The 144179-nt window shown below is 37.5% G+C and overlaps 3 protein-coding genes and 2 long non-coding RNA genes across 11 annotated transcripts; 1 reads left to right on the forward strand and 4 right to left on the reverse strand.

Moving 5' to 3' along the window:
• Positions 1–45520: 45520 nt before the first annotated feature.
• On the reverse strand, positions 45521–50241 carry LOC147503834 (uncharacterized). Its single transcript, XR_015220275.1, has 2 exons — positions 49938–50241; positions 45521–46974 (listed from the first exon to the last, which is right to left on the reverse strand). It is a non-coding gene; the product is annotated as an uncharacterized LOC147503834 (long non-coding RNA).
• Positions 50242–58390: 8149 nt separating this feature from the next.
• LOC147503835 (uncharacterized) lies at positions 58391–59125 on the reverse strand. The gene has a single exon (XM_086604974.1). It carries the CDS (start codon positions 59123–59125, stop codon positions 58391–58393), a length of 735 nt encoding a protein of 244 aa, XP_086461100.1.
• A 6391-nt stretch (positions 59126–65516) lies between these two features.
• Positions 65517–70106, reverse strand: LOC147503836 (uncharacterized). 7 transcript variants are annotated; one of them, XR_015192846.1, is made up of 6 exons: positions 69974–70084; positions 68783–69837; positions 67746–67849; positions 67473–67610; positions 65948–66064; positions 65517–65821 (listed from the first exon to the last, which is right to left on the reverse strand). It is a non-coding gene; the product is annotated as an uncharacterized LOC147503836 (long non-coding RNA). The 7 variants fall into 7 exon arrangements; XR_015192842.1 differs by lacking the exon at positions 65948–66064 and having other exon boundaries at positions 67473–67522; positions 68783–69854; positions 69974–70106; XR_015192841.1 differs by lacking the exon at positions 65948–66064 and having other exon boundaries at positions 67473–67522; positions 69974–70079.
• Positions 70107–94248: 24142 nt separating this feature from the next.
• LOC147503837 (transcription termination factor MTERF15, mitochondrial-like) lies at positions 94249–94872 on the forward strand. Its single transcript, XM_086604975.1, has one exon. It carries the CDS (start codon positions 94249–94251, stop codon positions 94870–94872), a length of 624 nt encoding a protein of 207 aa, XP_086461101.1.
• Positions 94873–98356: 3484 nt separating this feature from the next.
• On the reverse strand, positions 98357–99699 carry LOC147503838 (uncharacterized). Its single transcript, XM_086604976.1, has 4 exons — positions 99436–99699; positions 99226–99349; positions 98727–98880; positions 98357–98672 (listed from the first exon to the last, which is right to left on the reverse strand). Exons 1-4 carry the CDS (start codon positions 99697–99699, stop codon positions 98357–98359), a joined length of 858 nt encoding a protein of 285 aa, XP_086461102.1.
• Positions 99700–144179: the final 44480 nt, after the last annotated feature.

Below are 144179 nucleotides of genomic sequence, written 5' to 3' on the forward strand. Positions count from 1 at the left end.
TTTCCTTCTCTATGCTCTTAACAATCTAAAAGTCTCACGTAGCTTTTGCATCAAAATAATTGTTAGGAACTTAGGTTAATATGTAGGTAATAATCTTTGCATCTATCTATAAATATATTACATGAGTATCTATGATTGTTAGCAGTAAGTTTCTGAAATCAAGGCTAGAGTACTTATTCTACAAATCCTGTGAGAATATAGCCTAAAGCCTTATATGAGCGAAACATTTTAGAAATGACACAAGGGAGAAGTAAAATCCGGATAGAGAAATCACACGTCCACTTGCTTGATCACCATGCCATATCCTAAGCGAGAATTTAGGCCCTCTTTGGATCGATATAGCCAGAAATTCAAACCTATGAATTATTTTCCGCTAGTCGCCCCTCTGAGCCTTTCTTTAGCCTTTCATAAACAACAAATCCTTTACCCTGTTACAAAACAAAAAAAAATAAAAAATTCAACCTACCCAGTTTAGATAAGTCTGAAAATAGAATAAGGAAGAAAGAAGAAGAGAAAAACTTGTGTAAACAAAAGTTAGTTAATGGTTTCAGAAAATAAAGAAAAGAAGTTTCCATCTAAAGAAAAGAAAAATAGAAATAGAAATAAAATAAAAACTCCAAAAATAGAATAAAAGGGAGTCAAAAGCCAAAGAAAAGAAAAAAAAAATGGCTAAGTATGGAAACAAAGTGTAGAAGCAAAAGTAAATAACAAGGTTTTCTCTAGTTACATAATCTGAAGACTCTATTATCTCAGACTTGTCCTTTTTGAATATCCATTTCCTTCCTTCTTAAACCACCTCCTAATACCCGCAACACCTAATAAAGACCTCTAGCTCAATTAGGAATAGGTTAGTGTGATAGTAAGTGGCAGATGTGTTTGATCGACTCCGGCTTCCTTGTTGTCATTGAGATTGTAAGGTAAAGTGTGCCCATTGCACACTGGAGTAGCAGAACTTGAGTAGAAAAATCAGAGTGTTGTATCTTGACTATTATTGTGAGAACCTACTTAAGGATGCTATTCTGAGTTTCAGAAACGGACCTGCTAGGCATTTCATAGTATTACTCATTGTATATATGTTTATTGTAGATGATTGATTATTATGCATATATTAGCTTAGGTTTCGACTTGATTACTCTATATGCATTGCTAGTGAGAGGTATAGTTAATTCAGAGCATGAATACGGAACCAATAGTTTTATTTCTTAGTCGTTGTAGTATAGATGAAGTTTGTGAGTACCTTCACTGGAAAACTCTCACGAGGCTATAACTCGTCCACTAGGGAATTCCTAGTGGTTTAATGCCTTGTTGCATATGGTCAATGCAATCGCACTCAGCGAAACGAGAGTAGATAGAACTCCATTTTTGGTCACTTATTCTAATTTCTCATCTTTGCTTGAGGACAAGCAAAATGCTGTTTGGGGGTGGTTTGATAAGAGCCCAAAACTGTAGTTTTAACCCCTGTAATGATCATACTATTAGACCAATTATGTAAGTAATAATTAAGAGTTAACACCGATTCACGTGTTTTATGCATTTCAGGTTTCAAAGTCCATTATGTGCAGAAATGTGCCACTTTAGCGAAATAAAGGAGCAAAGGTCGGTTACTAAGGAGTTCCGTGATTAAAGGCCAAGATTCAAGAAGACAAAGCCTTTCTAAAGCCCAATCAAAAGCTGAAAAGTCGACGCGGGCAGAAACAGCACACAAAGTCAGCACAACTTCCGAAGGCCATATCTTTGGACTCAGACCTTGGAATGGGGCCTACCTTATGTCAAAACGACCGACTCGGAAAGAGCTTTCCAATGGTCCAAGCCTTGATCCAATCAGAGGAGCAGAAGTGGACGAAAAGTCTGTTGAAGCCAACTACAGCTGAAGAGGCCTTTTTGGACTGAAAGAATTGGGTTTTGGGCCTGATTCTCTGGCCCAAAACATGGCTCCAAGCCCATGCACGATTTTTGGATCTGAAAGTATAAAAACCAAAGCTTAGATCTTTGTTAATGGTAGATTTTTTAATATAGAGTTAGGTTAGAAAATAAAAGTAGCTTAGAATAGAAAGTAACCATTAGAATAGCTTCTAGATCTAGATTTAATTCTTTATGTTAAGTTTAGTTCAAATCAATTTCTTGTTTTAGATTAAACTCTAGAATCTTTATTCTTAATTAGATTGATTAATAAAATAGCTAGTTTGTTAATTTCGATTCTTGTCATTTACATTTGTGTTAGATCTGATTTCATTTATTACTTGTTATTCAATTCTTAGTTATTAATTAGATTTTAATTATTGTTTAATTTAGATTAGTAAATTTCAATTCTTTATATCATGTTTAGTTTAAATTTAATTGGAAATGATTGTGTAATGATTCTCGGCTAAACCTTCATTAGAGGGGGTTGAGAAGCCTTAATGAAAGCTTGATTCCGATTATCGTAGAGTCGTCGTAATTTCCTTTCCACTCTAGAAACGATTCGTTCACCATGAGAATGGGTTTAATCGTTCACATGCTAGTTATGAATTGGTAGGAATGCCATGTGTAATTAGGGATTAGGAAGAACCAATTGTTTTTTGGGCGATTCAATTCGATTCTTTAATTTATTAAATTCGTTAATAGGATTAAGTTGAGTTAAGGTGGAATCAATCCCCCTCTAACTCCTTATAATCGAATCAACGTAGCATTCCCATAGTTATTTTGATAACCGACTAGTTGCATCTTGTGGGTAGTTGCATCGTAGTCTAGTTGCCACTTCGTAAATCTCTCATTAGACTTTTTAGTTAAGATTACTTATACATAGAGAACATTAACATGCGGAAGAACTAGGAGTGGAACGAACTTCCTACTCCATTATATCTCATAGGATTGAGAGTAGAATCTTTGATAAAATTAGGCACGTAAATTATCGTTTAGTTTTACTTACGTTTAGAGTTTCATTGCTTTATTCATTAAGTAAATTATTCTTTTTACGTTTATCAACATGCTAAGTTTCTAAAAGAGTTGTGCACTACTAGACGGAAAACTAATATACCAAAAGACGCCTTTTTAACTTAGCAGTTTCCAACTCTATCTGAACATAATGGAATCATTAAGTACAAGGACCCTAGTCGTCCTACTATACAATGCACCATAGGGGATACCCACACGACGATTGCGCTATTAGACCAGGGGGCGAGTGTTAACTTACTCCCTTATTATCTATATAAAGCAAATAGGTCTACAAGAGATGCAACTAACTAAAATGACGTTGCAATTAGCTTATCGTTCTATTAAGTATCCTAAGGGTGTGGTTGAAAACGTGTTGGTTAAAGTTCAAGATTTTTACTACCCAGTCGACTTCATTATCCTCGACACGGAAGTCACTAATGACTCTGTTCCTATCATTCTAGGGCGTCCTTTCTTGGCAACTGCCAACGTGCTCATAAACTGCCGCGATGGTTCGATGTCCATGTCATTTGGCCATCTTTCAGTTGAGGTAAATGTTTTCAAAATGATGCAACAGTTACCCGATACGACTATCGATAGAGAAGTTAGCATGATCGAGAGCTTAACTCAAGATTATTTCAACAGTACATTTCCAGATAATCAAATGCACCAATTCCTTTCCATTGGAAGTTTCGACTTCGACAATGACTCCTACTTAGAGGAAGTCAATGCCCTTTTCGAGTCTACTCCTATCTTAGATCCCTCTGTAGCTCCATCTTCTTAGTTTGAAGACCTCTAACCTAAATAAGTTTTCACTACTAGCAACGGGGACCCTCCGGAATCCTTTTTACCCATTCCTTCCACCCCTATGCTTAAACCTCTTCCTGCTGAGTTGAAATATATCCAGCTTGATTCGGATGGTAGTCATCCGGTGATCATATTTTCTCAGTTATCTGCTGATGAAAAGGCACGTTTGATTAAGGTGATTAGGGAATATCGTTCCGTGATCGGTTGGTCCCTAGACAACATTAAGGGGATTGATCCTCGTGTATATATGCATGCATCGCATCCATTTGGAGGATAATGCGAAGACTTCACACGAATCTCAGTGTCGCTTGAACCATACAATGAAAGAGGTGGTCAGGGAAGAAGTCTTACAATTACTCGATGTGGGTATCATATATCCCATCTCCGATAGCAAATGGGTAAGTTCCATTCACGTAGTTCCTAAAAAATTGGGGGTTATCGTTGTTCGTAATGCTGCTGGTGAATATGTTTACATGCGAGTTCTTATGAAATGGAGGATCTGTAATGACTATAGAGGCTTAAACGCCATGACCCGAAAGGATCACTTTCCTTTACCTTTTATACATCAAATGCTTGAATGTCTAGCTGGTCATGCTTATTATTGTTTTTTAGATAGCTACTCTGGCTATTTTCAGATCATTATTGATCCTGACGACCAGGACAAGATTACCTTCACATGTCCTTTTGGAACATATGTTTATAAACGGATGCCTTTTGGCCTCTGTAATGCTCCTGGTACCTTCCAGCAGTGTATGCTTCATATCTTTAGTGACATGATGAAGCACTTTATGGAAGTTTTCATGGATGATTTTTCTATCTATAGAAACTTTTTCAGTGAATGCATGTTTAACCATTCCCAGGTATTGACACGGTGTGACGAAAAAAATAGGTTTTAAATTGGGATAAATGTCATTTTATGGTAAAGAAAGGAATAGTTCTAGGTCATATTATATCGAGTGACGGCATAGAGGTAGATAAGGCCAAATTAGATAAAATAGCGTCTCTACCTATACCACGGACTATCCGTGACATTAGAGCCTTTTTAGGCCATGCAAGTTTTTATAGACGTTTTATCAAGGATTTTTCAAAATTAGCTAGGCCTTTAACTAATCTGCTTTTAAAAGATGTCATATTTGATTTTAATTATGACTGCAAACAGGCTTTTGAAACTTTAAAAGCCACTTTAACATCTGCACCGATTATACAGCCTCCTGATTGGTCTAAACCTTTCGAGCTTATGTGAGACGCTAGTGATTATGTTGTTGGTGCTATATTAGGCTAGAAACTAGATGATAAGTCCACTGTTATTTATTATGCTAGTAAGACTTAAAATGATGCTCAATGAAATTATACTACTACGGAAAAAGAATTTATAGTTGTGGTTTATGCTTTAGATAAGTTTTGTCCTTATTTAGTTGGTTCAAAGACCTTAGTCTACATGGACCATGTAGCTCTTAGGTACCTTCTCGCCAAGAAAGATGCTAAACAGATATAGATCTGATGGATCCTTCTCCTGCAAGAGTTTACCCTAGAAATTAAGGATAAACGATGGGTCGAAAATGTAGTTGCCGACCACTTATCTAGACTAACAAATGACAGTGATAGTGATTTTGAGTCCATACCTAATTCTTTCCCTAATGAACATCTTTATTCTATTTTTTCTGCACCTTGGTATGCCAACATTGTGAATTATTTAGCTTATAATATTATTCCTGATGTTTGGTCAAAAATAGAACGTCAGAAATTTTTGGCCAGAGTTAAGTCATTTTATTGGGACAAGCCCTACCTTTTTAAGTATTGTGCAGATCAGATTATTCGTGGTTGTATTCCCCAGTGGGAATATAATGAAGTTTTATCCTTCTGCCATGAGAAAGAGTGTGGTGGCCATTTTAGTGGTATGAAAACGGAAGCTAAAGTTTGTCAGTGTGGATTTTATTGACTTACTTTTTTTAAAGATGCCTAAGTACATTGCAAGACGTGTGTTCGTTGCCATCAACTTGGGCGTATCACTAAACGTAATATGATGCATTTAAATCCCATTATGGTAATAGAATTTTTTTATGTATAGGGCATTGATTTCATGGGTCTTTTTCCTATTTCCCACGGATTTATTTATATTCTTGTTGTCGTGGACTACGTTTCCAAATGGATAGAGGCCATGGCTTGCCGTTGCAATGACCACAAGATAGTTATGTTTTTCGTTAAGGAATACATTTTCTCCCGTTTTGGCATCCTTAAAGCCATCATCAGTGATGGTGGAACTCATTTTTACAATAGAGTTGTTGCATCTTTAGTTAAGAAATACAGAGTTACTTATAAGGTGGGAACTCCTTATCATCCGCAAACTAGTGGCCAAGTAGAAGTCTCTAATAGAGAAATTAAAAAAATATTAGAAATGACTATAAATCCTGATAGGAAATATTGGTATAAGCGTCTAACAGATGCTTTATGGGCATATAGGACGGCTTTTAAAACTCCTATAGGAATGTCTCCCTTTAGACTTGTGTTTGGAAAACCTTGTCACTTGCCCGTTGAATTGGAGAACCGTGCTATGTGGGCTATTAAAAGCCTTAACTTCAATATTGATGAGGTGGGTGTGAAGCGCAAATTACAATTAAATGAGCTTGAAGAACTCCATAGCGATTCTTATGATCTCGCGAAGGATTATAAAGCTAACATGAAACGCGTTCATGATAGACAGATTTTGCATAAATAGTTAGTAGTTGGTCAAAAGGTTTTGCTTTACAACTCACGTTTGCACTTTTTCCCATGGAAATTAAAAACTTGTTGGTCTGGTCCTTTTCTGGTTACTGAAGTCACCCCTCACAGGGCAATCACCTTGGTAAATCTCAAGGACAACAGTACCTTTCAAGTCAATGGCTAACGATTAAAACATTATATTTTCATGAGTTATTGTCCCTAGATGTGGAGAATGTCCTTTTACATGATCCTGTCTATGAAGACTGACCTTTGAGGTTTGGTGTACTTCCTTTCATTTCTATATATTGGTAAGCACACCATTAAGGTAACCGGGCCCTCCCTTCGGAGTGTGTGGCTGTAAGTACCAGATCCTAAGTCCACAGTTAACGTAATTTATATTTTCCACTTTTACATGTTTTCTCGGTTTTTGAGTCATGTTTTTCTACGGAGTGAATTATGTCTTTATTGTTTTATTGTTTTCCTTTATATTAAACCTTATTAATAAAAACAAAAATAAAAAATATTAAAACCTTATAAACAGTAATCCAGCAAGTCTCGGGAATCTGACTTTAAAAGACCCACGTTTAAAACAAATTTTCTAAACCTTGGTTTCAAAAATTTGTTTGGGGGTGGGCTGTTGGTCTTTCCCTATCTTGATCGCTCAACTTCCTATTCTTGTTGTTTATGACATTTAGTCATAATTTGATTCAGGTTGACACTATCTATAAATTTAGATTTCTTTTGATTAGATAACTTATGTCATTCACGCATTTTGAGGCATTTTTCATCTTTTTATATGTCAACCACAGTTAGAATTGAGTTTGATATAAATCATTGGATTGCATTTTCTATGCTGATCATTGTCATAGTTCATTCGTAAAAATTGGACCGTTAACGAATCGGGGATTTCAGTTTTAAAATATACGAGGCATGGGACAAGATGGGTATTATCTGTTTTGTTTTGGGCTTGGGCCCGAAAGCTAAAAAAACCCTTCCAGGTCACCTGCCATGCACCTGACCCTTTATTTAAATAAGAAACCACACATTTCTTTTTCTCTTTTTGCCTCCATTACTGAACACCACTGACCTTGAAAAACCTTAAGCGTGCACGCCCTCTGACAAGGACCAATCAAAGCGCACCCGCGCTCTTACCTCTACACAGCTGCCCCCCAAATTTGAACCGAGTCATTTTCATCCATAACACACCTTAACCATCACAAAAAAAAAAAAACAATTCCAGATCGTCATGAATCCTCAAACCCCAAAAATCCTTCCTGAACAAGTTTTTATCAATTCTCAGTTTGCACCATTTTTTGATATAGAAATGCGTATTAGGAAGTGGGATGGGTTGTGGTATTCTACTGAGGATTTTTACTATCTGGATTTGGTCTTGTCTTTTTACAAGAACAAGAAGGTTGAAGGTAGTAGGGTTTTTGTGGATTTGGATGATGGTCGGAGGGAATTAACTAGAGGGAGGTTTGGCTGAGATAACTGCCATTGAGGAAAGAAATGTTGTAATCACAATACAGCAATCTCAGTTCGGGGGTATAGGACCGCTGATGATAGAGACAGTCTTGGAAGGACGTTACAATGCGGGTTCGCATTGTGTTAGTCAGTCGTCTCTGAGGAGGAACCAGGTGGTTGTGGCTCAGTGGGTTGGCAGGAACGTCATTGCCACCATGAAAGCTAGTGACATCAGTTCGAATTGTCTACACATTCTATGGACCTTGCAGAACAAAAGGTATGAGTTTTGTTTTCTTGAGTTTATAAAGAATGAGATTATCAGAGTTGGTGGTACTACTGCCCCTTTCCCTATTTTGATAACGAAGATAATGTTGTTGTGGGGATGTGTGCCTGGTTCGAGTAAGGTTAAGTTGAAGGTGCATGAGAATGCACGGATTTATAGAGAGGGTGTTAAGAATAATTGGAATATGTCTGAGGTGTTGGCTGCTGAAATGGAGGAGGAGGAGGAGGACGATGCTGCCTGTTTTGATGCAGGAGCTTTGGAGTTGGCTACTGATAAGAGCCCAAAACTGTAGTTTTAACCCCTTAACCATCATACTTTTAGACCAATTATGTGAGTAATAATTAAGAGTTAACACTGATTACGTGTTTTTATGCATTTCAGGCTTCAAAGCCCATGATGTTCAGAAATGTACCACTTTAGTGAGATAAAGGAGCAAAGGTCGGTTACTAAGGAGTTCCATGATTAAAGGCCAAGATTCAAGAAGATAAAGCCTTTCTAAAGCCCGGTCAAAAGCTGAAAAGTCGACGCGGGCAGAAAAAGCACACAAGTCAGCAGAACTTCCGAAGGCCGTATCTTTGGACTCAGACCTCGGAATGGAGCCTACCTTATGTCAAAACGACCGGCTCGGAAAGAGCTTTCCAATGGTCTAAGCCTTGACCCAATCAGAGGAGCAGAAGTGGACGAAAAGTCTGTTGAAGCCAACTATAGCTGAAGAGGCCTTTTGGACTGAAAGAATTGGGTTTTGGGCCTGATTCTCTGGCCCAAAACATGGCTCCAAGCCCATGCACGATTTTTGGATCTGAATGTATAAAAACAAAAGCTTAGCTCTTTGTTAATGGTAGATAGTTAGACCTAGATTAGAATTAGATTAGTTAGTCTCCATTAATGAGTTTTAGAACTTAGTTTTAGAATTTCATTTCTTGTTTTAGATTAATTGCTTGAATCATTGAATGTCATTCATTAGATAAATAAAATAGTAGTTATTCTTGTCAATTTCGATTTTTGTCATTTACAATTTATTAGATCTAATTTCAATTCTTGTTACCATTTAATTCTTAGTTATTAATTAGATTTCGATTATTGTTTAGTTAAATTTCATAAAGTTAGAATCTTTGTAATATGTTGTATTCAATTTCAATGGGAAATGATGGGTTGATGAATCAAGGCTAAACCCTCCATTAGAGGGGTTGATGAAGCCTTGATGAAAACGTAGTTGTATAGTGTAGAAGCGTTGTAGAGTCTATTCCATTCTAGAAGGTCGTGTTTCGCCATGAGAATGGGTGGACGACCTCACATGCTAGTTATAATTGGTAGAAATGCCATGTTAATTAGGGATTAGAACGAGTAATTCTTACCGTAAGAACGTAAGAATTGGATTACAACAGTCTATTCTAGGTGATTAAGTTGGATTCGAGGTGGATTAAATTCCCCTCTAATTCTTTATCTAGATTCAAGAACAATAGTATTTCCATATATTTCGTAGTGACATTCAACATATTGCTTTTCATATTGCATCGTAGTATAATTCCCCTTCGTAAAGCTCTCATTAGACTTAAAAAAATGATTAATTAGATTAGAAAACATTCCATGCTAGAGAACTAGGAGTGGAACGAATTTGCTACTCCACTCTATTTCGATAGAATTGAGAGTAGAAACTTTGATAAACATATAAGCAATCTAGCATCATAAATAGTTTTAGTTTACTTACGTTTTGAGTTCATCGTTCATTTTGTAGGTAGACTATTCAATTTTACGGTTATCAAATGGCGCCGCTGCCATCTTAGTTGCACTTTAGCATTGTTTTCATAGTAGAATTAGTCATTTTTAAGTCCCATTAAACCCACCCATCCTTGTTTGATTCATACTGTGGTTATCCGTTTCAGCGTTGAAAAATTCTGCGAAATATTACACCGAAGCGCCGCGACCCGCGCTTATATGGAGCGCACACACAAGCTATAGCTGAAAAACGGCGCGACCATACCTGATTTTCTTGGACCCGCACCAGCGACCAGCCCTCATACGGCGCCACGACCCGCGCTAACTTACTAGAACACGGAGCGCGACGCGCCCTATGCGAGCGCACCTGCGCCCTAAGCAAAATTTTCCGGATTTCTACGAGTTTGTTTCAACCCGATTTTTAAGTTTTTCGGTGTTCTAACTTGTTAATTACACTCAACACGCGTAAACAAGACGCTTATTCATAAAAGCGAAGCAAGGACGCTATCGGGTATTCCTTTCTTCCATGCCTCGCGATCTCCGGTTAGAGGTTCATACTAATATATCAAGATTGTTTGGATTGTTGTCGTGTTTAGACTTAGACTTGCATGAGATTAAGGTCCAGTGGGAGAAAAACACCGAACGTAATTAACCGTCACGTCAACAAACAAATCTATCGAGTATACCAATCACTACACCTCTAACTACTATCCCACCAACCACACCCCACCTGATGGCTGAAGAAAGAGAGACTCCTCTCTCCGACTTTTACAAAGCCTTGGCGATAGCCCTAAATCTGCATCATTCTAGCGGACCGATTGGGGATTTTCAAATTCCCCAAACATATTTAATTTGTTACCCGTTTTCATGGTTTACTTATCAGCACATCGTAGGATTGAACAAGTCCTTACAACATTCCATCATCCTACGGTTGAGTGCGTAACAAATTAAACCGAGGGTATTCCCTTTCACCTTAGGCGATAAAGCGTCTTGGTTAATCGCCCAAAGCCTAATTCTCAATGGACTTCGTGGGCCAAACTTGTTCAAATGTTTATGGAACATTTTTACCCACCCCTAAAGACAGATGAAATGCTTTCCAAGATTCACTTCTTTCGTGAGAATCCTCATGAATCATTTTCGAGGGCTTGGAATCGTTTCACCGATCTCCTTATAGAGTGTCCACACCATCACCTAGCAAAAGACATGTTAGTTAGTTGCCTTTTTCAAAGGACTTCTACACCACCATAGAGAAGTCCTAGACATAATGAATGGGGGTAGTTTCCTAAGTAAAGGAGCCTCGAGAGGCATATAAATTTTTGGAAGATCGGACTAAAGCGCGTAATAATAATGGGGGTAGTGGCGATTACTCCCGCTCCGCTAGTTCTTCTTCAACAGCTTAAGGCTACCAAGTATGTTTGAGGTTAAATCAGATCCCGAGCTTAAAACTCTAATTGAATCCCTCACAAAAAAGTAGAGGCCATTTCTATACAACAAAAGCCTATCCCGTCATGAATGTAAATTCAAATCCATATAGTTTCGTTGGAGTCCCGAGCATCCCGACTCCCATCGTCCCCATATAACCTATGAACATGCTTGTTCCATTAATAGTGAACCTAACCCCTTGGAGACAAAATCCCAACTTCGGTTGGAGAAATAACCAACAAGTCACACCTACAGGGTACAATAATCAATATGTTAGGCCAACGCACAGTTATAACCAAGCTCCACCACAACAAGGACAGGATCAGGGTAATTATAATAATTATAACAACCAAGCGCAACCTCGACAAGGTCAAGCACAAGGTCAATGTAGTTATAATAATTATAATGCTAATAGAGGTATCGTTCGGTAAAATAATAACTATCACAATCCGCCCATAAATAATCAACGCGAGATAGTTCCAGTCACAACACCCGTGACTACTGCACCCACACAACCGGATCGTCTTGACACCTTCATACAAGTGAGCCAACAACTTTTCCAAACCATGGCTCAATCTAACCAACACATTCTACAATCCGTTAATAATTTAAACCAACAGTTAGCCCAAGAGAAAGCCCAACCAAAAGGCGTCTTTCCAGGTCAAGCGATACCCAACCCTAGAACAGCAAACACAGCCTTTAAGGTAAACGGTAATACTAGTACGGAAACTACAACCGTAGGTGAGCTAAATGCCATCACCACTCTCCGTTCTGGAAGAGTGGTTGATAACAAAGTAACTATGCCTATAGTTACCTTATCAGTACTCCCTACACCGGATATCGAACTAGATACCAAAATAGAAACTGAAGAACCTACCACTGTAGAGGTACCAGTTAAACCACAACTTAAGAAACAAAAAGCCAAGGTTACACATCAAGTCGAGCCATATGCTAAATATAGAGCGAAACCACCGTTCCCTCAGAAATTAGCCATGCTAACCAGGGATACTAACTTTGAGGAGATTAGGAACGTTTTCAAAAATCTAACGATAAACCTTCCTTTTCTCGAAGCTATAAAAAAGCTACCTAACCACGCTAAGTTTCTTAAGGAGTTGTGCACTACTAGGCGTAAGACCCACATACCTAAAGACGCCTTTCTAACTGAACAGTTCCCAACTTTATCCGAAAATAATGGAATTGTTAAGTAGAAGGACCCTGGTCGTCCTACTATACAATGCACCTTAGGAGATTCTCACACGACGACCGCGCTACTAGACCTGGGGGCTAGTGTTAACATACTCCCGTTTTATTTGTATAAACAAATAGGTCTAGAGGAGATGCAACCTACTAAAATGACATTGCAATTAGCTGATCGGTCTATTAAGTATCCTAAGGGTGTGGTTGAAAACGTGCTGGTTAAAGTCCAAAATTTTTACTACCTAGCCGACTTCGTTATCCTCGACACAGAAGTCACTAACGACTCTGTACCTATCATTTTAGGGCGTCCCTTCTTGGCTACTGCCAACGCGCTCATAAACTGCCGCAATGGTTCGATGTCCTTGTACTTTGGCCATCTTTCTGTTGAGGTAAATGTTTTCAAAATGAGGACACAGTATCCCGATTCATCTACAAATGGCGAGGTTAGCATGATCGAGAGGTTAGCTCAAGATTACTTCAAAAACATGTTTCCGGAGAAACAGATTAACAAATTCCTTTCCTTTGGAAATTCCGACTTTAACAATGACTCCCTGGTAGTAGACGAAATTGAAGAAGAATTCCTGCAACTCTTTTGCACCGCTTTTTTACCACTTCGCGAGTCCCCCCTTGCCAACAACCATTCATCCCTTGATGCTATGACGGAAGATGAATTTTTTAATCTCTATCCCAGTGATCCTTTTGACCCACCTATTGAGGAATGTCTTGCATATATCAAGATTTCTGATGATATGGACTTGAGAGCTCTAGGCGAGAATCATTCACCTTCCGTCACCAATATTCCCCACCCTCCACCTTTTCAAAGGAACCTCGAAGTTTTGCACTTTCGATCCTTTAGTTTCTCCCCCCGTGCTTCATGATTTTTTAAATCCACCTAGTAAACAAATACTTCCCAAGGATAAACCACTTGACACCTTCATTTTCAGACTTGAGACAGTCCCTAACTACACCATGAATGAGTTTTGTGCTAAACCCACATCCTTATTTTTTCCATGCTTTCCCTCTAAAACTTATCCCAATCCACCATATTTTCCACAACCATTCACTTTTCCACACTTATTCACTAGGACACCCTCTCGTTCAAAGATGAAACATAAAGTGCATGCTCGGTTATGTTATAGGTCTATCCGACTTTGCTTTCATTCCACTAGGCTGCGTCGTAGGAAATCTTGGTGCTTGATTGTGTTTGGATATGTTTTCTGCGATATTTATTTATGGAACGATCCACAACTATTTTGGTTGTTGATATATGATAAACTGCATATTCATACATATGTTTAGATAAGTCTAGGGAATCTGACTTTAAAAGACCCAAGTTTTCGTTCAATACCAACGTTCTGGAGTATAGGCCAAACAAAAATTTCAAACTTAAAAAGAGTTTTCCAATTTTGTTTGGGGGTGGCGTATTTTGGTATTCATTTCAAATCTTGTTGCCACCCTAAGCCTGTAATGTTTACTCCAGTAGAGTTTGTGTTAGTTAGTACGTACCAATTTAATTGTGCTTCATATTATCATATCATCTTTACAATATTTCTGTTGTGTCATCGCCAATTTTGCCACGTTTCTATGGTAAATTCTTTCCTTATCTCTTTACACTTTGAGGACAAAGCGTTCGATTGTTTGGGGTGGGATAGAAACATTTGCAAAAATTAGACACTTTTAGGATGTAAATTATGCACTTTTATTTATAAAATGTTAAAAATTATAAAAATTAGTTAGTTACATAATTTAATTGTGCTATTGAATTGTTTCATGAACCCCTTCTCCCAAATTGTTTGGGGTGGTATAGAAACACGATGTAAATGTTAAGCACATATTAGGTTGTATATTACGTATTATTTGTCTTAAAAAAAAATAAAAATAAAAATAAAAAGTTTATGCTATACACTTAGGAATATTGGTATTGTTTCTTTCTCTATGCTCTTAATAATCTAGAAGTCTCACGTAGCTTTTGCATTAGAATAGTTTTTAGAAACTTAGGTTAATATGTAGGTAATAATCTTTGCATCTATCTATAAATATATTACATGAGTATCTATGATTGTTTGGCAATAAGTTTCAAAATCTAGGCTAGAGTACTTATTCTACAAATCCTGTGAGAATATAGCCTAAAGCCTTATATGAGTGAAACATTTGAGAAATGACACAAGGGCGAAGTATATTCCAAATAGAGAAATCACACGTCCACTTGCTTGACCACTATACCATGTCCTAAGAGAGAATTTAGGCCCTTTTTGGATCGATATAGCTAGAAATTCCGACCTAAGTATATTTTCTGCTAGTCGCCCCACTGAGCCTTTCTTTAGCCTTTCATAAACCACAAATCATTTACCCTGTTACAAAAACAAAACAAAATAAAATATAAAAAAAATCAACCTACCCAATTTAGAATAAGTCTGAGAATAGAATGAGGAAGAAAGAAGATGAGAAAAACCTGTGTAAACAAAAATTAGTTAGTTGTTTCAAAAAATAAAGAAAAGAAGTTTCCATCCAAAGAAAAGAAAAATATAAATATAAATAAAATAAAAACTCCAAAAAATAGAATAAAAGGAGTCAAAAGCCAAAGAAAAAGAGAAAAAATATGGCTAAGGATGGAAACAAAGTGTAGAAGCAAAAGTAAATAACAAGATTTTCTCTAGTTACATAATATGAAGACTCTATTATCTCAGATTTGTCCTTTTTGAATATCCATTTCCTTCCTTCTTAAACCATCTCCTAATCCCCGAAACACCTAATAAAGACCTCTAGCTCAATTAGGAATAGGTTAGTGTCATAGTAAGTGGCAGATGTGTTTGATCGACTCCGGCTTCCTTGTGTGTCATTGAGATTATAAGGTAAAGTGTGCCCACTGCGCACTAGAGTAGTGAAACTTGAGTGGAAAAATCAGAGTGTTGTATCTTGACTATTATTGTGAGAACCTACTTAAGGATGCTATTCCGAGTTTCAGAAACGGACCTGCTATTGCATTTCATAGTATTACTCTTTGTATATATGTTTATTGTATATGATTGATTATTATGCATATATTAGCTTAGGTTTTTGACCTGGTTATTCTTGGTCATAGCTAGTGAGATGTATAGATAATTTGGAGCATGAATAAGGAAATAATAGTTTTCTTTCTTTGTCGTTGTAGTATAAATGAAGTTTGTGAGTACCTTCACTGGAAAACTCTCACGAGGCTATAACTCGTCCACTAGGGAATTCCTAGTGGTTTAAGGCCTTGTTGCATATGGTCAATGCAATCGCTTTCAAATAAACGAGAGTAGATAGAACTCCATTTTTGGTCACTTATTCTAATTTCTCATCTTTGCTTGAGGACAAGCAAAATGCTGTTTGGGGGTGGTTTGATAAGAGCCTAAAACTGTAGTTTTAACCCCTTAACCATCATACTTTTAGACCAATTATGTGAGTAATAATTAAGAGTTAACACCGACGATTCGTGTTTTATGCATTTCAGGCTTCAAAGTCCATGATGTGCAGAAATGTACCACTTTAGCGAGATAAAGGATCAAAGGTTGGTTACTAAGGAGTTCCGTGATTAAAGCCCAAGATTCAAGAAGATAAAGCCTTTCTAAAGCCCGGTCAAAAGCTGAAAAGTCGACGCTGGCGTAAAACAAGACACAAGTCGATGAGAACTTCCGAAGGCCGTATCTTTGGACTCGGACCTCGGAATGGGGCCTACCTTATGTCAAAATGACCGGCTCGGAAAGAGCTTTCCAATGGTCCAAGCCTTGACCCAATCAGAGGAGTTAAAGTGGACGAAAAGTCTGTTGAAGCCAACTGTAGCTGAAGAGGCCTTTTTGGACTGAAAGAATTGGGTTTTGGGCCTGATTCTCTGGCCCAAAACATGGCTCCAAGCCCATGCACGATTTTAGGATCTGAATGTATAAAAACAAAAGCTTAGCTCTTTGTTAATGGTAGATAGTTAGACCTAGATTAGAATTAGATTAGTTAGCCTCCATTATTGAGTTTTAGAACTTAGTTTTAGAATTTCATTTCTTGTTTTAGATTAATTGCTTGAATCATTGAATATCATTCATTAGATAAATAAAATAGTAGTTATTCTTGTCAATTTCGATTTTTGTCATTTACAATTTATTAGATCTAATTTCAATTCTTGTTATCATTCAATTCTTAATTATTATTTAGATTTTGATTATTGTTTAGTTAAATTTCATAAAGTTAGAATCTTTGTAATATGTTGTATTCAATTTCAATGGGAAATGATGGGTTGATGAATCAAGGCTAAACCCTCCATTAGAGGGGTTGATGAAGCCTTGATGAAAACGTAGTTGTATAGTGCAGAAACGTTGTAGAGTCTATTCCATTCTAGAAGGTCGTGTTTCACCATGAGAATGGGTGGACGACCTCACATGCTAGTTATAATTGGTAGAAATGCCATGTTAATTAGGGATTAGAACGAGCAATTCTTACCGTAAGAACATAAGAATTGGATTACAATAGTCTATTCTAGGTGATTAAGTTGGATTCGAGGTGGATTCAATTCCCCTCTAATTCTTTATCTAGATTCAAGAACATTAGTATTTCCATATATATATATTTCGTAGTGACATTCAACATATTACTTTTCATATTGCATCGTAGTATAATTCCCCTTCGTAAAGCTCTCATTAGACTTAAAAAATGATTAATTAGATTAGAAAACATTCCATGCTAGAGAACTAGGAGTGGAACGAATTTGTTACTCCACTCTATTTCGATAGAATTGAGAGTAGAAACTTTGATAAACATATAAGCAATCTAGCATCATAAATAGTTTTAGTTTACTTACGTTTTGAGTTCATCGTTCATTTCGTAGGTAGACTATTCAATTTTACGGTTATCAACTACTACTGATTGAGCCCATTTCTCTTTACTTCACTGGGGCCTGGGAACTCTCCATACTCAATAGGAGACGATTCGAACAGACCATTATCAGTAACCAAGTTAAGCTGCAGCAGAATATTCATTTGCTTAGTGATAGTCACCATGATATCCAGGATAACATGGAGACTCTCACTCTGACTAATAAGGAGCATTGGGAATCCATGGATGTTTTAATGGAGCAACAACGCACGTTTCAAGAAGAAGTTCTACGACGCCTACTATCTCACGATGGTTCTTCATCTTCTGGCTCCGGAAGGCGTGAGCGTCATAGACGTAGGACGGATGGTTCTGGACCTTCCTCAGCGCGTGGCTAGTTCATTTGTATTAATTTTAAGATATTTCCCTAATTTAGTTTATATTTATTCCCAATTGTAGTTAAGTAGTTAATATTGAATTTTGTGTTTGTTTATTATTTAAATTTAAAGTTGGTTTAATTTTCGGCCTTTGCTATGTTGTTTATCGTGAATCCCACCCTTCCAACTTGTTTGGGGGTGGCATTATTTATTTAGCATTGTGTTTAATCATATCCATGGATTTTTTTTTTGAAATATTATTGCTTGCTTGATAAACTATCGGTTGTATGCGCACCATGCTAATAGGAAATAGCTAGAATTAGATACTCTTGGGTTGTGAAACCTTAAGGTTATGAAATTGGATGATTGATATTTGTAATTCCAATCGAAAAGCTATCGGTTTGAATTCCAAGGTTGCCTCTCGTCTGTTTCTATTTTTGGTTTTAGAAAAATTTTCTTTTTCCATCATCTTGCCTTCACAATTTGGGCAACTTGTGGAACTTAGATTAAGAAACTTGTGTGATATAAATACGTGGGTTGCTCTACACTTCACACTGCACCCCTATTTTCCATCACACAAGGATTACTCAAAGCGCACACGCCCCTTATTTGCACTAATACAGAGCGCACCCGCCCTCTGACAAAGGCTATTCGAAGCGCGCACGCGCCCTCACCTCAACATACCACCAGTTGCTTTTTCTGGGTAAGTGCCAATGACTCTTATTCTCCTAAATGTACTCCTTATTTCTATGATCATTGTAAGTTCTTTTATCGACCGGATGGGAAACAAGTGTTCTCTGTCATCATTGATGATATAACAATGGATTTCAGCAAGTTTTTGGTAGCCTTTGATGTTGGGATGCATATGCCTGCTCCCTGAAACTCATGGGGCTATATGTCTGATAATATATACCTCTATAACTATGAGTATTTCCAAGAGACTTATGGGGCAGGGATTTTTTGTGTAGAGGACCAAAGGCACCTTAATGTAGCCCTTGGTAGCCTGTCCCTTAACGTAGGCACTATCATGTTTTTTGTCATGCTGAATTTCTTAGAGGAATGGCGGTTTTCTTCTGCGAATAGCGCCGCCGGTGACGTCTTCCTTGCTTTAGCTGAGGGACGTATGCTATATAACATTCCCCAGACCTTAGTGTCCAGTTTAGCATGAGCCCATAATATGAAGCATAAGTACCTTCTTATGCCTGTCTTGGTTTGCCGCATCATGGTATGTTTCTTTCCTTATTTCGCATTTCGCTACACGGATTGGGTTGGGGTTGATATTATGCGACCTATCAATTGCATTATACGATCTTTTCGTGCTATGACTTGGTTGGGATGGAGGCTACAACCTTATTGGGTTGCCCCTTACACTCCATCAGACCGAGTAACACTTAACAGGTTAGCAAGGGTTAATGACACATGGCGTAAGGCCTGGAAAATTATCATGGCCTGGCAGGATGCGAAGGAACCTCACTTGTTTATAGAAGAGGAGGGCAACGTTTAAATGTTGGATATGAGGTAAGTTTTACTTTTTGTTCGTGTCTGCTTATGTCCCAAGCAATTTCATTCTTTTTATTCCCATAACAGGTGGAACTCATATAGAGTTGCATCTGTTTTTCTTTATCTATATTAGTATGTTCTAATTTGTTTTGCAGGTGTTCTAAAATTTTCACGCATTTCCATTGTATTTCCTATCCTTCTTATTTTTATACTTTGAGGATAAAGCATGTTTTTGTTTGGGGGTGGCATAGAAACAAGCATAATTGAATGCACCTATGAGGATATATATGCATAATATCCACTTGTTTTCTAGTATAAAAATAATAATAATAATAATAAGTATTTATACTATGCACTTAGGACTATTGGTATTGTTTCTTTTTTTGTGATGATAGTACTCTAGAAATTTCACATTAGCTCTTAAATTAGAATAGTTTTTAGAAACTTAGGTTAATATGTAAGTAATAGTCATTGCATCTTTCTATAAATATATTGCATGAGCATCTATGTTTGTATTAGCAGTAAGTTTCTGAAATTTAGGATAGAGTATTTATTCTACAAATCCTATGAGAATATAGCCTAAAAGCCTTATGAGTGAAATATTTGAGTAATGACGCAAGGGAAAAGTAAATTCCGAATAGAGAAATCACACGTCCACTTGCTTAATCACTATACCATATCCTAAGTGAGAATTTAGGCTCTTTTTGGATCGATATAACCAGAAATTCAAACCTATATGAAATTATTTTCCGCTAGTCGCCCCTCTGAGCCTTTCTTTAGCCTTTTCATAAACCACAATCTTTTACCCATTTACAAAAACAAAATAAAAATAAATCAGCCTACCCATTTTTAAATGAGTCTGAGAATAGAGATGAAATGAAGAAAAGAAAAGAGAAAGACCTATGGAATACCAATAATTTGTTAGTTGCTTCAAATAAGAAAAGAAAAGAAAGTTTCCATCCAAAGAAAAAAAAAATAATAAATAAATAAAATAAAAAGTTAGAACTCCAAAAAAAGAATCAAAGGAGTCAAAAGCCAAAAGAAAAAGAAAAAAATAGCTAAGGATGGAAACAAAGTGTAGAAGCAAAGTAAAAACAAGGTTTTTTCTAGTTATATATTTTGAAGACTCTATTATCCCAGACTTGTCTTTTTGAATATCTATTTCCTTCTTTCTTAAACCATCACCTAATCCCCACAACACCTAATAAAGACATCTAGCTCAATTAGGAATAGGTTAATGTGATAGTAAGTAGCAGATGTGTTTGATCAACTTCGGCTTCCTTGTACGACATTGAGATTGTAAGGTAAAGTATGCCCAATGACGACTGGAGTGAGTGAAACTTGAGTGGAAAAATCAGAGTGTTTTTTACTTCACATATTTGTGATGACCTACTTAAGGATGCTATTCCAAAGTTTCAGAAACAAACCTGTTATTGCATTTCATAGCATAGTTCATTATATATATGTTTATCTGTAGATGATTGATTATTATGCATGTATTAGCTTAGGTTTCCAATTGATTATTATGTATTTATTGGTAGTGAGATATATAGATATCTAAGAATAAATAAAGAAACAGTCATTTTTATGTCTTAGCCATTGTACTATAGATGAAGTTTGTGAGTACTTTCTTTGGAAAACTCTCACGAGGCTATAACTCGTCCACTAAGGAATTCCTAGTGGTCTAAGGCCTTATTGCATATGGTCAATGCAATCGCACTCAGCGAAACGAGATTAGTTAGAATTCCATTTTTGGTCACTTATTTTAATTTCTCATATTTGCTTGAAGACAAGCAAAATGCTATTTGGGGGTGGTTTGATAAGAGCCCAAAACTGTCGTTTTAACCACTTAATAATATTATATTTAGACCAATTATGTGTATAATAAATAAGAGTTAGTATTGTTTACGTGCTTTTGTGTATTCTAGGTATTGGAGTCAAACATGTGAAGAAATGTGTCATTTTTGCAAGAGAAAGGAGCAAAGGTTGGTTGTTAAGAAGGTCTATGATTAAATGCCAAGTTTTAAGGAGAAAAAGCCTTTGTAAAGCCCAGTTAAAGAAGAAAAGTCAAAGTTAACGCGGGCAGAAATAGAGCATAAAAGTCAACAAAACTTCTGCAGGTAGTATCTTTAGACTCAAACCTCGAAATTGGGCCTACTATATGTCAAACCGACCGGCTCAGAAAGAGCTTTCTAATTGTCTAGGCCTTGATCCAATCAGAAGAGTAAAAGTAGACGAAAAAGGTGTTTTAGTAATTTCTAACAGAGAAACCCTTTTTGGACTTAAGTAATTTGGTTTTGAGCTTGATTTAATGGCCCAAAACATGGCTCCAAAACCCATACACGAAATTGTAAACCTAGCCCTCTCATATAAAGAGGACTAAGGCATAACTCAAAATATATAGTTTTTAGTTTTTAGATTCATTCCCATTAATTAGAACTCCCTTAATTATATTAGTCTCTCTCTCTCTCTTTAGTTTTAACCTAGTTTATGTTATAAACCCTAGCCTCCATTATTAATAAAACCAAGTTATTGTTATTAGCTTCATGATGTCTTACTCTTCTTCTATTAATGATAGTCTAATGAATCTTAGCTAAACCTCCATTAGAAGGGTTTAATGAAACTTTGATGAAGAGTTGATGTGTTAGTTAGATTTATTGCTTTTTAAAGAGTTTCAATCTAGAGGTTAGTTTATTGCTTTATTCTCAAGAATGGGTTAAACTTGCTCTCATGCTAATTATTAGTTGGTTAGAGATGCCATGAATAGTTAGGGATCAAATACTTAATCTTTATTGGTTAAGGTTGCAATAATCTATACTAGCATATTAGGAATTTATCTAGGTGGAATCAAATCCCCCTAATCATTTCTTCCCATTTAAAATCTTCGTAGTAATTTGCCTTAGTATAAACTAGACCGTTAAATCTTCGTAATTAGTTCTTTTTATCATATTAGTAAAATTCACATCTACAATCCACTGCTTTCACTGATATAAGTAGAATTGTTAAAACTAGTGAACTATTACGTCTAAGCAACTAAGAGGAACGAATTCTTTACTCCATAATATTGCATGATACTTGAGAGTAAAACTTTGATATAATTGTAGAATCCATCTTTCTTATTCCTAGCAGTAATTCTCATTATTATTAGGAGTGAGAAAGGAGTATTTCTTGTTTATCAATAGCAAATTGCATACGAAATAGAAATCATTGAGGGCATATTCAGCATTTCATTATGGGAGTTTTAGATTATTATTTATTTATTTTATTAGAATAAAATAGAAAACTTGTACTAACGGTCAATGAGAGTCAAATCTAGTTGACCGATATCAAACGTTAAAGTGGGGGGGGGCATGTCTTGAGAAAATTAGAGTGGGGGGTTATTGATGTAGACTAGTGTTGAGTATCTCAAAATTGTTGATATGGTTCACCATAAATTGTTTAGAACTTGAATATTTGGGAGTTTCAAGAAGAAAGGAAGGTAGGTTCTTTAGTTTAGGACAAATGTTTGTTTACTAGTTTATGAAGAACATTGAAAGAAAAGCTTAAGTGGTTTTAATGATTGAAGAACATAAACTTGAAAGCAATGAAAGGAAATAATTGATTGAAGAAAGAACAACAAAGAAAGATGATTGATTGATTGAAATATAAAAGCAAATAACAAGATTGAAATGAAAAACAATAAAGTAAATGACTTGAATGTAAAAAAGACTAGAAAATAAATCTAGCCTACATGATACTAGATTAAGTCTAGGTGGATTCTCTCTCCCTAACTTTTAGTTCTTATACCTCTACTTTATGTAAATGACTGATTTGCCCTTCTCCATTACATTTGAGACACCTCACCTTTTACTTTATGTTTTTGCTTTTTCCTTTTACTTTTTGATTTCTTCTTGATCAAGATAGGTTTTAGAGAAAGCCATATTTTGTGTTAAGGACATCTATCTTTGGTCTTCTGAGATGAGGACTTTAACCTTTGACCTTTGACCTTTGATTTTGACTTTGACCTTTTCAGCACTTTTTCATAGCAGCTTCTAGTCTTCATAATAAATGTGATTAAGGCTTCTTCTAGTGCTAAAACGTAGCTTTTATGATAAGTGGTCTAAATTTCTCTATAACATGAAAAAAAACAATAAAAGCTATGAGTTGTCTTTTCATTAAGTGTAAGAAGAGTTGTAATGCAGTAATGTCAGGATAATAAAACGCACATTTGGGAGTTGATCACCACCCCCATATAGCATCTTTCTTGTCCACAAGCAAGGATGAGATAAAAAACTAAGATCACAAATGAGTGATTTATTATAAGTTATACTAATCTCATTTCGCGGAGTGCAATTGCATTGACCATAAGCAACAAGACCTTAAACCATTAGAAATTCCCTAGTGGATGAGTTTTAAGCCTCGTGAGAGTTTTCCATTGTAGGTACTCACAAACTTCTTCTATTTAGTAAAAAGGGTCTTGTTTCCTTATTTATTCTCAGAAGTCTATACATCCCATTAGCGGGGAATAATGACAAGCTCCTTTGAACTTAGAATAACATATGTACAGTAATTAAATCATCTAAAGATAAATGTGCAAACATGAGCAATGAAATGCAAAAGCAGAGTCGTTGTTTCTGAAACTTTTGGAGACCTTAAGGTAGGTTCTCACAGGGATGTGTTAAAACACAAACTCTCTGATAGATTCACTCAAGTTTCGTTCTCTCAAATGTAGCGGGCATTTATATTCCTCACATACACGAATGACATCCAAAGAAACTGGGATTGATTGATCACGCTTTCCACTTACTATCACACCATCCGATTCCTAATTGAGCTAAAGGTCTTTTATTAGGAGTTATGGGGCTAGGGTGATGGTTTAGAAAGAAAAAGGAATGGAATAACAAAATCTAATAAGTTGAGAAATTGGGTCTTCAAGATATTTGTACTAGAGAAGAACATCGTTTTGTTCTTTGCTTCCGAATTGTGATTTATTAGCCCTTTGGCTTTGTGACTCCATATGATTTAGAATTTTGGGAGTTCTAACTTTTCTTTTGTTTCTTTTTGCTTTTATTTCTGATATCGTCTCCTTTGATTTTGAACTTTTGAAAGATTCAATTTTTTACTCATTTGATTTTTAAGAGTTTTGGTTTTTGATGAGTTTTTCTTTTATTTTCTTTTCGAAACAACTAACTGATTTGTTTTTGTACAAGGTCTTCTCTTATCTTTTTTCTAATATCCATCCAATTCTCAACTCGTCAGCTGGGTAAGCTTTTTATTGTGTGTTGTAACGGGTTAGGAATTTATGGCGAAAAATAAAAAAGGCTTTTAGAAAATGGTTAAGGCTCAAAAGAGGTAACTAGAGGAAAAACTATCTTTTTGGGTTTTTAACGTTTATTTGGCTGTATCGATCTAAAAAGGGCCTACATTCTCTCTTAGGATATGGCGTAGTGATCAAGCAAGTGAACGTGTGGTCTTTTTATCCGGACATCTTTTGTGTCATCACTCAATAATCATTCAAATGAGGCTTTTGGCTAGATTCTCATAGGATATGGAACTTAATTGTTCTAGCCTTGCTCTCGGAAACTCACTGCTATATACGATAAAATGTTGATGCATGCCATTCATGAAAAGATGCATAAACTACTGTGTGTATATTAGTCTAAGTTCGAAGAATGAATCCTTACTCTATTGCTATAATGAGACTTCTAAACTTTTTATTCATCCTAGAAAAAAGAAACAAGACTTTTTAATACTAAACAGAAAAATATTTTTGGTCTTTTTCGATTTTTTTTTTTTAGAAAGGAAGAAATATACTATTATATATACTGTAGAAAATGTCTAGTTTTTGCAAAATGTTACTATACCACCCCCAAATTGAAATATGTTTTGTCTTCAAAGTATGAAGATATAAGGAAAGAGATTACCATAGAAACATGAGCAAACACGGCAATACACCTGTATTCTGTTCTTCATGATGAAAATACGCCACCCCCAAATAAGTTTAGGGCATGGGTTGTTTGATATAGAACGAGATATACATGGTTTATTATACTAAGAATAATTATTCTACTATAAAATATCTTTTTGGGTTTTTATATTTTTGAAAACAAGTGAAATGCAAAAAGAAAAATGGAAAATTTTGGCATGATGTATATGTATTACCTTATACTCATATGCCAAATTCTACAAGAAAAACAAATAACATAAGCATATAATTTTAAAATTACACAACTAGTTATAATACTACATAAGTACAGAAATAAAATAAACATCAAACTAAAGATAAAACATAAACTATAAACTATCTATATGGACATTAGGGAGCTGCCTAGTCAGAATCTGTGCCTGACTCGTCACGACGTCTAGAGGATCCTTCTCCTTGACGTCGGGTCCTAGCGTGTCAATCACTATGCGGGAGCGCAAATAAAGATGTGGATGCAAAAGATAGAATTAAACAGAGAATAGTATCACTTTAGGTTACTCTATTTTGTTTAATTTTAGTTTGGAGACGCCTCGCCTTTTTTTTTTTCAGTTGGTTTTCTCAAGAAAAAGATATCTCTAACCATATAGATATTTTGATAAGGAGATAAAATTATACGTGAATCCGGTATCATTTTGGTTACTCTGGGGCGTATAATTTTCATTTTTATATCCTCTAGTTTTGAAAACTATGGAGAGATGTTTTAAGATACTCGTACTTAAAAAGCTGTGATTCTAAACACTAAGTTTTTTAAAACAAATCATAACAGGTAATCTCAAGCAATTTTCGTGTTGCCTCTTTATTGAACCCAATCTAGTCAGATTGTGGCTTCAGTTATATGTGTTGGGGGGGCTTATTGCGCAAGACATAATGGAAGGGTTTAGCTGATTAGACACTAGTGGTTGGTAGAACTAGGTCTCTTTAGTGGATTTTAGTAGTTCTGGATAAAATGGGATGGGAACCAATGCTCTATTCTGATTGTTGTTGGTACTTTGTCTTTGTCTGAATGTATTTGATGGTTGACGTGATGACATGTTGGTGAGTGAATAGAAGATAATAGTAGTGGTGTTGAAGGTTATGTTGTTCATCTTAAATCCTTTGGTTGGGGGAATGGATTAATGGGTGAAAAACACACTTTCTAGTCTTTCTAATATTTCTTGCTCTTGTTCTTAAGTTTTAATGGTGGAAACACTAGTTCTTTATCTAGAATAGTTTGAAATCTTAAGCACACTTATGGATTTAATAGAGAAACATATAATGGGTTGGATGGATATCTTGCTCACAAAGTCATACTCATTTGAACTTATCAAATGAGTATGACTAGTGTTTTGGTATTGAATCAAAGATGAGATAAGTAATGAAAACTTGTATTGAAGAGAAGAATGAAAACTTGTATTAAAGATAATATTGAAAGCTTGTATTAAATCACTTAAAGCTTGAATAACATAAAAATGGAAAACAAGTAAATAACAAATTATACTATTAATTTAAGACATATTATCTACTCCTAATGACCAAAGATTAGCTCTAGAGTAAGGTTCTTTCTCTACAACTTTGGTTTATATAGGACACCAATTACATAATTGCCCTTCCTTATAGAAACAACCTTTAAAATTTGTGGGCTTTTGACTTAAGCCCATACAATTGAATTCTTGATTTTGGCTTTAAGTCCCAGAGTCCTTAGCTTTTAGCTTTGAGTCCTTGAGTCTTTGAAAGTTGATTTTGACTTTTCAACACTTTTGCTCCTAAGATGGAATCTTCCCAAGCAACGTCAATAGCAATCATTTTTGTGCTAAAATACACGTATTAGGAATATACTTTCTAAATGGCTTGTATCCTGCAAAAGGTAGCAACAACTATAAGTTGTCTGTTCATTAAGTATAAGAAGGGCATAATTGAAGTATTGTAAAGATAATAAAATGCACATTTGGGGACTGATCAACTACCCCCAAAAATCATTTTGCTTGTCTTCAAGCAAAGATGAGAGAGAAAAACTAGGATCACAAATGTGCTATTTATTATACTAGTCTCATTTAGCGGAGTGCGATTGCATTGACCATATGCAACGAGGTTTTAAACCACTAGGAATTGCCTAGTAAATGAGTTTAAGTCTCGTGATAGTTTTCCAGAGAAGGTACTCACAAACTTCTTCTATCTAGTACAAAGGGTCTTGTTTCCTTGCTTATTCTCAGAGGTCTATACATCTCATTAGTGGGGGAATAAAGAAAAGCTCTTTTGAACTCAGAATAATATATACACAGTAATTTAATCATCTAAAGATAAAGATGCAAAACATGAGCGGTGAAATACAAAAGCAGAGTCGTTTCTAAAACTTTTGGAGAGCGTCCTTAAAGTGGGTTCTCATAGGGGTGTGTTACAATCACAACTCTCTGATAGATTCACTCAAGTTTCATTTTCTCAAGTGCCGATGGCACTTATATTCCTCACATATACGAATGACGTCCAAAGAAACTGGGTTCGATTGATCACAATATCCACTTACTATCACGCCATCCTATTCCTAGTTGAGCTAGAGGTATTTTATTAGGAATTACGGGGCTAAGGCAGTGGTTTAGAAATAAATGGAAGGGAAAACAAACTCTGATAAGTTAAGAAATTGGGTCTTCAAGATATTTGTAACTAGAGAATGACCTCGTTTTGTTCTTTTGCTTCCGAATTTGTGATTCATTTTTTAGCCCTTTGACTTTGTGACTCCATAAGATTTTGATTTTTGGGAGTTCTAACTTTGCTTTTGTTTCTTTTGAAATTGACTCCTTTTGATTTTGAACTTTTGGGAGATTTTGATAAATATAAAAACTAACGTTTTACCTACTCTTAACTAATTATGCTAAGAATAAGTAAAAGCTTGAATTTATATGATGATCAAAGTTTCTACTCTCGATTATCATGCGATATGGTGGAGTAAAAAATTCGCTCCACTCCTAGTTTCTTAGACGTAACAGTTTCACTAATTTAAACAATTATATAATATCAACGAGAGCAATAATTTAATTATACTAATATGGTGAAATTAACTAATTAAGATATGCTAAATTATACTATGGCAATTTAACGAGAAGATGTGAATGAGAAGAAGAGATTAGGGGGATTTGATTCCACCTTGATTAATTCTTAATATGCTTGTATAGATTTGTTGTAATCCTAATCTTTATGTTTTCAGATAAAGGTTGGGTTTTTTTAATCTCTAATTATTCATGGCAATCTCTACCAACTAATAATTAGCATGTGAGGCAATTTAAACCCATTCTCATGGTGAATTAACTACATTCTAAAGTGGAATAGATTACTACAACTTATTCTACACTAACACATTAAGTCTTCATCAAAGCTTCATCAAACCCCTCTAATGGAGGCTTAGTTGAGATTCATTTGACTATCATTAATAAAAGAATAAGAAGAAGACATCATAATAACAATAACTTGGCTTTATTAATATAATGAAAGAGAGTCTAAGAATTAAAAACTATATTAAAAAACTAAGTACTGAATAATTAACTAAGTACCTAAGAGTTATGCCTTAGTCCTCTTTATATAGGAGAGGGCTAGGTCTATAATTTCGTGCATGGGCTTTGGAGCCATGTTTTAGGCCATTAAACCAAGCCCAAGACCTAATTACTTCAGTCCAAAAAGGGTTTTTCTGCTGGAAATTATTGAAACACCCATTTTGTCTAATTTTACTCCTCTGATTGGATCAACGCCTAGACCGTTAGAAATTTCTTTCCGAGATGGTCGTTTTGATATATAATAGGCCCAATTCCGAGGTCTGAGTCTAAAGATACAGCCAGCGGAAGTTCTATTGGCATTTATGCTCTATTTCTACCCGCGTTGACTTTGACTTTTCAGCTTTGACTGGGCTTTAAAAAGGCCTTTTCTCCTTGAATCTTAGCCTTTAGTCATAGAAATTCTTAGCAACCAACCTTTGCTCCTTTCTCTTGCAAAAGTGACATATTTCTTCACATATTTGACTCTAATACCTGAAATACATAAAAGCATGTAAACAGTAATAACTCTTATTTATTATACACATAATTGGTATAAATGTAATATTATTAAGGGGTTAAAACTATAGTTTTGGGCTCTTATCAAACCACCCCCAAATAGCATTTTGTTTGTCCTTAAGCAAATATGAGAAATTAAAATAAGTGACCAAAAATGAAGTTCTAACTAATCTCGTTTCGCTGAGTATGATTGCATTGACCATATGCAATAAGGCCTTAAACCACTAGGAATTCCCTAGTGGACGAGTTATAGCCTCATGAGAGTTTTTCAAAGAAGGTACTCACAAACTTCATCTATACTACAATGACTAAGAAATAAAAATTATTGTTTCCTTATTTATTCTCAGATATCTATACATCTCACTAGCAATGAATACAGAATAATCAATTCGAAATCTAAGCTAATACATGCATAATAATCAATAATCTACGGATATATATATATATATATATATATATATATATATATATATATATAATGAACTATGCTATGAAATGCAATAACAGGTTTATTTATGAAACTTTGGAATAACGTCCTTGAGTAAGTCCTCACATATATGTCAAGACAAAAACACTCTAATTTTTCCACTCAAGTTTCGCTCACTCCTATGTGTAGTGGGCACACTTTACCTTACAATCTCAATGACGTACAAGGAAGCTGAAGTCAATCAAACACATTTGTCACTTACTATCACACTAACCTATTACTAATTGACCTAGAGGTCTTTAATAGGTGTTGCGGGGATTAGGTGATGGTTTAAGAATGAAGGAAATGGATATTCAAAACGGACAAGTCTAAGATAATAGAGTTTTCAAAATATGTAACTAGAAAAAACCTTATTCTTACTTTGCTTGTACACTTTGTTTCCATCCTTAGCCATTTCTTTCTTTTTCTTTTGGCTTTTGACTCCTTTGATTATGTTTTTGAAGTTCTAACTATTTTATTTTATTTTATTCTTTTCTTTGGATGGAAACTTTCTTTTTTTTTCTTATTTGAAGCAACTAACAAATTCTTGGTCTTTCTCTTTTCTTTTCTTTATTTCATCTCTATTCTCATACTCATTCAAAAATGGGTAGGCTGATTTTATTTTTATTTTGTTTTTATAAAAGGGTAAAGGATTTGCGATTTATGAAAAGGCTAAAGAAAGGCTCAGAGGGGCGACTAGCGGAAAATAATTTCATATAGGTTTGAATTTTTGGCTATATCGATCCAGAAAGGGCCTAAATTCTCGCTTAGGATATGATATAGTGATCAAGCAAGTGGACGTGTGATTTCTCTATTTGGAATTTATTTCTCCCTTGTGTCATTTCTCAAATATTTCACTCATATAAGGCTTTAGGCTATATTCTCACAGGATTTGTAGAATAAGTACTCTAGCCTATATTTCATAAACTTACTGCCAATACAAACATAGATGCTCATGTAATATATTTATGGAAAGATGTAATGATTATTACCTACATATTAACCTAAATTTCTAAAAACTATTCTAATTTAAGAGCTAACGTGAAACTTCTAGATTAATATTATCATGGGGAAAGAAACAATACCAATATTCCTAAGTGCATAATATAAATACTTATTTTATATATATATATATATATATATATATATATATACTGGCCGGGCTACCTTGACATACTATTTTAACATACTATCTTGACATACCTAGACAAACGTTAGATCTTCTAAAATCTAACGCCTAGATATGCATCTAAAAAAAAAAAACAAGATTAAAAAAAAAGGGGCAAAATGACATTTACACGTTTTCTCATAAACCTTTTCTTCTCTTCTTTCACGCTTTCTTCATTATTGCTGAAAAATTCTCATATACTATACCAAAAATAAAATGAGCAAAAACGATTTGCTTTTTTTTCAATTTCTACTAGTTTTGTTTTAGGGCAATCGTTGTAAGAGGAATCCATATTGAAGATGGTAGCTATATCCCTTCCTCCCTCAGAAGTTTTACATGGAGGAGATGAAGATTAGAATTGATGCTCCCTTTTTTGTTGAAGAAAAACACTGAAATCTAGAATTGTTGAAGTCGAAAATCGTCATTTCTGATCGTTTGCTTCTATTTTGTGGAGAATCAAAGTAACCGTTTTTTTTTGTAAAAGATGTTTTTCAATTGTAAAAGTTAATTTCTTATTTAAAGTTTTTTACATTTTCTATTGTCATTCTTGATATTTGGGGATGATTATGCTTGAACCAGTTATATTAAAAAATGAAGAAACGATTATCATTATGATTATTATCCTTCAGAAGTTTCTTCATGGTGCTGAAACGACTTTTATAACAACCTTAGATTGAGATTTCACCCACCCCACCATGTCTCTTAACAAGGGATCAATTTTTTATAATGTTGAAGCAATTGCTCTTTGTACATATCTCTACGAAGGGTTTACTTCCTGTTTGATGGCTTCTCATCCAAATATCGATATAATTAAAAATTATGAATAGGGAAACAAGTATCGAAGGATATGTCCTCCAGCTCTTGCGTAACAGCACTAGTGCTTATTTATCTTCATAACCTCAAAATATAGCATCTGTTGTTGGAGTGTTGGTATCTTGGAAGGTAATCAAGGTGTCTTGTATCAAGCTTGAGAATAAGTTCTAGTGTCACAACTCTAATATCATAGTATGGTTGTCATCATGAAACCAGAGAAGAGGACCAAGCTACAATAACACAGAACTTGATATTCACGTTGTTTCCGACATCGCCCAAAAGAATTCCGTTGTTATCATTATACTAGGGAAAAAAAAAAAAATAAGCATGGTATTATGAGTTAATGACTGATCATATTTTGATTAAGCATCGTATAAAATATTCATTGACCAAAATTTAAAATCTGCTTCTTTGTATGCTAAGTGCTAACAAGATATGAGGTTATGTCATGAAAAAAAAGCATGATACAAATGACAGGTGGATACCAAGACAGGAAGTAAAAACGCAAACAGCTCAAGAGCATATGAAAGTTAAAAACTAACTCTTTCTTTAATTCAGAAGGTATATTAATTTAAGGAGCTCTAACTGGTAACATGTAAATTCGAACTGCCATGGATTAGGTTCTTTTTAATGGATTGTTTCTTAGATCTCTTCCATGTTGATACTGATACACACCTTGCACTTACATATGCAAACTAACAATTTCTCGATAGTAACAACACCACCAACTTAGCTTGTAATCCTATAAATACAACAGATCAATACAGTTTTCTTAATTAAGTTGGCTGGAAAGAGCTGCTTCCAAACATTATTCTTTTTGAATCATCGAAACAGTGTATCCGTCCTCAATTTTGAATTTAAGAGTCAAAGCAGGGAACACCCACAGGTTAGAAAAATTGGAATAGTTTAATTTCCTTCCCATTCTTCCCTGTCCCTAGGAACAGCTCCAAAATCAAGGCTTCACCAAGATGTCCACCGTTTACCACAAGTGGAACCATGTCCTTACAAGTACACTCTTCTTATAAACATGTCGAGATGAGAGGGCAAAAGCCTATCCCTAAAAAGATCCTTTAGAAAGGCTCTAAGTTTTGAATCAATAGAATCAACCATACTTAAAATGCTAATTCATCCTCCACAATGAAGAAGAAGAAAAGGGTTTTTCTTTTGTGGAAAAAAAAAAAACTAAATGTTAATTTTGTCCCTCCTCCTGTTTAATTGTGTGATTTGTTAATTAGAAACACATATCTAGGCGTTAGATTTTGGAAGATCTATTGTCTGGAGGTATGTCAAGATAGTATGTTAGAATAGTATGTCATAAACGACCCGATATATATATATATATATATATATATATATATATATATATATATATATATATATATATATATATATTACTAAAAACAAATGCATATTATACATATATATATGTCTTAATAGGTGCCTTAATTTACGCGTGTTTATATGCCACCCCCAAATAAAAATATACTTTGTCCTCAAAGTATAGAAATAAGAAGGATAGGAAATATCATGGAAACGCGTGAAAATTTTAGAACACCTGCAAAAAAAAATTTAGAACATACTAATATAGATAAATAAAAATAGACGCAACTCTATATGAGTTTCACTCATTATGAGAATAACAAAAATTAAAATTGCTTGGGACATGATAAAGACAAAATTTACGTAAACTAACTATCTATGCGTAAACACAAATAATCAATTAACTAAATAAGTGTTTAATCAATATTCCTACTCTCAATTTATTATGCAATATATAAAGAGTACGGATTCGTTCCACTCATAAACAATCAAGACATAAATAGAATTCAACTAATCAAACAAAAGGGAACAATTGATGAGAGTAATATGTGATGTGAAAATAGTAAATCAGATGTCAAAACAGTAGATTTAATGATGATAAAAGGGTATAGAGAAGATTCAACCCACCACGCAATTCGATTGACCATTAGGTTGATTATCGAATTGCCTATTGATCCCTAGTGAACACCAAGTCCTCTCGGATCAAGGCTTCACTAGCATGAGAGTTTAGCTCCACCACAAATCTCTTTGGTGGTGGCTCTAAATTCTAGTTCAACCCTTATGATCTTTATCTCTAAATAATCATAAGAATCAAACTTAAAATGCTAATACAAATCCACAACCATACTAATTACCAATCATCCTCACATGGATTCATAAACCTCCTCTAATGGAGGTTTAGCCTTGTATCATAGGAATCATATTAACTAAAGATTGAATAGAAGATATAATTTAAAGATAATTGAATTAAAAGTAAACTAAAGCTTTTATTAATAATTCTAATAGAGGCTACAAACTAAACTTATAAACTAAAACTAAAAAGAAGAGAGAGAGAGAGAGAACCCTAATTTATTCTAAATTAAATAGGGGAGTAGCCAATCTTTGTTTTACCTCTTTATATAGGAGAGGGCTAGGTTACAATTTCATGCATGGGCTTTTATGCTAGGTTATGAACCCATAAATCAAGTTCATAACCCAATTGGGTAAATCCAAGACTTTCAATTCTGGTCGTGTTACTGTAGCACGAATTTTCACCAACTTATACTACTTTGATTGAGTCAAGGCCTAGACTATTGGAAATAGCTTTCTAAGCTGGTCATTTTGATATAAAATGGGCCTAATTCCGAGGCCTGAGTCCAAAGATATGGCCTTTTGAAGTTCTATTGACTTTTCTTCAGCTCTCTAATCCGGTTTGACTTTCACTTAACAGTGTTGACTTGGACTTTTTAAGGGCTTTTTCTCCATTAAACTTGGGTTTTCTTCATGGAACTTCTCTAGCAATCACTTTAGCGCCTAATTAGTAACGAATTGACATTTATTCAACTCCGAAGCCTGAAATACTCAAAAGCACGTAATTAGTAATAAACCTATATTATTAATAACATAATTGGCTAAATAGAAATACTATTAAAGGGTTTAAACTACAGTTTTGGGCTCTTATCAGGACATAAACAGACACTAACAAAAAGTAAAACTTACCTAACAAAAAAAAAGTTTATATCCCCATCATTTAAATGTATCATGTCTTCCTTTTATGAAAAAGTGAGGTTCCTTTGCATCATTCCATGCCATGGAATGAGCAATTTGCTAGGCCTTAATGTCCATTTATCATCTAAAAGAGTGCTAACTTGTTAACCAAGACACTTGCACTGAAATGGTTATAGAGCAACCCCTCGGTAGAGTTGGAAAATGTCACAAGTCCATAACTGAAAAATGAGTAGTTTACCCTAAATGAACTATGGATTGTTTTCTAAGTAAACTAAACTTTTCCTTTTATGTCAATTATCAAAAGCTTCTACTCTCAATGCGAATTGCACTTTTCGTTCCCACTCTGTTGTTATACTAAATGAAAAATGAGTCTTGAATTGAATACTACTATGGGAATATGCTTGTTTTGAATCTAGATAAAGGATTAGAGGGGAATTGAATCCACCTCGAATCCAACTTAATAACCTAGTATAGATTCTTGTATCTCGATTCTCACGTTCTTACGGGTAAGAAATTCGAAGTTCTAATCCCTAGTGTTCATGGCATTTCTACCGAGTAATAACTAGCATGTGAAGTCGCCCACCCATTCTCATGGCTAAACCCAGAATCTACAAACAATTCTACACTAACAACTAAGTTTTCATCAAGGCTTCATCAACCCCTCTAATGGAGGTTTTAGCCTTGATTCATTAAACTAACATTTCCCATTGAATCTAAACTAAACATAATATAAAGATTCTAACTTTATGAAATTTAACTAATCTAAATTAAACAATAACAAAAATCTAATTAACAACTAAGCATTGAATAACAAGTAGTAAATGAAATTAGATCTAACAATTGTAATTGACAAATCGAAATTGAATCAAGAACAACTAATTTATTATCTAATTCAAGGGAGAACAATCATTCAATACTAAATTTAAAACAAGAATAAAACTAATTACTTTAATATAAAAACTAGATCTAGAACTAAGGTTTAATGGAGGCTAACTAATCTAATTTATTTTCTAACCTAACTATCTACCATTAATGAAGAGCTAAGCTTTTGTTTTTATACATCCAGATCCAAAATTCGTGCATGGGCTTGGAGCTATGGGTTGGGCCAGAGAATCAGGCCCAAAACCCAATTCTTTCAGTCCAAAAAGGCCTCTTCAGCTGCAGTTGACTTCCACAGACTTTTCATCCACTTCTGCTCCTCTGATTGGGTCAAGACTTGGACCATTGCAAAGCTCATTCCGAGCCGGTCGTTTTGACATAAGGTAGGCCTCAATCCGAGGTCTGAGTCCAAAGATATGGCTTTCGAAGTTCTCACGACTTTTTGCTCCTTTATCTCGCTAAAAAATGCATAAAAACGCGTATCTTACTTATTATTCACATAATTGGTCTAACAGTATGATTATTAAGGGGTTAAAACTACAGTTTTGGGCTCTTATCAGGCGTCATTGGCAGAAGAAAAATATCATTCCCCTAAGATATTTAGCATGATAAAGAACATAACAGTGCCCACGTTAAGGGATAAGCTACCAAGGGCTACTTTATATTGCCCTTGGTCCTCTACACGAAAAATCCCTGCGCAATAGGTCTCATGCAAAAACTCATAGTTGTAGATATACATATTATCAACCAAATAGCCCCATGAGGTTTAGATTTCAGCAGGTATAGAAAGTCCAATAGCAAAGGCCAATAAGAACTTGGTTAAGTCCATTGTTTCATCACTAATGGTGACAAAGGGCACTTGTTCCCCATCCAGTCGATAAAAGAACTTACAATGATCATAGAAATAAGTTGTAAGGCCAGGAGAATATAGTTCATCAGAGCATACCATTATAGGTTGCCATCCTACCTGTATAATCAAGTCGCGGAACCAAGACCCATAGGTGTCACTCTCGAACAAATCTTCGAAGGACTGCTCCGGTATAATTTGAGTTGATTTCATAGTAACCAAACACACTCTTAGAAAAAAATCAAAAACTAGAGGTCTTGTTAAGGTAAGGTAAGGGCGCGCTCAGAATAGCCTTTGGAAGGGCGCGGGCACGCTCAACTCTGACTCTGCGTGCCAGGTTGTTTGGCGCGGGCGCGCTCTGTGTATAGGCAAAAGAGGGATCGGGCGTGCTTTGAGTGTTGTATGTGTGAGAAGATTAGAGCTGACCATATATTTATAGAGGACTAGTTTCTTAATCTAAGTTCCACATGTTGCCCAAATTGTTAAGGCAGGATGATGGAAAAAGAAAATTTCTAAATCCAAAATATAAACAGATAAGGTGCAGACTCCAAAATCAAACCAATAGCTTTTAGGCTGGAAATAAAAATAGCAACCATCCAATTTCTAATCCTTGAGGTTGCACAACCCAAGAGTAGCTCATTATAGCTACACCACCTTAGCAACATGCTCACATAACCCATATTCTCACAACCTTGCAATATTAACTTCCAAAAACAAGTGGATATGGAAAAATACAATGCTAAACAAATAATACCACCCCCAAACAAGTCGGGAAGGTGGGTTTCATGAAAAATAGAAAGCATTCTCGAACAAAAATTAAATTAACTCAAAATTCAAATAACAACCAAATACAGAATTCAATATTAACTACTTAACTAACAACTCGGAATAAAAATTATTCTACTAAAAACAGGGAAATTTCCTAACAACAATAATCTAATCAACAACTAGCCACGAGATGAGAATGGGCCAGAGCCATCCGTCCTACGTCTACGACGTTCATGAATGTCAGAGTCAGCGGCAGAAGAAGCCTCATGAGGTGGCAATCATCGTAGAACTTCTACTTGAAACGTGCGATATTGCTCCATAAAAGCATCCATGGCTTCCCAATGCTCCGTATTGCTCTAGACGAGAGTCTCCATGTTTTCCTGGATATCCTGGTGACTATCACTGAGCAACTGAATATTATGATGCAGCTTCGCTTGGTTACTGAGAACGGTACCCTGCCTAGTATGAATAGCCTCACATAGGTCATTCAAAGAATGTTGGCCTGTACGAATCGTCTTATACTGAGTATGGAGAGTTCGCAGGCCATGATGAAGTAACGAGATGTGGGCTACATCCGTAGTAGCCCTTTCCAAAGCATCCACATCAAAACATGTCGTGTCTTCCTCATCATCCTCATCTGGTGACGTCTCAAAACATCTAGCTTCCGACAAATTCCAATCCCGCTTAATACATTCCCGATAGATACGTGCATTTTCATGCAACTTCAAATTAATCTTACCACTCTTCGGAACACCTCCCTAATACATCATAACCTTTGTAATCAAAGTAGGGAAGGGTGCGGTCGATTTACCAACAGCCTTAATCTCATTTACTAAAAATTCAAGGATGCAGAACCCATACCTCCTATTCTGAAGGGTCCAGAGAACGTGCATACAACTCAAATTGATGTCACTGCCTTTCGTGGTGGCAATCACATTTCTACCAACCCACTGAGCCACAGCCAGCTAGTTTCGTCTCAGAGACGTCTGACGAACACAATGCGAGTTCGCATTGTAAAATCCCTCCAAGACAAGTCTCCTTCATCAAAGGACCAATTCCACCAAGCTGAGATTCTTGCATTGTGAGTACAATGGGTGTTTAGTCAATGCCAGTAATCTCAGACAAAAATTCTGTCGTCAACTCCCTCCGACTACCATTTACCTTAACAAAAATCCGATCACCATCAATCTCCCTCTTTTTATAAAAATCATACACCAAATCAGTGTGATAAAAATGCTCCTGAGAATACCACAATCCCTGCCACTTCCTAATAACTATTTCGGCACCGTAAAAGGGGAAAAATTGTGTTTGAGTAAAAACTTGTTCCAGAAGAATCTTTGGTGGGGGAGGAGCCATTGGGTTTTGGGTTTTGAATTTGGGGTGAATGTAAGGTGGGGAAGAGTTTTAATTCTATTGAAAATTTGGAGTGGGTGGAGGTTACGTCGAGGTGCTTGTTCTTTTTTTTTTTAATTTTTAATTTTTTAATTTTTTTTTTGTCGGTATTCTTGGAGGCGGAGAAGAAGAACTCGTGAAGGGTTTTTCTCTCTCCCTTTAGTTTTTGTAAAATCACGTGCGAGTCACGTGACTACGTAGGGATAAACCGGTTTGGGCCCAAGCCCAAAACAAATTCCAAAATGCCCATCCTGTCCTATGCCTCGTAAAATTTAAAACTAAAATTCCCGATTCGTTAACAGTCCGATTTTGGCGAATGAGCTATAAAAACGATCAACAGAGAAAGTACAATCCAATGATTTATAGAAAACTCAAATCTAATCGTGGTTGACATATAAAAAGATGGAAAATGCCTCAAAATATGTAAATGACATAAGTTATATGATCAAAAGAAATCTAAATTCATGGATAGTGTCAATCCCAATCAAAATACGACTAAACGACATAAACAACAAGAATAGGAAGTTGAGTGATCAAGAAAGGAAAGACCAAACACCCCACCCCCAAACAAATTTTTGAAAACATAGTTTAGAAAATTTGTTTTTAAAAACGTAGAGTCTTTTAAAGTCAGATTCCCGAGACTTGTTAGATTACTGTTTATAGGGTTTTAATTTTTATTTTTATTTTTTATGAATAAGTTTAATATAAAGGAAAACAATAAAACAATAAAGACATAAATCACTCCATAGAGAAACATTACTCAAAAACTGAGAAAACATGCAAGAGTGGAAAGCGTGAATTTTGTTAAACGTGGACTTAGGATCTGGTACTTACAGCCACACACTCCAAAGGAGGGCCTAGTTACCTTAATGGTGCACTCACCAATATATGGAAATGAAAGAAAGTACACCAAACATCAAAGGTCAGTTGGGTCCTGTAAAAGGACCTCCTCCACATTTGGGGACATTAACTCGTGAAAATGGTTTAATCGTTGGCCATTAACTTGAAAGGTACTGTTGTCTTTGGGATTTACTAAGGTGATTGTCCCATAAGGGGTGACTTCAGTAACTAGAAAAGGACCAGACCAACGGGTTTTTAATTTTCCAGAGAAAATATGCAAACGAGAGTTGTAAAGAAAAACCTTTTGATCAACAACAAACTCTTTTACGTAAAATCTATTTATCATGAAAACGTTTCATGTTAGCTTTATATTCCTTTGCAAGATCATAAGAGTCGTTACGAATTTCTTTAAGCTCATTTAATTGTAATTTGCGCTTGACACCTGCCTTATCAATATTGAAGTTAAGGCTCTTTATAGCCCACATAGCACGGTGCTCCAATTCAACGGGCAAGTGACAAGATTTTCCAAACACAAGTCTAAAGGGAGACATTCATATAGGAGTTTTAAAAGTTGTCCGATATGCCCATAAGGCATCTATTAGACGCTTAGACCAATCTTTCAAATCATGATTGACTGGTATTTCTAATATTTTCTTAATTTCCCTATTAGAGACTTCTACATGGCCACTAATCTGTGGATGATAAGGAGTAGCCACCTTATGGGTAACTCCGTACTTTTTAACTAAAGAAGCAACAACTCTAATACAAAAATGCGTTCCTCCATCACTGATGATGGCTTTAGGGATGTCAAAACGACAGAAAATGTATTCCTTAACAAAAACCACAACTGTGTTATGGTCATTACTACGGCAAGCCATGGCCTCTATCCATTTGGAAACATAGTCCACGACAACAAGAATATAAATAAAACCGTAGAAAACAGGAAAAGGACCCATGAAATCAATGCCCCAGACATCAAAAATTTCTACTATCATAATGGAATTTAAAGGCATCATATTACGTTTAGTGATACGCCCAAGTTGTTGGCAGCAAACACACGTCTTGCAGTGAACTTGGGCATCTTTAAAAAGGGTAGCCAATAAAAACCACATTGGAGAACTTTAGCTACCGTTTTCATACCACTAAAATGGCCACCACACTCTTTATCATGGAAGAAAGATAAAACCTCATTATATTCCCATTGAGAACTACAACGACGAATAATTTGATTCACACAATACTTAAAAAGGTAGGGCTCATCCTAGTAGTATAGCTTAACTCTGGAAAAAAATCTTTTACGTTCATTTCTTAACCACACATCAAGAATAATATCAGAAGCTAAATAATTCACAATGTCGGTAGACCAAGGTGTAGAAAAAATAGAATAAAGATGTTCAACAGTAAAAGAATCAGGTATGGACTCAGAATCACTATCACTGTCATTGGTTAGTCTAGATATGTGATTGGCAACTACGTTTTCAACCCCTCATTTATCCTTAATTTCTAGGGTAAACTCTTGCAGGAGAAGAGTTCAGCTGATCAATCGCTGTTTAGCATCCTTCTTGGCGAGAAGGTATCTAAGAGCTGCATGGTCATTGTAGACTAAGGTCTTAGAACCAACCAAATAAGGGCGGAACTTATCTAAAGCATAAACCACAGCTAAAATTTCCTTTTTTGTAGTAGTGTAAATTTTGTTGAACATAATTTAAAGTCTTACTAGCATAATAAATAACATTGGACTTATCATCTAGTTTCTAGCCTAACACAGCACCAATAGCATAATCGCTAGCGTCACACATAAGCTCGAAAGGTTTAGACAAATCGGGAGGCTGTATAATCGGTACAGATGTTAAAGCGGCTTTTAAAGTTTCAAAAGCCTATTTGCAGTTATAATTAAAATCAAATATGGCATCTTTTAAAAGAAGATTAGTCAAAAGGCCTAGCTAATTTAGAAAAATCCTTAATAAAATGTCTATAAAAACCTGGATGGCTATAAAAGGCTCTAATATCACGGATAGTTCATGGTATAGGTAGAGATACTATTTTATCTAATTTGGCCTTATCTACTTCTATACCGTCACTAGATATAATATGACCTCACACTATTCCTCATTTTACCATAAAATGACATTTTTCCCAATTTAAAACCAGATTATTTTCCTCACACCGTGTCAACACCTGGGAAAGGTTAGACAGGCATTCACTAAAAGAGTCTCCATAGATAGAAAAATCATCCATAAAAACTTCCATAAAGCGCTCTACCATGTCACTAAAGATATGAAGCATACACCGCTGGAAGGTACCAAGAGCATTATAGAGGCCAAAAGGCATCCATTTATAAACATATATTCCAAAAGGACATGTGAAGGTAGTCTTGTCTTGGTCATCAGGATCAATAATTATATTAAACTAGCTAGAGTAGCCATCTAAAAAACAATAATAAGCATGATCAGCTAGACATTCGAGCATCTGATCTATAAAAGGTAAAGGAAAGTGATTCTTTCGTGTCATAGCGTTTAAGCGTCTGTAATCAATACAGATCCTCCATTTTATAGGAACTCGTGTGGAAATATATTCACCCGCAGTATTACGAACAACGGTAACCCCCAATTTCTTAGGGACTATATGAATAGGACTTACCCATCCGCTATTGGAGATGGGATATATGATATCCGCATCGAGTAACCGTAAGACTTCTTTTCTGACCACCTCTTTCATGGTAGGGTTCAAACGACATTGAGGTTTGCGTGAAGTCTTCGTATTATCCTCCAAATGTATAGGGTGGATCCCTTTAATGTCGCCCAGGGACCAACCGATAGCGGAAGGATGTTCCCTAATCACCCTAATCAAACGTGCCTCTTCATCAGTAGATAACTGAGAAGATATGATCACCGGATGACTACCATCCAGATCAAGCTGGATATATTTCAACTCAGCAGGAAGAGGTTTAAGCACAGGGGTGGGAGGAATGGGTAAAAAGGATTCCGGAAGGTCCTCATCTTGAGTAGTGAAGACTTGTTTAGGTAAGAGGTCTTCAAACTCGGAAGATGGAGCTACAGAGGGATCTAAGATAGGAGTAGACTCGAAAAGGGCATTGACTTCCTCTAAGTTGTAGTCATTGTCAAAGTCAGAACAACTCCGAAGGAAAGAAATTGGTGCATCTAATTTTCTAGAAACGTTTTGTTGAAATAATCTTGAGCTAAACTCTTGATCATGCTAACTTCTCCATCTATAGTCTTATCGGGTAACTATTTCATTATTTTGAAAATATTTACCTCAACAGAAAGATGGCCAAAGGACATGGACATCGAACCATCGCGGCAGTTTATGAGCATATTGGCAGTTGTTAAGAAAGGACGCCCTAAGATGATAGGAACAGAGTCGTTAGCGACTTCTGTGTCGAGGATAATGAAGTCAGCTGGATAGTAAAAATCTTGAACTTTAACAAGTACATTTTCAACAACACCCTTAGGATACTTAATAGAACGGTCAGCTAATTGCAACGTCATTTTAGTTGGCTGCATCTCTTGTAGACCTATTTGTTTATATAGATAATAAGGGAGTAAGTTAACATTTGCCCCTAGGTCTAATAGCGCAGTCGTCGTATGGGTATCTCCTAAGGTGCATTGTACAGTAGGACGACAAGAGTCCTTGTACTTAACGATTCCATTATGTTCAGATAGAATGGGAAACTGTCTAGTTAAAAAGGCGTCTTTTGAAATGTTCGTTTTCTGCCTATTAGTGCACAACTCTTTTAGAAACTTAGCATGTTGTGGTAGTTTTTTAATAGCATCAAGAAAAAGTAGGTTTATTGTTAGATTCATAAAAACTTTCCTAATCTCATCAAAATTTGTATCCTTGTGTAACTTGGCTAGTCTCTGGGGAAACGGTGGGTTCTCTATATATTTAGCATAAGGATCAATAGGATTTTTAACCTTGGCTGCTTTCCTCTTGGGTTGCAGTTTAACTAGTACCTCTACAGGAGTAGGATCTTTAGTTTCTACTTCGATATCTAGTAAATTTTTAGTTGTAATGACCACTGGTGGGGTAACAACGGGCATAGTTACAGCGTTATCAACCATTCTCCCAGAACGGAGAGTGGTGATGACATTTAACTCACCTACATTTATATTTTCAATACTATTATTACCGGTTACTTCAAAGGCTGTGTTTGGCGTTTTAGGATTAGGTATAGCTTGACCTGGAAACACACCTTTTGGTTGGGCTTTCTCTTGGGTTAACTGTTGTATGTGGTGATTAATGGATTGTAAAATCTGATGGTTAGCTTGCATGTAGGCTTTAAAATGATCCGGTTGTAAAGGTGTAGTGGCCACAGGTGGTGTGATTGGAACTATCTCACATTGATTATTAATGGGTGGGTTGTGATAGTTGTTATTAACTAGAATGATACCTCTATTAGTATTATAATTATTATTATAATTATTATAATTACCTTGTCCTTGTCCTTATTTCGGTGGAGCTTGGTTGTAATTGTTTTCTGGCCTAACATTTTGATTATTAAACACCGAAGGTGTAACTTGTTGATTATTTTGAACACTCTGGACATTGAGGAGTTGTTATGTAGAGAAATGGATCTCCTAGATGAAAAGCGAGAAAGTGTCGCACTTCGCTTAGCTGCTAACCAGCAGATTCTGAAGAGATCTTACGACAAGAGAGTCCGGATTCGATCTTTCAAATCTGGAGATTTGGTTTTGTGCGAGATCCCAAAGCCCAATGGCAAGCTTGGGCCCAACTGGGAAGGACCATACATCATCGACAAGGTTGGTCGAATTGGTTTTTATTATCTACGCACTGTTGAAGGGGATGTTCTTGTCAAACCATGGAACGCGCAGCACCTTCGCAAATACTATCAGTAAATTGTTATTCTATGCTTTTTTGCGCATTGTTTACTCCTCTCCAAGTCATCAATAAAGTTCTCCACATTGTCATTGAATTTATTCCTTGCATTAGTTCTTTATTTATGATCCACAATGGACTAAGCCTTTAGGGAATTATCTTCTCACTATCTGTTCAAGAATATTGTACGCCAATTTGCTTTAGAACCAGTGATACTGAGTATGGGATAGTTAAACTGTATGCTAGATACTTTCTCATTTCCATGTAGATGGAACTGTACGCCAGTTCTTTCAAACTGCGATTATCCTCGATGGATTAAGCCTTTAGGGAATCGGACCACACTAACTGTTCAATAAACTGTATGCCAATTTGACTTGGAGCAAGAGATAGTGATCTTGAGAGCCTGAACTGTATGCCAGTTCCTGGCACTCTCGAAACATCAACATAGGAGTTGCTGGGAAGATCTGGGTTAGATCCAAATCCTAGCACGCAAATCATGGGCTTGGAACCGTATCGGCATGATGTCGCTGAAGAAGGCTCCCCTACTGCTGTTCTGGCGATACCTTATTTATTTTTTAAATAAATAGAACCTATCGTTATTAAACACAATGTTGTGCTCATGGCACCAAGTTACTTTCGCAAAGACATATGACTCTATTGTGATCGAACTCCTAATTACAGTTAACTTGAATGGTTTCCATGATATCCTGATCAGATTCTGGTCATGCCTAATTTTAATCTGTTTAGCCTACTAGGGTCACCTATTGTTGTTCCAAATGAACTTTGGGGGCATCAGGAGTAGAGTATGCATAGTAACATATGTCATATAACATAAAATGTTTCTCACTACAAAAAAACAGTAGAAAAACGATGGTCATAATCTGTCATTTTATGACATTAACGACAGACTAAATCCATTGTTAGGGTCGTCATAAAAAGTGTTGTAGTATTTGAGAAACGACGGCCCAGGACACTTGTTTACTTATTAAAAAATACGACTGCTTTTAACACTTGTATATAAAACGACGGCCTCTAGCTCATGTAAATTTTAGTTCGTCCCACCTGATTTTTTTACAAATAAACAACTACAATAGCCGTCGTTTTTGCATAGTGGATTGCAAATCCCATATTTTTTGTTGTTATTTATTGTGCCAATTCCCTATATCTTGTACCTGATAATAATTATCACTCACATAGTGTTAACATAAAATAAAATTGGAACACAGTAAGTGAACAGAAACAAAATCTTTTCATTTCAAAAGTTAAACTTCATCAAAACTCAAATCCCTCAACAAAAAAATCTTTAAGATATAGTAAATAAATATTGTAACCTACATAAGGGACAAAGAACTGTACAACAAATTCCAACATCACCAAAAATATTTCCTCTTAACACCAAAGCCAACCTGAAAGTGAATCTTTTTCACTACAACGCAATATGCATTTGTAGGTACCTGCTTATGATCACCAATCAGTCTTCTAAGGGCAACAACTCTACCGCCAAGGATTTACGTACAAGTCACACATTTGTAAATATGGACGCGCGTGATTGAGCAAGCGTTGGTTGACAAGTCAATAAATGCAAAAGATGAAGAAATAAAGAAATTTGCATAAGACCATGCCCATTAACGAAATCATGTCAAAATCAAACAATGAGAAGGAATCCAATTAATACCAACTATTAATATGAAAAATCAGTGTTATGTGTCAATTATAGCAACTATCACCAAGTTGATACAACCCAGCCCTAAGTACAAACAAATGGAAAATATATATATTTTTTCCCAAACATTGACCATGAATGCATAAGATTTTGTTTACCATAATCTTCTCACACATCACCGAACCTTTGTATGCACATTCTCATTGTTGCAATGGAGCGGAGCATGGAAGCAAAACTAAAATATAAGAACATACTCCCTAAATAAATACAAAAAAAGTGAATATCATGCTTCATAGTTTATAGTTCTTCTGAGTGAATGTCTGATTAAAAGAGTTCAAATTAGCCTTCTGATGATGATTATTTTATAATCAGCTCACAAAGTGTGGCCCAACACAAATGGAAAAAGTAAAAGCTTAAGTGGATGTTATTATCAGGAGAGACATGGCGCACATAAGAACAAGAATAAGCGATGGCTATCTCATATATCTCCATTCCATCTCTAACTACAAATGAACAGCGGACATTTTGATAGCATCTCTTTACAATATCAAAATTAATCACATATACACGAGATTATGCAGCATAAAGATAACACATGGAGGAAAAATGATTTAAAAGAGAAAAAAATCTAAAATAGAAGGGTACATCTAGGACTCAAGGGGCAAGGCTCAAATTATAGATATGTGCCGATATATCAGACCCCTGATTGTCCTATATCACTGTTACTGAAAAGTATCGGACGATGCGTTCAGGAAAAGGAAAAACTAAAAGAAGGGGGTAAAGTTCAGTGGATGCATAATATAAGATGTATTGATCAAGTACCTATTTTCTGAGATATATACCGCCAATATACCAACAAAATTGGGACATCTCTTCCCATGTCCAGGGCACTTGCTACTTTTGGTAACAACCTTCCGCTCACAGCAAAGCCAAAAATAAATAATTGGAGGATATTAGAACACCCTCGCACGGTTAGCTAGCATGTGATCAAGTTCTCCAACTTGACGTGCTGACATTTGGTTTCTTCCTGACACATTCTTAATCAGCAATTCCAATCCCTGGTTTGCTGTTGGGTCATTCTGGGAAAAATAAGAGAAAGACACCAGTAAACAGAAGAAGAGACTACTTAATCGAACTATACAAAAAGACTAAGAGTTCCTTGAGGCAGTTAACCACTTAACCTCTATTTCACTTTTTCACTGGTCTTTCAAAAGAACCATTACGTCTAAAATTGACTAACAGAGAGAGAGAGAGCTTCCCATTCATCATATCTAATATCTCTTCTATACATCGTGTCTTTGGAAAGAGCTCTCTCTGGCACGCTCAACGACACTCTAATTTTGTCATGTCCTTTTATATTTAACCTGCTCCAACATACGCATGATAGATACAATCGTGCCCACATATTGTTCTCATGGATTTCAAAGACATGCATTCAAATTAATGAGGAATGACCAAAACAGGTTGCAAGTCAACTTAAGAAGTATTTCTACCTGTATGTGCATGGGCTCATGTTATAAGTTTGACCAGGAAGTGATTGGAAGGGGATGGGAGTTTATCTACAGTGCTACAGCACATAAGTGCATAACATGCATTCTTTCTTCTGCGGATGTAAATATAAGATTGCAAAAAGTTTAACATAGTAACTGACAAATTTGAAATAACTTACATGGATGATACTGCTTAAAAAACTGGAGAGATCTTACTCCATGGCTTAAAGGTTAACATCTCGAGATTTTAGGAGGTCAAAATGTGAAGGCTAAAGAACAATGACCAAAACAATTAAGTTACTAATATTAACGTTAGTTGTCAATCTAAGTAGCTACTACCTAGTACAACAAATAGGTCGGTCATGGGAGCCACCCGATCATGGGAACCACCAGATATGGTATTAAGAGATCGCTAGGCAATCAAACAGACTCCGATATTGGGAATCAAGAAGTCATTGATGCAACAAAACAGACCCTTACAAAGGAACATGGACCAACACACATTAATTCCTTAGAATCAGATTATTCTCTTTATTATTAAAATTGAAAAACTAGAGTAGGAAATTACGAATCACCACTCACTGAGTTGAATCCATATTTACTAGTAACTGAGTTAGACACAATGTAAAGAAACACAGATAAAAGTCCTAATCCTAAAAAATGGCCCCTCTGGTCTAGCATGGAATATTCAGTAATATGTCCTTACTTTGATAGCATAAACCTCCAATGGACATTCAAAACCAAAACTGAAGCATTTGCAATCTACAAAACTGAAATAGCAATACCACCATAAAACAAGTAACTAACAAACTACCAATGACCAATCAGCTATGAGTTAAATACTCAAGCGACTGAAATAGTTATAAGTTAAAGTCATGGTCTTTGGGTAGGAACTATGGCCAACAGTAGGACTAGCATATAAACTAATCTTTATGATGTAGGTTGTCCAACACCTGACAATCCATATATAGCAACTGAAAGAGTATGCTCTTTAACTTAAGACACCTGAAAATCTAACCAACCCTCAAGAATGATCAAACAAAACAAAATAAATAAGTCACTAAAAAATAGAACGAGTAATAGAAACTAGAAACTATAGTTAACCACTTCCTGAATAATTATATCTCTCTCGCTCCAACAATAGTCATATACTCTTTTAACTATTCTTAACTCAAAGAGAGCTACATACCAAAATCCATAAACAAAGGAGCTATAAAGACGCATTCATCAAACCAGGCTTTCTCATAAAAAAAAGGTAACTAAATTATGCTCCAATTCATACCAACAAATCAAAGTAGATGACTAGACACCCAAGCTTGACAGACATACATTGCAAAACTATTACTTGGTATCACCCACGCTACTACATGTTAATAAGATAGGCCATAAAATAGATACCATGCTGAATGAACAAATTGTATGACATCTGACTTTCTTTATTTCCTAGCTAGGCTGGTCAAACATATTGAGAAGTCACTACTAAAGGAAGGGTACTCTCATCATAAAAGTAATTAATGCCCCCCATAAGTACTGATTCTATGCTCAGAATTTTAGATTTATCAAGTAGACCTTACTTAAGCAAATGGCAAGCTTCATTCTCCAAGAAGCCTCAATAAGCATACACTACGGTATATTCCATCCTTTTGGAAATAAACTGTAGGATACACTACATGCTTTTAAGGCACAAATTAAGAAGTTGCAAGAGCTTGAAGCTTTGACAACCAAAAACTAGCTCAAACAATCAACAACTAGCTGTTAAATAAGTTCACTCCACCACCACATAGCCAACTTCAAAAGACTTAGGCCTAAGGCAGACTTAAGTAAAGCGACAACGAGCTATCCATTATCCATTACTAGAAATGCAACCAATTACTTATTTTGCACAAGTTCACGATGCTTCTCAATACAAGAACCAATAGAAATTCTATCAAAAACTCTAAGTTCCAAGTAATATCCTAAAAAACAGTATAGGGTTATAATCATTGAGCAACTCCAATTTTTTAAATGAATTGAGGATTAAAAATTTTTACTTTTAAGAAAAACTCGATTTTTTTGAGTTAAACTAGCAATGTCATGCACCCACTTCCTGAAATGAAAGATGCACCACCAAAATAACAATTTAAGAAAAAACAATAAGACAAAATTACCTGATAATTGAATGGGCACAAAATAAATCGACCAGTCAGAATCGATGAGATGAACTTCTACCAAAAGAGTATCAGAAGAATTTCAAAAGTGAAAAACTAGTAGCAATAAAAATTTGGAGTTATAAATAACCAACAAGCTGAGCTATTAATAACCCAATGAACTGCATGAATTAAAACAGGCGTTCGTTGAACCGAACTGAAAATAATAATAATATAATGCAATTCAACGTAGATAACAATTTAAGGAAAACAATAATAATAAAAAAGTGACATCTTTTCCGAACTGAAGAAAGTAAATGTTTCACCCAATTTCTTGTATTAAAAATCGAAGTTAAGAACTGAGAGAGAGAGAGAGAAAGGTTAGTAATTTATCCAAACAGAAATTAGAGGAGAATAAGAGATTACCTGAATGAGAAGGAGGAAGAAAACAACCAAATGAGCAGGAGGAGAAGTTGACCAAATGAGCAACTTCGAAGAATCGAGAGTCGAAACCGAAAATTGTGAGACTTGATTGATCTCGTGTTCATGACAATTCCAGCACCCATTATTACAATTGGATACCAATCTTTACTCACAACAACTGAAAGATTTAATCTTTGAACATGAATTTCACAAAAAAATTGATTTAACCTTGATCTAGTGTTTCTCCCTGTCTCTTTCTATTTTATGCAGGAAGGTAACGAAAAGTTTTGATAGGGTTATCCCTTTCTCAAATCCTATTGAAATTTCAAAAGGCACAGACTGAAATTTTGGTTACCTATTTAATCTAGCGGGGTGACTTAATTTTTCGCCAAATAGTTGAGCGGGAATGAGCTTTGAGAAAGCCCAATTTTTCACATTCAAACTACCACAACCAATGGTTAGACTATGACGGCTAACGGCCGTTGTTATTTTACGTAGGCTAATGACCGTCATTTTAGGGCGGTTATGGCTGTTGTTTTTTGACCAATTTGGTGTAGTGTCTAATGTATACATAAACTAGAAGAGCTACAAAGCTCAGTAAGTAAATAATACGCATGCATAAAATAGAAGAGCTACAGAGCTCAGTAAGTAAATTGTATGTGAGCTACATAGCTCAATATTACATACCCATAGAATAATTATTTAAATATAATTGTTTATGTGAATCGTCAACTGAAAGGCTTATGAAGCAGGGGTAGAATAAAACTTTGGTTCATCATCAGTGCTTGCTACTGCACCATTGTCAAGAACTTTTGTTTCACTCTCAAGAACAGACTATGTCGTTAGATTAGTTGGAACGGTTGAAGGCTAAATAGAACACTCACCTAAAGCTAGAACTTGCAGAAAAGGAAGTTGAACTGGAGGCATGTCATCATCGGTGTCTTCTTCAGAAGATGAAGAGGCATCAGGCATAAGTTCAGTTGGAGGTCATCAACCTTCTTATCAGAACGAAGACGTTTCTTTTTCAAAGCTCTCTCATAGCCTGACATGACCTCATTTTCATGGGCAATGGCTTGAACAAGGGTTCTCATCTCGGTGTTCCTATGGTGAAGTTCCCCTTAGACCTGGTCATGCTTTGCTTGCAAGGTGGTGAAATGGGAGCGCAGTTCCAAGAACTTCACCTTCCAAGTAGCAGCATCAGCAGCTCCTTTCTGGGCTTTTTCTAGAAAGCCCCAAAGTTTGGAGATCATATCTCTTATGTTTTTGAAACCAATATTAGATTTCCTCTCTCTGGCCAAGAGTTGTTCAACCTGGATCTGCAGCTACTCAGCTCTTTTCTCAACAGCCTCTTTCGCCCAGATCAGCTCGCTAGTATCCATGTTGTCAGTGGATGTACCGGCTGAGGCCGTGAAGATAGGCTCTTTCATGGCTAAAAAGTCATTCACCAATTGGAAAAGGATACAGAGTGCGTAAGTGACACAATAAGAGAAACAAAACATTGAACAGAGAGGGAAAGTTATACTTTAGCAAGATGAACAACAGATTGATGAAAGGACAGGTCCAGGCTCCCAGCCATGCTGGCCTCAGCCTTGTCAACAGGAAGTCACTTAGCTTCCAGAACTCCAAACGCGATGTCAACATCATTAACAGAATGCTTGTTGGTAACAGGTAGTTCATCAGTTCGTCCCCAATGCCTCATCTCCACAATCATCTCCCTTTCAGGGGAATCTGGAGATCTTGGCGAGAAGGGGATGTCATCACTCACCCCCCTCCTATCACTAAATTGAGGAGGAGGGAGAGTGACAGTTATAGCAGTTGTTTCAACAATGCCCTTCCCCTTGCGATTGTCAGATAGGGAAGGGTCAACAGTTAGAGGGACATTGTCAACAGTTTGTTCACAACCTGTGGGAGGATCTGGAACTGATATGGGTACAACTACTTTCTCAAAACCAGAACGAGGAATAGTCACATGAACCTTAAAAAGTGTTTCTTCACTAATAGAGAAAGGGCAAAACTTCATTTTCTTAGCATATAGGGCAACATCAGAAGTAGAAGTAGGATCAGTTCTCTTCAGTTTATGATGGTTAGACACACGCACTTCTCTTTTAAAATTACTAGCCACCAACAGTTCATGAGGCAGTTCAGTGACTCTCCCGTTAGTGATCACACAATCATCACTGACAGCAGGCTCCTGAACTGGGCCTGATGTCGCAACATCGCTAGAGGCAGCCACATAACTCTTCTCCTTACAATTTCATCTCCTTCTAGTAATCAAGGAGGATTCGTCCTAAACTAGAGGAAGAAAAAGTCCCGCATCCTGATCCACAGGAGGGGGAAGTACGATGCGCCGAGAATTCACAGTATTTATCCCACAAGGGGAAAAGCCAGGGGCAAGTTGCAGCAATTCTTTAGTATACATGTTGAAATATTCAAAAAGACGGGTTGGATCAGGAACTATCACCCAAGGCATCCTCTGTTCCTTGGGGATCTTCTTGATGAAGTCCACTGTAGCAAGTTGCAGTTAGTTGATTCCAGGGGAAGAGTCATCTAAGAAATAATAGCAAAAAAATTCAGGTGAAAGACTCTTATATCAAATTATAAAGTATATGAGTAAGAAGACTTATTAGTTGGAGCATGGGTGTGTTTTCTGGGAACAGGAATTCTCATTGGCTCACCATCAACATCAGAAGGACGAACGTCCCACGCATCACCCAACACACGAAGGTGGTGATCAGCCCAGCCTTCGTCACTCTACTTCCCCTCAAAAAAGATGATCAGAGAGTTCTTGTCTCTGGTCATGAGATAGTAGTATGATTGGTCACGAATATACCGGACCTCATAAAAGTAACCAAATACCCAACGGTTCAGAGCGAATCCATGTCTCTTGGCAAGAAGTGCAGAATACATGACAGTTCTGTAAAACAGGGGTGCTGCCTTACCAAGAGCAAGATTGAAGTGAATCAGACACTCTCTCAGCAATGGGTGAAGAGGAAGAGTGAGTCCGGCCCTAAGCTGACCAATGATGATGAGCGCCACGTCCTTATAGACCAACTCATCAGACAACCTCCCCCACTCCAGCCGATATTCTCTAGGATGAGAAATTTCTCTCGGATCAGTTCCAGGGAGGAAAGATCTCTGAAGTTTACAAGTGACCAGTTGGGATTCATGATCGGAAAAGAGAGAAAGTTTCAAGTTTTGGTTAAACCCTAACGGGAGATCAAAAGGTTCAGTATGCAGAAAAATGTAGTAGAAGAGATAATGAGAGTTCTCTCACCAGATCTTTTTATATACATATAAGATGGACGGTTACGATTATCCCAAGCATCGCATCTTTTCGGGATGGAACTGCCATCATTACCCTTTTCAGGAAATGGCGTATCTATTTGAGCCGACTTTTCAGAGCCTTAATTAGTTGGATACGTCAGCAGTTCTAGTAACAATTTTGGAAAAAGATTCTCGTGCCAAAAGCAGTGTCGCTTCAAGCGCCCACGTGCTAGATGGCACCAGAGGGGGCATCTGTAGGGGGATTTCCCGTCATTGAACAGATAACACGTGTATGGGAAATAACCTAAGACTATAGATGTCCAGAATGAGACGAGGACTATCGAGTCAGTTCCGTGAATAAGTGATCTCATGCTTAGCACGAGTGTTTAGTGGACATGTGCTAGGCACGTGCCTGACTGCCTCTAAGTATGACAGTTATCCATGTCGTTAGGAACTGATATAGACAGTTCCTGAACATAAGGAAAGTGTAGATGGCGATCTCTGATGATAAGGAAGGAATCGTAAAGACATATATTAGGAGTTACCTTTTAGATATAATCTTCCCATACATGATAGGACATTATGATCAACAAGGAAACTTACCTCTCATAAGATATGGTCTAGATTCAGACTTCCATAAGAAGAGGAATCCTAATAGGAAGGCAGAGTCCAAAGATGGAAGGGAACTCATAAGCGGTGAGGATAGCCCTAACCCTAGGACTCTTGTAGCTCTTCCTATATAAACCAGAGGGATTCGCTCTTAGGAACTACGCAAAATTGGGTTTGATTCTCCTAAATAACAAAGGAGATACCTAGGCAGCCGTCAGACGGTTCAACCCTGAACTCACCATCATCTCATCTCTTCTCTATTCAGTAAAGGCTTCTAGATCACAAGGCACAGAGGAAATCAGGGGATACTCGAAATCTCCCCTACACATGGGTTAATCTATAAGGTAAAAACGTAATTATTCTAACATGAAATTTTTGGTTTTTTTTTTTTTTTTTTTTTATTTTATTTGTAAAAACATGCATATTGTAGAAATTATGAAAATTTGTGGCATGATATATTTGTATGTCCTTCTGCTCATATACCACAAATCTATATACATTCCACAAAACACAGGCATACATAATACTAATAAAAACTAGAAGCGTAGAAAGTAAAGACATGTACTAAAACTAAAACAAATATATCTATCTATGCGAACACTAGGGAGCTGCCTAGTCAGAATCCGCGCGGGGTAACTAATGACGTCGAGACGAACTCGAGCTACTCCTGTCTCTTCCCTCTCGTCGAGCTCTCTCAGGTGTAGGAAAATGTGGAACAAACTCATCTCGCAACTCCTGAAGTATTAGGAGAGTGTTGGCCTGGAAGTCGTGCTGCTCTTGCTGAATTGTATTCAACTACTGATGTAGTTGATGCTGACCCTCATGCAAGAATCGCAAAGCATCCAAGGGACGCGTGAACTGAGATAGAGCTCCAAGAGCATAGTAGTCTACTGGAGGTTGAGGTAGAGCGTTGTCATCATTGAGACCATGTTCGATCTCTTGTACAGCCTCTGGGGACCCCAACTAAGGATGAGCTTAGTTACAAGGGTAGGAAGGGGAGCAGTACTCCATCTAGACTGAGAAAGGTGGCCCCACAGGAAAGAACTAATACAGAACCCGTTGTTCTGGGTATGTAAAATCCAAAGAATGTGAAGGATTGACTTACTTATATCCGAAGGTTTCATCGTCCCCACTAGGTTGTGCAAAATCCAAGTTGCCACTGCCACCTGGCTCTTCCTCAAAGAAGTCTGCCTCGCACAGGTGGAACCATTGACGTACTCGCCCTTTAACGCAGTCGCATGCATCAAATCGAACACTGTGCCATGGAACTGTTGACTCTTGGGGACCTCATGTCGCGCTTTGATACCCAAAACTGAACCAACTAATACCTAGTCAACACATGCGAGCCTCCCCTAAACGAAACGGTAACCAAACCATCATTATCGTGAGCTAAGCCACGATAGAAATATTGAACAAGAGAAGGGGAGTAATGAGCAGTGGGTTCTATCAAGAGTGGCCTCCAACCTCTTCTAAGGATTTGTCCCTTGAAGAAAACATAAAAAACCCCGGAATCAAATAGATTTGAAAAATTCATTTCGGGTACAATCTTTTGATTGGCAGCCATGAGAGGACGTTTTGGTTAAATTGAAAGTGGATATGAGGTGGGGTGAAGGTTTGCTAGTAGCAGTAGGAACTGTTTTGAATTTGGTTAAGAAGGAGGCGCAGCACGGGTTGGTGTGGCGCGGGCGCGTGTCGGGATGGATTTTGTGAGCTAGGGTTTTTTGTGAAGGAGACGGTATGTTGGGTGGTCACGTGGTTGGGATTTAAACCTGCGTACGACCGACAGTTGTTGGGTTTTTAGGGTTTGAATTTTTAGCCCAAGCCCATATGAAATGTGGAAATACTTAAAAGGTCATATTCCGTCTCGTAACTCGTAAAAAGCAAAACCCCGCTTCGTTACCGGTCCGATTTGGACAAACAAACTGTCTAAACGATCAACACGGAAAAACCTATCCAACGGTATATCACATTCTTTGATCCAAGGGCATATGACACACAAGATGATAGATGAACACCTTAAAGCGTGAAGATGACATAAGTTGTATATACACGAATGAGCTCTAAAAAGATAATAGAGTGTGCCAACTTGAAAGCAAGGTGCACGAATAGCGCAATGAATCAAAAGAGTGTTACAAGAGCAAAGAGAACGGAGGGTGGAAAGAATATACAAACGTGAAATTAAAGATTAATTATTATTTCTTGGATTATATTTTGAAAAACTGTAAAAATGTGGGTCGTTTTTAGTCAGATCCCCAAGACTCGAGTCAATCCCAACTAGATGGTTTGATTACTCTATGAAGCTCGGCTCTGTGGTTTGGTGTAAGACACATGTAGACTGTAAATACTGAGTCGTCGCTTATCGGCTGAAGCCCAGGGCAGTCTAGTGTTTAACATCTCAAGCACCAGTTCTCCCTAACTACACTTCGTCTGCGGGCGTAGGAACTTTTTCCTACACCAAGTGTGATGGTGTGAATTCTCTTCCAGATATCATGTTTAATATCAATCGGAAGACACGCAAAAACTTCAGAATCAGAGGGCACACGTCGCCATTGAGCATTGCTCGATGGAGAAAAACTGTTTTTAGACATTTTGAATGGTTTGTAAAAGGGGGGAAGAAAAGAAGTTTTTGAAAATTTTGGCAGCTGAATTTTTTTTAAAGTGTTTAGAAAAGAGGGGGAAATTTTTGAAATATTTGTACAAAATAAGTCTTTTAACGTTAGATTCTCAAGACAATAATAGAGAAGTGTATGATAGAATTAAACAGATCATGGTTTCACTTTGGGTTACACCATTTGTTTAATTTTAGAATTCGATGCCTCGCCAAGTTTTTTTTTTTTTTTTGGTTCTTGTTTTTCGTAAAATATATCTCTAACAAAATAGATGGTTTTTGCAAGAAGATAAAACCATATGTTTATCCAGTATCGTTTTGGTTACTCTGGGACGTAAGATTTTAAATTTTTATATCCTCAAGTTTTTGAAAACTATGTAGAAATATATACAAAGGACTCGTACAAAAGTAGTGACTAAAAACATACGATAACAAATTTTCTTAGACAACTTTCATGTTAGTTCAAGTGAACCCAATCCAGACAGACATAGCTTCAGTTATACGAGTTGGGGGTTTTACTGCGTGATAAATATAAAAATTAAACGTTTTACCTAATCTTAACTAATTATGCTAGGAATAAGTAAAAGCATGGATTTATACTAGTTTGTTATCAAATTTCTACTCTCGATTATATTATAATAAAAGGGAGTCAGAATTCGTTCCACTCCTAGTTTCGTAGACGTAATAATTTCTCTAAATAAACAATTCTATAATATGTGTGAGAGCAATGGTTTAATAACTAATATGTGGAAATAACTAATTTAGATATTCTAATTTATATTATGGCAATTTAAATGAGAAGATGTGAATAAGAAGAAAGGTATTAGGGGGATTTGATTTCACCTTAATTAATTTTTAATATGCTTGCATAGATTTGTTGTAATCCTAATCTTTCTGTTTTCACATAAAGTTTAGGTCTTTTTAATCTCTAATTATTCATGACAATCTCTACCAACTAATAATTAGCATGTGATGCAATTTAAACTCATTCTCATGGTGAATTAATTACCTTCTAGAGTGGAATATTTTACTACAACTTATTCTACACTAGCACATCAAGTCTTCATCAAAGCTTTAATCAAACGCCTCTAAAGGAGGTTTAGCTATGATTCATTAGACTATCACGATAAAAAAAAATAAGAATAAGACATAATGAAGAACTAATTTATTAAAGATAACTTGAATTGAATTAATGGTGATTGGGCTAATAAAACAATAGCTAGGGTTTAACTAAAGAAGAAAACTAATTTATTATCTAATTTATTAACTAAAGGGTTATATCCTAGAGTTTTGTCATAGTCCTCTTTATATAGGAGAGGGCTAGGTTTACAATTTCATGCATGAGCTTTGGAGTTATGTTTTGGGCCAATAAATCAAGCCCAAAAGCTAATTACTTAAGTCCAAAAAGGGTTTCTCTATTGGAAATTACTGTGACAACCTTTTCATCCACTTTTACTCCTCTACTTGGATCAAGGCCTAAACCATTAGAAAGCTCTTTCCAAGACGGTCAATTTGACATATAGTATGCCCAATTCTGAGGTCTGAGTCCAAAGATATGGCCTGCGAAAGTTCTATTGACTTTTATGCTCTATTTCTACCCGCGTTGACTTTGACTTTTCAACTTTGACTAGGCTTTAAAAAAGCTTTTTCTCCTTGAATCTTAGCCTTTAATCATAGAAGTTTTTAGCAACCAACCTTTGTTCCTTTCTCTTGCAGAAGTGACATATTTCTTTACATATTTGACTCTTTTTTTTTTTTTTTTTTTTTTTTATGCTAAGATACCCATATTATATATAGCTATCTTAGAGATAAACTGGACACAAAGAAATGTCAGACATACACTTTGGAAGATCAGCATTACCTAGCTGGTGGTTAGCCCAACCCGCTAGTGTGTCTGCATCCCCATTTTGCTTTCTGCTAATCCATTTAAAACTACAAGTACTGAAACCCAAAACAACCAAGTTAATAGACGACTTCAAAGCTTCCACCAGAAACTGCTCTGTAGAGCTTTTATCACAGCTGAATTGTCGCCTTCAATCAGAAACTGCTCCTGGTTTGTATGCTTTGCCAACAACACAGCAACCTCAGCTGCTCCCCATTCTGCCTCTTCAGCATCCTGAGCCCTGAATCTCCTGACTGCCGCTCCCACAATGTCTCCCTCACTGTTGCTGGCAATAGCTCCAGCTCCAGCCCAACCTGTGTTCCTGGCAAAAGAAGCATCAAATCTAATCACAATGCTTTCATTTGGGATTATAGGAAACATGCTATCTATGCTAACAATAACATTATTAAGAGACCTAGAAGAGGTAGAAGAAGCTTCTCTGTATGCATCATAGCATTTTTCTGCCAGCCCTTTACTCTGCCTAATGATGCGCTCCCTATTTGCTTTCCTCTTTTCAAATTTTGCTTCATTCCTCGCTCTCCACAACTGGTGTAGCAAATGCATCATATGAACCCCTGCCAGACACAGCTCACTATCCTTGTTGGTGCACCAATCCAGGTACAAGTCCATCCTTTCTCTCAGACTTGGTTGTTGCTGGTGACTCTGAATTCTCATCCCCACTGGAGAACTAAACCAGACAGCTCTAGCCCAGTCACAGGTGAAGAACAAATGCTCAGCAGACTCCACTTCTTTATAGCAGAAAGGGCAAGAGAAATCTCCTGTTAAATTCTTTTCTGCCAGCCTATCACCCATAGGCAAAGCATACATATACAGTTTCCAAATGAACATCTGCATGTAGGAAGGCTAGGGAGCTGCCCAAATTTGTTTAACCGCTTTGAAGTTCCTACTTGAGCTTTGACCCAGATCAGGCTTCTTTGAATTCAGGTATTTATAAGCAGACTTAACAGATAGTCTACCATACTTGTCCATAGCCCATATCATCTTATCTGCGAGCAGAGTCGAGGTCGGTCTAACTATAACCTCCTGAATTCTCCGGCCAGGATGAAGGGTGAAAATGTTGTTTAATCTTATTTGGATCCCAATCACTGCCATCATCAAAGAAAAGGTCAGAAACATGAAGGTTATGGAGGGTGTTATCCACCACTCCTAATTCTTCCAGAGTCACAGGTTCATTCAGGCATCTGATCCATGGATCTTTCAGGATAGAGATAGTAGTACCCTTCCCTATCCTCCACATCAGCCCCCCACTTATGGAATTAAAAATTTTGTGGACCCCTTTCCAGAAGTAGGAGGCTTGATCAGGTGGTTTGTCCACATCACCAATCCACTTCTTCCCATATATGCTAAACATAATTCTAGTCCACAAAGATTGGATGTCAGTGGCTGCCTTCCAGGGGAGCTTAGCCAGCATAGCCTCATTCATATCTCTAGCCTTTCTTAGGCCCAGGCCTCCTTCAGCCTTGGTCTTGCAGATGTGTTTCCACCCAATGGTGTGAACACTGTTTGATTTCTCTGTCCCATTCCACCAGAAGTCCCTACATGCCTTGTCCATCTTATTGCATGTGGAGATAGGTAGCAAATAGGTAGACATGACATATAGGGGGGTGGCTTGGATGACAGCTTGTATGAGAGTGGTTCTCCCAGCTTGGGATAGAACCTTGGCCTTCCAGCCTTTGACTTTTCTGTGAATTCTATCCACCAAAAAGTCAAAGTCCTCAGCCTTTTTCCTAGATAGCATGATAGGAACACCTAAGTACTTTTCTTTTGGATCAAAGTTCCTCATTCTCCAAAATCTTTTGAGCTTTATTTTTTGTCTATATTTGACATTTCTACTAAAAAACACACTAGATTTGTCAAAATTTATTTTCTGCCCAGAGGCATTGCAGTAGTCATCAAGAATCTTCTTGATATGCCCACTCTCGGCAAGATTTGCTCTTATGAACAAGATTAAGTCATCAGCATAGAGCAGATGGGTAAGAGCAGGAGAATTTCTCCTGATTTTTATCCCATGCATCTCATCATTCTGTTCTGCTCTTGCAATCATCCAAGAGAGGGCTTCAGAGACCAAAATGAATAAATACGGTGATAGCGGATCCCCTTGTCTCAGCCCTCTCTCAGGGATAATCTCCTCCAACGGAGAGCCATTAAGCATAACTTGGAAAGACACGGTGGAGAGGCATTGTTGAATCATGCTTCTCCACTTATTATTAAAGCCAAGTTTTTCAAAAATATTATCCACAAAACTCCATTCAACCCTGTCGTAGGCCTTAGCCATATCCATCTTAAGGGCACACCAACCCTCATTTTTGGTTTTCATATTTTTCATGTTATGGAACACTTCACAGGCAAGACCTACATTGTCTCCAATACTCCTGCCTTTAATGAAAGCCCCCTGGAAAGGGGACACAATTCTATTCATAAAACCTTTCAGTCTATTGGCAAGAATCTTGGAGACAATTTTATACCCAAAGTTGCATAAACTGATGGGCCTAAACTTAGAAGCATGGTCAGGATTCTCTACCTTGGGGATCAAGGCAATGTAAGTCTCATTAACTTTAGGGTTGAGGAACCCAAACGTAAAGAAATCCTGCACAAAAGCCACCACAGCAGACCCAACGATGTCCCAACACTTCTTATAGAACACTCCTTGGAACCCATCAGGTCCTGGGGACTTCAGGCTCCCCATTTTATTAACCACCCTCCAGATAGCCTCCTTATCAGGGATACTGGTGAGAATGTCATTCTCCCTATCACTAACAATGCTTTGGAACAGGTCCAGAATCTGATCATCCCTTTCAGGTTGATCAGACGTGAACATCTCAGAAAAATATTGATTGAGAGAATGCCCCACTTCAGCTCTACCTTCTTTCCAATTCCCCTCCTCATCCTTTATCTTATCAATTTTATTTTTCCTCCTTCTATAGATGGTAGATATCTGGTAAAACTTTCTGTTTCTGCCTCCATCTTTGATCCGGTCGATGAGGGATTTTTGTTTCCAAAAATTCTCCTCTTTTCATACCGATCCATCGGGGTCTCTTTCAAAGCCTTGGCTTCATTATAATTCTCAATGGTAAAGGGTCCGACGAGGAACCTTATCCAACTTCTTTTGGGTAAACTTGATATTGGTAAAAATATTGCCAAACACAAATTTATTCCAAGAAGTAAGATCTTTCCTAGTATTGCTGAGCTTATGAAGGAAAGCACTATCAGGCATATCATCATTAATAGCATTCCAGGCATTATTAATAATAGGTTTACAGGCATCATTAGTAAGCCACATATCAAAAAACTTGAAAGGTCTAGGGCTCTTTTCCTCTGTCCTATCAAGATTGATGAGCAGAGAAATGTGGTCAGAAGTAGCATTGGCAACAGTCTGGACATGAGCATGAGGGAAAATGGTGATCCAGTCAGGGGATGCTAGAGCTCTGTCGAGCCTCTCTAAAACATGATCTCCAGGCCTCCTATTATTGCTCCAAGTAAATTTGGGACCCTTGAACCCCAAATCCACCAGGCCCAGATCGTTTATCATATTATTGAACTCAGTCATGCTTTTTGTGATGTTACTTTTTCCCCCAACCTTCTCATTCAACTGGGCAATAGCATTAAAGTCCCCGAACATGCACCAAGGTCCAGGAATCAAAGGGGCTAATCCCCTCAGTTCATTCCAGACTTTTATCCTATTATGGGCTGCAGGTTCACCATAAACAAAGGAAAAGAACCAAGACACAGAACTGAAATAATTATTAATTTTACCTGTTACTTGATTTCTTGATGCCCCTAGAATCTCCAAATCCACCCCTTCTTTCCATAGAACAGCCAAGCCACCACTAAGCCCCAGAGCTGGAACCGCAAAATACCCACTGAGTTTGAGTTTTTTACTCAGTGACCAATACCTTCTTGACTAGCTTTTGTTTCAGACAAACAGACAATATCTACATTAAACCTCCCCATCAGGTCCTTTATTTGTTGAATCGCCGTGGTGGTACCTATCCCCCGGCAATTCCAGGCGTGGATCGTCATGGATACCAAGGCAGCTGTGATGGGACAACTACCGCGAACCCTGGAGGAGTAGACAGGCCTCCACTGTTTGAGCCACTCATATTACTTTCTGCTTCATGTCTCTGAGTTGTTCTTGATATGCTCATACCCTTGTTTTCCTGGACCATAGAGCTCTCCCCTTCCCCTTCTATGTTTCCTTTATACTGTAGCTTACGAACTACAGAGGAGTCGTCCATAGCTAAAGGTTGTGGTTGGCTCTCTCCATCTCCCTCATATCCCACCACCTCATGTTGGCTTTGATATATCATCTTATCTCCAGATTCATCATCTCCATCTGAAAAGTACATCTCCATTGGTGCCTGATAGCCACGTCCCATGTCTTCTGATATCCCCGACTCCATAGAGTTTGTTGACGAATCATCCACATCATCCGACTCCATTGGTGGGGGGTCTGTGTTCGAGTCCTCTTCCAGATGCTCCTCTGATGGTTGTGAGCTAGCTGAGTCATTGGAAATAGGAACAATTTCCGCACCCACTGGAATTAACAAGTGCCCTTGTCCTTTATTCCTCAAATCGTCAGCCATTCTTTTTGCTATTTTTGATCTATTCTCCATAACCCTCACACTTCTCCTTACCCAGCCATCTCTGTCTTGATCAGCCATCTCCCCTTCTTCTTCTCTACTGGGGTTAGATTTCCTTTTTTCCCCTATTATACCAGCTTCTGTGCCTTGCCTCTCTCCACTAAAGCCTTTTCCTGGAAATCCAGACCTAGTACGCCTCCCTTTTCTACCTCGGGAAGCCATGACTTTGTAACCCCTTCCACGTGTAGGTTGTTGGTGACCTCGGTGATCAGAGTCATTTGATTGAAGAGCCTTGCGTATTATCTTGTGATCTAGTTCTGACCTTTTGAGGCTCGAGACACCCTCCTTGAGCCCTGAACTCTCTGATGTGGTGGTTGAAAAGCCATGCTGGTCTTGAAGCTCTTCACAACCACTCGATCCCTTGGTTCTAGGTACCATACATATGTCACCCATCCTCTTGTCCTGGTGTCCTTCCCTGATATTTTCAGCATGTTCTGTTGGGCTAGCCACATTGTCATCCGTCAGACTAATCCACATCCGATCCCTTACTGGTGAGCCCATAGTCTCTTCTGAATTCCTTAGCTCTATTTCAAGGCCCATATTACTACAGTCGCGGGGGCTATTTCAGCGATAGGCCTCATGTTCTCGGCGTGGACCAGTCCATGATCCGAATCTCCGAACCATCAGATTGAGGCCCGCTTTCTTGCCTTCCTTTGTTGCTTTCTCTCTTATCAGAGATGACCGTTTGAAAACTAGCCGTTGGGGGAGCCGTTGTTTCCACTGCCCTAGGCCCCCTACTGGGCTCCATCGCTTTGTTGCTTTCTCTTCCTCCACGTGTGTCTTCTGGTGTTGGTCTGGTCCACCTATCTTTATTCCCACGTGTGTAGATACTCCGACCACCACCTTCCCATCTCTCCCTGTTTGGCGCCGGCGTTTCCTCGAACAGTAGTTTCATTGGTGTTCCAGCGATCGTGATAGCTTGTTTACCCAGGAAAGCGATTCCATTATAGAACTTATTTGCCTTCATCTGACTTGTAAAGTGAGGTTTGATATCCTTCACCGAACCCCCACACTTTGTCAGATCATACCTATACTGGTTGCGAGTCCGGCACGCATACCGCTCATGTCCAATAATTCCACAAAAGTAACAGAACACTTCCAGTTTTTCATATTTTAGTCTCACCAGTTTCACTACCCCTGTTTCTAATCTAACCTGTTGATCCTTCTGTAGTCGTTCCTTGATGTCCAATTCCACTCTAACGCGGGCCACCGGTTGATTGAACTCCGGCGGGCAGAATAAATCTGCTTCCAGAACCTTCCCCAATTCTGCTCCGATCTTCCAAACATTAGCTTTGTTTATCCTGTCTTTGGGAAGGTCCCATATTTGGATCCAGAACTGAACGTAATCAAATTGATATTCATCCAGCCCCTCCCCCTAACCCATTCTTTTATTGAGAATATATGCCCTTCCATCATCCAGGGTCCATTAGAAGCCACATGTGTATATTCTAAAGGGTCTTCAAAACAGATTTGAACATGTTCTCTATCTATGCGATCCATATTTATCCTTCCCTTTGTTTGCCAGATCCTGTGTAAATCCTCCCCCGCTTCTTCCAAACTTATTGGGTAGCCTCCATACAGCTTCCCAATCAGAGTTTGTTTTTCGTTGACCGGTTCTGCTATGTTGATACAGCTAAGTTCTATCACTTTATCCCTTTTTTCAAAAAATAGATTTTCCATGTTTTGCTGTAGTAGTTCAATCTGATTTTTTTTCCTACTCATACCTTGCTGGTCTTCCTCTGTCTCATCCGGTCCCCGCATGTTATTCCTACATATCACTATCTCTGTGGTATTTTCCCCCATATAAAGACCTTCTGTACTAGGAGGGACTAAGGCCAAGAAGATGAGATCGCCTAAAAGCTAACAAGAGAGAAAAGCTTACAATAGAGAAACCCAGAAAAGAAAAAGGTGGTAGGTGGTGAGGGAAAAGAGGTAGCTGCTAGTTTAGAAAGGTGAAGAGAGTGAGAATCGAAGCCAACGAACCCAAGGGGAGCAAGAAAAGATCCTGAGGGTCACTGCTATCGCCCGCAGGAGAGGCTAAAACCACAAAGTTTTTGGACAAAAGTACATATTTGACTCCAATACCTTAAATACACAAAAACACGTAAACAGTATTATCTCTTATTTATTATAAGCATAATTGGTATGTAATATTATTAAGGGGTTAAAACTATAATTTTAGGCTCTTATCACTGCACAAGACATGGAATGTCCTGACTCGTCACTACAAGAAAAAAGGTTTTATATCACTGTTAAAAATAGTGACAAAAAGTCTTTTGCCACTGTTTTTTTTTCCCAAAACCGTAATGGAATAGGGGTCATTTATCTTTTTCCCAAAACTGTCACAAATATTTGTTCCAGACTAACCTATATCCACTACATAAAATAGTAACAAAAACTTAAAAACCGTCACAAAAAATCAAATCATTTGTGACGCTTTTGACAAAATAGTAATATAATTAGCTTGTAACTGTGACATAAAAGACATCTAGTCATGACGATTTGCTTAAAACTGTGATAAATATACCTTTTTTATTTCTAAAAAAAAATAGTAAATACATAAGGCAAAAACTACATTCCACATCACACATAATTTTTTTTTTTTTTTTTCAATATTCACAAACACTTATTCTGTTGAAACTTTACAAACCAAGATAGACTTGGATAACTGATGAAACCATATTTAACATAGTCGATACACAACAGATTTATCGCTTCTTCAGGAACATAGGTCCATTCAGGGTATTGTGGGGAACAATGTTGCCTTGTAAGCTTCCCTAGTCGTGAAGCATTTTTCGCTGCATTTGGTCCAATCGCCTTCCATCACCATTGAATTGAACTTCTATTCTCACAAGAGGTGGGGCTGAATAACATAGTAGATTGTTAACTATACACATACATAAGAAATAAATAGTAGTGTTAACTATACACATACATAAGAAATAAAATAAACTAGAGTCATAATACTTCCAAACATTAAAAATCTTACTCTCATGTTCATGCTCATGCAAAGACTCGCTAGATTGATCCTCCGACATTAGCATTCAATCAGATGTTGGATGCAACATGTATGCCTACTATCATGCTTAAACTCACTAGATTGCTCCTTCGACATTAGCGATCGATAAGATGTTAGAATCAAGCCTTACGTAGTTCTTACTTTATATAAACATTCATATTTTTAACCTCATATAATCCCTAAGGCATATTTGACACTAGCACTATAAAAACATTTCCAACAAGTTCCAAATATTCCCACAAAAATATATATTAAAGGTTTCAGCCCTAATGATGCACAATGAACTTATAAGTCAAAATTGCTCAAAAACGAATTTTACTATACTTTCGGGTCTCCAAAAACTATCTTAAGATTCATATCAGTTCCAAACCAAACCACCATCCAAAAGTAAACTACAAACACTATACAAACCACCCAAGAAAAGTTTAAGAAACTCTTTTTTCATTACTAGGAATATTTTCCAAACTAGGTTCATGCACATCAAAGAGAACACAATAGGTTTTCTAACAAACTTGTCATTGCTAAAGCTTTTCCTGCATTCATCCAAATGGTACACCACCATTTGGATTTCCTACACTTGATTATTTGAAAACTAGGATATTTACACTTTCCTTTTCATGTACAACCCGAAGTCCCAATCTCAACCTAACTAGAAGTAATTATAGCGTAAACTTGGTAAAAATCCTAATTTTCAGCAAATTAGAATTCTAACGCACTATATTCCGAATGACACAACACTTTCCATAGCTATCCAAAAGCAACGAGGCTTTTTTGCGTTGAAAAGCTAACACCAAGAGCTTACTTTCTTATGTTTTACAAAAAAACTCAATCTCTTTCTAAATATGCAAAAACTGGGCTTGAACACAGTGTGCAGAAACTGATTTCTGAAGCACTGTTTTCTGACAGTCTAACTTCCAAACACTGTAACCATATCCACAAACCTCGGAATGTGACGAGGTCAATTGGGTTGGAAAGCAGACTTCCAGACCTTACTTTTTCGTATTTAGGGGAAAATCTAACTTAAACTCGAAGTATAAGAAAATCAGTTCCAAAACAGAACATAAGTATAAGTGTTCCAGTTTTTAGTTTCATGAAAAATGTTTATCATCTGGTTGCCTAGGGACCAGCAAAAATATGAAATTGAATTAGGGATGTTATATATCAAGTACATACATAAATAGTAACTATAATCATCAACACCAATATCGAGATGTTACCCAGGGAAACAATTGTTATGCCAATGTGGATATAGCAAATTAAACAAGACTTCAACACCTCACAGTAGGAAAAACAAATAGAATAGAATAGGAATTAGGATATATCTAACACTGGAAGGTGTTCCCTGAATTATGAAACAACAAAGAACCGGTATTACAAATTTAAATACGTATGCCCAGTCAACTACACAATGAAAATTTTAATAACTAAGACAAATAAAATTGTGAAGTTCCTTGAGAAGCAAAATTGACAATCAGTAACACATGAATGCACATACCATGTTAGATAAGGCCACATGAGTCCACTAAAGTTGTTTAGCCAATTAACCTTCGAGGAAAGAAACAACAAGAAACTCATAAGAGCATACTTGTAAATGCTAACCTTATATCACAAAAAACTTGGTTATACTTGCAGACTGAAAAGAATACAAGGCAGTACAAAAAAAACAAAATTAAGGAATTGATAACTTTGATAAGACAAACAAACACAATGGCACTCAAATAGAAAAATATAAGACAATGAAGCTTAATTGAAAACAGTGATGACTTACCTATTCTTTTGCTCAACTCACTGAACCAAAGGAATTAAAGAAATAGGAACACATATAGTTGTTATTATCGCGACTTGGTTTCCATTTACTTAGCCTGATGTAACCTAGCAAAAGCAAAAAAAAAATCATCATTAACTCAGTACAGTAGAAAATAGTGAGAGCTAAACCATACAAACAAACATTATATACTGTAGAATGGCTCCTACTTGAGGCACTAAACTGTTATAGCACCACCTACACAATGAGGCAATTCTATTAACCATAGTCCCTGACTGAAACAACTAAAAACTGTAAAATAGAAATGTCTTCTTGCAGAACCACCATATCCATAACTTACCTCTAATGGAATACTACATGTGCCATGTGAAACAACTATTAAAAACTGCAAAATAGAAATCTATTAGATCCAAACTGAACCACCACCATATCCATAACTTAGACCAAACAATGGAATACTAACTACAAAGCATCAAAGATTAAAACCAACACCAGCATAACACATGCCAATTCAAAAACACGAATTATCAACAAAAGCAAATCAAATAGAATGATGCTCAATAATTGAATACATGCAAGCACGAGCATTAGACAAGTTAAAGAGCACACACGCTTCTAGTCGTAGACGCTAAATTAACATATATATATAGAAAGACTTTTTTTCTGACTTCATTGTTTGCTTAAAATGATCAACTAAGCACATAATTTGACAAAATGCCTTGCAATTCTGGTCTGTTGCCACAAAAGTCAGCACTTTTGTTGTTCTGAACTTACATGGAAATGGAGTTATTCTTAGGTGACGAAGCCCATACAAACATCTTTGTGGAACTAGAAAAGTACCACGTCTAAACGTGCACCAAATTCTAACAAATATTGAAATAAATAAACGAACAAACAACCAAGAAGACATATTACAGATCATAGACTAGACCTTTACATTTACTAGCACATGCAATCTAAACTGAGCTTGCAAACACGGCATATATGTATAAAAATGAGAAATAATTAGCGCAAACCTAATTAAGAGGAGCGCCACTAACCTTGAAAAGTTGGAGGGAAGGACCACAAAGTAGGTTCTTCTTCAACTGAGTACATTATGAATCATTAAATTTGCTCAACTCTATACTGGGGTTTCCAACATTGTGCCTAAACAAGAAATGCTCAAATAAAAAATTATTAAAAGACAATTGCATGAGTTCAATAATGTTTTCAACCAATTAACCTTTGAGGAATGAAACAATAGACAAACCACTATCAGAAACCAATATAAAACTAATCAATCTAGAATGACCGAATATGTACAATTAATTTCAAAGATTTTGAAATTAGGAGGAAAGGGGAGAAATTTAGGGCAGAGCAATATGTACACAACCATCACGATAATCAACTCCAAAAGATACAACCATATAACGAAAGCTCTAGGCTTCTAGAAACACAATGTCTGCAAAGAATACAGCTGCTACGTCTGTCCGAGTATAATCATGCATGAATATAACTATTGGGGAACGACAAAAATATAATATCTGGGTATTAATACATATTTCTGCCTGAATGTACTGAACCTCTTTCACATGAAATTCAGCAGTCTCACTCTTCTCTTCATTCTCAAGCATAATGTGAAAATCATTAGCCCATCTGGTAAGTAGGTTTTCAAAGGCACAGATTCAAAGGTAAAAACCTACAAATAAAGATGCATTGAGCTGTAAGAATCCAAAACTGTACACGAATATTGTATTGATTAACTAAAGTTATCCGTCATTCACTTGCAAGAGAAGCATTTAGTGATAAGGCGTTGGATGTAATCAGCAACAACATTCCTAAGTTGTTCAGAAGGTTTCAGTTCTCTCTTCAGCAATACGCCATCTCTCCACCAGTCATCATATGATGATAAACACCTTCTTCTTCTTCTTCTTCTTCTTCTTCATTATTATTCAAAGACATTATTAATCCACACAGGAGTTTGCACCACACAGACAATCCTTAACAAAGAAAATCAAAATGGAAAAAAATTGAATGAAGTAAAAGAAACATGTTTACACGAGGTAAAAAAAAATCGCCATAGTCCACCGCTAAGTTCTGCAATCGAGATTCGTATCTGAAAGTCAAACAGATCTGGAAAAATAAGAACTTGATAACTCAATAACTAAACAAAAAAAAGAACCTGTGAATTTAAAAGGAAGATAACAGAAAAGGAATAAATCTAAGTATATCTAGATCGATATGCTTGGAACCTTTTTTTTTCCTTTTTGTAAGAGGAGAGCACGTACGGACTGGAAGCGTTCGAAGGAAGCGGGAGTGTAAACGTGGGCTCACCGGGCTATTGTTTGTATATCCAAGTAGTTATTTTTAGTGGAGTTGTGGCGCGTGGGACCGAAAACGAAATGGATCATACAAGACGGTGTACATAAAATGGGATAGTACTTACGGGCCATTTGTTTTTGCCTCTTATAAGACCTTGAGATGTTATAACCTCTTATAAGATGTGGCCCAGTGATTTTGGACATTTTTTTAGTTTGTTTTTTGCCTCTTATAAGAGGCATTTTACTAGAAATGTCTTATAAGAGGCTCCAATTCTATAAGTACCAAAATTGGATCTACTTAAATTCTATAAGTCTTATAACTTGAAAAATGACTCAAACACCCCCATTCATATACCCCTAGCCTCATTTCTCTCTTTTTCCCTTTTCATTATCTTATTCTCCAAATAACTTCATTGCCCTAGCCACCACCGGCTACCACCACCACCACCACTGCCGCAACTACCACCACCATCATCACCTCCACCACCACTACCACCGTACTATTAAGACTATCACTACCACCACCACCACCATGCTATTAAAATTATCACCACTTCCACTACCACCACCACCACCATCACTACGACCGTGTTATTAAGACCAATATCATCACCTCCACTACCACTACCACCACCACCACTACCGTGCTATTAAGACAACCACCACTTCTACTACTACTACCACCACCGCGCTATTAAAATCAATATCATCACCTCCACTACTACCACCACCACCGCCAATTAAGATAGTTTTTTAAAATTGATATTCTCATTATCAAAATCGATTTGAAACCGAAAATCAAACTATACGTTTGTTTCAAATTAATATATTCAAGTTAAATGTGATGTAAAGTAGGGTTATATTTGTCAAATAAACATCTATAAGATGTCATGTATTTGTTTTTTCTATTTTTACAAGTGCTTATAAGAGGAACTTAAAATGAAAAACAAACCACTTTATAAGACCATCTTATAACACATGGTCTTATAAGACCCTCTTATAATTTAACCCAAAAAAATAAATAGCCCCTTAGAGTTTGAAGGAAGCCGGAGACAGATGGAGGTGAGAGTGAACATGGGCCAGTAGTGTTGTGTTTCGAACCAGTAGTGTTGTGTTTCGAATTAATGTTTTTTTAGTGGATTCGTGGGCGCTGGACCAAAAACTAGTTGGGTCAAATAGAGGGGTCAAACAGAAATAATATGCGGGTAAATATGTAACTATTTTAGTTAAATAGTCACAAATAGTTCTCCACATATATACGCCTTATTTAGGGGAAAAAAAACCATTTGTGACTATTTCGAAAATGCATGTCACCAAAAAAAATTTAAAACAATCACAAAAACTTTTTTCTGCCATTTGTGACCGTTTTGAACAGAACAATCACAAATAACATTTTAAACAATCACAAAAACCCTTTTTTGTACTAGTGCGTGCGAATAGCGCGGTGATATAAGCGACCCTTAATAAGCAAAACTAATCTCAAACCGCCCCTAGATTGTGTTTTTCTAGGGGTTGGTCCGTGTAGAATCCATTGCTCGTTTTGGAACAAAAATACATGACTAGTATTGTATCGAGAATCCTTTATTATAACACAGGAAAAAAAAACAAGAACTTTTATAAAAACAACAAGGAAAAGCTATTTTTAACAAAAAGAGTATAAAATAAAGAAAAAGAAAATTGTATACTTGCTCCATAGAGGTACACTACTCAAACTACGAGTAAAAGTGATAACAAGGAATATGCAAGTATACGTGGACTCAAGGCGCCGACACTTACAACCACACACTCCAAGTGGAGTGGTCAGGTTACCTTTTCTGATGCATTCCATAGAAACAGATATAAGGAAATGAAAGGATTGGAAATACATCACGGAACAGAAGATGTAATCCTCATAGATAGGATCTTCGAGAATGGTTTCTTCTACATCCGTAGACCGTAACTCATGATAGTGTTTTAGGCGTGGACCATTAACTTGGAGGGTGTTGTTATCCTTGTAATCCTTCAATTTTTTTTTGCACGCAAGTAAGGAAATTTATTAAAGAAGGAATTGTCGAAGACAATACAAGTTACATACTGTATCAACCAAAACGATAATATGTCCTAAAGGGACATTCTATCTTAGAGACAAAGTTTGGTCTACTAGAGTACCATACTGAAGTATCCTTCAATAAAGTGGATCCCTTCCTTGCTGCTGCATCCGCGCTAAAGTTGCATTCTCTCCAGACATGTGAAAGCTTCCAGTGTTGTAAACGGGCAATTGCTTGCTTCCATCTCGCTCGAAACCTCCATGGGATTGCTTCGCCATTGAATGCTTTTATAGTAACTTCTGAGTCGGCTTCAATCCATATGCAACCCCAATCCATCTCCACCGCTTTCTCGGCTGCCATGTGGGGTGACTGCAGTGATCCTTCAAAATGATAGCCCCATGTGGGGTGACTGCAGTGATCATGTATGGACCAGTCCATCAAGTATTTAGTTTTCCTGGAAACAGATGTAACCTTGAGTTATAAAGCAAAACTTTTTGACCAATTTTGAAATGTTTTCATAAAATATGCTTGTCATCAATTCTTTTCATGTTGGTTTTGTAATCTTCAGAGAGATCATACACATCATTTCGAATTTTTTCGAGTTCATTTATTTGTAGCTTACACTTCCCACCTGCAGCATCGAGATTGTAATTAAGGTTTTTTATTGCCCACAGGGCGCGATGCTCTAGTTTCAATGGCAAATGACAAGGTTTTCCAAAGACAAACCTGTAGGGTGACATTCCTATAGGTGTTTTAGAAGTGGTTCGGTATGCCCATAAGGCATCATTTAGACGGAGAGACCAGTCTTTCCTATTTGGATTAACTGTTTTTTTCCTAGATACGTTTAATCTCTCGATTAGAGACTTCCACTTGACCACTTGTTTGGGAGTGATATTGAGTTGCGACCTTGTAGGTTACTCCATATTTTTTCATGACATGTTCAAAGACTCGATTATAAAAATGTGACCCGCCATCACTAATGATGGCTTTTTTAACACCAAATCTTGAAAAAAATGTTTTCTTTTATAAAAGACATTACAGTTTTGTTATCATTGTTATAACATGGTATGGCCTTGATCCACTTGGATACGTAGTCTACGGCGACTAGGATGTAGATGAAATCATGAGATGTGGGAAAGGTTCCCATGAAATCGATGCCCAGCACATTGAAAATCTTTACTATGAGAATGGAATTTAAGGGCATCATATTATGTTTAGAAATACGACCAAAATGTTGGCAACGAAGGCAAGCTTTACAATGATCAAAAGCATCACGAAAGAGTGTAGACCAATAGAATCCACATTGCAACATTTTAGATGCGGTTTTGTTTACACTAAAATGTCCTCCACAAGACTGCTCGTGACAAAAAGAGAGAATGGCAGATTGTTCCCAATCTGGAATGCAACATCGGATAATCTAGTCCGGACAGTACTTGAAAAGATAAGGATCATCCCAATGATAGTACTTTACTTCTCCCAAAAATTTCTTCCACTGATTTCTATTCCACCAGGGTGGAGTGTCTTCAGTCACCAGATAGTTAACGATATCAGCATACCAAGGTGCGGACAGGATAACACAAAGGTGCTCATCAGGAAAAGAATTTAAAATGGACTCGGAATCATTGTTGCTATCATTGGTTAATCTAGAGAGGTGGTCAACCACCACGTTTTCGACTCCTTTTTTATCTGTAATCTCTAATGTGAACTCCGACAAGAGAAGAATCCATCAGATTAATCTCTATTTATCGTTCTTCTTCGCAAGAAGGTACCTAAGTGCTGCATGACCGGTATAAAATTATGGTGTTTGAACCTACCAAATAAGGACGAAATTTGTCTAAGGCATAGACAATGGCTAAAAATTCTTTTTCAGTGGTTGTATAATTCTGTTGAGCTTCATTTAACATTTTATTTGCATAGTAAATAACTGTTTCTGCATTATCATGTTTTTGACCCAGTACGACCCCAACAACATAGTCGCTAGCGTCACACATGAGCTCGAATGGTTTCGACCAATCAGGAGGTTGAATTATAGGAGCAGTTATTAAGGCAACTTTCAAAGTTTCAAAAGCCTTTATACAATCTGAATTAAACTCAAAGGGTGTATCTTTTATAAGAAGATTGGTTAAAGGTTTAATAGTTTTTGAGAAATTTTGAATGAATCTTCAATAAAAACCAGTGTGGCCTAAAAAGGCTCATATATCACGAATGGTCTGCGGATTAGGTAGAGAAGAAATTTTATCTATTTTAGCTTTATCGACCTCTATACCATTTTTAGACACAAATGTGACCTAACACTATTCCCTTTTTTACCATGAAGTGACATTTCTCCGAATTAAGGACTAGATTCTTTTCCTAACAACGCGTCAATACTTTAGAAAGGTTGGATAAACAATCGTCGAAGGAATCCCCATAGAGAGAAAAATCATCTATAAAAACTTCCATGAATCTCTCCACTATATCACTAAAAATGTGTAACATGCAGTGTTGAAATATGGCAGGTGCATTGCAGAGACCGAAGGGCATACGTGCATAAGCATAGGTTCCAAAAGGGCAAGTGAAGGTGGTCTTTTCTTAATCGGTTTCATCAATTAAAATCTAAAAATATCCTTAGTACCCATCCAAGAAACAGTAATAAGCATGTCCTGCTAGGCGTTCAAGCATCTAATCAATAAACGGCAAAGGAAAATGATTTTTCCTTGTGACAGCATTCAACTTCCTGTAATCAATACAAATCCTCCACATGATTGGAACTCGTTCTAGAATTAACTCTCCGTATACATTACGAACCATTGTAATCCCAGATTTCTTTGGTACTACATGGATAGGACTAACCCATTCACTGTCAGATATAGGATAAATGATTATGGCATCCAGTAATCATAAGATCTCTTCCTACACTACTTCTTTCATAGTTGGATTTAAATGACGTTGTGGTTCTCTAGAAGTCTTAGAATTCTATTCTAGATGAATTCTGTAAGTGCAAATCTTTGGATCAATTCCTTTTATATCATCAAGATACCAACCAATTGCAGAGCGATGGTTTTGAATAACCCTAATTAGACGATTTTCTTCCTTTTTTTGTTAACTGGGATGAGATGATGATGGGATGGGTGCCATTAGAATTAGGATAAATGTATTTTAAGTCAGGAGGGAGAGTTTTTAGGTCAGATGTGGGTGATTTGGGTAACTGGGTTTCCACAAGGTTTTGTTCTTCCACAGTGAACACTTGGGCTGGTGAGTTTTCTCTATGTTTAGGTAGATCATCATCCGAATTGTACAAGGGAATGGATGCCAAACTATTACTGGTCTCTTCCATATAATGATCTGTGTCGAAATCAGAGTCTCCAAAGGATAAGAATTAATGCACATCATTTTCTGGGAAGGTCTTGTCGCAATATTCTTGGACGACATTTTCTATCATACTTACTTCTCCTTCTAATTCCTCTTCCATATGCTTCTTCATAATCTTAAAAACATTCACTTCCACTGAAAGATATCCGAAAGACATGGTCATAGCATTGGTTGTTGCCAAAAAGGGACATCCTAGAATGATAGGTATAGAATCATGAGCTACTTCGGTGTCAAGGATGATGAAATCCATAGAGTAGTAAAAACTCTTTTACTTTGACTAAATCATTTTCAACTATGCATTTTGGGCATTTAATGGAGCGATCGGCTAATTGTAATGTCTTAGTTGTAGGTGCAAGCTCACGAAAACTAAGTTGTTTGAATAGGTAGTATGTAAGGAGATTAACGCTTACTCCAAGATCGAGTAGGGCAGTAGCTGTGTACTTATCTCCTATAATGCAAGGAATGGTCGGACAATCAGGATCTTTATACTTGATGATTCCATTAGTTTCTGTGAGGGATGGAAATTGTTCTGTAAGGAAGGCATCTTTTGGAATGTTAGTTCTTCTTTTGTTGGTGCACATTTCCTTGAGAAATTTGGCATGTTTAGGTAAATGTTTGATGGCATCTAAAAATGGTAGATTTATAGTTAGATTCTTGAATGTCTCTCTGATTTCATCAAAAATTTTATCATCTTTGGGTGTCATCAGGCGTGTGGGAAACGGTGCCTTTGGTTTATATTTCTTCACTTGGTCAGGTGTGGGAGATGATGGTGTAAGAACTGGAATTGTTTTAGGGACATTGGGAGGTATCAGTTTTTCAAATTCTTTCTCTGGTAATATAGGTACTGCAACTGGTATTTCTATAGGTGCAGGATCTTTAGGCTAGACTACTCTATTGTCAACTATTTTGCCATAACGCAAGGTTGTGACTACCTTAATCTCTTGTGTTTCAGTGTGATCATTGGTAGCTTGTTTTTGTCTTTGATGTAACAGCTGGATTGTTTGTTTTATGGTTTCCATGATATGTGTTTGTTGTTTCCTCAAAGATAACATCATCTCTGATGTTTTATCTAATGGGACATTAGTAGGTTGGGCAACTAGGACTAGGTCTCTTTGGTTGTTGATTGATGGATTTTGGTAGTTCTGGTTAAAGTTGGATGGAACCATCGCTCTATTTTGATTATTGTAGGTACCTTGTCTTTATCTGAACTGATTGAATGTATTTTATGGTTGGACATGATTTGTGAACCCTGGAGGTGGTTGGTTTTGTGGATTAGTATTCCACTGAAAATTTGGGTGTTACCTCCATGGTGCATTTGGTACATTGAAAGCACAAACTTCTTCTGGTTGAAGTGATGATATGTTGTTGAGCAAAGGATAATGGATAGATACATGATTTAGATCGAGACAGAAAGTGCATGGTACCATATTGATGTTTATGACTGGTTGGGGAGTATGGTCTTTTTGTTTGGATGCAAGGGCATCTATCTTTCTTGTGAGGGTTTTGATTAGTATTTTCATCTCTAGATTGGATTTTACCTCAAAGATACCATTGGCTTTAGAAGTACTGGGATGGGATGTTCTGGAATTATTTGTTTCGCCCCAATGAGTACTATTTTCTGTTTAGTCTTCAAGAAAGGTTAGAGCTTCTGTAGCACCTTTATCTAAAAAGTTTCCATTACTCATGATATCCAGTGTGACTTTTTGCTCTTTGAGAAGACCTTTGAAAAAACATTAGACAAGAGTGGATTTTTCTAGTTTATGGTAAGGACATGAATGGAGTAGGTCAGAGAATCTATCCCATACTTCAGAGAATGTCTCACTCAGACTCTGTCTGAAAAACTATATCTTGCTTACTATCTCCTCTAATTTCTTCGGTGGAAAGTACTTCTTCATGAAGGATAACACTAACTTTTCCCATGTATCAAAAGAATCGGGCTTCTGCAATAGAAGCCATGCGTGGCTCTTGCCAGCTAGAGTGAAGGGAAACACTCTCAGTTTAACCTGAACATCATAAATGCTCGGATGATTAAATGATCTACAAGCCTCATGTATCCTGCGTAGGTGTTCGTAAGGTAACTCGTGTTCGAGATCGTGAAAGACGAGTAAGAAATTGAACACGTCTGGTGGGATACGAAAATCACTATTGACCTGTGTGAGTCGTATACAAGATGGAGGGCCATATTGTAACGGTGTGTAGAAACTAGAGAGAGGCTCTTCAGCTTGAACTACTTCATCCGCCATCCTAGTAGTTGGGGGATGAGAAATAGGAGTATGTCGAGATCAACGTGTTCTCCTACATGGGTAAGTTTTAAACGCGCTAAGCTTTGTATAACCTGAGCATAGTCTCATGCACGATTGTGAGACTATTTAGAATCTACTTATATGCACACATAAATGTATTGGATGCTCAAATAGCAAAATTCGTTTGTAGCTTTGAAGTTTTTGAAATGTTTGCATGCAATGTGTAGATTAGATACTATGCCCTGTTTGAATTTAACATTAGGCGCGAAACTAGGTTTTGGGAACTACACACGTCAAGGGAGAAGTTCGCTACTTCACCAAATGGTGTGCCACCAAGAATCTCACTCATGGTATTTTTGAGGGAGGGGAGTGAGGAAGGTGGTTGGTCCACTGGAATCTGGTAGTTCACTACTCTTTTTGTTCATGCTAGATGTTTATCCTGATGGACATGACTAGATTGGCTCTGCTTGATTGATTTATCTTTTTAGTTTGGTCTATGTGACAAATAGTTCATGCAACGTCCATTCTAAAGTTGGGCTTAATCCCACTTTTTGTTATTTTAGGGTTCGGATTTAGCCTTAGCGCTAATGTAAAGAAGAGATTGAAACATAAATCACACAATCATCCAAGCATGCTTAGTAACACACAAGTATCATCTTACACTTTGTAATGAGGAGATTTAGATATTACCGCCCAAGGTGTGCATACACGACCCTTGGGGTGAAGGCGACGTGGTGGGGTTGACGAAGTGTTTAGTGTCTTGCATGTCAACCCACCATTCGAGCTTTTCCTTATGGTTACAAGTTTAATTTAACTAAGACCCACAAGTCGGGTCGAAATGTGGCAAAGCCAATAAGATACAATTGGTTGCCTTCGTGGGCCTAAATCAAATTTGCTTTCGTGGGCTTAAAACTATGAAAGCGGTAAACACGAAAATTTAACTACGTTTAGCTAATTAACTATTCACTAATGATTAATTAAACAAAATACGTAAAAGTTTGGAATGTGTTCGTCAAAGATTGGAACTTCAACCCCCAAGTTGGGTTGAGATGCGCGACCGTGATGTTACACTATTCGCCACGCACATCCAACCGGTCCAAGTTGGTTGAATCCCCAACTCTTGGTAAGTAAACTTAAACCAATCAAAAGACTAAACTTCCAAAACTTAAACTATTTTGTACTTATCCTAATTAAATTTTTTGTATTTTGACTTAACTTAATGATATTATCTTAATCTAATCATGCATAAACAACAATTAATAGAATATAAAACCTAATCATGCTACTAAACTAATTTTAATGTTTAATTTTGATGATGGATTACTAATTCTTTTTAATTAATAAATATTTTTAAATTTTAAATTCCTTTTTTAATTGAATTTTTGGTTTTGAAAACTCAAAACTTTGCAAATCTATCTACTTTTTATCTACTAACAGTTGAATTAAAAATACTAGGGGTATTACAGTAGACTTACACACGAAGATTCCGAGCCAACGGAATCTTTGTCGGAGAAAAAATCGAGGGGTGGGCGAAGCGAACGGGCGGACGCTTGTCATATCTGGCCTGGTGAATGATGTGTGGATCGTGTAATACGTATCGACATGTGCGATCAGACGACGCGCTGGGTGCGTATGTGACAAGCGAGGCGAGGGTTCTTTTTCTCTGTTTGCGCTCGTTTTTCTCCAGTAGTTTCCGGTGATTTCTCTCGTGCTATTCTCAGGCTCCGTTTACTCAGAAGTGTACTGGAAACAGGCGAAAAAAAAACATCAGTAATGAAATAAATGAAAAAAACTTAAAAAAAATTGAAAGTAAGATTAAGAAGAAGAGTTCGATGAGTGAATTTTTTTCTCCATCTTCCTCTTTCCATTTGGATCCATGACGGCGGCACAATTTGAATAGAAGATAATAGTAGTGGTGTTGAGGGTTGTGTTGTTCATCTTAAATCCTTTGGTTGGGGGAGTGGATTGATGGGTGAAAAGCTCACTTTCTAGTCTTTCTAATCTTTCTTGCTCTTGTTCTTAAGTTTTAATGGTAGAAACACTAGTTCTTTATCTAGAATAGTTTGAAATCTTAAACACAGTTAAGGATTTAATAGAGAAACATGTATGAAAATAGGTTGGATAAATATCTTGCTCACAAAGTCATACTCATTGGAACTTGTCAAATTAGTATAACTAGTGTTTTGGGATTGAATCAAAGATGAGATAAGTAATGAAAATTTGTATTGAAAAGAAGAATGAAATCTTGTATTAAAGATAATATTGAAAAATTGTATTAAATCACTTAAAGCTTGAAGAACATAAAAATAGAAAACAAGTAAGTAACAAATTATACTATTAATTTAAGACATATTATCTACTCCTAATGACCAAAGATTAGCTCTAGGGTAAGGTTCTTTCTTTACAACTTTGGTTTATATAGGACACCAATTACATAATTGCCCTTCCTTCTAGAAACAACCTTTAAGCTTTGTGGGCTTTTGACTTAAACCCATACAATTGAATTCTTGATTTTGGCTTTAAGTCCCTGAGTCCATAGCTTTTAGCTTTGAGTCCTTGAGTCTTTGAGAGTTGACTTTGACTTTCCGACACTTTTGCTCCTAAGCTGGAATCTTCCCAAGCAGCGTCAATAGCAATCTTTTTTGTGCTAAAATGAAATGTATTAGGAATATACGTCATAAATGGCTTGTATCCTGCAAAAGGTAGCAACAACTATAAGTTGTATGTTCATTAAGCATAAGAAGGGCATAATTAAAGTATTGTACAGGTAATAAAACACACATTTGGGGACTGATCAGTGAGCAAGGGACAACTGGTATCTATATAATTTAAACTAAGACAGAAAGTGCAAGGTGATATGGGCGACCCTTAGTAACACATAACTGATCCTCAAACCGCCCTTAAAAGAATGGAGATTGAGTACTTCTAAGGGTTTGTCTACGTGGAATCCATTGCCCATTTTATTTTTGGAAAATCACATCACTATTAATGTATTGAGAATCATCTATTATAAGAACATAGAAAAACAACTATTTTGAAAAAGAATTGTAAAAGAAAGAAAAAAAAAATGTATACTCGCTCCACAGGTTCACACTTACTCAAACGACGAGTAAAAAGTGTTTTACAAAGAATATACGAGATATACGTAGACTAAGGCTCCAACACTTACAACCACACACTCTAAGTGGAGTGGTCCGGTTACCTTAAGGATGCACTCCCATGGAATGCATCAAGAAAACATAACATGAATCTTGTATAGTCAGATATTCAAGACTATATGTGGGCTCATTTTAAGTCAGATTCTCCAAGACTATGCATAAGATGGATGATATGCTGTTAACTATATACTAATAGTTTAAAGAGTTGGGGATTTTTATAGAAAAACATATGAAAACATACACCCCCAAACAAAATGAAATGATATATTTGGAGTGTAAGATGCAGAATGATAAGAGAATGCTTATGTAACCCATCATGAAACTTGAGCAATAACCTGTCATGTTTGAATGGTCCAAAAGAGTGAGACGTTGGTAGTAGATGTCCTTCATGAGGCTCGAATGATGTGGAATAGAACATACTAGGTTTCTCAACTACTGAATTGCTGGACTTTTGTGTTTGTATATTGGGCAAAGTCTCTTTATTGGGAAGGTTTATAAAATTATGAATGATCTCAAAGGCAATTGGCTTAAGTGCGAATTTGAGGTTTCTTTCAAATGGTTTCGTGGTGCAATCCTAAAAAAATTGGCGGATTTTTTATGAATGGAGGTTGGATTTCAAGAGGTGTTAAATTGGGATAGGGATGGTTGGGTGGTGGTTTTTCACATGATCTCGAGGACTCAGAGAATTCTTCATCTAGTTTTGGTGTTTCCACAAAATTATGGTTCATATCTGCAATAGTAAGGATGTTACAAATTTGTTCCATTGATAAGTCTTTAACTGCCAAACTAAATTGAAATTCACTTTCCACCATAGATTTTATTCTCTCTTTTCCAAGCACTTCATTTTCTTTGTCCTCTCTGCCTAGATCTTCATAAAATTTACTCAATGCCATTTTCCAAATGTGTCGAGTCCAATACATACTCTTGAGTTTCTTTTACTGGAGTTTTCTCATTTATGGGTGATGATACATTAAGTCATATGAGAGAAACTGTGACTTCGGGCATATAGTCATCATCATAAGATTTGGAATTCTCACGATAGTCAGGTAGAGGTTCATAAGGATTTAATTGGTCAGAAGTATCAGGATGGGCTTTAGCAATTGGCTTTGTTATAGTAACACATTGTTTCTCTTTTCGGTTGGGTTCTAGACTAGTGGGAAGAATATTAGTGTCAGATGTGGCATCATTTGAATCAGATTGGAAAAAACATAAGGTAGTTGCTATTTGCTGAGTTAGTATTGTTTGTTTGGCCATATCCTGGTAGAGTTGGTCTGTGATGGATGGTGTAGTAGAATATGAATTTGATATGGATGGTGATGTGAATGGTAATAGGCTTTGGGTGAAACCGTATGTACTCTGACTGACCAGGTGGATATATGAATGGTGGTTGACTATTTGTGGTGGAACTCCATGAGTTGTCAACATGATTAGAAAACTCTTGAGTGTATGGGGTACTAGGGAAGTTTGAAAATTGAAATTCGTAATCATAAGGATTTCCCGTAGTAGGCTCGAATTCGGTATATGATGGACAATGGGATAACTAGTGATAAAGACTACCACAAAAAGAACAAAGTTCTGGGTTTGCATTGTAATTCCATAATGGTTGTGATGCATATTGATTGGATATGAATACTCAATCAATGATGATGCACAACACAGTAGAAATTTATTTTTTTGGATTTTTGAAAATATTTGCTTGGTCTATAGATTACTATGCCCTGTTCAAGGAACAATTGGGCGCGAGACTAGGATGGCTCTACTACATGGCTCAGAAGAGTAGCCAGTCACTTCACCAAGTGATGTGCTACCAAGAATCTTATTCACAATGAATCTGGGGGAAGGGAGTGAGGAAGGTAGTTGGCCCAATCGGAATTTGGTAACTGATTACTTTACATCCTCGTGGCTATATTTTTGTCTTTTTCTGGAGGAGTGTGACTACTTTGAGCTCTAGTTGATTGATTTTAATTTAGTTGTTTGGTCTAGGGCTTCAAGTATCAAGCATCGTCCGATTTATCTACATTGGGGAATGACTTCCCAATAGGTTGTTATGTGGCTTAGATTCAGGCTTATGCGTAAATGTAAATTGTAGTGCGGAAATTAAATTTCAAACAATCACGTAAGCATCTTTGAACACACAAGGTATCCTCTTACATGGGCTTCGAGGAGGTTTAGAATTTACCTCTCAAGCTGTGCTTACACGCTACTTAAGGAGATGGCAACGTTAGTTGGCACATGATATGAGAATCAGGCCTAACCGTTCGAGCTTTTTTCCTATTTTAAGTTACAATAAAAGTCCACTTAAAAAGCCCATAGTTTGGGTTTTTGATAATTAAACAACTTTGCCTTCAAGGGCCCAAAGCATAAAACAAAACTAATACTGAACTAATCTAATAGATTAACTAGTTTAGATAGATTATCTAGATTAACTAGAGCTAAAATTAGTTAGAGTGTTGATTACCAAGTTGATTCAAAGTGTGCGAGCATATGATTCACGACTCGCTTCTCACACTTGAACTTCTCAAGGCAATGAAAACTCTAATCTCTTAGTAAGTTTAGAACTTCAACCAAGTGCTCACTCATGTTCATCCACATAATCAATCAAAAACTATTTTTTTTTTTTTTTTTTTCTTTTTTTTATTTATATCTCTATCTATTACAAACAAGTTCCACTAATTTACAGTACTTTATTACAAAATTCGGATATGTAGATCAACTAAACATTACAAAACAACTGAAACTGTGAAAAACTAGACACTAGAATGCTAAGGTGGACTCGGGGTCGCCCGTCGGATTCTGGCCAAGTTCTGTTGGTTTTCAGCTATAGCTTCAGCTCCTCTCCGGCATGTTGATCTTGAGCCTGGATTTGCAAAAAAGTAAGTCAGTAATGAAAAACAACGAAATAAATCAACGAAAATTAGAAAAATAATAAGTGAAAAGGTGAGAGTGATGCTTCTCTCCTTTGATGCTCAACCAAGGATTCTTGCTCCTTCAATCTCCGGCAGCGGCTCCATTTGATGTAGACTAGTGTTGAGTATCTCAAAGTTGTTGATGTGGTTCACCATAAATTGTTTAGAGCTTGAATATTTAGGAGTTTTAAAAAGAAAGGAAGGTGGGTTCTTTAGTTTAAGACAAGTGTTTGTTTATTAGTTTATGAAGAACATTGAAAGAAAAGCTTAAGTGGTTTTAATGATTGAAGAACATAAACTTGAAAGCAATAAAAGGAAATGATTGATGGAAGAAAGAACAACAAAGAAAGATGATTGATTGATTGATTGAAATATAAAAGCAAATAACAAGATTGAAATGAAAAACAATAAAGTAAATGACTTGAATGTAAAAAAGACTAGAAAATAAATCCTACATGACACTAGATTAAGTCTAGGTGCATTCTCTCTCTCTAACTTTTAGTTCCCCTACTTTATACAAATGACTAATTTGCCATTCTCCATTACATTTGAGACACCTCACCCTTTACTTTATACTTTTGTTTTTTCCTTTTGCTTTTTTATTTCTTCTTGATCAAGATAGGTTTTAGAGAAAGCCATCTTTTGTGTTAAGGACATATTTTGTGTTGAGGACTTTGACCTTTGACATTTGACTTTGACCCTTGACTTTGACCTTTGACTTTTTTAGCACTTTTTCATAGCAACTTCTAGTCTTCATAATAAGCGTGATTAAGGCTCCTTTTGGTGCTAAGATGCAGCTTTTATGATAAGTGGTCTGAATTTCTCTGTAACCACTACTAAAAAAAGGGCTTATAAACTCAGCTAAAAGGTGAGATGTTAGAGCTTTTACCTCGGTTTTCTAGGAAAAACAAACCGAGATAAAAACCACTGAGATATAGAGTTCTATAAAACCGAGATAATAAGCTACTAAATAATCTCAGAAGTCTGACATCTTATCTAAACCTATTATCTCAGTTTTCTCAATCAAACAGAGATTATATGGAATAAAACCGAGATGAATTGTGATTAAAACCAATTAGTATAGAAGAAAATTGAGATGTTCTTTTATTGAAACCGAGATAATAAAAGTAAACCGTGATAAATTCTTTTCGAAAGGGTGATCACATGTACAACCTTTTATCTCACCTCTTTTTTTGGCCGACATAGTTTGTCATTTTTTTTTTATTTTTTATTTTTTTTATTTTAATATTTTGTTATTGTTATAACAACCTACAAATAGAAACCACTCTCCCGAACAACCACCACATTACCCTTTATATTCATAAACATCAACCAACAAAAGCAACCCAACATAAGTCAATTTCTTTGAAGAATCTCATTTTATGGAATGAACAATGTCAAACATGAACATAACTTCCAAAGAGTACCACTGATCAATCATTGATAATAACTCAAATATATATCAACTAATCTTTGAACTATAGGAAGACATGTTTTTAACCTTTCCATATGGAATACTAAGACACGTCTTGGAAGATCTGCACATCCAGGCATGTTGAGTATTTAAAGCGGACATGATGTAAGTCAATATCACCTCTCACACTGGCTAGTGTGTCGTCTTCATCATTTCTTGAATCTATCTTTGGTTTACTATTAAGAATGTTGAAAATAGACGCAGTGGAGTCCTTGGCTTTGTTACTTTTCAGCCATTGCATTGCCTTGAGAAATGTTCATGACCCAATGGTCAGAGCAAAGAAAACCTGCAAACAGATGTAGATTATAACTATATCTAATCGATATGGAAGAAAAACAACAATCAATTAACATTCTATCATGAAAAATTTATTAAATGTGGATATTTTATCTTTCACAAGACGAGCTCCAATATAGAAAATGGTAGCAATAGTTGAATAGAGAACATAATTCGCAAAAACAAACCTAAACCACTAATGATGCCTAGCTGGTGTTTTCAATAGTCCATAGTCTACAACTCCCAATATGAACTATCATCTAGATGAGGTGCAAGTCTAGGCTTAGTTCTCAGGAGGTAAAACTTACTAGATGAGATATCGCCTAGCTTGGTGCAATCAACTGAAAGTCAAGTACTTGCGGCCTTGCTGGAACCCTCAAAGATGGACCTCTGCTATCTTGCCATCTGGGCTTGTTTGTCGTACTTATGTGACTGATCTTACGCATGACAAAGGCACGAGCATCAAATTGGGATCTCCAAGCGAGCTTTTGGATTTGCAGACCATTCTATTCCTATCTTATTTGCATTCATCACCTACAACTACAATCAGATAAATAATTCGCATGAGCAAGAAGTTAATAGCTAGTTAACCTACACTACCATATAGCGTATTATAAAGGACGAAAAGCATACCTGAATTCACAAGCTAGATCGCTAGGAGACAAAAGGACAACTTGAGAAGGAAAGCTTAATTTATCAGCACCCTTCATTTTATCATCCTACTGCATCCTAGTGTTATAGCTATGCTTCTTGTTAATGCATGCTTAAGTTACATTCTTACGTCATTGAGAATCCATGATTAAAACCTCACACCAAAGGCAATAAAAAATCAACAAGAAATGATAATATTGCAACAATATCATTCAACTTAACACCAAAATAATAAGCCTGCAAAGTTAGAATTTCTCAATTTGATAATACGATAGAGATTTTAGCGATATTGTAATTAGCCATAAATTCCAATCCTTCAGACCAGTATTTCAATAGTTCCAAATCTGTAACTATCAACATGAACTTCGCCTTAACTAAAAGTCTAAAACCCATTGATAAGGAAGCAAACATATTACGTTACGTTAGGTAGGATCAACAGAAAATCATGCATTATACTTATTCGACTTAAAGCAATGATACAATGGTTCCCAATCCCAAAACAACAATAAAGAATCGGGGCATCCATATTTACAACCAAAAAAACTTAAAAAGGAGATACCAATTTTTTTTTTTTTTGAAAACTAAAACAATCTCGAAAAGCAATATATTCCAGAACATGATACAATGGCCATATATACATCATTTGTAAACTAACTTGTACTAGGAAAGTAGGAAGTGTGATTGCTACTGTGCTGCAAGGGGGGTTAAGGGATCGTATGATTGCCAACAAACTTGCAGTATCAAATAATGAAGTCATCAACTGTCGTTGCAACACAGAGAACAACAGCTGAGGCAGCCTAAACACACCAAGGCAGTGCAAAGTTGTGTGATAGCAATTGCACACTGATCATTCATCTGTGAACAAGTCCGAATGCAACACATGCAATAGCAGCAATTTTCCAGCTTACTGCAACAACTCAAAGATGCCTTTGCAAAGACTTCCCCCGCAAGCTCTCGCAATCGGGATTCCCCGAATCTTGGGAGGAACATTATCAGCCGTCGCAACCAAGTTACCAAAGCCAATCCCCGTTCCTTTCATAAATGTAATCTTGCGATCTTTAGATTTGACAAGTTTCTGTAGGTCAACTTTGTTTAGAATCTTTTGTATATCAATTGATTGCACGGCTTGCTTCCCTCCTACCGTCTGAAGTAAGATCATATGGGTATACTCAGATGGGAAACCAAACTGTACGCTCCTTTTTGCAACCTTGTCCTCAAGCTGTTTACTTTGAGAAATCCATGCTTAGGCTGTGAGTAGGTCAATTTGTTTCTTGACAGATACTTTTTCAAGTGGGATATCCTTTGCTCTTTGTACTTTCAAGTCTATATCAAAGTTTCTCATATCTTCTACAGTGCCTCTAGCTTTCAGCAAGTCAGGAAAGTTTCCACGGTATCTTACTAATCTTCATTAGATAATATATACTCCTTGAATTATCAAACCAGGTACTTTGGCTTGCAACTTACCTTGTTGCCATATCGAAAAATAGAGAAACTCATTAATGAAACCGTACCCCCACTACTTGAAGTATTGTCATAACCCCGTGCACATGCTAATTTGATATTAAATGAATCTTGAGAAAGATAAAACTGGCCCCTAGCCTTCTCCTATTATTTTCTTCCATATCCCTTCTTTCTCAGTTTTCCTTAGAGGCTAATCCCTCCTTCGTTCCCCAGGGGTAAACTCATCAGGCGTCCTTAGATACCAAAAAATTTCTAGCAACATCTTGTTGAACAAACTTCTATTAAGAAACTTTATTAACAAAAGAGTGGGCTTCACAAACGCTATTAACAAACTTGTTGTCAAAGTATATTGGCTTAGCCAGACTAATGGTAACTGGTAAGTAAGATACTAGCCACTATAGTAGCAGAAACAAACGAAAAAAAAATGAAGAAGAAAGCACCTAGAATTAAGAAGCAAACCTGATGTCAGTGAAAGGACCATCGACAAGTCCTTGTTCTTTCTTTCTCAATTGGAGCGACATGACAAATTCAGAGTCTAGATCAGACCAGAATTCCCTCGCTGGGCCTCAAGAGAGTGCACAAATCAACACATGTGATCACCCATTCTACTTGAACACGTGTAACAGTAGCTTTAACCAAGTTCAATGGATTCACATCTTCTGTCAATATAGTCCTAATAATGCCAGCCACGATTAGAGCCAACGCCTTACTATAGTTAAAAACCTCTACTCCAAGAGAAATTACCTTCAATTCAAGGACAAAATCAACATCTTCGACCTGCAAAACAACTCCACGCAGTCCTTGCTCAAAGACCTAAAAGACAAAGGAATATAAATGCCTCATAAGGTCCAAATAAATTTATGGTGTAATGCAAGGACTGGTTATAGTCTATTTGCCAGTCTAGGCAATACTAAGCTCCCTTGGGCATGAGGCAAAATGGGTAAGCTAGAGCCCAGTGCAGGTTTGATCATCATTTGTTGAAATAACATTATTTTAGAAACTTAACAAGTTTGGGCGGTTTTACCCTCAAAGTGCTTTTCTTAATTCATATTTTGTAGTAAATAAAAAAATTACCTCAATAAGTGCCTGTGCTTCAGACAGAGTTTTTGATATGGAAAACACTGCCTTCTGAGTATCTTGGAGTGCTGCAATGATAGTGAAAGAGGAAGCTCAAAATGTGAGTAGAGAATAATTAAAATGCTACATCCAAAGTCTCCAATCAATAGAAAAGAAAAACCGTACCTTGAAGCCTTATGAAGGAGATGGAGTACACTGATCCAAGAGAGGAAGAGATGCGTCCACACTCCACCTTCAAATACCAACGAATTAATTAGAACTCTGATTAGGTCACAAAGTTGGGATGGAATTTCATTTCGTTAGGTTGAAGAAGAATAGTTACGACCTAGGGCATTTGAGAAGGGACTAAATTCGTTCGTTCTTCCAATTTTAAAAAATCGGTGCTTGCAATTATAAAAATCGGTACTTACCTTGTTAAGCTCGAGAGTGGAGAAGCGAGATACTTGGGAGGCTGGGAGCACAACGGGGCGCGCGGTTGCCATCCTGAGTTCGTGCGAGAGAGTGTGAAGAGGGTGGTTGCCATTATCTAATCGTGTCCTCTTTTTTGCAATTTCTGTTTTCTATTTTGCCTATCTATTCCAAGATATTTGGTTTAAGATTAATTATATCGGTTAAGTGCCGAGATATTTGGTATAATTTCAATTATTTCGATTGAGTGCGAGATAACTGAAATTTCCTATTATATCAGTGTCACACCATGCCAGATAATTATATTTTGGTTTATCTCGGATATGTAAGAATCGAGATAACATATTTCAACTCATAGATAATAACTAGTTTATGGGACATATTATCTCGGTCATCAACATAACTGAGATAAGGATAATTTTAGAACCGAGATAAAAACCCTTTTTTTTAGTAGTGAACTTGAAAAAGGCAATAAAAGCAATGAGTTGTCATTTCATTAAGCATAAGAAGGGATGTAATGTAGTAATGTAAGGGTAATAAAACGCACATTTAGGAACTGATCAATTATGTATAATTCCCAATTATAAATAGGGGTATGTCTAAACAACCCTAAATTTAAATATCCAACTCTAAAAATTCTCTACTAATGGAGATGTGTAAAAACACTTTTAGTTTAAAACTAAAAATAATTTTACACATTTTTAAACTCAATTAGTTATAACTACCCACTACTTAAAAAATGGGACTTCATAAGTTTTGCATTCTCATTGTTTTAAACTAATGGAAAGCCAGCACCACTTGTTTTTACACATTTTGCAAAAAGTTTCCATTGGTTCACTATTGGATGTGTTTTTTTACACAAACATATTATGTAAATCTCTTTTAAAAACACATGTGGCTCCTATGTGGATGTGTAAATTTACACAACCCATTGGTGATGCTCTAATTAGTCTGAGATAAAACTTCTTGGGTGATTAAAAGTTGAGATTATTTACCATAAAACAAAAAATTAAGAGTTAAGACCATGTATGTCCTTATCCCACCACGAGCAATTTGCCACTGTACTAACGTGAAAACCATAACCATGCAAGACAAGTAGGAATATCATTTATGTTTTGGTTTTGGCAAGAGGAAAAATAATGTTTTCAAGTTTATATAGTTTTATTAAGGGTCGCGATATTTACACCCTACTTTATGGGATTGGCACCCTTTTGGCAAAAGGGGAGATGAATAATGGTTATTCTCTATATATCCTTTTACACCCCACATGCCCGATAGTTCCACGACAATGAATTTCTGTGAGATCTCACATTCTACGGCTTCGAGTTGCCGCGAGATCCTACAATCCACGGCAACGGGTTGCCGCGAGATCCACATTCCACGGCAGTGAGTTGTCGCGGAGGATTTCTTTATTATTTTTATTTTCACTTCAAATTTTGAACACACACGGGATACAGATACTTCATATTCTTCTTTAGAGCTTCTTCATACGCTCCAAGAACAACATCAAACCCATGAAAAAAAATTGTACAATCGACGCAATCTTGCTATCTTGCGGCAATTTTTTTCATACACTTTAAGAAAAATTTGTGATCAAGTTGATGAAGAGTTTTGGTAATTAATACAAACAAAGACTCCATTGTGGTGAACACAACCATCTCGCAACAACTGACTTTTTTTTGCGGTGGCTATAAAAAAAAAATTAAAACAAAAAAGGACTCACGGCAACAACCTTCCATGGATTTGCCATCTCGCAGCAACTCCTTGATGTGGATGATTTTTTATGTGATTAATGGAGGGGTTCCAATACATTGGAATTGGTGAAAAGGGTGCAAATCTCATAAAGTTGGGTGTCAATACCATGACCCTTTGCAAAAACATAAGACGTACCAAAACCAACCAAGCAAGAAAAAATGCATACTGCAATCATAGAAGCATAGAACTACCAAATTAACCAAGTATCCAAAAAGCAAAAAACTGGAAAACTAAAAAAAAAAAAAAAAAAAAAGCTTTCCATTTTTAAGTAGCGGACCCCAGTGACTGTCTCATTGTATATTTCTGTGAAACATTGTTGTCCTCTCCTTCAAATGTTGATTCTATGCTCTTACAACCATTGAAAGACTATATCACCATTTCTTTTTAATTATTATTATTATTATTTTGGTTAGTCCATAGTCCGCTATGTTGTTGGAGAAACAATTGTGCAGTGATGGGTTATTAGCGAAAAAAAAAAGAAACAATTGCGCCGCAATTAAATTCCTTCACCAAAAAATTAAGGGTCATCGCGGTATTTACACCCTACTTTATGGGATTAGCACCCCTTTGGCAAAATGGTACATGAATAAGGTTATTCCCTATATGTCTTTTTACACCCCACATGCCTAATAGTTCCACGACAGTGAGTTTCTATAAGATCTCACATTCCATGGCATCGAGTTGCCGCGAGATCCCACAATCTACGACATCGGGTTGTCGCGAGATCCCACATTCCATGGCAACGAATTGCTTGATCAATCTCCAAATGTGCATTTTATTACTGTTACAATACTTCAAATATGCCCTTCTTATGCTTAATGAACAAACAACTTATAGCTTTCGCTACCGTTGGCAGGATACAGGCCATTTAGGACATATATTCCTAAAACGTGCATTTTAGTGCGAAAAAGGTTGCTATTGACGCTGTTTGGGAAGATTCTAGCTTAGGAGCAAAAGTGCCAAAAATTCCAAGTCAACTGTCAAAGTCAACTCTGAAGGACTCAAAGCTAAAAGCTTAATACTCAAAGACTTAAAGCCAAATCAAGAATTCAATTAGATGGGTTTAAGTCAGAATCCCACAAAGCTTAATCTTATCCTCAAGAAGGGGGCAAATATGTAATTGGTGTCCTATATATATATAAACCAAAGAGATGTAAAGAATTAGTTATCTAATGTTTTTAGGATCCAAACCATTTGGTTTGTAGCTTTATTTCCTTACCCTAGAGCTAATCTTTGGTCATTAGGAGTAGATAATATGTTTTAAATTAATAGTGTAATTTGTTATTTACTTGTTTTCCATTTTTATGTTCTTCAAGCTTAGTGATTAAACCAAGTTCTTATTATCTTCAATGCTAGTTTCAATATTCTCTTTAATACAAGTTTTCAATATTCTCTTTAATACAAGTTTTCTTTACTTCTCTTATCTCTGATGCAATTCCATAAACACTAGTCATACTCATTTGACAAGTTCAAATGAGTATAACTTTGTGGGCAAGATATTCATCAAACCTAATTTCATTCCATGTTTTGATTCACATCAATAGTTTATTCAAGATTTAAACCCATTCTAGATAAAGAACTAGTGTTTCCACCATTAAAACTTTAAGAACAAGAGTAAGAAAGACTAGAAGGTAAGTTTCCAACCATCAATCTATTCCTCCAACCAAAAGATTTAAGATGAACAACACAACCCTCAACACCACTATTACATCCTCTTCATTGCTGTGGAGGATTTCTTTGTTATTTTTTTTCACTTCAAATTTTGAACACACACGGGATACGGATACCTCATATTCTTCTTTAGAGTTTCTTCATACGCTCCAAGAACAATATCAAATCCATGAAAAAAAATGTACAATCGAGGCAGTCTTGCTATCTTGCGACAATTTTTTTCATATGCTCTAAGAAAAATTTGTGATCAAATTGATGAAGAAGAGTTTCGGTAATTAATATAAGCAAGACTCCATTATGGTGAACACAACCATCTCGCGACAGCGGATTTTTTTTTTTTGCAGTGGTTATAAAAAAAAATGAAAACAAAAAAAAACTCACGACAACAACCTTTCATGGATTTGCCATCTCGCAGCAACTCTTTGTTGTGGGCATTACCTTTTCGCGACAACTTTCTTGTCATTGGTGATTTTTAATATCATTAATGGAGGGGTGCCAATACCTTGGAATTGGTAAAGTAGTGCCAATCCCATAAAGTGGGGTGTAAATACCATGACTCGAAATACTCACTGTAGAATCGCAACTTTCGTAAGATGGTAGAATCCCCATTTTTATTACTTTTTTGTTGGATAAACTATTCTCACCACAAATACAGAATACTTCTTTAGCTACACAACCTACACTACGTTCAGAAAAGAAGACACAACCCTCCAACATATTATTTTGGGTTAACGAGTATTACCGCCCCAACAACAACTAGGATTTGCCCCCCACTAGATGGGAAATTAGGGTCTCCCTCCAAATACACACAAAAAAAAACACAGTCATCCCAATTAGACTTTTTTTTTGTGTGTATTTGGGGGGAGGAAGGACCCTAATTTTCCATCTGGTGGGGGGAGGGGGAATCCTAATTGGCTCATCTACTGGGTAATACTCATTAACCCTATTATTTTTCTTTCCAATAGTGGTATGCTTACAGAAAAAGAAACTTTACAAAACAATGCCATTTATGGGTGCCCCTAATAACTTGGGGGTGGGGGGCTTAAAACTCCAAACCATCAATAGCCAAAAGCCCAAAACCCATCTAAAACCCTTGTTGGCTTCTTTTTCTGCAACTCATGGTGGAGTGTGCCTGATTACAATTCTATTCAAGGCAGATCCTCAAAACCATTTCTCACTTGTAAGTTCTCCAAACATTTCCATACCATTTTTTTTTTGTCTCAATGTTGTATGCACTTGTTCATAGAACTTTGCAACAAACTAAACCAATAACTTTACTTCATCTTCAGTTTCATTGCAATGGTTTTACAACAAACCCGGACACTATGTCTATAACAGTAGAGTATCTTATGAACTTATGTGGATTACCACTTAAAACAACTCTTCTAGCATCCAAGAAACTCGACTTGAAAACCATAGAAAACCCAGATTTAGTCCTGAATTTGTTGAAAAACCATGGGTTGACTCAAAGCTCCATAGTTAAACTCCTTTCAAAGAACCTGCTTATACTAAATACTGATATAAAGAAAATACTCATGCCCAAGTTTGAATATTTAACTAGTTAAGGTATTTCTGGTTCTAAGCTAGTTAAGATTGTCAGAGATGATACACAATTTCTACATAGGAGTTTGGAGAACCAAATCATTCCATCTATCAACTTCATTAAGAAATTCACTGATACCAATGAAGAGTTTCTTACCATTTTGAATCGACCGAGTAAGATTTTTCATACTCAGCTTGAGAATGTAATGGGGCCTAATGTTGCGTTATTGAGTGATTATGGTGTTCCAAAATGCAATATTATGAAGTTGTTCATGCTAAATCCTTGGAAGTTAACTTTTAGAAATGATCGGTTTAGGACAATTGTTAAGGAGATTAAGGAAATGGGATTTTATTCAAGGAGTACAATGTTTATTCATGCAATTATATCAAGGTCTGGTATGACTAAAACAAGGTGGGAAGAGCAATGGGCATTTATGTGCAAATTGGGATTTTCTCATGCGGAGTGTCTTTCAATGTTTAAGAAGCATCCCAGTAGTTTCGTGCGTTCAAAAGAGAATGTGCATAGCAGGGTCAAGTTTTTCACTGTAAAACAAAATTTTGAACTGTCGGATATTGTGAAAAGTCCAGTGATACTTGGTCTTAGTCTTGAGAAGAGGATCATTCCTCGGTGTAATGTGTTAGATGTCCTGTACTCAAATGGTTTGATAGGGAGTAGGAATGCAGGTTCACTCACTACAGCATGGAAATTAACTGAGAAGGAATTCATAGAGAAGTTTGTCATTAAGTACCAAGAGGTAGTCCTTGTGATTGTGAGTGCATACAAAAGTCAGAATCGGCTTGCAGATTTTAAAGAGGAAAATGGGGTTTAGGAGATGTAGAAAGGTGAGGTACGCATTGATTTTCTTTTCTGGTTTTCGTCCTTCCCAACCAATATCATCATACTTTTTTTCTTTGATTGGCAAGCCTGTTTTAAATGAGGTCAGTAATTCTTTGATGTTGGCGGGGTTCGACCCCCATACCTTTGGTATCATCACCCAAAGGTTTTACCGACTTTGCTAGTTGGCACCTGCATCATCTTACTTTTTTAGTCTGGATAAATTTGAAGAATGAATGTCACTTTGTGTAATCTTACTTTCTCAAGTTGTACTTTGTTTGCAGTGTGATTATGTATCGCTTCCCTGCTTTATTGCTTCTGTATTTCTTGTTGAACTGAAATTTAAGAGTCGCCTGGTCATTGAAAATTACTAGGTATCAAAAAATCAGTAGGGAACTCGCTTGCAAAAGCAGCAGTTGAAAATCTCAAACTGAGGGTTGTCACTCTTGGTTACCTTTAGCATGTCAAGTTCCGGTGTTCGGCTTGATTAGGAGATTCGGACTTTGGGTCTTTATTGATAGTCTTTCTAACTACTGCTTTAGTTCGTAAATCAGATATCAGTATTACAGGTGTCCATGAGAAGAGTTGTACCAGAAACGAAAATAAATTAAGGTCTAGACTTGCAGAAACAGGCCTATTCATTCACTCCCACCCAACAAATTTACACTTCAACTCTTCATCAGCTGAAACCAAAAGCTAGTTCATGAGCAACAATATTTACAGATCTTGGAAATGTAGTATTTCACAAGACAAAAAACACAAAAGTTTTCCTTTCATCATATATTGGACTATTGACACTATCCACTAGGCTAGGCTTTGACTGTCTCAACTCTCAAGCAGCAATTACTTAGGTGATGCCTAGTTCAAAAGTTTTTTGTATCCCCTCCGTCGGAGCAAGGGCCCCTGAATCTCCTAAGCTTTGGCCTTCAAATTTTGAGCTTCCTGCATATATATAAACTTATAAACTTGTCGGGCAATTTACAGAGTAGCCTTCTCCATCGGTGTGTCTATCATACTTAAAAGATTCGTAAGTGATATTTCTATTTTGGCGGATTAGTGATTGGTTCAATAGGAGTTGTGTTTTTTGAAGAATGTACAAAACAAAAATAGAAACTTTGTGAAAACTAAGGGTCGGCCGCATTTGTTGCAGGAATTTTGAAGGGTGTTAAGAAGGTTGGTCTCATTTGGACATTACTGGAAAAGCCAAACAACAAAGGCTACTGTGATGTTGGTTGTGGAGATTATATTTGATTGATTTGGAGCCGTGAATGAAATAGGATATCACCAAACCCTTAAGTCCAAAAGTTCAGTTAGCATCCATCTCCAAAATCGTTTTAAAGCACATATACAAGCATGGATTTGCGTCATGAACATCTTACTGAGATACTGACTTTTTAGCCAATTGCAAGAAATATTGGCAATCGAAATGTTTACTTGCACTTTATGCACCTAGGCTCATGCAATCATATCCAACAGCAAAAGCGAAAAGTCGACGTGCAGAGAAGCCACTGTAGATGCTGATACACCGAGATCATAAAGCAACAATCCTTGTTCTCCTAAAACTAGAAAGAAAAGCAAAAGTCAAGGGAAGAAAATGTTGCTGATCAGATAGCTGTAAACGGTGCAATTACGCTGTGTGATGATTTGGATAACTATACTTAGAGCATCATCAACGCATTATTAAAATCGATTTCTAATGTGACAGTTGACAAAAAAATTTGCAATTTTCGTCCTCAACACGCTGTCAAAACACCATTTTTATTTTAAGAATTGTCAAATCCGAAACCAAATTAGTGAGAAATATAGAAATGACTCGCACGAGACAAGTTGTCCCGTCCAAGAGTGGGACGAGACAAGTTTTGCCGTCCAGCATTTTTTTTAATAAAAAATTCAAACGGCTCAATTTTGTACGGTTGAAATTAATAGCTATATTAACGGCTATATTTAGTTCCGTTGGACTGGGCCTATATATATTGCATAGTTGCTTAACTAATTTTTTCACCAATTCACATCTTCTTCTTTCTTCTTTTATTCTTCACCAAAATCACAAAATGTCTTCACAAAGGTATAGAGGTAGAGGAAATAGAGGTGGTAGAAATAGTGAAAACCAAAGCCAAGAAAATAGCCAACATACCTATGTTCAAGGTCGTTCAAAAAAATTCACAGCCATAGAAGATGAAATTTTATGTCATAGTTGGATTTTTATTTCAGAAGATGTAGTTGTTGGAACGGGCCAAAATAGACATGTTTTTTTTTGAGAAAATTACTGAAGAAATGAACAAGCGTATGAGCCAACTTGGTCATGTAGGGCAACCACGAACTGGTGGATCGGTTCAAGCGCGTTTTCACATAATCCAACATGCGGTAAGTTTATTTCAAGGTTATTATGATCAACAATTGAGAGTGAATGCTAGTGGTACTAATGCTAATGATCGATACAATGTCACGAGCTCGTACTATTTTTTCAACTGTTCAAAATGAACCATTTAAATTTGAGCATTGTTATTGGATTTTAATTTTAAGTCCAAAATGGAATCACTTCTATCAAGCTAGAAGTGATAGTAGTTCAAAAAAGCAGAGAACCACTTCTAGTAGTGAAGTTAGTGGTGGCATCAGTGGTTGATTAACCGCTAACAATATTGGAATAGCCAATATTTCATTAGATGAAGAAAGTCAACCATCGAGGGAAGTGCCTGGATCAGAAAAATGGCCAAAGGGAAGAAAGTTTAAGAAAAGAGATGCTGATGAAATTGCGCACCAAATGGCACAAACTCTGGAAGAGGTCAGAGACAATCAACTTACAACTGCAAAATATCTACAAGAACAAATAAAGCTAAAATGACAAATATTCCTCTCAATGAAAAAGGAAAAAGAAGACGAAATATTGAGGCTTGAAGCACAGAAAGAACAAGATATCATGATGCTTGATCTAAGCAAGTTTAGCGGTATTCAACTGACATTTTGGGAAGCTAAGCAAGCAGCTATCTATCGTAAGTGGGTTGAACAAGAACAAGGTATTCCTACTGCTCCTTCTATTCCTCATTATCCAATCTCTTCTACTCTATACATTCCAACCCCTCCTAGTCCATACATTCCAACCCCTCCTAGTCCATACATTCCAACTCATCCTTCTCAACAGTTTGAGTCTTTTTCTTCTTCTGGATCAACAAACATTATTAGTCAGTCTCGTGGTGAAAATGAAGAATATGAAGATGATGAAAATGAAAATGAAAATGAAATCCATTTCTGAGGGATGAAAATGAAGAATATGAAGATGATGATTTTTAGTTATAACGTTTTTAATTTCAAGTATGTTCTAACGTTTTTAATTTTAAGTATGTTGTAATGTTTTTAATTTCAAGTATGTGCAAATCTTATTCAACAAATCACAATCTTATTTAAACAAAACAAATTTGTTGAAAGTACAGTTAACAGAAAATACAAAAAACACACTTAAAAAAACACAGTTGACAAACTTATTAGTTGTTCCTTTGGTTGTGTTGTGCACCATAACGTGCCCAATGATGTTCAACCAAATCATTCTTCAATTGTTGATTAGTAGCTCCACAACAAATACTTAATGTCCTAGCTACCATGTTTTGCACAAACAGATGGTCATTACTCTGCATCTCAACTTCATGCCGCAACCGTTCATCTGAAGGTGGTTTCCACTTTGGAAGTTGTACATTACGTTCATTTTTAACAATCATGTTGTGAAGTATAATACATGTCTTCATTATACGAGATAGAGCTCCTCTGTCCCACTGATGAGCAGGCCTGCTAACAATTGCAAATCTAGCATGTAAAACACCAAAACCACGTTCCACATCTTTACAAGCTGCTTCTTACGCTTTTGCAAAGTCAATATCCATGGGAGTAGCGGGAGATGAGATTGTTTGAATCAGTGTAGCCCATGGTCGATATATTCCATCAGCAAGGTAGTAGCCCATGTTGTAAGGATTGTTATTAACTTGATAAACACAAGCTGGAGCTGTTCCTCTGACTAAATTATCAAATAAATGAGAATTATCTAACACATTAAGATCATTACACGATCCAACCATTCCAAAGTATGCGTGCCAAAACCATAGCTCCTGGTCTACAACTGCTTCCAAAATCACAGTCGTTTTTCTAGCATGGCCCAAATGAGTTCCATGCCACGCAGTTGGACAATTTTTCCATACCCAATGCATACAATCTAAACTACCCAACATACCTGGCCAACCGCGTTCTTCACCTACTGCAAGCAAGCGTGTTACATCTTCTTCCGTTGGGCTTCTCAGGTACTGTTATTCAAAACAGTTGACAACTGCATTGCATAAATGATGAAGTGATTCTCGGGCCGTACTCTCAGCAAGTTTTATCCAGTGATCCATTGAATCAGCTGGACATCCATAAGCAAGTATCTGTATTGCAGCTGTCATCTTCACCAAACCCGAAACCCCAGGCAAACCAAGAGCATCACAAGAAGGCTTAAAATATGGATCAAAATTAGTGACAACTTCCAATATATGGTTAAAAAGTGGTCTTCTCATACGAAACCTACGACGAAACTTACCTTCTTATAATTTGGTATAACAGCAAAACAATCAGCCTCCAACCATTCATGCGCACCAACACGATCGCAGTTAGTGTATTCTCTACCATTAACAGATCCACCCCATATTGGTACAGATAAAGAGTTGAAAGCTGGAATCATTGACGCCACTACAACTGCATCACTTTGCATTTGTTGAACGATTGCGACAGTTTCATCATCGTCTTCGAAAATCAGTTCACTTACTCTTTCGCACCAATTGCTATTATGACTACTAGAACTCATGACAAAATAATTGAAAGTTTATGACTGATGAAAAGAGATGAAGAAATGAAAAAATATAAGGATTCTTCACCTGTGATTGATATGATATATAGCGTAGAAAATGGAAGGAAACGATGGGCGCGAAAATAGTTTGGTGCCACAGAAATGGAGGGAAATGATGGACAAGACAACTTTTGCCGTTAATAAAAAACTTTTTGTCTGGACAGGACAACTTTTTCCGTGCAAAATCGAAACAAAAAATTTAGGAATTTTGCGTTGGTGCTTGACACGTTTTTAACAATTTGCTGAGGTGTCACAACAAAATTTAGAAATGTGTTGATGATGCTCTTACGTTATCTTGAGCTGGCAAGGCATTTGTTACCAAAGTTGAGGTGTTAAAACTTGGTTGATTAGACATTATTCATAGATGTCCTCTCTCAATAGCACAGACTTGGTGTTTTAGTTATTTACGGTCTTAGATATGAGTTTTCGGACAGACGCATTAGCTGTATATGTAGTGATATGAGTTTTAGGACAGTCATCGCACAAGCTAATACAAAGATGGTAAGAACCTCGAAAGATCAACACATACCGTTGTTTGCGAACCCTTTTCAGTAAACAATTCATTGGATAATCAAGCAATACCCTATGAACTCGCTGAAAACCATAAGAGACGAGGACAAACAAGCTCAGGATCCATTCTACAAAAAAATTCAAAACTGCCAGAGTGAAAATGGAAAATTCCTTTATCATGACCATCATCATTTCCGTACGCATAGTCATCAGAGAAGTAAATACAATTCGGTTTACATCCAGGATAATAAGTTGTAGTCACATAGAAAGAGTTATTAGGGCCCAAAAACAATGCACAATGCAACAATCACCAAGATCTCTAACCTCCACCCACTTCTGGTCGCTAGCTAAAATCTAGTTTGAAAGTCCTGAATGAAAGATGTTATGAAGTGATACAATCATTCCTTGCATTTGCCGAAATAACAATATATGGTTAACTAGTATTACCCCCACTAGATGAGCCAATTAGGATTTCTCGCTTACTAGATGGGGAAATTAAAGTCTCCCCCCTAAGTACACACAAAAAAAAAGTGAACTTGGGTTGACTGTGTTTTTTTTGTGTGTATTTGGGGGGAGACCTTAATTTCCCATCTAGTGGGGGGAAATCCTATTTGGCTCATCTAGTGGGGGGTAATGTTTGTTAACCCAACAATATAACCTGTAGACTTGCAAAGGTCACTTGAAGATGCCACCAAATACTTTCGTCGTTCACCGGCCAAGGCCACCTACAAGTTCAACCGTAGGTCATGTTCCATAAACAAAAATGACTTAGTGGGAGAAGGACGATGGAGGCCCTTCAATACATCAACTCTTCCATGATACCTGAGAGCTTAAAAGTTATCTTCGTAGAGCGTAACGTCTTTATAAATACGTGGATTTTTAGGTCTTCATGGTGTGCCTTGTATTATCTTCCAAACTATGTTGACATCTCCTGCCTACAGAAATGCAACATGGTGCGATCCCATGGGATGGCTATGACAATATCATCATTAGGGGACATAATTGCCTTACAAATGTAAAAATCACAGCATCAGGTCTGTACGAACCCTAAATATCTCAACTCTTAAATCTCTCTCTCTTTTCTCTCTTCTCTGTTTCTCCTCCTTTTTCTCTTTAGCGGCCTCCCCCTTTTTCTCCTCACCCTCTTCTTTTTATACCTCACTCCTCTCATCTGGACCGCCCATCTCTCCTGTTATCCAATGGATCTCCTTTCGACCGTACACATGCCACGTCCGTGGTATCGATTCACTGCTCCTTCATTTCCTTAACTAAGTAGCCCCATATCCCTTGCTCCGTTGACTTAGTCCAAGCTTCCCATATTGTGCCACTACAAATGCCCCTTCTCAACTCCGTGGTCCTGTCAATGGATCCAGGGTCGAGAACTCTCATCGTTATTCACTTTCCACCACCCATGTTCTTTTTTCTTAGTTTGCGTGTGAGGAGGGCTGCAATCACCACACGCGTTTTCAGCCGCCCCTCGTACCTTGCGCTTCCACGTGTCTCACGCTAGCTGGACTGTCCGCCTGCCTCCTTGATTTCCACAACCCTCAGTAATTACACTTTTACCCCTCCCTTATTTAAACTCCCCTCCCTCTCACTCTTCCTCATTTTGTTTCCCCCTCTCCCTTTGCTTTCCACTGCTTTCCTATTTCATCTCCTCCGATAAACCTTCAGTTTGCATGCGCTTCCCTGGTCTCCTGGCAGTTCTTCCATCTTTCTGGACCTCTACTCAGGCATAATCACTCTCTTTGCTTCAGTCGATATGTTTTCTAGGCTTCCTTTATTTTTGTTCGAGCTAAATAGTTGATTCTGTTCATATTCCGCGTCTGTCCTTCTATTTTTCCGATGTCGGGCTCTAACCCCGGCGATTATTCCACTTCTCGCTCACATAGAGTAGCGTCTCCGCCTCCTATCTCCTCTACAGCAGCCCCATCCACCTCCGGGCGCCAAGCCCCTTTATTACCTCCACCCTCAAGATGTCGCCGCCCTAATTTGGACCCGATTAGGGCAGCCTATGGCATTCTAGCCAACATAACTTTAGAACATGTGCCATCCATCAGACACTACCCTCATCTGGTTCCCCACCGTCCGGGGTACCTTGTGATCACGGTGGGTCAAATTATTACCGGTCTACTGCTGCCTGATAAATGGTAATAATGATAGTTTACCTACGAAATGAACGATGAAACTCAAAACGTAAGTAAACTAAAACTTATTACGAGTCTATATTTATCAAGTTTTCTACTCTCAATTCTATCGAAATAGAGTGGAGTAACAAATTTGTTCCACTCCTAGTTCTCTAGCATGGAATGATTTCATAGTTAACTAATCGGTCTTAAGTTTAATGAGAGGTTTACGAGGGGAATTCTATACTATGAGGTGAATTCAATTAACAAGTTACGAATAACAAAATGATAGAATGCTAAGGGTTTGAATCTAGATAAAGAATTAAAGGGAATTGAATCCACCTTAACTCGACTTAATCCTACTAACAAAGACTCGTCGTGATCTAAATTGAATGCTTGCATATCAAAATAGTAATTATAATCCCTAATTATACATGGCATTTCTACCAATTCATAACTAGCATGGGAGCGATTAAACCCATTCTCATGGTGAATTAATCGTTTCTAGAGTGGAATAATTATCACGACGATTTCTAAGTTTAACAAAGATCAAAGCGTCATCAAGGCTTCTTCAACCCTCTAATGGAGGTTTAGCCTTGATTCATACTACTATCATTTCCCATTGATTTAAAACTAGACATCATATAAAAATTCTATTCTTATGCAATTTATCTAAACAATGATTGAAATCTCAGGTAATAACTAGGAAATGAATAACAAGTAATCAAGGAATTTAGATCTAAACAATTGTAAATGACAAAAATCGAAATTGACAAACTAACTATTTTATTAATCAAACTAATGAAGAACAATGATTCTAAGAGTTTAATCTAAAACAAGAATTGAATTTAAACTAAACTTAATTTTATCTAATGAAAACTAGATCTAGAATTATCTATAGTTTTAGGTCTAACTAGCTACCATTAACAAAGAGCTAAGCTTTTGTTTTTATATGTTCAGATCCAAAAATCGTGCATGGGCTTGGAGCAATGTTTTGGGCCAGAGAATCAGGCCCAAAACCCAATACTTTCAGTCCAAAAAGGCCTCTTCAGCTGCAGTTGATTTCGACAGACTTTTCGTCCACTTTTGCTCCTCTGATTGGGCCAAGGCTTAGACCATTGGAAAGCTCTGCCAGAACCGGTCGTTTTGACATAAGGTAGACCCAATTCTGAGGTCTGAGTTCAAAGATACGGCCTTCGGAAGTTCTGCTGACTTTGTGTGCTGTTTCTGCCCGCGTTGACTTTGACTTTTCAGCTTTGACCGGGCTTTAGAAAGGCTTTGTCTTCTTGAATCTTGGCCTTTAATTACAGAACTCCTTAGCAACCAACCATTGCTCCTTTATCTCATCAAAGTGGCACATTTATGCACATAATTGACTTTGAAGCCTGAAACGCATAAAAACACGTAATCAGTATTAACTCTTAATTATTACTCACATAATTGGTCTAAAAGTATGACTGTTACAGGGTTAAACTACAGTTTTGGGCTCTTATCAAACCACCCCCAAACAGAATTTTGCTTGTCTTCAAGCAAGTATGAGAAATTAGAATAAGTGACCAAAAATGGAGTTCTAACTACTCTCGTTTCGCTGAGTGCGATTGCATTGACCATATGCAACAAGGCCTTAAACCACTAGGAATTCCCTAGTGGATGAGTTATAGCCTCGTGATAGTTTTCCAGGGAAGGTACTCACAAACTTCATCTATACTACAACGACTAAGAAATAAAACTATTGTTTCCTCATTCATGTCTCAACTATCTATACATCTCACTAGCAAATGAATAAGAATAACCAAGTCAAAAACCTAAGCTAATATATGCATAATAATCAATCATCTATGATACAAATATATATACTATGAGTAATACTATAAAATGCCTAGCAGGTTCGTTTCTGAAAACTCAGAATATCGTCCTTAAGTAGGTCCTCACATAAATGTCAAGACGAAAACCACTCTGATTTTTCCGCTCAAGTTTCGCTACTCCAGTGTGCAGTGGGCACACTTTACCTTACAATCTCAATGACAACAAGGAAGCCGGAGTCGATCAAACACATCTGCCACTTACAATCACACTAACATATTCCTAATTGAGCTAGAGGTCTTTATTAGGTGTTGTGGGGATTAGGAGATGGTTTAAGAAGGAAGGAAATGGATATTCAAAAGGACAAGTCTGAGATAATAGAGTCTTCATATTATGTAACTTAAAGAAAACCTTGTTATTTTCTTTTGCTTCTATACTTTGTTTCCATCCTTAGCCATATTTTTCTTTTTCTTTTCTTTGGCTTTTGACTCCCTTTTATTCTATTTTTGGAGTTTTTATTTATTTCTATTTTTTTTTTTTCCTTGGATGGAAACTTCTTTTCTTTTTTCGGAAGCAACTAACTAATTTTTGTTTACACAGGTTTTTCTCTTCTTCTTTCTTCACTCATTCTATTCTCAGGCTTATTCTAGATTGGGTAAGTTGAATTTTTTATTTTGTTTTGTTTTTGTAACAGGGTAAAGGAATTGTGGTTTATGGAAGGCTAAAGAAAGGCTCAGAGGGGCTTACTAGCGAAAATAATTCATAGGTTTGAATTTCTGGCTATATCGATCCAAAGAGGGCCTAAATTCTCGCTTAGGATATGGCATAGTGATCAAGCAAGTGGACGTGTGATTTCTCTATCCGGATTTTACTTCTTCCTTGTATCATTTCTCAAATATTTCACTCATATAAGGCTTTAGACTATATTCTCACAGGATTTGTAGAATAAGTACTCTAGCCTAGATTTGAAACTTCTCGCTAACAATCATAGATACTCATGTAATATATTTAGAGATAGATGCAAAGATTATTACCTGCATATTAACCTAAGTTTCTAACAATTATTCTGATGCAAAAGCTACGTGAGACTTCTAGATTGTGAAGAGCATAGAGAAAGAAAACAATACCAATATTCCTAAGTGTATAGCATAAACTTATTTATTTATATTTTTGAAATTTTAACTTGAAAACAAATGCATGTTATACATATCTATATCCTAACAGATGCCTTAATTACACGTGTTTCTATGCCCCCAAACAAGAAGCATGCTTTGTCCTCAAAGCATTTAAATAAAGAGGGTAGAAAAATACCATGGAAACGCGTGAAATTCAAAACATCGAAGAAAACAAAGTTAGAACATACTAATATAGGAAATAAAAATACCGACGAACTTTATAAAGAGTTCCACCCATTATGGGGTTAACGTAATTAAATTGCTTGGGACATAAGCGCACAATAACAAACTAAAACTAAAACTTACCTTATCTCCCCGCTTTAAGCATCCTCCTCCTCATCAAAGAGATGAGGTTCCTTCGCATCCTGCCAAGCCATTATAACTTGCCAAGCTTGCCGCCATTTATCATCTACTAATGCTAACCTGTTAAGTGTTATTATGTCTGATGGGATGTACGGGGCGACCAATTGAGGCTACACCTGCCATCCCGGCCAAGTCATAATTCGCAATGAGCGAACCACCCAATTGGCGGGTCTCATGACTTCAACCCTTTTCCAATCTGTGAATTAGGCACAGAATACAGGTAAACAACTACGCATGATGCGGCTTACCAAAACAGGCATAAGAAGATACTTACGCCTCATGCTTTGGGCTCTCTTAAGACTAGCGACTAAAACTCGGGGAATGTCATATCGGCGACGTCCCTCAGCTAAAGCGAGGAAAATGTCACCTGCAGTACTGTTTGCAAAAATGAACTGCCATTCCCCCAAAATATTCATCAGGATGAATAACATGGTGGTGCCTACGTTTAGGGACATGCTACCAAGGGCAATGCTATATCGCCCCTGGTCCATTACTCGAAATATCCCTCCCCCATAATACTCATGGAAATATGTATAATCATAAAGGTATGCATTATCGGTCATATATGCCCATGTGTGAACAGGATCAGGTATTGGTAATCCTGAAACTAAAGCGACCACATTTTTATTGAATTCTAGTGTCATGTCATCGACTACGACGGAGAATTCTTGTTCTCCATCCTGATTACAATAGAATCTAACTTGGTCGTAGAAATAAGCGATGGTACATCTTTGAATATGAATCGTCATCACTTACTAGTAGATGGCTTTTATCCTAATCTAAGTAGATCCCGTTTGAAACCAATGTCCATAGGTCTCGGTTCCCAACACGCCTTCAAAAGACTATTCAGGTATGACTATAGGAGATGTCATCTCAACTACTCTTTTAAACAGGTCCAAAAATCCTGGAACAACCCTCAGAAAATTGGAATTTTTCGTGTTTTACGGAGAGCCTAATAGCGTGTCGCTCCACTTGGCGGGTCGCTCGGTGTTTTTGGAGTTATTGTTTGGTGTTTGGTAGTCGCTCACTTACTGGGCGCAGTCGCTCGAGTAAAATTTCGACAAAGGTCAAGGGCGCAGTGTGCGCTCTAGGCCGAGCTGGTGCGCTCGTAAGTGCTGAAACAGATGTTTACAAGGAAAAAGAAGGAAAAGCTTGGAGTGAGAGGTGAGAGATGATGGTGGGGTGTAGTGTGGGTTGTTAGTGTAGAATGAAGGAAGTTTAAATAGGTTCTGAGCTTCCAAAACGAATCGGCAAGTTGCCAAATTGTTTTAAGGCAATTTCCGAAAATAGAAAAATTCCAAACTCGAAACGGAAACAAACCATATTCTTGATTTTCTAACAACCCTGGTATCTTTTATACTGGATTTAGATAGTAACTTCTAAACTCTCCTAGGTTTCATGCTACCACCACACATATTCATAGATATGCCAATATCGGCCAAATTCTCAACATTTACTCCAAGACAACCTTACAGAAGATGATCATATAACGAATTATGCTCGGTATAAATATTACCATCCCCAAACAATTCGGAAGGTGGGATTAATGATAAAAACACGTACAATTCGAAAATAACCATTTATATTAAAAATTTAAATCCAAACAACATAAAACAAACACATTAATATTTAAATTTAACAAGTGAATTAAAATCCAACTAATAAAACAATAAAAACAATGAAATAACAACGAACACAAACTGATGGTGAACACCTAGCCATGTGATGAAGATGGACCCTGAGATGGAGATTGGTCCTGGGATGAAGAATGGCTTGAGCCATCTGTCCTTCGGCGACGACGTTCATGCCTCTCAGACTCAGCTGAAACAGAATCCTCCACGGGTGGCATGCGTCGTAGCATCTCTATTCGGAACAAGCGTTGTGCTTCCATCTCAAATCGAAAGTAATCGCATCTTGGGCTTGGTGATCTTTGGTGGATAGTCTCCATGTTAGACAAGATATCGTCCTGACCCTTTTCGAGCATTTCAAGTCTAGTCTGAAGGTTCGTTTGCTTATTTCGAACTACAATCTGTCTATCTCGGATATTTTCACAAATACCATAAACGCAACGCAAGCCAGTTTGCAACACTTGCATGCGTTCTAAATTAGAACTACAACTATCTAATGCATCGTCATCCAGACATGTCATATCCTCCCTTTCATCCTCCGACTCAACCACATTTCCTTCAGACAACGGCCAAGTCTCTTGGATGCAATCCGTATAGATACTTGCATTAGAATGCAATTTGATCTTAATAGGAGCAGATTTTGTGACAGCTCTAAATGAGAGCATGATCTTAGTGATCAATACGGGAAGAGGCCATGCTCTTTCCCACTCCTCTAATCACATTAAAAATTAAATCGAGGATGCAGAAATTATACTTATTCGTTTGCAAAATCCAGAGAACGTGCAGACATTACAGACCGATATCGCTGACTTTGTCTTTCCCGAGGACGTTCCTACCAATCCACTGAGCTACATCCAGTTGATTGGTTATCAAGGTTGACTGGAGAATGCAATGAGAACTCGTATTGTATTCACCCTCCACGACAGTATCTTTCATCAAAGCAGGAACTCCAGTATACTGGGATTCTTGAATGGTTGTTTCTAGGTTGCTTTCAGGTGTAATTCCTAACAGCTTAGCCAACAACTGTCTCGTTACTTCCCTCCTCGTTCCTGCTACCTTAATGAAAATGCTATCCCCCTCCAATTCTCACTTCTTATAAAACTGTTCTACCAAATCATAGTGATAGAACTCCCCAGTCGAGTACCACAGTCCATTCCAATTTCTCCTAATCATCTCAGGGTCGTAAAATGGTGCGGTTGTCGTCGATTATGAACGCGTGCTCTGCACAATTCTATCGTGGCGCCATTGAAGTTTTGAAACAACCAATGGTTTTGTAGACAGAAGGGAGGCGAAGTTTGATGTAAAACAACTAAAACAACGGTGGTGGCGATGGTGGGTACGGTGGCAGGTTGAAGCTTGAATTGGTGGCTGTTTTCGGAGTTTTAAAATTGTTGGGGTTAGTGGTAGTAATGGTTTGGAGAAGATTTCAGTTTGGTTTCACTGCTTGGCGTGGGTGTAGTTAGGTTTTCTTTCCTTTTTTTTTTTTTTTTTTTTTTTTTTTTTTTTTAAGGTTGAAAACTTTGTTAATGGCGATGGTGGGATTAGAACGCGATACTGTTCGTGGAAACAAAGGGGGCTTAGGTGCCCCGCCGCCGATCTTGTAGCTTGAGTTTGGGCTCAAGCCCAATTTGAATTCCGAACTTTTTTTATATTTCGCGCAATTTCAAATTCAATTTGCCGCTTCGTTACTGGTCCGATTTTGGCGAATGAGTTATGGAAATGATCAGTAGAGAATTTCCAATCCAATGATCTATAAAACACTCAATTCCAACCATGGGTGACATATAAGAAGGTGGAAAAATGCCTCGAAGTGCGTGTATGATGTAAGTTATGCGAACGAAGGAAATCTAAGTTTTAGATAACGTCAACCCAAATGAACTACAACTAATGGGCCTAAGCAACACAAATGGAAAGTTCGAGCAATCCGGATGGAAAGACCGAACTGCCCACCCCCAAATAAATTTTAAACACAAAATTTGTTTTAACGTGGGTCGTTTAAAGTCAGATTCCCAAGACTTGTTGGATTGCTATTTCTACGATTTAGAAGTTTTTTTTTTTTTTTTTTTTATAAGAAACACGAAAAAACAATAAATACATAATTCACCCCATAGAGGAACATGACTCAAAAACTGAGAAAACATGCAAAAGTGGAAAACGTTAATTATGTTAAATGTGGTCTTAGGATCCGGTACTTACAGCCACACACTCCATAGGGAGGGCCCGGTTACCTGAATGGTGCACTTACCACTATATGGAAGTGAAAGGAAGTACACCAAATGACAAAGGTCAATCCTCATAGACAGGGTCCTGTAAAAGGACTTCCTCTACATCAGGGGACAGAAGTTCGTGAAAATATTTTAACCGTTGACCATTAACTTGAAAGTTATTGTTGTCCTTGGGATTTACCAAGGTGATTGCCCCGTAAGGGGTGACTTCAAGAACTTAAAAAGGACCGCACTCAACGGGTTTTAGTTTCCACGAAAATATGTAGACGGGAGTTGTAAAGCAAAACATTTTGACCAACCACAAACTCTTTGTGCAATATTTGTTTATCATGAACACGTTTCATGTTAGCTTTATAATCCTTCACGAGATCGTAAAAATCGCTACGGATTTCTTCAAGCTCATTCAATTGCAACTTGCTTTTGACACCCGCCTCATCAATATTGAAGTTAAGGCTTTTTATAGCCCACAGAGCACGGTGCTCTAATTCAATGGCCAAATGATATGGTTTACCAAATACAAGTCTAAAGGGAGACATACCTATAGGAGTTTTGAAAGCCGTCCTATACGCCCATAAGGCATCCGATAGACGCTTCGACCAGTCTTTCCTATCAGGGTTTACAGTTGTTTCTAAAATCTTTTTGATTTCCCTATTAGAAACTTCTACTTGGCCGCTAGTTTGTGGATGATAAGGAGTTGCTACTTTGTGTGTAACTCCATACTTTTTTTTAACTAGGGATGCAACAACTCAAGGCAAAATGTGTTCCACCATCACTAATGATGGCTTTAGGAATGCCAAACCCGACAGAAAATATATTCCTTAATAAAAAAATACAACCGCCTTATGGTCATTGCTACGGCAAGCCGTGGCCTCTATCCATTTAGACACGTAGTCCACGGCAACTAGAATATAAATATAACCGTGGGAAACAGGAAGGGACCCATGAAATCAATACCCCAAACGTCAAAAATTTCTACTATCAAGATTGATTTAATGGCATCATATTACGCCGCGGATTAAGCCCAAGTTGTTGGCAAATCTAATACACGCCTTGCAATGCACTTGGGCATCCTTAAAAAGGGTAGGCCAATAAAATCCACATTGAAGAACTTTAGCGGCTATTTTCATTCTATTAAAATGGCCACCACACTCTTTGTCATGGTAGAACGATAGACCTTCATTATATTTGATAAGCACCCAAAAGTGTATTATGAAACCCCATTGAGACATATAAATTTGGTTCATTATGTGTTTAATAATCATGAAATAAATATGTTTTCATACTTTTGCGTATTTGCAAAAACATGGAAATATTGGTTAAACCTCGCAATAAAGCAAGCGGAACGGGCGATATATGAATTCTCCCAAATCCACGCTTGAATCATCAAACTTCCAAAGCTCCTACCTCTCGAACCAGGGCCTCCTAATCGACAAGAAAGCTACTCGGACAATCGTATGCGATGAACTCTACGCATAGGCGGAAGTTGTAAACCGCCCAAAAATACCGGATCGCCAATCGATTCACACATGGACCCACTATGTGGGCTACAAGATTGGATGAGTCATCAATCATGGAGCATGTCAAGACAAAGATAACAAATTATTGGTGCAAAGTTGACACCTTGCATGTAATAAATTAGATTAGGTGTTAATAGTGAGAAAAAGGCAAGGTGTCACTTTGTTTTAATGTGGTAGATAAAAATGAATCAATGTGGTTTGATAATTCACGTGGGAGGAAATGAGATTTCTCTCAAATGGAGAAGAAATTAGACAAAGGTGGGGGACACTCCATTTACTCCCTTGACTTATTTTCCTCACATGGCATTATTTTAGTTCCTTAGTGAAAATGAGAAGTAAGTTTTATTTTATTTGCAAAAAGCTTGTAATAGTTTTAATGGAGGAACACTTGTTCTTCTAGAGATATAATAGAAGTGAGTTTGGTTGTTGTTAATTCTTCTCTCTCTCTCTCTCTCTCTTTCTCTTTTGAGTTTTTAGTAGTTCATAAGTCCTTGTCCCAAGGATCATGAGCTAACTTCCCTTTTGGGGAGTTAATCCAACTCATGTGAGGGAAAAACATTGGTTGTGAGTTGGTAGGTTTTTAGGATAAACAACTAACACTACATCCTATCCCAAAATGATAGTTGGTGTAGTGTCTAGTTAGAAATCAAACAATGAGCTTAGAGATAAGTCATTGTTTGGTTTCACTTGCTAGCATGTATGAGCTCTTAAGTGAGCCATGCATGCTAGGGATCAATTATATTTTTCCTCATAGGGACTTGTCTATGAGTTTAGGAAGAATAAAACCTATTTCAAATCAACACTAATGGTAGCTCACATGAGAAGGATTAACTCTCCAACTTCTCTTCCAAATTTCTATTTTTAGTATCAAGTGCATGTTTTCAACTTAATGTTTTCTTAATGTTTAAGTAGGAATGATAAAAATCTAACATTTATAATAGACCCTTACTCCTTAGTTCCCTTATTGTAACATCCAATTTGTAGTTGTTCTATACTTTAGGTAGTTCGAATCCTTATTCTAACTCTACTCAACGAAGATCGTGAGTAAGGAACCTTGATAGCTTTTACATCAAACTTAGAGAGTTCAAATCTCTAAGTAGTGTTCTCCAAGCAAAGATCAAATGGCGCCACTGCTGTTCTAAAGCCATAGAACTTGGGCTACAAAGCGAAAGTTGCATCAAGGGGGAACCCCCATTCTCTTTCTTTCTTTACGTTTCATTTGTTTTTACGTTTTTTTTGGTTTTTTTTTCGGATTTTGCCTCGTAAACAACCTGTAATCCAAAAATTTTCGTTCCACCTTCAGGTACCAAAAGTTAGGACTGGGAAACATCATTTCAGCAAATTATAAGACATCTGTGAAAAATTCAAGTCATTCTCAAAAAAGACCAAGCGTCTTTGGGTGGAGCAGCGTCTGAAAGTGGACCCGTCCCCTCGGTGAATTTCTTCTGTTATCGCTCATTTTCAGCCACCAAATCTCTCCTCGATCCACCTTGATCCTTTTCCAGCCTAAATATTTGGTCCAAGATCGAAAAAAATCGATAATCCTTTGGGATTACTCGCGTCGCCGACGAATCGAAAACGCCCTGTTTCATATCTTGGCTTAAAAACGCTGAAGCTCTGGTGTTCCAATTTTCAGTATTATTGTAATTTATTTATATTATTTTAGTATGTTTTTCTGCATGAATGCCATGTATATAGTATTAGGAAAAATTTATGGATTATTATTTAAGTTTTAGCCCGAATTATGCATGAATCAAGTTCAGATAATCGTAAAATATTTATATACGATTATTACACGGACATGAATTGCATATGAATGTATATTTACATATTAATGGTACTGTATTGCATGGGTATATGTCTTTCTACGTATAAATGTTGCTTGGTAAATGTTTGATGTTTCTTTACGTATACGTACACGGTCTTGTATACTAAGTCGATTTTGTCAAGAAAGAGGAGAACATTCCAACGAGGGTTAAAATCTTAGTTGGGTTTGTTTCTAAACCCTAGTCTGCTCTCTATAGGACATTCATAATCTCAATGAGTATTGTCGAAATCGATTTATTATGCAATACAAGAGTCGATTTTAGTTTAGGTATAAAACTTTGCATGTTTAGTTTTGTCATCTATTCTCATGTATGTATAATCAGATTCAGATGCTAAGGTATTTAGATAATGCATGAGTGATTCAAATTCTTTGTTACTATTGATATACATTTACGTAATATCGATTTACAAATTAGCGCATATATATCGTGATTCTTCGATGTATATTTGCCCATGCGTATGGAAATATTTATCGATGACACAAGTTTGCCTATTCAGATAGCCATAATGCATTTGAGTAGAGTACCTTCACATGCTACTGCACCTAGTATTGTATGAGTAGATCGTATTTGTATGTTTGTATTTTAAACCTTGCATAAATCTTTAAAAAAAAAAAAAAAAAAAAAAAAAAAAAAAAAAAAAATTAAATTAAATTAAATTAAATTAAATTAAAATTAAATACCACCTTTGCATAAATTTTAATTCCATAAATCTTAATCATATTCCAATGGTGTCTAGGAAACTTGAAAGATTGAGGTTACTTAATTAGAACCGTGCTTGCACGGAAATCCTCCCTCATATCTATCTTGTGACCTGGCTGTTGGTTTATGCACACGTATTCCTAGTTTCACTGCTATGTTAGCAGCAGCTTAGGCATATGTTGTTCAACCCTAATGCTTAAGATAATAATAAAATTCGAGTCCTCATAATTCCTTCTGTAAGTTAGATCTAATTTTATGCTTGCATGAGATTAAGGTCTGGTTCCACTAAAGAAATTGAACAAACCTATCGTCGAAAAAAATACGATAAGCAATTGCGTAAGTTCTCACATAAAAATTGTTCTTCTTCTGCTAATTACCTTGATCACAATCCTTCGTCGCCATCAACTTCTGTCATTATGGCCGACGATCCTCCACTGCCAGAAGCCCTCTCGGACTTCTATATCGTGATTCTGGGAAGGACCTTCTTCCCCGCATTAAACTTCGAGGACATTGTCGGTGATTTTCGTGATCCCACCAAACGCCTTCAGTTTGTTACCAATATATCATGGGTTGGAGCACGAAAACCGCATAATCATCTTCGTAGACTTCAACAAGTGGCAACAACATTTCATCATCCAAAGAGCCTCTAAGGAACAACTCTTTGCTTCGATTTGTTTCCATTCACTTTAGCTGAAAAGCATCAACTGCTAGCGGACAACCATCACAATCCATAGACACATGGAATAAACTAGTTCAAGCTTTCATGCTTCAATTTTACACTCGAAGAAAACAACCGAAATGCTTCGAAAATTCAATTCTTCCGTCAAAATCCTCATGAATCCTTTTACGGGAAGCATGGAGTCGCTTTTATCGATCTTCTCATAGAATGTCCTCACCACCAACTAGAAAAAGTCTGTCCTTGTTCGCTCATTCTTTAATGGTCCAATTCGATCATCAAAAAGAAACTCTTGATATAATGAACGGAGGTTGCTTCATGGACAAAGGAGCTACCGGCTTACACTTTTCTTGAAAAAACAAGCTAAAAAGGTACACACTGGGGTAACACTGAGCCGTCTAGATCATCAAAGGATACTGCTACAAAAGCCACATCTATTTTTGAGGTAAAACCTGATCCTGAAATAAAAAATTTGATAGAATCCCTAACTAAAAAAGTAGATGCACTTGCAGTTCAAGTAAACGATCAACTACCAAAACCGGGCCATGAACGCCGACACCGCCTCCTTGTGTCCTTTGTCTTAGTCCTGATCATCCTGATGCATATTGTCCTTTGTTATATGCTTCCCCTACTCAACAAGCGGAGGAGGCATGTGCATTCAACATTCCCAATGCACCGTGGAGACAACATCCGAATTTCGCTTGGCGTCAAAATAACCAACAAACTGGGGCTCCTCCTGGTTTCGCTAATCAACCTGTTCGACCTACCAATAATTTTATTCCATACCGCCAAGGAAATAATCAACAATACCAACAAGGTCAATTTCAAAATAATGCTAATTATCAGACCAACCGCAGCCTTGTTCCAGCTAATCCAAATCCCAACTACAATCAACAACTTCTAAGCAATAATCGAGAACTACTACCTGTTGCACAACCTGCGCCAACCATTACGGATAGGGACAAATGAGACTTTCCCGGCTTACATGAACCAACAGTCTCAAATTTTAACGCCTATCCAACAATCACTTCAAAGAATTGGGCGCAAGAAAAGAGTCGAAAAGGCGTGTTTCCCGCACAAGCGCCCAAACCCTAAACCAAAGAAACACAAACTTTTGAACTCACCACACTACACTCGTACAAGCACCCCCAACCAAGGTGAGGTGCATGCAATCACTTTTACGATCTGAAAAACTGTCGACAATCGATAACGATGCCGATAATCAACCAAAAGAACGAGGGTTCCAAGGAATCTATTTCTAATAATGAACCTACGGAAGATTCCCCGATTCAACAGAGTCAACACCTCCGAATGTAGGAAACAAAGCAAGTAGACCCTTTGCCAAATTTCGCCCTAAGGCACCGCTTCCAAAGACGCTTTAGCAAAGAATAAACCCGATGACAATTTTGCTGAAATTCGAGACTTTTCAAAATTTAAAATCAACTTACCTTTTCTCGATGCCTTAAAATTACTACCAAAACATGCAAAATTTCTAAAAGATATGTGCACCACAAAAGGAGAACTAATGTTCCTCAACAAGCCGCTCTCACCGAACAATTTCCCTCCATCAATCGAACACAATGGTATGGTAAAATACAAGGACCCCGGTCGATTAACGGTTCCATGCACCTTAGGTGACAAATACACTCTACCATCGCTTATTAGACCTAGGAGCTAGCGCGGAACTTACTTCCATATTATTTATTTAAACAATTAGGTCTTCATGAACTCAAACCTACCACCATGACTCTACAGTTAGCGAGATCGCTCCATAAAGCATCCAAAAGGAATTGTGGAAAACGCCCTTGTAAAAGTCCAAGATTTCTTCTATCCCGTAGACTTTGTTATTTTGGATACGTTGCTTTCAGGATTCCATTCCTATCATTTTAGGACGTCCGCTCCTTGCCACCGCTAATGCTCTTATTAACCGTCGAGATGGTTCCATGACCATGTCCTTCGAAATCTTTCGGGTCGAGGTGAATGTGTTCAAGCAATGAAACAAATTCCGTGAGCCCCGATTGATGGTGAAGTCAACAGATTGACAAAGATTCCTTGAAGTATTTCTCAAACTCTTTTCCTCGGTGGATGAAGTGTACCAATTTCTTTCCTTTAGCTTAATTGAAGTTTGAGGACGATGATTATACAAACGGCGTAAATGAGTTATTAGAGTCGGCCATTAATTGACCCTACAACAGATGTCTAGTACCTTGATGATCATCCCTCCGCTTACTACATGGATGATGACCTTCCTCAAGAATCTTTAATACCCACCCGCCCACCCCTGAATTAAAACCTCTTCCTTCGAATTAAAATACGCATGATTGATTTCGATGGTCGCCACCCATTATTATTTCTTCACAATTAACTCACCATCGTGAAGCTCGCTTTAATTAATGTCATTCAACAACATCGCTCGCTATTGATGGTCCCTCGATGACATTAAAGGCATTGAACCTAATGTGTGCACCCATCGTGATACACTGAAGAAAATGCTAAGACGTCGCGGAACCACAAATAAGCCTAAACCCTACCATGAAAGATGTGGTAACGAGAAGAAAGTGTTAAAATTACTAGATGCGGTATTATTTACCCTATCTCGATAGTGTTTGGGAGTCCTCGTATTAATGTAGTTCCAAAGAAATCGGCATTACATTGTGCGAAATGATAAAGATGAATGCATTTCCGCCAGATCCCAAAAAAATGGCGAATATGCATCGACTATCGCAAACTTAATGCCGCCACTGTAAGGATCACTTTCCACTTCCATTCATTGATCGATGTTCGAACGCTTAGCCGGGTCATGCCTATTACCGTTTTCTTGATGGTTATTCAGTTATTTTCAGATAGTCATAGATCCCGGCCGATCAAGAAAACAACGCTCAATTGGCCCATTTGGAACATTTGCATATATAGACGAATGCTCTTTCGCCTTTGCAATGCACCTAGTACTTTCCAACGCCGCATGCTTCATATTTTCAGATATGGTTGAACGGTTTATGGAGGTATTCATGGACGACTTCTCAATTTATGGAGATTCTTTCGATAGCTGTTTATCAAATCTTGAAAAGGTCTTTACACGCCATAAGAAGAGAAAACCTTGTTCTAATTGGGAAAAATGCCATTTCATGGTTACTAAAGGAATAGTTTTAGGACATATCGTTTCAAAGGACGGAATCGGCGAAGACAAAGCTAAGATAGAAAAATTGCTTCACTTCCTATACCAAAACTGTTCTAGACATTCACAAGATTCTTAGGACATGCAGGTTTCTATAGGAGATTTATTCAAGATTTCTCTTAAGGTTGCTAGACCTTTAACCAATCTCCTCGCTTAAAGATGCCGCTTTTTGATTTCAATTTCAGTTGCAAACAAGCCTTTGAGGTATTAAAACCGCGATTAACTACCGCCCCTATAATTCAACCACCGATTGGTCAAACCTTTTGAATTAATGTGTGACGCAGTTTACTATGCTATTGAGTCAGTATCTTGAGGGCAACGCCGAAAGATAAGCCGCTTGTCATTTACTTATGCAGTAAAACCCTAATGAAGCTCAACGAACTATACCACCACCGAGAAAGAGTTTCTCGTTTGTACGCTGCTAGATAAGTTTCTCTCCCCTTACCTAGTGGGTTCTCCAACCATTGCCTACACCGACCATGCACTTCGCTATCTATTAGCTTAAAAGATGCAAAACAAAGGTTGATCCGATGGATTCTCCTTTTGCAAGAGTTTACTCTCGAAATTAGAGATAAAAAGGTAGCGAAAAATGTGGTTGCGCACCATTTATCAAGACTTGTCGATTGAGGTTGATAATCGATATCGAACCTATCCGTGGATTCCTTTCCGATGAACACTTGTACTCTATTTTTTCGTCCCCTTGGTACGACATAGTAAATTACTTAGTTACCGAGGAAGTTCCTTTATCTTGGTCTCAGAATGACCGGAAAAAGTTTTATCCACTGTGAAATTCTATTTCGATGATCCCTACCTCTTCAAGTATTGTTCGCAACTAATCCGCCGCATTGCATTCCGACCGGGAACACAACGATGTGTTATCCTTCTGCCATGAACAATCTTGTGGTGGTCATTTTAGTGGTAAGAAAAATCCGCGCCAAGGTTCTACAATGTGGTTTTTTTTGGCCAACACCGCTTAGAGATGCACATGAGCATTGCAAAGCATGCAATCGCTACTTATGCTTAGGTCGCATTACTCAACGAATATGATGCCCTTAAATCCCATTCTAATTGTGGAAATCTTTGATGTATGGGGCATCGACTTCATGGGTCCATTTCCAAATTCTCATGGCTTCCTATACATACTTGTAGCAGTTGACTATGTGTCAAAATGGATCGAGGCATTGGCATGTCGTAGCTAACCATCATAAAACGGTAGTTTTGTTTGTAAAAGAAAATATTTTCCTCGATTTGGTGTTCCAAAAGCTATAATTAGTGATGGGGAAAACATTTCTGCAATAAAATTTTGAATCATTAGTAAAGAAATATGGAGTCACGCACAAAGCGGCAACTCCATATCATCCTCAAACCGTTGGTCATAGAAGTCTCTAATCGAGAAATAAAATCCATTTTGGAAAAACTCAATCAATCCATCTAGGAAAGACTGGTCTCTACGATTATCTGATGCCTTGTGGGCATATGTAATAGCCTTTAAGACACCCATAGATGTCTCCTCGTGACGCCTTCGCTTTTGGAAAACCTTGTCATCCGCCCGCCAACTTGATAACCGCGGCCCTATGGGCCATCAAAAGCCTCAATTATAACACTAACGCATGGGCTTAAAAGAGAAAATTGCGCTTAAACGAGCTTGAGGAAATTCGAGTGATGCCTATGATCTCTCAAATCCTATAAAGCCAACATGAAAAGAGTGCAATGACAAAGCACATATTGGCGAAAGAGTTCAAAATCGGGCAAAAAGTTTTGATGTACAACTCAAGATTGCACATTTTTCCGGAAAATTAAAAACTCGATGGTCCGGTCCTTTCATCGTTCACCACCCCTTCTCGAAAACGGATGGCTATCTCCAATGGAAAAAACATTATCATGAGTTAAGCTTCCGGATGTCGGGCATTTCTCAATGATCCAGTAAATGGATTCGGCCGGTGTATTTCTTTCCAATTTAAACATAAAGTATGCCATTAGGTAGCCGGGCTCTTCTATTTCGAAACCCCTAGAGTGTGTGGTTTCAACCTTAGTCCACAAAACTCTAATTCAGAACCGAGTATAAATGTCTTCTCGATTCGAGCAAACGCGTCCAGTGGAAACAATGGGTACCAAAAATTTCAACTCCTTGCATTTTTCCCTTTCTATTCTCTTCCTCAACTCCAACTGCATTTGGTCCAAATCTCACCCATCTCGAATTGGTATTTTATCAACCCGGATGGGTGGACTGGGCAAAATCTTGATCTTTTCCTTTTTCCAAAACTTGATCTTTTGTCCGAAAGGATGGGCGAACCGTGACGCCATCAACAGAATAAACTTCTTTGTTTGAATCCGACGGTAAAATGATTCCGTATAAGGTATATTATTATCCTTTGGAGGATCCGACGTTAAAAGACTCACATTCGCCTTGAGAATCGACGGGAAAGACTCACATTCGCCTTTGAGAATCTGATCTCGACGCACATTCGCTTCTCACCATGTATATACATTCGCCTTTGAGAATCTTGTTTAAAGATCACATTCATTCGCCGGCGTTAAAGATGGACGCCCAAAAGACCCAAAGATGGATATACACGCTTTGTTTTATTAGCACCAAAGACGGCAATGGAGATCCCGTGATATGCACCATCGGATATTTCTATAGTTCACGAGATCAATGGATTCCCCGTGCCAACCCCATTCAGTTTTCATATGTACTGTTTTGGGTTGATATACCATATGTACTAAGACTATTATTAGACCATTGCATTGGTCGGGATGGTACCGGCCCTAAACCCTAGGCCCCAAAAACATAAAGGATAAGCCACACCGGGCTGGATTGGGTTCACCTGAAATGGCTACAAGAAAGTTGCCTCGAAAGGTTCGCTTTGTGATGTGTTGTTTTATTTGGATTTCCGGTGTTGTTGACACGCCTTTCCTCGACTGTACATTTGTATATAAATTGTAAATAAATAAAACCAAAATCATAAAAAAAAAAAAAAAAAAAAAAAAAGATTTTGAATGTGATTTTTCATATTCTAATGGATGGCATTTTTAATAATCGATCGCTTCGGATATCTCATCGGTAAAATTCGAGTTGAAACGAATCAATTTCCAAGTTTGAAGTTTCGAACATTTCGGGACATAACAGAATTTCTGTAATTCATTTGTACTTGGGCCAAAATTTTGACCCGGACCTAAAACCCACGATCCGGGTATTAAGTTCACGCCACAAGCACCCACGCCGCTCTATTATTTTCTTCTTCCACAAAACCGGATCTTGTTCCCCCAACATAAACCTTCGCCATGACCCCTCCACCATCGAATCGACCAAGACGGTCAACCTCCACCAAACTCCACTTTCCTCCAAGAAAGCACCTCCTCCACCTCCTCTTACTATTTGCACTCTCAAAATTAATTTAAACCGCGCCATGGCAGCACGGGATCTAATTACAAATGAGAGAAATTTCAAAATCTATATAATTCCCGGATGTTTCACCCATTTTGATGAGGAAATTGAAAGTAGAGAGTGGGAATATCTTTTGCATCAAATCCCAGCCAATATTCAAGATTTGGTGTTGAAATTTTATAACAATGGAGGTTTCCTGGGTGACGAAATTTTGATTACGGCGATGGATGGAACGCGGAACTCACGCCGAGTTGATTTCAATACCGCCGCTAGATATCGATTAACTCGATAGGCCCGACTCGTTATTGTCGAGTATCCCACCACGCCAGGATTTGATGTTTGACACGCTTCGAGGGGAGTACAACACCGCTCGAATCAAGCGGTACCAAGATTCGCCCGACGAACCACCAGCCGCCACTCAATGGTTGGCGACAACGCCATTGAACTTCAAAGACGCCCGACGACGGAACAAGACTTTCTTGCACTCGCCGGATCCTACAGAGAGGAAGCACACTTTCTCGTGATGGTCCATTTCCGGCCATATTCTACGCATCACCAAACAGTCTCCTCTCTGTCCGCATTTTGTTACCCAGCTATGCCAATTTAGGGTTCCAGCCTACGCCTTTCATTGAAACAAGGGCTTCGAGAATTTTGGAATTTTTGAGACTTGTGTTTTGGACCATTAAGGACCCAGTAGCTAGAGATGACATTGAGCATGATAACGCATTCCTCCTCACCACCGCGATCCACCGACTTTTTAACGAAGATACCATGCTTAATAAATACTCTATGGATGCCTTGAGGAACATGAATTCTAGTATGCGCAGGATGTTTCTTCGCCAGAAGAGATGATTACTTCTCGCAATGAATTCCAGCAAAGAAATGAAAATCGCCAAGGCCAATTCCAGAGAATGATGATGGCTAATCAGCAGTTAATTCCAAGATCGGGCTTGCTACAAATATATAGGCCACATTCCCGCCCTATAACTCAAATTTCAAGTTCGTCAGGGGTCAAGACGAAAACCCGGTTCATCTTCTGCTAACCCGAGGATTCCCAAAGAGCTTTTATTTTCTTTGGTTTAAATGACTATGTCATTTATTTCCTTAATGCATCGTGATTTTTATTTTTAGTGCTAAATTATTATATATCGTTGATTTCATAATTTTGTATCTCCGCATTTAAAATGAGAAATTATTTATGTTATAGTACTTTCAAAAATACGAGTTTGTTCCCTTGATTCATCGGGCCTACTCACAAGCCCAACGGGTCGAACCCAAACGGACCGATCCAAACGGTCACAAGCCCAACGGTCGAAATCCAACGGATCGATCCAAACGGTCACATGCCCAACGTCAAACCAAGTTATAAATACAACTCTCCTTTTCCTTTTCACTCATTCCTTCTCTCAATCTTCACAACTTTTCTTCACAAATTTTCAATTTCTTTTGACAATAATGAATAAACCAGAGCCATGGGAAAAGGAGCAACGCGAATGGGCTATCACATTAATTGTGATGACAAGTTGTTTATCATCATTCTCTTTGTCACCATGCATAACACGATGCAGCATAACTAGATCTATGTAACCGTTTTCTTGTTTTTCTGATTTTCATTTTGTATATTAGTATGGTGTGTTAAATAATTCTCACACATTTGTAACGGTTACGATTAAAACGGAGAAGTCCAGATTAATTAGTCAGGTCTATTAGTTGTCTTTTCGCCTATATATATATATATATATATATATATATATATATATATATATATATATATATATATATATATATATATATATATATATATATATATATAATAATAATAAAAAAAATTATAAAAAATAAAAATAAAAACAATAAAAATAATAAATAAAAAAAAATAAAAAAATATATATAATAATAATAAGTAAATAAATAAGCAAACCATAACAACGAAAAGGCCATCCAAAAATTCAACAAAATCATTAATGGATACACATGGTGTTCAGAGAAAATCACGACGCTTACAAGGTACACATAACACTTGTCACGATGCGACTCGATTATTCTATCCATATTCTATTACCGAAGTTATGATCATCAATTTCAAATTACGCAGTAAGTTTAACTACCCCGCGAAACTTTCCTCCTCAGATTTTCTAAACATTCAACAATCTCATTAATTATATGTGATATCCATATGACAAAGACTTATCATCGGATCCCGCGGATGATGTCGCTCATAATCACATGGGTCATTAACTACACTTGGACTCCGTGATTGGCTATAAAAATCTTCTTTTGAAGCCATTCTTATTCATACAATTTTCACTATCCTTCCTCAATAATGGGCTCAACCAAGAAAAATAACAGAGAAAGACTACCCGAATCTTTCTTCAAGAGGGCCGATTTTCTCCTTATTTTGACACCGGAATCACCGTCGCTGGCCGATTCTTCTATATAATTCAGCAGCCTAGTTATTCCCAGAATTGGTTTTGATGTTCTACCAATTTAGCGGTTATGAAGATGGAAGATTCTATTTCAATGCCTATGGACAACGCTTTGAATTGAATAAGGACATGATCTCCGACATACTTCAAATCCCAATAAATAACCAGAGTCCCTTTTCAAGAGTCATCATTTGATTCCTCCGAAAACTTTATCAAGAAATACCGTATCTCATATGGCGACGCCGAAAATACACATCACATTGTTCTTCAACGCCTTTGAAACAGAATCAACGCGGTTGTGCTCCACCTTTTGGGACATAATGTGTTAGGTACATCACACCAATCAAGTCACAAAGCCTCAAATTTCACCTACTTTGGATTTTGCAAACTCGTAGAGATGACTTTTTGTATGATCCAACACCCTCTGAACGTAACCAAGAAAACAAGAAGGTCAAGCTCTTACCCACTTTGGTTATGCAGATTATGATGCGTTGGGTTATCCAAGAATTTCTCCGTAGACACCCCTTCAAAGAGCATATATAAAGGTCTTTCAAACGCTCACTCGCTGGTTTCTCGACCCCTAATACTGATAGATGAGCAGAATAATCTCAAGGTCAAATTCTGACCATTTATTTGATGAAAATGCCATGCTGAATATTATTAATCCTATGGACGGCATTAAACTCCTTCATCGGTTTGAGGGAACTACACGCCGCCGTAATATCATCATCACAACTCTTCGTGATTTCCAAGATCGCCAAGCAACGATGATGTCAACAGAGGAGATCTTGGAAAATCATTCTCAATTCTTGCAAAAATCATGCTCTCCTAATGGAAAATCAAACCAGATCTTAAGGAAATTAAGGGGACATCTAGATGCAACCGCCAACAAATAGATGACCTAAACAAACCCGCAAAATATGCATCTTCTAGATCAATATCGAATCCATGATATTACGAAGTAATAAGTATATAATCATATATGTTATTACGCTTTTTCCGTGACTATGTATTTTATCTTATCCTTTTTGTTTTATTTTTGTATGAAATGCTTAGTAGGATTGTCATCATTTCCATTGTGACTAATATAATTTTAACATGTGCTACGAGGGTCTATTTTTTCTTTACATACTCATTTTTTCAATCCAGCCTTTTCCGTACTCTAGTTTATTACTTCATCCACTACGGCATCTTTCATCAAACACAAAGATCTTCATCATCCATGGTCCCTCCTAAACTCATTCCCCGAAAGCAATCCTTTCTTCCTATGATGGATTCCAATGCCTATGGCCATCTTTTTCCATGATTACATCACAAACATTGGTGGTCTTCCCTAATTCTTCAACCCCACCAAACTTATTCTCCTAGTTTGGCTGCATACTTTTTATGCTAATATGGATGACACACCAAAGATTCAACCATGCATGGTTTCTACTTAGATCGGTTCACAATCCGAAGTTGATGACACACCTCATATCTTTTCTCGAACAACAACTTTGCTTATCTTTCGACCTCCCATATCACTAACCACCTGCATCTTGGCAGTACATCTTTCATAATTTTACCGCTCTTTTCAAAGCAAGCGCTTTCAAGCGACTCTTATGGTGATGGTCTTGAGATCAAACGGGAAGGAGATGGCTATGTGCCATGGCTAAACATCACCATTCCATTAGCAAAGATGACCATGAACATGGGACGCCATGTTATTTGTAATCCTAAACATTATGGGAGATTGGCATTTTTCTACCGCCAATGAGGCCGCTTATGCGGGTATTCAAAGGCACTAGCTCGTGGGTCATGCATTATTTAACATTTTAGGTTGAAAGAACCCAAATCTGAAACGAGCCTCGTACTTTTCAGATAAGTATATACTTTTACTACCACCGCCAATAATCATGAAGACACATTTCCCACAGTTTGCAGCTACTTTTCATGACTGGGTCAAGGTGGATTCCATGCCCAGCAAACAAATCAATCATTCGGCCATTGAGGTTTCATTAATGGAAGCTGCCCCGCCGATACCGAGGCATGTTCGATGTTACCCAAAGGATGAAAAGATGAAGACCAATTTGAGAGAATCCGAGACAAAGAATGGGCAGAAATTTGGCAGACTATTATCTATCATACATGCTAAATGCAATTTTAAAGAGGACGCCAGACCCTCACGCCCTCACCGGATGGTAAACTTGAGTTTGCCATTGTACACATATATCTAGCTAAACCTTTGTTTCAGGTATATTGTTTTTCACGCTTCATATGCTGTGGTTTATTATATCGCGGTGCTATGTTTAGTGCTATCAACATTTTCTTGTTCTTTTTTCAATAATATATATTATGATCTCCAACCTCCTGCCGTTCCAATCTAGCCCTAATTTTGCTCACGGTTCTCGTGTATTCTCTCTTTAATTATTGATCCTCGAGACTAAGCATCATTCCTGCTTTGGGGGTGCTTTAAACCTATAGCAAGAATTAGGCATCTTGTAGCCTATATATAGTTTTTATTTTCATATTAATAATTGTACTTTAGTGACAAAGTCTTGTTTCCTTTTCAATGATGAAATTGTCTTAGAAATCTCACATTAGTATCCTAATTAGGATTTGTTTTTAAGAAATTTTAGATAATACGCATTTAATAGTTTTATACATCTTTTCATGAATATTCATGTAATCGAGTATCATTGATTGTACATAGCAAAGAAGTTTCTGGAAACAACTGTTAGTTACTTAAACTATAACTCGTGGAGAATCTAAATCCAAAAAGCCTTGATATGAGATTCTACTACCAATTCTATACTAACCACTAAGTTTTCATCAAGGCTTCATCAACCCCTCTAATGGAGGTTTAGCCTTGAGTCATCAAACTAACATTTCCCATTGAATCTAAACTAAACATAATGTAAGAAATTGAGATTTACTTAATTAAACAATAATGAATCTAATTTAATGGCTGGAATGAAATAAGAATAAGAATTGAAATTAGATCTAGAATGGAAATGACAAAAATCGAAATTAACAAACTAACTATTTTATTTATCTAATCAATCAAGAACAATGATTCAAGAATTTAATCTAAAACAGGAATTGAAATGGAACTAACACTTAATTAATTAATAAAACTAGATCTAGAATTCTATATATTAATTTAGGTCTAACTAGCTACCATTAACAAAGAGCTAAGCTTTTGTTTTTATACATTCAGATCCAAAATCGTGCATGGGCTTGAGCCATGTTTTGGGGCGAGAATCGTGCCCAAAACCCAATTCTTTCAAATTCAAAAAGGCCTCTCCAGCTGCAGTTGGCTTCCACAGACTTTTCGTCCACTTCTGCTCCTCTGATTGGGTCAAGGCTTGGACCATTGGAAAGCTCTTTTTCCGAGCCGGTCGTTTTGACATAAGGTAGGCCCAATTCCGAGGTCCGAGTCCAAAGATATGACATTCGAAGTTCTCACGACTTTTGCTCCTTTATCTCGGCTAAAGTGGCACATTTCTGCACATAATGGACTTTGAAGCCTGAAATGCATAAAAACACCTAATCAGTATTAACTCTTACTTATTATTCACATAATTGGTCTAACAGTATGATTCTTAAGGGGTGAAAACTACAGTTTTGGGCTCTTATCACCTCGTGAGAGTTTTCTAGAGAAGATACTCACAAACTTCATTTATACTACAACGACTCAGTAACAAAGGCTTGTTTCCTTAATTAATCTCAGGTATCTAGACATCTCACTAGCAAGGGAAACAAGGATTTTATTATTTCGAAATTCAAGTTAATATACATACAATAATCGAAACATCTACGTATGAGCATGCATGTAGTGATCTAATAATAAAATGTACGAGCAGGGCCGTTTCTGGATCCTTTGGATAACATCCTTAAGTAGGTTCTCACAGGTATGTGTCGAAACACAATTTCTCTCTTATTTTTCCACTCAAGCTTTGCTATCTCCAAGCAGGCACACGCACACGCTTCACATACTCAATGACAAATGAGGAGCCGAAGTTCGAGAAGTCACAACTACTACTTATTATCACACTATCCTATCCCTAATTGTGCTAGAGGTCTTTATTAGGTGTTATGGGGCTTAGGTGGTAGTGTAGAAGAAAATGAAATGGAAAATTCAAAAAAAACGATAAGTATGAGAGAATAAGGTCTTCTAGATATTTATACTAGAGAATCCTTATTTTCCTTCCCTCGCTTTTAACATGGTTTCCACACTTGATTTTTCAAGCTTTTGTATTCCCTTTGATTTGATCTTTTGGGGAATTCTAACCTTGATATTTCTTTTGATTTTTGGAAACATATTTCTATTTTTCTTTTTCTTTTCTTTACGCACGTAACTCGATTTTGATTTGTGACAAGGTTTTTCTCTTCATTTTTCTCAAGACTTCATCCTATTTCTCATACTCATAATCTAGGTAGGCTTATTTAATTGTGGTTACTAGATGGGTAATGATTTTTTGTGAAGTAGAAAGGATTAATGAAAGGTTCATTAGGCTTAATTAAAAAAAAAAAAAAAAAAAAATTAAAAAAAAAAAAAAAAAAAAAAAAAAAAAAAAATTACAGTGCGAATTGTTGGCTATATCGATCCAAAGAAGGCCTAAATTCTCAGGATTTGGGTAGTGATCAAGTAAGTAGACGGTGAACTTCTCTATTCGAAAGAACTACTCATCCGTGGTCATTACTCATATATCATACATTTTGAGGTGCTTTTGGTTAGATTCTTACAGATATGGAAACTAAGTTGTCTAACCGTGGGTCCCGTAAACTTATCACCGCGGTACATTTAATGATAGTCAGTGCATGAATGCTCATGAAAAGATGTAAAAACTATTGCATACGTATTAAATTAAGTTTCTAAGGACAAATCCTGCTTCTGATACTAGGGGGAGATTTCTAAATATTTTTCATCATAGAAAGGGAAACGAGAATTTGTTTCTAAATACGTTTATTTAGACATTAAGTAAACTATATACAACTATGCATACCTAATTTTTGCAGAAGGTTCTCACCACCCCCAAACAGTCGGACACTGTGTCCTCAAAGTGTTAAGAGGAAGAAAGAGTATACCTGAGAGGCTTTGAGCAAAAATAAAGCTGACATCTTCCACAGAAATTTATTGTAACACACTATATATTATACATCATAAAAGTAGAAGCACACTGTTAGAGTAGTACACTGTTAGGTCATTTATTTATTTCACATCAAAACATAAAACAAATATGTACATGCATCAACTCATATTGCCCCAACCTTGAACTGGGGGATAGTCCTTCCTTGCCTCGTCCCTATAGAAATGCCATTCCTTCGCATCCCGCCAATCTATCATAGCTTTCCAGACTTCACTCCACTTCCTTTTCTTTGCATTGTCTAGATGAGCTATCATTTTATCATCATTAGGGAAAGAAGGAACTTTCTTAAGATACCTTGCGTATGGTCCATGTCCAAAATTGCAAGGAACTAATTATCTTGTTTGTTGGACACATAGAGTCGACCTTTACCCGCCTTTTGAAAGGTGGCTGCAAACTCGTGGAAGTACGCCCTCACTATTCCCGCATGTCGTAAATCGGCAGGTGATATATAGTCTTGCCGAAAAGACCGAGCCTTCTTAAGATTCTCAATTACTAGTTCCAGAATGTCAAAGGTGGTACGCTATCGGGCCAATGCATGGAATGTCTTACACGCCTTTGATGCCGTGGAAAATACCAATCTCCCATGATGTTCGAAGAATAAATAACATGGCAGTTCCAACATTCATGGTCATACTGGCTAGTGGAATAGTGAATTATGGCCATCGGCCAGCTTCGGCACGTTCTTTGATGTGGGCAAGGCCATCGCCATAGCGGGCAGCAAAATCTTCCCTAGAGTAGTCATTAAGGTCATTCTCTATCATGTATTGGATGGGGAGATCTGGCTGAAGAGGAGGAAGGTCTAGAGCCATAGCCACTATTGGCTCATAAAAGGCGTGTCGGGTGTTACCAATACGTAGTGTAAACCCATTCAAAGGGAAACCATGGACAGCTGGTAGATTTTCCATGTTATTATAAAAATAAGTTGCCAAACCTGGGGAGTATGTCTACTCCGGGTGTAGAATGAGAGAGTTCCATCCAACTTGAGTGATGTAGTCTCTGAAAAGATGTCCATATGCCGGAGAATTCAGCAAAGAATGGAAAGATTGTTCTGGAATCATCTTTGGAGCTTCCATTGTGTGAAAAAAATGTGACCTGTTTAGACAAGGATAAACAAATATTAGAGCATGATGAGAATAATTAAGTAAAAACAAATTACCATACGAAAATTAAAAACTAGAAAGAAGATGATAAATAATATAAAATTGCAAAATTTAAATGGTTTTATCGCCCAAGTAACGGCGAGGATCCTTTGTGGGAGGGATCCGCTTATAAGATTTTCTATGTCATTAATCCGCGCAAATGCGACTGCTGTAATATTTTGCTTTCTCGTCGGTAAATCTCAGCGTGGTTCTCCATTATGAGAGTGTGATTTGCCAAGAATTGGTTGTGGTCGTGCAAGAATTGTGCTTGTTCCTCTTCGCTTATTGTCCCTCGTGTCCCAAATTCAAGAAGGCCGGTGATAATAATGTTCGACGCTTGAATAATGTCATCAGTCCTTGTTGAATTAAGCCAAGCCCTTCCATGGGATTAAATACGCTGCATAATGCATTTTCATGAAAGATGTTGTCGGTGGAACAATCTTCGCTTGGTTCCCGCGACCGACATGGTTCTTTTGCAACGCCGGGTTCCGTAATCCGCTCCTACATACCGAGTGAATGGTAAGAATGTTAGCTGTTCAATAGGTGTATGAGGAGAAGTACTAGAAAACCCCAATGTATCATGATAAGTGTCACAATGGTTGGTAAGGGGCTGCCTTTTTCCGCGCACGCGATCGCATTCCGTCAGAAATTTTATAATGCAAAAATCATTGCAGTTAGTCCGCAATACCCGTGAAAGTAAATGGAGGAGTGGTTTGGTTATTTCGAAGTCTTAGATGTGCCGAGGACATTATGAGCTACCCATTGATCACGATAATTGGTTCTTTTGTAAAGATCGCTGATAAACAATACGGTTTTTCCGGTTGTATTAGCCGCGAAGGATAGTTGCAAACATCAAATGTCGGATATTATCGAAAGGTGAATCCTGAAGGTGTACTCCTTTGGTTTGTAATAGGAATTTGAAGTACCTCGTAGATGATTTCCATAGTCAATTCATGCTCGCGCTCATAGCACGGACAAAGAATTGTCCATTTTGGAAATAACCGCTTTTATAAAATAACAAGACCAATTCTCCGAATAAAATGTTTGCTTATGGTGTAAAAGAGGGTACCATCCTCGACATAATATTTCGTCAAAAAAAGGATGAAAAGACCATTTTGAAAATTTTCCATAAAATTTTGCTCGCGTAACTAAACTTCGAAAGTGAGGGCCATTAAAGATGGAGTGGTGAAAAATTATTTTGGAAAAGGGAAGTTAAATTTTGAGGTGTCTATCCTTGGTATAAATAGGCACCCATCCTAAAATGTAAAAGATAATGCTTCGAGGTGTCACAGGTAGTTAGACCACGCGTATCTTCTAAGATATGCGCAAAAGTGGATGAAGTGTGGATGAGAAGAATAGGGCATGTGACAAGGAGTGCCCCTTTGTTTGTTTGTTTGTTTTTTTTTTTTAGAAACGTAAGTAGAAGGACAAGGAAAATGTAGATATACTATCACAATAGGATGTAAGAATGTACAATGGTATGGAAACACAACATAATGATACGATGACTTAACTACAAACCTAAATATTAGATAGAATTATATGCCACATTAACAACATGACTATAATAAAACAACCGAGCATGAAAACTTGAGTAGCATATTCAAGTTGCTGCTGCTCAAACTTTTCTAGTGCATACATGAGTCTTGAACTTAGAGTGATCTAAAAACGTTTTTTAGAATAAGAAATGTAGAGGGAAGAATATGAAATGAGTGAATATGGAGGAAGAGTTGAACTTATTTATAGAAAGAAAATTGCCATTTTCTGACCGTTTCCTGACCGTTTTCTAGATGTGGTCATGACCGTTTTATGACCGTTTTTTAGTTGTGGTTCACGAATCGCTTTTCCCACCGCTTTTGATGCTACCATTATCGGTTTCTCGAACGCGTGTTAGTTACGCTTAAAATTTGTTGTTTAAGTATGACATATGAAATATATTTATATATATATGTATATAATTTATTATTAGCAATATATGTTCCTACCTATATACTATAATATTAGATATAGCTAATATAAAACTATTTAGGAACCATCTACTATTAAGCTAGAAAGTGAAAACACGTAAATAAAATGTCCGATATAATATTATACAAGACCGAAAAAATAAATCTAGCTACCGATGATCCTCCTCGTGTCAGAGCAGTAATCCTCTGGGCTCGTAGAAGAAGAACCGTGAGTCCCGCGACGCCGCGGCAAAGACGAGCTCCCCGTGGAGGCTAACCGCCTCCCGATATCACCAAGAGTATCCATCACCGAAATTCTGAAATCGATGTTTGGCTCGCCATGAACATTCGCTGAAACCGGTTCCGGCGAAAAGCATATCGTCCCCGAAATGCGTCATGGAGGCTCTCATTTCCTCTGTGGAATTCACCCATGCCGTCATCATCGACTTCGGGGAAGTGGTCATATATGTCCTTAACTCGCCCAGGTACGCCTCATCGATACCGGGCGAAAGTACATGTCTCTCGCACTTCATCGCTTCACCGCATCGGGGCCTCTATGGGTTGGGTGATCTTACTCATGGCAGTCCATCAAAGTATGGTGGGTGAGAGGATCCTACGCTAAGCGTGCTTTCAGCCCTAGGTGCCGTGGGTTCCCAAGGGTCTTGTATGCATTTCTTAAACACCAAAGATATTCTCATATTGTGGTATAGGGAGTAGAGGGGTGGCGCATGTAAAGCCCGATTAATCATGACTTGCGCTACTAGAACGGCAAGGGGCTGACCTAAGAGTGGCATGTGTGATAATATCAAAAAGAAAGGTAACGATGCGTATTACCCTTTCGCCTGAGGATCCAAAGAAGGTGGAGGAAGGTCTTGTTGATGTCGGAATGCTTCGAGGTGCCAATGACGTTCAGTCCCAGCCATTGAGTTACTGCTAGCTGGTTCCATCGCACCGAGCGCGGATATGCGCATTTCCCGTCGATGTTGTACTCTCCCTCGATAAGCGTGTCGAGCATTAGGTCATAAGTCCGTGGGTACACGGATCGCCGCCGAAGTCGATGACGTGGGTCGACCGATGGAATGCCCGTGATCCCGGAGAGCAACACCGGTGTGACTTCGTGTCGCACACCCTCGACGGTGACCCAAAAATGGTCACCATTAAAGCTTCCATTGTCGTAGAATTTCATCACCAAATCCTTAGAATAAAGCCCTCCATTGGCATATAACAAACTCTCCCATCCTCTAGACTGAATTTTGTGATCAAAGAATGGAACAAACATCCCGTTTTCAAACAAATTCCCAAAAAAAATTTCCACACAAATCCGTCTGTTTCCAGCCATTGCTGATCTAAGAGGGAGGATGGCTATAGATTATTGATGAGGGGGAGAATTGGGATGATCTGACGGAAGAAAATTTTGATCGAAGCTGTGAGGGTCTCGCGCGAGACCTGGTTTTAGTGTGGGCCTGTCCCGTGCGAGACCGATTCGAGAGGGGCAAGATCCGGTTTTAGGAAGACGAATCGTAATAATAGTGACGCTGTGGTTATCGGTTGTTTGGGTTAAATGGGCTGAGAAATCGATATTTGGGTTGGGCCAAAAAATTTCTCGAAGCCCAAATCAAGCCTAAAGCCTGATTTAAACCTAAAAATCTAAATGCGTACCCATGACTCGTTTGGACTCCGAATTGGACGAATGAGATATCGAAACGATCGGCAAGAAAAATTATATCCAATTGTATGAGTCATTCTTGAAAGTCACAATTTTTTTTTTTTTTAAGGGTTTTATTTACGTACAAGGGAGATATACGTCAAAAACACTAGATGTCCAGGGGAGTCACCATCTTAAATCATAGACAACCGTCATGTCGGCTCGAGCTTAACCCAATCCAGCCGACCGCGGGCTTCACCTCTATGTATTATGGGGTTAGGGGCAGGACGGTACCATCCTGGACCGTGCGCGCTACGGTCTAATAAAATTGCCCTTTTTACATACGGCTATCCTCAAACCTCCCCAAGGGACTCAAAGTAACCAATTATAGGGTTGGTCTGGTGGAATCCATTGCCCGTTTGTGTTCCAAGTATGCAACATCTGAGGTTTGATTACGAATCCCTTTGTGCAAAACTTAATGCAAAGGGAAAAGGTAACAAAATAAACATATTTACAAGGTGAGTCTTTTAACATCAGATCCTCAAGACGAATCGAGTCTTTTAACGTCAGATTCTCAAGACGAATCCCATCCTGTGGGAGAAACGGCGCGGCAACGAAGATTATCCTGTGCAGCTGGTGTTAGACAAAAGTATACCTTAAATTGGCTAGTATCGGATAGGAAGTCCGGGCCTAGACAGAAGGGTGTTTGGCAATGCATACACCAGCCCATCCTTCGCGCACGTCGTTTACGAGCAAAAGAACTACGACCATTTCCTATTCGTGATGAGTGAGACTTACACCAAATGATTAGCTGAAGTTCGCGAGGTAGAGAGTAGAAAAGGGAAGAGAAGGAAGGAGGTGAAATTTTAGGTACCCATCGTTTACCGAAAAGCACGTTTGCTCTCGTGGTTACGTATCACATTTATACTCCGTTCTGTAAAAGAGTTTTCGTGGACTAAGGTTCCGGCGCTTGCAACCACACACTTCAAAGAACTTTGGAGATCATAAGATAGAAGATGGCCCAGCTACCAAAATGGCATACCCTCTATAGAAACAGGATCGAGTACGCCAAACGAAACATCTAGTCAGTGTATACTAGGATTCTGAAGAAGAGTCTGTTCAACATCTGGTGAGCCTAATTCGTGATAATGTTTTAGGCGTTGTCCATTGACTTGAAATTCGCTGTTATCTTTTGGATTAAGCAAAGAGATTGCCCCATAATGTTTCACAACTAACACAATGAAAAGACCAGACCATCGTGTTTTCAATTTACCAGGAAAGATGTGTAATCTAGAGTTGTACAGTAAAACTTTATGGTCAATTTTGAAATCCTTACGCAAAATGTGCTTGTCGTGCACTCTTTTCATATTAGCTTTGTAGGATTTTGAGAGATCATAAGCATCAATCGAATCTCCTCCATTTCATTTAATTGCAGTTTTAAACTCTCACCGCCTCGATGATATTGTAATTGAGGCTTTTGATGGCCCAAAAGGCACGATGCTCAAGTTCAACCGGCAGATGACAAGGTTTTCCAAAAACAATGCGGTAAGGAGACATCCCTATAGGTGTCTTAAATGTCGCTCGGTATGCCCACAAGGCATCCGATAAGCGAGAGACCATCCTTTCTTGATGGGTTGACAGTTTTCTCGTAATAGACTTTATCTCTCTCATTGGAGACTTCCACTTGGCCACTTTCGTTTGTGGGTGGTATGGAGTAGCAACCTTGTGAGTAACTCCATATTTCTTCATTAAAACCCAAAAATTTTGTTACAAAAATGTGTACCCCATCATCGATGATAGCTTTGGGAACACCAAAATGAGAGAAAATGTTTTCTTTACAAATCTTACGACAGTCTTATGGTCATTTGAGCGACATCGAAAGTGCCTCAATCCATTTGGACACATAGTCTACAAAGAACTAAAATGTATAGAAAACCTTGAGAAATAGGGAAGGGTCCCATAAAATCAATGCCCCAAACATCAAAAAATTTCCACAATCAATATAGGATGTAGGGGCATCATATTTCGCTTGGTAATTCGACCTAGGTGTTGACAACGAATGCAAGCTACGCAATGTTCGTGGTGCATCGCGAAAAAGGGTAGGCCAAGAAAAAACACATTGTAACACCTTTGGCTGCAGTTTTCTTTCCATCAAATGACCTCCGCAAGATTGTTCATGGAAAAGATAATACGCCGGTGTGTTCCCAATCGGAATGTAGCGGCATTTAATGAGTTGGTCGGAACAATACTTAAAAAGAGGTAGGGTTCATCCCGAAATAATATTTTACAGTGGATAAGAACTTTTATGATTAGGACGACCAAAAGGAGGGGACTTCCTCAAGAACTAGGTAGTTAACGATATCCGCATTCATGGAGATGAGAAAATAGAGTACAAGTATTCGTCTGGGAAGGAATCACCGATAAACTTTAATCAATCACTATCGATGTCACCAACCAGCCTCGATAAATGGTCGGCTACTTACATTTTCGGTTCCTTTCTTGTCTTTGATTTCCGTGGTGAATTCTTGTAAGAGAAGGATCCAGCGAACAATCGTTGTTTTTCCCTTTTTCGCGAAAGTAAGTACCAAATTGCGGCATGGTCAGTATATACTATGGTCGATGTTCCAACTAGGTAGGGGCGAAACTTATCCAAAGCATAGACAACAGCTAGGAACTCTTTCTCAGTTGTGGTATAATTACGTTGAGCGTCGTTAAGAGTTTTACTAGCGTAGTAAATGACAACGGGTTTGTCGTCACGCCGTTGGCCTAGCACGGCACCAATAGCAAAGTCGCTAGCGTCACACATCGCCTCGAATGGTTGAGACCAATCGTGGGGTTGAATAATAGGAGCGTAGTCGAGCGGTTTTAGAGTATCAAAAGCTTGTTTGCAATTGAAATTAAAGTCGAATCATCGCATCCTTAAGCGGGAGATTGGTTAAGGTCGAAAGCAACTTTAGAAAAATCCTGAATGAATCTCCCCAGAAAACCCAAATAAGTGGCCTAAAAGGCACGGATATCCCGAATCAGACGTGGGAAGGGTAGCGAAGAAATTTTAACAATTTTAGCCTTATCAACCTCTATCCCGTCTTTTGAAACAATATGACCTAGAACAAGTCCTTTGGTAACCATGAAATGACACTTCTCCCAATTGAGTACCAGATTTTTCTCCTCGCAACGCGTTAAAACTTTGGAAAGGTTGGATAAACAGTCGTTAAAGGAATTTCTGTAAATTGAAAAGTCATCCATGAAGACTTCCATATAACGTTCCACCATATCACTAATAATGTGAAGCATGCAGCTGGAAAAGTGCCCGGAGCATTACAAAGACCAAAAGGCATTCGCTCAGATGCAAAGGTTCCAAAGGAACATGTGAAAGTTGTCTTTTTCTTGATCGGGCGGGATCGATGACAATTTGGAAGTATCCGAATAGCCATCAAGAAAACAGTAGTAAGCATGACCGCTAAACGCTCTAGCATCCGGGTCAATGAATGGGAGAGGGAAGTGATCTTTACGGGTTCGCATTAAGTTTGCGATAGTCAATGCAAATTCTCCATTTTAAAGGAATGCGAAAGGGAGATGCACTCACCCTTTTCATTTTGCACAACTTGAATGCCGGACTTTTTGGGAACAACGTGGACAGGACTAACCCAGTCACTATCTGAGATAGGGTATATGATACCCGCATCAAGTAAACGTAGAACTTCCTCTCGCACTACTTCCTTCATTGTGGGATTAAGGCGGCGTTGTGGTTCTCGTGATGTCTTTGTGCCGTCATCAAGATGTATACGATGCGTGCATATGCTAGGGTCTATTCCCTTGATATCATCTAAAGACCATCCGATAGCGGAGCGGTGTTCACGAATGACATGAATCAAACGTGCCTCCTCGTCTGTAGTCAAGTGAGCAGAAATTATTATAGGGTGACTACCATCGAGATCGAGATGCACGTGATTCAAATCAGGGGTAGAGGTTTTAAATCCGAGTTGGAGGATTGGGGATCAAGGATTCGTGAGGGATCATCTCTTCAATGGAAAAGAGCGAATCCGGTTCTTCGGAATTAGTTTGTACCGAAGCATTAGGGTCAAATAGTGGTACTGACTCTAATAATGCATGGACATCCCTTATGTATGAGTCATCGTCAAACACCGGATTATCAAAAGAAAGAAATTAGTGTATCTCGTCTAGGGGAAAAGAGTTTGTGAAATAATCATGTTCCAGACTATCAACCAAGCTAATCTCGCCCTCCATTATAGGATCGGGAAACTGTTTCATTAATTTGAACACGTTGAGTTCGACAGAAAGGTTCCCGAAAGACAATGTCATTGAACTGTCCCGACAATTTATGAGAGCGTTGGCAGTTGCAAGGAAAGGACGTTCCAAGATGATAGGGATGGAGTCACAGGCTACTTCAGTATCTAGAATGACAAAATCAACTGCATAGTAAAAATCTTGGACTTTTACTATAACGTTCTCTATTATGCCTTTTGGGTACTTGATAGAGCGATCCGCGAGTTGCAGAGTCATATTGGTAGGTTTCAATTCATGAAGACCTAACTGCTTAAATAAGTAGTAGGGAAGTAGGTTAACACCGCACCTAGGTCTAAAAAGTGCGATGAAGGGTATACTTGTCGCCTAACATGCATGGTACAGGTTGGTCGACTGGTCCTTGTAATTTTTACCACCCATTGGTAGTGGTAATCGAGGGAAACCGCCGAGTGAGGAATGCTTGTTGAGGTACATTCGTGACGCCGTTTGGTGGTGCACATGTCTTTCAAAAACTTGGCATGCTTGGGCAAATGCTTTAGCGCATCTAGGAAAGGTAAGTTTATGGTCAAATTTTTGAAGGTTTCACGGATCTCATCAAAATGTTCGTCATGTTTGTTCTTTACCAAACGGGCAGGGAACGGAGCTTTTGGACGGAATCGCGCATAAGGATCAATGGTATCTTTCCTAGGGACGTAGGTGTAGATTTTGATGGTACAACTTCGCCCGTTATAGGTTCGCGGTAGAGTTGGAAGGACGTTAGTCGGGCTTCCGTCGATTCCTCGTCCGCATAATGATATTATTGTCGATGGTTTGGCCGAACGAAGAGTGGTAATGGCATTTACCTCACCTCGGCTTGGATTACTAGGTCCCGGTGCATTGTTGAGTTCAAAGGCGCGTGTTTGTAGGCTTAGGGTTTGAACCGCTTGGCCAGGGAACACGCCTTTGACTTCTATCCCGAAGCTAACAGCTGAGACCGGGCTGGATAGAAGCTAGGATTTGATTATGTTGATTCATGTATGTCGAAAAGTTTCAGCCGCTTTATCACCGTGGATTGTACCAAGGAGCAAAGCAGGAACTAGTTCACGGTTATTATTCACGGGTTGATTTTGGTAGCCATATCCTTGGTTAGCGGGAACAAGGTTGCGGTTGTTTTGGTATCCCATATTTGCGTTGTTGGGAAAATTACTTTGCCCTTGCTGAAATTGTGGAGGATTTCCTTGACGATAGGAATTGTAGTTCGCGGGTGGTCGTACAGGAACGTTGTTGCCACCTGAAGGAGCTTGTTGTTGGACAGGGGGTGCCCAAGCTAAATTCGGATGTTGTCGCCAAGGTGCATTAGGGACGTTGAAAGTACAAGCCTCTTCAGAAGGTTGGGGAGGACACTCGTATACCAAAGGACAATAAGAATCGGCGTGCTCGACTTAAACAAAGAGGGCATGGGGAAGCGTTGGCATGACCCCCTGTTTGGGTTTTTGTTCATTTACTTGTACCGAAAGAGCATCAACCTTTTTGTTTAGGGACTCGATTAAAGTTTTTAATTCCAGATCGGGTTTGACCTCAAACATAGACGTAACTTTGGTAGGAGTATCTTTAGAAGAGCTAGAAGAATCAGTGTTTCCCCAATGGGTGCTTCGTGAGGCCCGTTTCTCAAGAAAAGTGTATGCTTCAAGGCGCCCTTTTGTCCATGAAATAACCGCCGTTCATGATATCTAATGTTTCCTTTTGATGGTCAGAGAGACCATTAAAGAATGAACGGACTAATACAGCGGTGTCGAGTTGATGATGGGGACATTCGAGAAGTAGATCAGTAAATCTGCTCCACGCTTTCGAAAAGGATTCCTGGGGGTGCTGGCGAAAGAATTGAATCTTTTGAAGCATTTCTGTAGTTTTCTTCTGAGTATAGAACTTTATCATGAATGCTTGAACAAGTTTGGCCCATGTGTCAATGGATTGCGGCGCTTGTCCGGCGAGCCAAACTGAAGCTTTATCAGCTAAGGTGAAGGGAAACAACCTAAGCAAGACTTGTTCGTTGGTAACGGTCGGATGGCGGAAAGTGGTGACTACTTGTTGCATCCGACGAAGATGATTGTACGGTTTTTCATGGTCTAAACCATGGTAAACAGGTAACAAACCGAAAATGTTTGGCGGAATACGAAAATCACCTACAATCGCATCGAAGTTTAATGCGAAGCGTGTCCTTCCCTGTAGTAGGCGATAGAAATCGAAAGGGTTTCTCGACCGTAAGATTTTCTTCACCATAATTAAAGGAGATAATGGAAACGGAGATGTTTGACGAGGTTGATTTACGGAGGAGGAACTATGCCTAGGAGATAACATAAACAGTTGTTTCTTGTATTTTCGACGATGATATGTAAGTTCTAATTCCTTATGTTTACCAACCGTAGTCTCATACAAATATGAATTTTAATTTAGTGCTCATAAGGAACGAATAATGACCGGAGGTTTTAGAAGTTAGGAAGGAGGGAGTTGAAGCACGCCTTCCTCGAAATGCTAACTCTCGAAAGCAGGAAGCTAAGATAACGCGTGAATATTCCAGCAGCCAGGTCACCTGAGAGAATTGAGGGAGGTTGTTCGTGCTAGCACGTTCCTTAATTAGGCAACCTCAATTTTTTTTTCAAGTTTCCTAGGCACTGATGGAATAGGATGATTTATGATGGTGTATTATGCGGGTGTTATTAAGATGATTTAGATGAAATTTTTAATTACTATGATTTTTAATTTTTAATTTTTAATTTTTTTTAAATTTTTTTTTTTTTAATTTTTTTTATTTTTTATTTTAATTTACGTAATTAGTGTATTATGGAGACGTGATTACGAAATATGCAATTAAAAACGATAGATGCCAAAATAGACTAACTAATCATATACTAATTTACGCAGAAAGTCTACCCATGCAAATCTATATTACCTATACATGCAACTATATGTAAGTTATATGTGAGCTAGGGGATGTCAAGAACTAACTCATGCAATTGAATACCGCGGTAATGGAATTGATGTAACATACACATACAAAAATATTCTAAGCAGTGGTTTGACGCCACGATATATCAAAATATATTCAATCATATTAATTGTGTTACATGAATATGTAATGACGAACCATCTTTACATGCACCGAAGTTCTCATGCCAACATATACATATACGAGGTAAAACAGGTTATAGCAAATAATATCCTCGACAAAGTTTGAGGAGTTTAAGAGTTTGAAACCTGGCGTCCCGCGATTCCTCGTATAGCGATCGACTACTCCCAAGCTTATGCTTACTAGAAAAATAGTACCAAAGAGCCCAAAAAGAGTAATCGAAAAGGAAAGTGGCTCAGACTGAAAACCGGAGTGTTGATACTCCAGGTTAGTTTCGCGTGCTTACTAATTCAGTCTCGTCCGAGACTCTTTTGTCTGTTTAGTACTTCAAATTCCTACGGAGTACTTAGACTATGCTAATGAAAATAAACAAAACTTGGATCACAGATATTTGTTAGTAGAAAAAATTACGGTAAAGAGTTAGTATTGTAACAGAAATGAAAATTAAAAAGATGAGGAGGTAGGGGAGGGGTTTTTATGGATGTATTCCAGTTATTACGTTAAGTACAGAGTCCTTCGGCGTGCAGCGACACCATTTGATAAAACGCTCTTTACACACGTTTGTTTATTGGTTTTCAGTTACTTATTTTCTTAAGTCCGAGGTCCACGTTCCAAAAGTCCAAGTCCACAAAGTCCAAAGTCCAAAGTCCAAATTCCAACGTCCGTATAGTCGTACATTTTAGTCAAGTTGCCTTACTCACGTGGGTTTGGTAGGATAGGTCGAGTAAGGGATCATCCAAACCTTAGGGCTCGGATAGGTTCACAACCGAAATTACAACTTTAAGTGAGTAGGATTTTATGTTTCTTTTAGTTGGTTTTAATTAAAATAACGGTAATGCAAATAAAATAAATTACTACGGCGATTATATATATAGGTAAACAAAATGTAGAGAAACAAGGAGAGAGTTAATCATGCTCATGCAAGAATCATTTTTCAACAGTTTTATTACTAAATCACTACATCTCTAATTCGCCTCGCTTTAGGACGACGCCGAAAGTATTGATCCCTAGTGCATGCCCACATCTCTAGGTCGCATTTCACTAGCATAAGGAGTTTCGATAATACCTCATCTCTGGTATATTATTTCAGCTCCCGCACAAGTTCACATCACCGATTTAATTGGAGAGTCGTCGACACTGAGAGTTGCGCGAGACATTTTGGGTCGCTACGACTGTTCTCGAGCATCGGATCTCCAACTTTGTACGGTCTCACCATTTTGGGACCGGATGTTAATTCTATGCCTACTTCCTAAGTAGTGATTCTAGAATATTAATGTGTCAATCCGATTTTCACATCGGCAAAGATAACCCTCCCCAGGGGATTAGCTCATCATCATAGAAGGAATAATAAAACTTGTCAGATACATTAAGTAAATAAATGCAGGACAGAAATTAAACAAGAAAAGAAATAACCGTTATTAAGGGTAAAATAACTTATCAGATTAAGTCAATTTGAAATAAAAATGGCTGGAAGGTAAGTCTTCAAGAAAGAAAACTAAACTTAGCTAAAGCATTAATATCTTTGAAAGGCCTCATAATGAAGGCGACCCTTCATATTTATAGGCATCATGATGATGACCATCCGTGAATGATTTTAATTTGCTTTTGGCCGGTAGCTCGATTTATTTGTTCAAAACTTTGAGAATCAAAGTTTTGTTTTGATATGTTTATCTTTTCGCCTTTTAGCCGCTTTTAAGTTTCGTTTGTTTAGCTAATTTCAATTCAAACCACCGGTTTGAATTGGTGCGATGTCTTCTTTCTTGCCGGTAGTATCAATTTGAAACCATCATTTGCCACCTGCCTATGCCGACTCATCATGCCTTCCTTTCCCCTCGGTGTGTCCACTTAGTGTGTCCAGCAAAGCCCGATTTTGGTGATTTTACGACTTTTGTCCTTTCGAGTTAGTTCGTTCGCCGCCTCGTCGCTATTGCAGCTTCACTAGCCAACGTCGGCACCTAGATTTATCCGATTTGAGCTTTGGAAGTTTCACGCCTATTATATGTGGGCCCCGTCACCGGTTCTTCGTTTTTGGAAACTTCGCTCTAGTCGGGGCTTTGTTGGGCTTCACGGGATTGAGTGGAATTCCAAATATTCCCAGATTCTTGTACTTGGCAGCTTCACTAGCCAACGCCGGCACCTAGATTTATCCGATTTGAGCTTCGGAAGTTTCCTACTTCTTTATATGTGGGCCCGCTTCAGACCGGTTCTCGTTCTTTTGGGAACTTCGGCTCTAGTCGCTTTGTTGGGCTTCACGGGATTGAGTGGGGGATTCCAAATATTCCCGTATTCTCAGATTTGGCATCTTCACTAGCCAACGTCGGCATCTAGATTTATCCGATTTGAGCTTCGGAAATTTGCTGCTTCTTCATATGTGGGCCCGTTCTGCACTGGTTTTGTTCTTTTGTAAACTTCGGCTTCACGGGGTCGAGTGGGAAACTCCAAATATTCCCGTATTCCCTCAGACTTCCCGATGCATGTTTTATCACTATATTCATTTTAATTGCGGAAACCTGCAAAAGTACGAAAATATAATTATTACATGATTATTAAACACATAATCGACCAAAATGCTATGTCTCTCGGGGTTTAATATTACAGTTTTGGGTGCTTATCACTCATCCTAACCGTCCATTTTATCTGTATATAAAGGATCTGGTGAGAGAACTCTCATTATCTCTTATGCTATTTTTTCCTACATACTAAACCTTTTGATCTCCCGTTAGGGTTTAACCAAAACTTGAAACTTTTCCTCTTTTTCGATCATGAATCCCAATTGGTCACTTGTAAACTTTGGAGATCTTTCCTCCCTGGAACTGATCCATGAGAAATTTCACATCCTTGAAGATATCGGCCTGGAGTGGGGGACGTTATCTGATGAGTTGGCTAACAAGGAGGTGGCGCTTATCACCATTGGTCAGCTTAGGGCCGAACTCACTCTTCCCCTCCACCCATTGTTAAGAGAGTGTCTAATTCACTTCAATCTTGCTCTTGGTTAGGCAGCACCCCTGTTTTACAGAACTGTCATGTACTCTGCCCTTCTTGCCAAAAGACATGGATTTGCTCTAAACCGTTGGGTGTTCGATTACTTTTATAAGGTCTGGCGTATTCAAGACCATTAATACTATTACCTCATGACCAGAGACAAGAATTCTCCGATCGTCTTTTTTGAGGGGAAGCAGAGTGACGAAGGCTGGGCTGCTCACCACCTTCGTGTGTTGGGTGATGTGTGCGATGCTCGCCCCTCCGATGCTAATGGTGAGCCAATGGGAATTCTTGTTCCCAGAAAACACACCCATGCTCCAACCAGTAAGTCTTCCTACTCAAGTGCTTTATAACTTGATATAAGAGTCTTTCGCCTGAATATCTTTGCTATTATTCTTTTGATGACTCTTCCCCCTGGAATCAACTAACTGCAACTGATGCTACTACGGTGGACTTCATCAAGAAGATCCCTAAGGAACAACGGATGCCTTAGGTGATAGTTCCTGATCCCACCCATCTTTTTGAGGATTTCAACATGTCTGTTGAAGAATTACTATAACGTGCCCCTAGTTTTTCCCTTTTGGGATAAGTACTGTGAATTCTAGGCGCGCAACACTTCCTCCTCCTATGGGTCAGGATGTGGGAATTCTTCCTCCTCCAGTTTAGGATGAATCCGCCCTGA

This window comes from Coptis chinensis, chromosome 4, assembly GCF_015680905.1.
Source record: "Coptis chinensis isolate HL-2020 chromosome 4, ASM1568090v1, whole genome shotgun sequence".
Taxonomy (NCBI): domain Eukaryota; kingdom Viridiplantae; phylum Streptophyta; class Magnoliopsida; order Ranunculales; family Ranunculaceae; genus Coptis; species Coptis chinensis.

Bases quoted from the DNA above. Each gene is read 5' to 3' on its own strand.
- LOC147503838 (XM_086604976.1), bottom strand. From the start codon at position 99,699: ATGAGTTCTAGTAGTCATAATAGCAATTGGTGCGAAAGAGTAAGTGAA. The intron at 99,350-99,435 runs GTAAGTTTCGTC...CCATATTTTAAG, and splicing joins TTATACCAAATTATAAGAAG to CCTTCTTGTGATGCTCTTGG. The intron at 98,881-99,225 runs GTACGGCCCGAG...TTGATAATTTAG, and splicing joins CTGGATAAAACTTGCTGAGA to TCAGAGGAACAGCTCCAGCT.
- LOC147503837 (XM_086604975.1), top strand. From the start codon at position 94,249: ATGGGGCCTAATGTTGCGTTATTGAGTGATTATGGTGTTCCAAAATGC.
- LOC147503835 (XM_086604974.1), bottom strand. From the start codon at position 59,125: ATGTATGCTTTGCCTATGGGTGATAGGCTGGCAGAAAAGAATTTAACA.